This window comes from Salvia hispanica, chromosome 4 (genome assembly GCF_029641045.1).
Source record: "Salvia hispanica isolate PSC_SH4W2 chromosome 4, Shi_PSC_v1, whole genome shotgun sequence".
Taxonomy (NCBI): Eukaryota; Viridiplantae; Streptophyta; class Magnoliopsida; order Lamiales; family Lamiaceae; genus Salvia; species Salvia hispanica.
The window spans coordinates 9090582-9234303 of record NC_142695.1 but is presented as its reverse complement, the minus strand read 5'-3'; the positions used below and the strand labels follow the sequence as shown (position 1 = coordinate 9234303).

General features: G+C 34.3%; 13 protein-coding genes, 3 long non-coding RNA genes and 4 pseudogenes across 21 annotated transcripts; 8 read left to right on the top strand and 12 right to left on the bottom strand.

Annotated features, from left to right (window-relative positions):
* Positions 1-7547: 7547 nt before the first annotated feature.
* LOC125196704 (protein FANTASTIC FOUR 2-like) lies at positions 7548-8523 on the top strand. The gene has a single exon (XM_048095315.2). It carries the CDS (start codon positions 7651-7653, stop codon positions 8398-8400), a length of 750 nt encoding a protein of 249 aa, XP_047951272.1. The 5' UTR covers positions 7548-7650; the 3' UTR covers positions 8401-8523.
* Positions 8524-20663: 12140 nt separating this feature from the next.
* Positions 20664-26035, bottom strand: LOC125192347 (mitogen-activated protein kinase kinase kinase NPK1-like). 2 transcript variants are annotated; one of them, XM_048089888.2, is made up of 18 exons: positions 25471-26035; positions 25326-25364; positions 25144-25209; positions 24951-25061; positions 24654-24734; positions 24498-24575; positions 24328-24410; positions 23945-24026; positions 23754-23854; positions 23556-23595; positions 23328-23378; positions 23185-23234; positions 22867-23092; positions 22518-22748; positions 22029-22342; positions 21877-21944; positions 21149-21251; positions 20664-20811 (listed from the first exon to the last, which is right to left on the bottom strand). In XM_048089888.2, the coding sequence occupies exons 1-17, from the start codon at positions 25903-25905 to the stop codon at positions 21151-21153; spliced, it is 2157 nt and encodes a 718-aa protein (XP_047945845.1). In that variant the 5' UTR covers positions 25906-26035; the 3' UTR covers positions 20664-20811; positions 21149-21150. The 2 variants fall into 2 exon arrangements, with proteins under 2 accessions (XP_047945845.1, XP_088925900.1); XM_089069774.1 differs by having other exon boundaries at positions 20664-21251.
* Positions 26036-38981: 12946 nt separating this feature from the next.
* LOC125191950 (peroxisomal adenine nucleotide carrier 1-like) lies at positions 38982-42047 on the top strand. Its single transcript, XM_048089389.2, has 6 exons — positions 38982-39133; positions 39266-39409; positions 40476-40707; positions 41009-41155; positions 41247-41407; positions 41557-42047. The coding sequence occupies exons 2-6, from the start codon at positions 39279-39281 to the stop codon at positions 41831-41833; spliced, it is 948 nt and encodes a 315-aa protein (XP_047945346.2). The 5' UTR covers positions 38982-39133; positions 39266-39278; the 3' UTR covers positions 41834-42047.
* Positions 42048-42474: 427 nt separating this feature from the next.
* Positions 42475-45931, bottom strand: LOC125191951 (uncharacterized). Its single transcript, XR_016137594.1, has 3 exons — positions 45824-45931; positions 42965-43736; positions 42475-42882 (listed from the first exon to the last, which is right to left on the bottom strand). It is a non-coding gene; the product is annotated as an uncharacterized LOC125191951 (long non-coding RNA).
* LOC125191948 (glucose-1-phosphate adenylyltransferase large subunit 3, chloroplastic/amyloplastic) lies at positions 42630-46529 on the top strand. Its single transcript, XM_048089385.2, has 15 exons — positions 42630-42851; positions 42999-43112; positions 43249-43422; positions 43543-43635; positions 43786-43869; positions 43996-44051; positions 44462-44555; positions 44636-44748; positions 44833-44905; positions 45017-45097; positions 45216-45302; positions 45407-45511; positions 45889-45995; positions 46079-46139; positions 46218-46529. The coding sequence occupies exons 1-15, from the start codon at positions 42630-42632 to the stop codon at positions 46317-46319; spliced, it is 1566 nt and encodes a 521-aa protein (XP_047945342.2). The 3' UTR covers positions 46320-46529.
* A 333-nt stretch (positions 46530-46862) lies between these two features.
* Positions 46863-50735, bottom strand: LOC125191949 (P-loop containing nucleoside triphosphate hydrolases superfamily protein). Of its 2 annotated transcripts, none has more exons than XM_048089386.2 (10): positions 50401-50735; positions 50090-50183; positions 49625-49738; positions 49404-49526; positions 49137-49241; positions 48596-48754; positions 48438-48506; positions 48236-48325; positions 47305-47445; positions 46863-47208 (listed from the first exon to the last, which is right to left on the bottom strand). In XM_048089386.2, the coding sequence occupies exons 1-10, from the start codon at positions 50637-50639 to the stop codon at positions 46939-46941; spliced, it is 1404 nt and encodes a 467-aa protein (XP_047945343.2). In that variant the 5' UTR covers positions 50640-50735; the 3' UTR covers positions 46863-46938. The 2 variants fall into 2 exon arrangements, with proteins under 2 accessions (XP_047945343.2, XP_047945344.2); XM_048089387.2 differs by having other exon boundaries at positions 47035-47168.
* A 469-nt stretch (positions 50736-51204) lies between these two features.
* TSC10A (NAD(P)-binding Rossmann-fold superfamily protein) lies at positions 51205-53717 on the bottom strand. The gene is made up of 3 exons (XM_048096191.2): positions 52976-53717; positions 52476-52623; positions 51205-51835 (listed from the first exon to the last, which is right to left on the bottom strand). Exons 1-3 carry the CDS (start codon positions 53510-53512, stop codon positions 51546-51548), a joined length of 975 nt encoding a protein of 324 aa, XP_047952148.2. The 5' UTR covers positions 53513-53717; the 3' UTR covers positions 51205-51545.
* Positions 53718-57556: 3839 nt separating this feature from the next.
* LOC125196499 (uncharacterized) lies at positions 57557-58394 on the bottom strand. The gene is made up of 2 exons (XM_048095032.2): positions 58134-58394; positions 57557-58036 (listed from the first exon to the last, which is right to left on the bottom strand). The coding sequence occupies exons 1-2, from the start codon at positions 58260-58262 to the stop codon at positions 57773-57775; spliced, it is 393 nt and encodes a 130-aa protein (XP_047950989.1). The 5' UTR covers positions 58263-58394; the 3' UTR covers positions 57557-57772.
* A 2167-nt stretch (positions 58395-60561) lies between these two features.
* LOC125197539 (NEDD8-activating enzyme E1 catalytic subunit-like) lies at positions 60562-64609 on the bottom strand. Its single transcript, XM_048096301.2, has 9 exons — positions 64401-64609; positions 64047-64210; positions 62731-62933; positions 62054-62286; positions 61911-61973; positions 61754-61810; positions 61384-61505; positions 61135-61252; positions 60562-61051 (listed from the first exon to the last, which is right to left on the bottom strand). Exons 1-9 carry the CDS (start codon positions 64494-64496, stop codon positions 60764-60766), a joined length of 1344 nt encoding a protein of 447 aa, XP_047952258.1. The 5' UTR covers positions 64497-64609; the 3' UTR covers positions 60562-60763.
* A 2905-nt stretch (positions 64610-67514) lies between these two features.
* Positions 67515-70309, top strand: LOC148927201 (uncharacterized). The gene is made up of 3 exons (XR_016128759.1): positions 67515-67926; positions 68794-69008; positions 70017-70309. It is a non-coding gene; the product is annotated as an uncharacterized LOC148927201 (long non-coding RNA).
* Positions 70310-72504: 2195 nt separating this feature from the next.
* LOC125196285 (ATP-dependent (S)-NAD(P)H-hydrate dehydratase-like) lies at positions 72505-76783 on the top strand. 2 transcript variants are annotated; one of them, XM_048094736.2, is made up of 11 exons: positions 72505-72649; positions 72849-73040; positions 73872-73948; positions 74089-74198; positions 74301-74415; positions 74806-74868; positions 74948-75111; positions 75403-75464; positions 75965-76031; positions 76297-76470; positions 76561-76783. In XM_048094736.2, exons 1-11 carry the CDS (start codon positions 72625-72627, stop codon positions 76595-76597), a joined length of 1086 nt encoding a protein of 361 aa, XP_047950693.2. In that variant the 5' UTR covers positions 72505-72624; the 3' UTR covers positions 76598-76783. The 2 variants fall into 2 exon arrangements, with proteins under 2 accessions (XP_047950693.2, XP_047950695.2); XM_048094738.2 differs by having other exon boundaries at positions 72811-73040.
* On the bottom strand, positions 76730-77971 carry LOC125194595 (chitinase CLP-like). The gene has a single exon (XM_048092850.2). It carries the CDS (start codon positions 77954-77956, stop codon positions 76817-76819), a length of 1140 nt encoding a protein of 379 aa, XP_047948807.2. The 5' UTR covers positions 77957-77971; the 3' UTR covers positions 76730-76816.
* Positions 77972-80064: 2093 nt separating this feature from the next.
* Positions 80065-81578, bottom strand: LOC125196539 (putative aspartic proteinase GIP2 pseudogene; annotated as a pseudogene).
* A 5016-nt stretch (positions 81579-86594) lies between these two features.
* Positions 86595-88035, top strand: LOC125196549 (putative aspartic proteinase GIP2 pseudogene; annotated as a pseudogene).
* Positions 88036-89281: 1246 nt separating this feature from the next.
* Positions 89282-90608, bottom strand: LOC125191924 (putative aspartic proteinase GIP2 pseudogene; annotated as a pseudogene).
* Positions 90609-93061: 2453 nt separating this feature from the next.
* Positions 93062-96226, top strand: LOC125191925 (uncharacterized). The gene is made up of 3 exons (XR_007171275.2): positions 93062-93469; positions 93538-93586; positions 95954-96226. It is a non-coding gene; the product is annotated as an uncharacterized LOC125191925 (long non-coding RNA).
* An 8606-nt stretch (positions 96227-104832) lies between these two features.
* LOC125196286 (uncharacterized) lies at positions 104833-106670 on the bottom strand. The gene is made up of 3 exons (XM_048094739.2): positions 106526-106670; positions 106289-106364; positions 104833-106198 (listed from the first exon to the last, which is right to left on the bottom strand). Exons 1-3 carry the CDS (start codon positions 106553-106555, stop codon positions 105078-105080), a joined length of 1227 nt encoding a protein of 408 aa, XP_047950696.1. The 5' UTR covers positions 106556-106670; the 3' UTR covers positions 104833-105077.
* A 5962-nt stretch (positions 106671-112632) lies between these two features.
* On the bottom strand, positions 112633-113506 carry LOC125197215 (RING zinc finger protein). The gene has a single exon (XM_048095929.2). It carries the CDS (start codon positions 113256-113258, stop codon positions 112833-112835), a length of 426 nt encoding a protein of 141 aa, XP_047951886.1. The 5' UTR covers positions 113259-113506; the 3' UTR covers positions 112633-112832.
* LOC125197214 (uncharacterized) lies at positions 113078-118455 on the bottom strand. 2 transcript variants are annotated; one of them, XM_048095928.2, is made up of 10 exons: positions 118035-118455; positions 117556-117617; positions 116510-116564; positions 116132-116230; positions 115867-115953; positions 115592-115708; positions 115317-115409; positions 114515-114545; positions 113972-114169; positions 113078-113217 (listed from the first exon to the last, which is right to left on the bottom strand). In XM_048095928.2, the coding sequence occupies exons 1-9, from the start codon at positions 118134-118136 to the stop codon at positions 113982-113984; spliced, it is 834 nt and encodes a 277-aa protein (XP_047951885.1). In that variant the 5' UTR covers positions 118137-118455; the 3' UTR covers positions 113078-113217; positions 113972-113981. The 2 variants fall into 2 exon arrangements, with proteins under 2 accessions (XP_047951885.1, XP_047951884.1); XM_048095927.2 differs by lacking the exon at positions 113078-113217 and having other exon boundaries at positions 113772-114169.
* Positions 118456-134136: 15681 nt separating this feature from the next.
* Positions 134137-136035, top strand: LOC125192818 (adenylate isopentenyltransferase 5, chloroplastic pseudogene; annotated as a pseudogene). Its single transcript, XR_016137770.1, has 2 exons — positions 134137-134246; positions 134356-136035. The product of XR_016137770.1 is annotated as an adenylate isopentenyltransferase 5, chloroplastic pseudogene (transcript).
* The last annotated feature ends 7687 nt before the right edge of the window (positions 136036-143722 follow it).

Below are 143722 nucleotides of genomic sequence, written 5' to 3'. Positions count from 1 at the left end.
ATGAAGAAGATCTTATGGCTATAATTAGTTTTACATTTTAACAACTTTTTATACATTAATCTGAATACATCCATATATATATATATATATATATATATATATATATATCTTGGTAGATACAACTTGATACTCCATCTGTCCCGCCAAAGATTACTCATTTTCTTTTTTAGTTTGTCCCAACCGAGACGACTCATTAGTAAAAATGAAAACTCATTTTATCTATTTTATTCTCTCTCTTACTTTATTCTGTCCACTTAGCACACAAAGTAAAGCTACATAAAATCTCGTGCCAACCAAGATGACCCATTTCAGGAAAATATCAAGCAGGATTAGTTTGTTCTTAGCTATCTTTTTTTATTCATGAAAAGACTCTAGCCATCTCGGTGAAATGGATTAGTTTGTTCTTAGCTATCTTTTTTTATTCATGAAAAGACTCTAGCCATCTCGGTGAAATGGTCAGAAACACAACAAACTTCAAACTAAAGCAAGAGGATACAGAATAAAACCAAAGCAACTAAGACAACAATTGACAAGGATATCATAGTCAAACAGAAACAAGAAAGAAAGAAAAAAAACAATATAAACAATACAAGCGCTAAAAGAGAGACAGAGCAAGACCTCCAACAACGCATATTATTAAGAATCCGAAGAGGTGGCGATAATTATCAGCAAACACATCATCAATACAGTCTTTGGCTCTAGACTTTATGTTGCGACTCACTCTCGACCATCTTCTCACTTATTTGCGTTGGTAATAAGGAAATTCTGAGCATCGACATTTAGTCCATGACCTCAATTTCTATAGAATTAGCTCATTCTTCATATTCCAGCTAGGTTCCATCTTTTTTAAAATAACTTTGTTTCTGAGTCACTAGATGGACCACGAGATCATATGAAAGAGAGAGAGCCAAAACTCTTGTCAAACTTTCAAAAAGGCGTGCCCATCCACGATCAGAAACATGACACCTGATCCCTGCTTCCCTGGGCATGCAGATGCAGTAGATGAGATTCTTAATGCAAAGTACCATAGAGAACTAAAAAACTTGCATCCAAAAATAATGTGATGGATTGTTATTCTTTTTTCTCCTTGCAGAAGGCACACATATTATCTTCCAAACCCAGGAATCCAAATATGTAGAATCGACCCTTGGTATTTAACAAAATTAATCTTATCTAACAAAATAAATTACAATTATCCGAAACTAATTCAAATTTCGATAATGTCAAAAAATAGTTAATACTCACTAAACAGTCAAATATTCTAGTTTATATGTTTTCGAATATATATTAACCCTATGTAGACTTTGTGACCAAAGAATATGCATAATGGGAAAATAGGTTACCAATAATAGAAACAAAAAAACGGCAGTAACATGGTAGACAAAAAAGATGCATGAACTGGATTCTCTGACTTTGTTAATCATCTCACCTAATATATAATTAATCCCACATAGAAAATATCTAAAGTTTTCAGCCCAATCAAATTACAAAGCCGAAATGACGTATTCTAATTAAATAATCTTGCATGTGATATAGGTTTAGAGATGAGCAAATTAAAAATTACTAAGAAAATAAAATACTAAGATGGCTCCTGATGTAACATATCCATATCCATATCGAGTTTGATCCATGTCAACAATTTTTAAGTTTTGATGGATACTTGTAGGAATAGAAGGGATCGGTACATAATTATTTGAATATAATATCACTTTTAATCGTATAGTAGTATTTGAACTTATGGCTTCTTTTATTATATTATATTTGGTTCCTTTTAATGAAAAAATTAAATGCGATTTGAAACCAAATTTAAAAACCAAATACCAAATGCGACTAGATATATATTAAAGGCAGAAAATATGCGCTGGCCTCATCTTCCATTAATTAATTTTGTCCAAAAAGAGAAAATGGTACGATTTCAAGACCATACATAAAGTATATATTTCATAGTTTTAAATAATCAAGATTAAATTTGAAGACTACATAAATTAAAATTATCTACATATTTAATTTAAAAATGAATTAGAATCTTAATTCGTTTGATATAATTAAATATTTGAGTCGTCAGCAAAACTTATCTTAGTCGAGGAGGCTTCCCTCTTTATTGCTCGGAATAAATTCAAATGTGATTACTACTACTACAATTTATGCAATTTTATATAAAAAGATGAATAAAAGCATGACGCAACCTCCTTTAAGGCTTTAAGCAAATACAGATGGTATTTGATGCTCTAATATAATTGTCCTCTTGCTCTAAGTGAGGTGACCTAAATCATGTTTAAGCTTTGTTAATGAAGAAGCTTTTTTCTTTGCACTTTACTTAATAAATTAGGAACTAAAAAGGCATGCTCGTTTAGAGTCACCAAGGGTTAAATTGGGTTTGTTTCAAATGTTAATGGAATGTGGATAGGACCACATTTCTATTATTAGCTGTGAAATCAAAATTTCCAGTGATCTATATATACTTTTCACATGCTTTTATGACCATCCACTACCTTTCACTCTCCTCTACCTTATGTTGTGTGGTCTTAATTTAATTGTTTATTATTTCGAATTTTGTTTGAGCCTTAAAAGTTATAGTTGGACTTATTTGAGTACTATAAATTTATTCATATAAAATCCATCCATTTTTGTTTCCATTGAATTTCAGATTAATACTATGGAATATGTTTAATTAAAAATTTTGATATATGACTAAGAAGTTTCGCGGTTATGACTCAGGTTGATTAATTATTTGCCTAAAAGCAGTCACCTAACTTACACTCATCCGTCCCCGATTAAAAGTCACACTTTTCCATTTCGGGTCGTCCCCAATTAAGAGTCATACTTCATTTTTACCATAAATAGTACTCCCTCCGTCCCAAGGTATTAGACCAACTTTCCTTTTTGGGATGTCCCAACATATTAGACTCATTTCCTTTTTTAGCAAAAAGCATTTATCTTATTTTATTCTCCACCTACTTTTTTCTCTCTTCTCTCCCCTACTTTTTCCCTCTCTCATACTTTACTCTCTCCACTTTAACTATTTAAATATCAATTCCTTAAATCATGTGCCCAAAAGAAGTGAGTCTAATACTCCGGGACGGAGGGAGTAAGTAGGTTCCACATTCCATTAACTCAATTCAATCACATTTTATTATAAAACCAATATAAAAAAATGGGTCACACATTCCACAAACTTTTTTAACTAACTTTTTTTTACATTTCTTAAATCTCGTGCCCGGTCAAAGTGTGACTCTTAATCGGGGACGGAGGGAGTATATATTCGTGCGTCGTAATATCATGGTCATTCTTAAATATTATGATAATATAAATATACTAGTATTCTTGCAGGACATCATAACAAGTGATGCCAACTACGAGCATACTCCATGTGACTTCAATACCACAAAATAAGTACTATAAAATTTAACAAATGCGAACTTAGAACTTAAAATCAAGAAAAGTGTATGTTGATGAATATTTTTACATGTTACAAGGACAATATATAGTACTAGTAGAGTGAATATACAATGATCATCTCATATATGCTGTTTTTACCTTTTATTGTTTGTACATCATTCCATTTAAGTTTAGTAGACATACGGTAGGGTCACATTCAAATTTTGTTGTCTACTCACATGGATTCTAAAATTGATGGAAATTGGAAAGTAAGCGCATCACACAAAAAAGTTTCTTTTGTGAAATTTCTAATTGAATAGTACTTTAAATAATTTAAAAAAATGAAAAATGCAATTAGCTAGAATAGTATTATAGATATAGGTATAGAGAGCCGACAGACGGTAAAGGATGCTTTGGTTAGTGGGGGGTGATTTCATCAATTGTGGGAAACCTTTTTGTGATGCTGTTGGATTCTCTATTCTTTTATGTTTATATGTTTACTATATGCATGTTAATAATTGTTTTATAGTATTATGCTTTCAATCCATGATATCATTGACAATTAAAGTGTTTGCATCATATGGAGATTTTTGGGGAATTAATCTTTATATAAGCTGAATCGTGATGGATGCAAATTTAACGAATATTATTAAAGCTATGTTGAGATCCCTAATAAATTCTGCTGCCTCGGTCTTACAATATGAGTCCATATTTAATTCGGCACGAGTTTTATAAAAATGTGAAAGAAAATGAGTTAGAAAAAGTTAATAGGATATGTATTCCACTTTTACGTGAAGTATTAGTTTTATAATGAAATGTGAATAAAATAAGTTAGTAGAATGTGAAACTTATTTACCATTTATGTATAGTAAAACGAAAGTAAACTTTTATTATAGGATAGATTAAAAGGGCAAAAGTGGAATCTTATTGTGGGAAGAATGGCGGACGTCCCGGCATGGCGGACATCCGCCATTAGACGTGCGGGAGGCGGACGCGGACGTCGCTTGCGGACACCGCAGATCCGCGGCTTTCCGACGATGTCCGTCTGGACATCCGCCATTGCGGTGCCACGACGGACGTCCTGATTTTAACTTTTTAAATTTTCTTTTTAAAATTCTATGTATACGGCTCGTTGCAAACTCTATATATACGATTTTTTTAAAAAACTCTAACAAATGTATTGTCGTTGAAAATGAAGGACTAAAACAAAAAACATATCATACCGTCGGGCCGGGGGCAAACTATAGAGATTCAAGGCATAACATGTATTTTGTTTGAATCGTTTTTTGGTTTGGGATGATTTTTTTTAATTTAAATATTATGCTTTTTTTAAAATAAGTGAACTACATAAATGGTACCTGATCTTTCACTTTCACACGCAAATGGTACCTGGTCTTTATTTTATATCGTTTTTGGTATCCAGTGACAAAAATAACCCTAGGTACCAAACATGTGATTTTTTTGTTATGGAGGATATTTTTGGAAAGTTCAATTAAATAGAGTAGTAAATATGTGATTATTTTTTTCTTTCTTTAGTTTCTTCTTTCTTTTTTCTTCATTTTCTTCTTTCTTTTTAGTATTTTATCTAATTTTCTTCTTTCTTTTTCTCCTTAGTTTATGTTTCCTCTTTTTTCTTTTCTCTTTTTTTCTTCTTTCTTTTTAGTGTTTTACACATACATCTAATTGCATTCATAATATAAATCAAGAACAAAACACCTAATTAAATTAATTATTTAAAATAATTAAATCAATTAAATATTTTTTATTAAATTATTTTATACTCATTTTAGGGTTGAAAAACGTAACTAAAAGTACTCAACTCTTAATATCATTATGAATACAATTCACAATTTTAAATTTTTATCAAGATTATATTTAATATAAAATAATAATAATAATAATAATAATATAATATTGCTTGATTCATAATTTAAATAATTATACTATAATTATTTATTAATTAATTTTAGTATTATAACAATAATATTATAATAATAATTAATTGTAATTATAACTATAATTATAATTAAGTATATTTGAATGATATTAAAAAAATGATTAATAATAATAGTATAAAGAGTGAGAAGAATGAGAGAATATATTATAATATCACTTTTGGTATTTAGTTTTGTATATGTCCAAAATAATTTTAATGACACAAATGGAAAAATGTATTTGTATGGAGGACATTTTGGAGTGAAAATTGCATCAGGTACCAAAAATGTGAGTTATAGGTAACAAAAACGATATAAAATAAAGATCATGTACCATTTACGTGCGAAAGTGAAAGATCAGGTACCATTTACGTAGTTCACTCTTTTAAATAAAATCGTTGCATTTTCCCCGTATTTGTGTCGAAATTTTAATTCCGTAAATTGCATATTTGTGAATTTTTATTATTGTGGATGTCTGTCGAGATGTCCGTCATTGTACAGTGGGATGTTCTTATGACATGGCAGTACAGTGGGTGGTCCTTATAACGTGGCAGAAGATGTTTTCGGGAAATCCGTCGGAATGTCCGCGACATCCGTCCTACTGTAGATGCCTCAAATAGTACTAGAAAATCACTACAGTGGTGTATCATTTTAAAAGTCAATCAGTTGATTTTTACGTTGGTTAAAAGCCATGCCATTTTTGAAACCTGATTAAAAAATCATGCCATAAAATATGATTAAATCTACATATATATTTATACAATTATCATACTCCCATCATTTTAAATTCAGAGTAACCCCATGACATACTTAGTCACGAGTCCATTTTGAACTTAAGCCCAACACGCTTATGTGAAATGACATATCCGCCCTCAATAATTTTTGGTAGGTAGCATAATGCAAAAAATAAAACTTAACTTAAAATTTCCTATCTAAACTAAAAGAGATTAATTATCTCTAAATATGGACATCCAACAGAGATAAAATATCGATTTCGATACAGGCTGGGCGGATAGGGGTCAATAGTGTCAATTCAAGGTGGCAGAGGGCATGAATAATGTCCATTTACGTAAATTCCGACCTTTCAATACTTATGGGCTGCGAGTAATTGCATCCAAAATGGATTTTGACTTCCATTATTATAGAGCTGAAATTTAGTTTTATTTTGTAAAAAGCCTCATTCGCTGCATAATTATTGTATTGATGATAAAAATAAAAATAAAAATAAAAATAAAAATAAAAAAGAAATTCGGTCAAAAACGTGTCTTCTTATATGGAGTACTAGTTTATGGATCTATATATTGAGCTGTCTTTTGAACACCATACTTTTAACATTCCTCCTTTGGAGACAGACATCATATAGCTATCCCGTATTGTGTTTTCATTAAAATAAGATTGTTGTTGTTATGTCTGTAATAGAACATCTCTGTCATTTATAAATGAGAAATTAATATAATATACTCTCTCTTTCCACCGAAATTAATCCTATATTCTCTTCATCTATCAATAAATCTTATTTTGCCATTTCGTCCACCAATAAATGTCATAGTATTTGCTCTCTTTTTTTTTTCTAATACTTTTTATAATAGATCACACATTCCAGTAACTTTATATTTTAAAATAAAATTAATATATAAAAGTAGGATTCACCTTTACTAACATTAAGGATTTGTTTTATTGTCTATGTTTATCACCCTTGATTTTCATCTGATGATTCCTCTAATTTAACGTCACCTCATTATCTATCCAACAGATTATATAGGAGTATTACTAATGATCAGTAATCAACACAAACTTTGAAAAGTACTATAGTTAATTTCTGAAGTTAATAAAAATTATGAAGTTTGATTCCATCGAAACAAAATCAAAAGCATGCACTCTTTTAAATAAACCTCCCACATAAAGCGTAAAAAAATAGTGCGAAATATCTTATAAATGCATTTTATGACTATTTAAGCATTGAAATAGATAAAACACTGGTGACTCCAAAAATTAATGGATTCCATTTATTCTGATTTAATAGTAGTACTTCATTTCAAATGGAGCTAGGCCAAGTCAAAGCTAAAAAAGAATGTGGAATATGAATCAATTATAAAGCAAAGTCATAGTGTATATGTTAATTGAGTGACAGAAAATAAGTAGGAGTACTCCACAATTTAATAATTCAAGATGTGCAAAAAGCAGAGCTCCCACACAGCACACTCACAAGTTCTTGGACACTATAAATAGCCACCCATATTTGCAAATCCTCTCAACTCAACTTCTGTACAAATAAAATTTCAAGAAAACAACACCTCAAACTTCCAACTCTTTTTTCTCTCTCTGCAAAATCAACACCATGTCCACAATAGTATGCCAGCAGAATTTCGTCACCGAGACCACCACCACCCTAAAACTCAGAGTCGGCGCCGGCGATGACTCTGTCGGAAGCTGGGGATTTCTCCAAAACAACTCTCAACAATCATCATTCCTCAATAAAGAATCCTACTACACTCACCCTTTATCCTACAATTCCAAACTCAGCCCTAAATCCCTACAGCTATGCACCGAGAATTTGGGGAGCGAATCCGGCTACGACACCTTCTCCGACTGCGCCACCGTTTTCTCCGCCTCCGACGATCACCCAACCTTCTCACTCCGCCATTGCGAACACCAGAAATCTTCGCCCAAATACTGCCGGAAAATCAATGAATTTCCGCCGCCGCTCACCACAATGAGCGGCGCCAGCTCGCTGCAGGTGCGCCGCCACAGAGAAGGCGGCCGCCTCATCATCGACGCGGTCGAGGGGCCTTTCAGAAACTCCTACCTGCACGCCGAGAGGAGCGACGGCCGCCTCAAGCTCTGCTTCACCACCGCCGCCGCCGAAGAGGAAGAGATTGAGGAGCCTGGAAATGAATTTGAATCAGAATCAGAATCGGAATTGGAATCGGAATCGGAATCGGAATCAGAATCGGAGTCGGGTGTGGATATGAATTTATTGGAGAAAAAATTTCAGAGGTTTAGTAGGTGCAAAGATGGGGGCAGCCATGAAACCAAAGCATTGTGCTGTAGTTGGAAACCTTCTACACTTTGGGTCGCAACTTCTTAATAGTCCTACTATAATTTTTTTTGGATCTACAAATTTTAGTTTTGTTGGATCCATTTCTATCCTAACTAGCATGTTTTTACCACCCTGCCTCTGGCAATTAACGTATTATTCGAATGATTATAACGGGAACTACATCAATTTTTACGTACAAATTTAATTACTGAACCATCAATAGCTTTTGACCAATGACTAGATGTTCATAAGTTTTTTTATTAACATAGATTAAATTGATTTAAAAGCTCCACCTTAAAATCGATACTCCCGTTAAAATTGATTCTCCCTCCTATTTTTTTTCGGCACGAGTTTTAATAAATATTAAGAAAAGTAGGTGGATGAAAGTTAGTGGAATCGGGTCCCACTTGTATATAGTTTTAAATGATGAGTAGAATGACTTAGTAGAATGTGGGGCTTCTTTACCATTTATAGTAATTATGAACCGACACTCTTATTCGTAGATGAATCAAAATGAAAAAACGGGACTCGTATTCGCGGTCAGAGAGAGTACTATATTATTTATTTAAATCTACTTTATTCTCTTTATCTCTCCATTTAACTAATCAAACTATTTGTCTATTTTCTTAAATTTCATATCCAAAATAATATATTTATTTTAATGGTACGAATGGAATATTAAGTTATACTCCCTCCGTCCACGAATAGGAGTCCCATTTCTATCCGGCACGGGTTTTAAGAAATGTTAGGAAAAGTGAGTTGAAGAAAGTTAGTGGAATATGAGTCTCACTTGTATATATTAGTTTTAAATGATATGTGAGTGGAATGAGTTAGTGGAATGTGGGGTCTTTTTACTATTTATGGTAATTATGAACCGAGACTCCTATTTGTGGACGGACCAAAATGGAAAAACGGGACTCCTATTCGTAGACGGAGGGAGTAAAAGATGTCGCTTTCACAACAAAAGGAGATTGACCTCAATTACTTATACAAGTGTTTATTCTCATTATTAAACAAATGACAGTTTTAATTTCCTCCATTACATAGGCTTTGAAAAGCATTGCCATATTCTAGTTCTCCCTAAGTCGCTTATTCGATTACCTCAATTTTTCCCATTTAATAGATAAATTTCTTTCATTACACTATTTGGCTTGATCATGAGTTCACACTAGGGATCTACTTGATTCTATGAAAAACTAATATGGAGTAAACAAGATAATTGCATGTTAATTATGGACTATACAAACAAAAGTACAAAACGAACTACGAAATGTACTATATAGTATGTAGATGTACATTTTTTTCTCAAAGGAATTATGTACGTTAATTAGACGTATCTAAAAGAAATTATGTACTCCTAACTTCATAACAACTACTACTAATCACGAATTTACTTATTCAACCCGCTAAAAATTAATTGAATTTTCTTGTTATTTATGTTAACAGATAATATTCAAATGAGACAATTTCTTGATAAACACTCATTTAACGTGACTGAAATTTGAGTGTGACAACTTTATTGCAAATACACATGATCAAGCCAAATAGTGAAACTTTCCTCAGTCTGATCCTTAACGTTTGGAACTTTATACATATTTTATTTTATTTTATTTTTTTGTCGGGGAAATCTGTCAATTTAGGATGCAAAATGAGCTTAAAAGTCCAAATATTTTATTCCTAGACATTATCCTTATTTAAGCTAATTGAGTCTCCATCACAACTTTTTTTGGTCTTTATTTCAAATTCTATATTAGCGGAGCATGATTTATGTTCGTTTCCATTAAAATACAATCGATTATATTTTTCTTATTCAAGCCGACACAGACACATAGATTAGTCGAGACACGTAGTGCACGTTAAATCTCATAAATTATTGTCAAAATCATTAAGTCTACGTACGACATAAAAAATAAAAACTCAATTTATTCCTTTTTCGGCAACATAATTTTTTTATAGCAAAAAAATCTAGAGTGACTAGTCGACTGATTAAAGTGTTAATTAATTCCAGAATTGCGGGAGCGTAATTAGCTTGGTTAATAACTTAATGAGTTTAATGATGCATGAAACTTTGATATTTCAAGAGATGTAGGCCCGTTTTATAGTGGAAAAAATATTAGATTTGTCTAATTGCCTCAAATGTTTCTGGAGACAAAATAATCTTCCAAGATTCCTGTAAAAATAGGTGGCATCCGCCCACCTAACACAAAATGGAATACACATAATTATTTTTATATTAAGAATGTTACTCCAGTAGACTTTAATCACAAGTCACCATCACGACTCTTTTTAATATTTCAAGCGTTACTGTAAATAATTAATAATCACAGACCAGTGATGTCATTAAGTCTGGCTAACTTTCTTCGATAATTGATAATTCATTATGTCGTGAAAATTTATATGGAAAAATTTTAACAATAAAAACTAATTTCATAGACAATAATTTCTCTTTGAGTAGTAGCAAGAAGAATATTCAATTGCTACGTGTGGTGCGAAATTATTCTGTTTGACTGTATTGCCTTTACAGATACAGGTTAGGACGGACAGTATATAATACTCACTCCGTTCCGGAGTATTAAACTCATTTCTTTTGGGCACATGATTTAAGGAATTAATATTTAAATAGTTAAAGTGGAGAGAGTAAGTATGAGAGATGGAAAAAGTAGGGGAGAGAAGAGAGAAAAAAGTAGATGGAGAATAAAATAAGATAGATGTTTTTTGCTAAAAAAGAAAATGAGTCTAATATGTTGGGACATCCCAAAAAGGAAAGTTGGTCTAATACCTTGGGACGGAGGAGTAATTTCAAGAATTTAATAGGTGGCATTTAGTAAATAATTTAATATATATTAGAAAATTAGTACTCTCTGTCCCTAAAAAAGTATAAACTCTTTTTTTTAGTTCATTTTTGAAAAGCATGAACATTCTAATTTTGAAATTTTTTTTTCTCTCTAGTGAGGTGAGACTCATTATCAACTAACAATACTTTATACTCCCTCCATCCGCGAATAGGAGTCACATTCCATTCCGGCACGGGTTTTAAGAGCATCCACAGTGGGGCGGACGATGCGACGGACGATGCATCGTCCGCCACTGTGGCGTCCCGGACGATGGCTTAACCATCGTCCGCGCCCGAACGATCGTGCCGAACCAAATGTTTATATTTTTTAGGGATAGAGGGAGCAAAAGTTAGAAGGGCGAGTTAGGTGAGGGGGCATTTGCCCCACCTTGCAAAACGCTGGTTTTGTCTATGCATGTAGGCACGATCCATCTAGCTCTGATGGGGCTTTTAATGCACGCTCCATGCCTTTCTTAGTTGTCAGACATACTATCATCTTCATGAACACATGCCATATGGATGGATCACATCAGCCAAATAATTGAACAGAAGTGACTCGTTTAACGCATTGAGGTCATTGTTGGACCCTGCAGGGCAGCGACTCCAAAGTATGCATGTCAGATTCACAAATGTTGGTCGACAACTGCCTCTAGCACCCTTGTTATAATTCGACAAGATAATTCTTCCTCTCTAAGTACATACAACCAATATCGCCAAGCATTTCGGGACATGAACATGCTCGTGCATGTTAACTGACATCAGGGCGTCGTTGGTGGTTGACCTTTTCAAATAAGTATCTTGAAAAGCATCAATCACCCCGACGAAACTTAGTCAAGCACTTTCAACTTGTTTTGTTGGCAACATGGAAATACTCGTCCAACATATCTGCAGTGTTGTCGTATGCAAGTTGTCTTAGCGCCATTGTGCATTTCTGCAGTGTCGATAGGCCTTCTTGTCCAAATCCATCAGGGCATTGAAGGTAGTACCCATTACGAGAAACGAGTGTATTTGCGATGCATAGAAATAATAACTGTTGCATTTGGCAATGGTGGGGGAACACCTGCTCAACCATCTAGGTTCCTTGGAGAAACAAATCATGAAATAGGTCGGGAGCGGCGTCCTAGCAGTCTCAATGAATATACCTTTGCGGTCATGGTATACTCGTAGAATCAAGCGTTGTGTAACAAGCAATCTCGCTCTCTATTTCCATTTGGAATGTAGGCATGTCCTCCATGGTGATTTTCATTGCACAATCGAGGGTATTCTCGTCTGGCATAGGATCCATTTTTCTAGAAAGATAAATTTTGTGAGTGGTCATTGATGAATGTGAATTGTGGTTATATTTACAGAGTTCTGAATTCGTAAAAAAATTAATCACCCACCCTTCCATCAAGCGACGTCGTCTCATTCACAACGGGTGGCACGAAGTGCCCGCGTCGCTGGTCACAAGGCTTTGCCTCAGTCGCCCCTAGAGTTGGATAGATACGGTATACCTTACTGAAACCATCATACCATATACCTTACCAAAAATTTGGTATGCGAAAAAATCATATATTTACCTTACCAAAATTTTCGGTATACCAAACTTCAGTATGGCGAATTTTCATACTGATACTGTACCTCATTTTCAGTATACCATATCGAAGTATGATATATCGTATTTTTGCGGTATACCTGACTCGAAACCATCATACCATATACCTTATCATAAATTTGGTATGCGAAAAACTCATACCTTTACCTTACCAAAATTTCAGTATACCGAACTTCAATATGACGAATTTTCATACCGATATCGTACCTCAATTTCGGTATACCATACTGAAGTTCGGTATACCGTCTTTTGCGGTATACCTGACTTTCAACATCAATGAAAATAGAATATTTGAGTTTTCAAAATATTATTTATATTTTATTATTATATAATATATTAAATACTATCTTCGTCCACCAAAATCTGTCCCACATTTCCATTTCCGTCTGTCCCCCAAAATTTGTCTCATTTCACTTTTACCATTTTTGGTAGTGGACCTCATATTCCACTAACTCATTCCTACTCACATTTTATTATAAAACTAATATATAAAAGTAGGACCCACAATCCACTAACTTTTTCAACTCACTTTCCATTACATTTCTTAAAACCCATGTCAGGTCAAAGTGGGACAAATTTTGGTGGACGGAGGTAGTATATTTTATTCATAATTATATTTATATTTTACGATATATACTTTAATTTACTGTGTATACTGAATTTCGGTATGCCACGGTCAACCGCGGTATATGAAAATTCATATCGTTATCTTACCGAAATCTTTTGGTAAGGTATCATACCGTACTGAAAATTCGATATTTTCATACTTTTTCAATATGATAAGGCCGGTGTTTCGTAATTTTACCCAGCCTTAGTCACCCCTCCCTCCCTTGTGGAGCCTGTCCTAGGCGTCCACGATGAGACGTGTGCTCAGACGCCCCTCCCTCCCTTGCCGAACCCGTCCTAGGCGTCCACAATGAGACGCACGCTCCTCCACGCACGTCCAAGCCTTTTTTTTTCACTGTGGATGGTAATGGGTAGCATGGCAGAATCCGCTATGGTCGTTTTTTACCTTAAATCACTTTTTATGTATATTAAGACCAATTGATAGTTCACATATATCTACAATCTTATAAATGGTAATAGTGTTACATTTCTTATAGTAAAATCGAATATTTTAAATTAATTAACATGCAAAAAAGACGCCCAATATATTTGATGAGTAAAATCGAATATTTTAAATTAATTAAGACGGCTAATATATTTTATGGAAAAAAGCAATTACTGACTGATTTAACTTATCCATATAAAAGGGTAATCTGATTGAAAATAGTGTGTGTGTGTGTGTGTATATACTTACTAACTAAGCAAGGAAACGAAAAAAAGGTAGCGATATAAAACTAAACAAACAATTTTCGAAACCACTTACTAGAAAGCACTTGTTTGATAGACATATTTCTCCATTTGAATCGAATACTTTTTTCATGTTTTACCAAATAAATATAAGAAATGGATATTATCAATTCTTTCTAGATTAAAGGAACATCACTATGGTGCCCATGCTGCAATAAAATTGTCTTTATCCACAACTCTTCTTCAGCATTAAGGCTTTGATTATTCATAGTTATCAAGAATTAAATTTACCAACACTTACATTTTTTAAAGTGTGAAATTATTGATTGAAGTTAGATTTTAAAAAGTATAAGTCAATTATACATAGGCACGAGAGTTGTACTAAATGTCGAATTAATTTTAAATACTGAACTAAAGATCAAATTTGGGTTATTAGATCTAGTTTTTTTATGAGATGCGCTGCTGTGTAAATTATTTCGGTCTTCATTACAAGCTCGTTATACTTCATTGTATTGGTTTATTACTTCATTTCGGTACATAATACCTTGAAACTACCAGTATGTTTTTTCATACTTCCAGCAGGTTTTGAAATGATTCAACACATGCTTCATTCTAATTCATTGACTTAGGTTTTTACTTTATTCACTTTTAAAAATGTAATTTATTCCAGTAGGTATATTACTTCATTCAGAAACGTTATTACTTCATTGGAAAATATTTTTTTACTTCATTCTAGTAGGACTCCAAATGTTTCTACACATACTTCATTCAAATAGTTTATTACATCATTCCATATGCTTATTACACCATTCAATTAGGCTATCATTCCATTTTTTTCAGCACCGTGGCGGTAGTGATAGACATTGTAGAGAGAGAACAGTATGCGATGGCGAAATCGCCTTTGCATACTGGAATAAAGTAATAATCCTATCGGAATGAAGTAAAAACCTACTGGAATGAAGTAATATTTTCTGGAATGAAGTTAAATCTTCGTAATATGTTAGTATGACTTATTTGTCCTAGGATGAACTAAAATAGGCTCGTGATGAAGACGAAAATAATTTATAAATTTGCGCATCTCATCCATAAAAAACTAGATCTAAAAACCCTAATTGGTATGGTGTTGCGGTTCGACAATAAGGCGTGGATTAGCTATAGTGGGACTCTAGGGCATGATTTAGCCATATAATCTTTAATTTTTTATACTGTATAATACTCTCTCCGTTCCATAGTAATAGAGTCATTTTGCCATTTTGGTACGTTCCATAGTAATAGAGTCATTTCCCTTTCTAGTAAAAGTCAACACATTTTTCCACACCTACTTTACTCTCTCTTACTTTTTTCTCTCTTCATCTCTCTATCTTTTTCATTTTCCACTTTATTCTCTCTTTACTTAACTCACCTAACATATTTTTTCTTAATCTCCATGCCGAAAAGTTTCGCCTCCATTACTATGGAACGGAGGGAGTACTCACTCCGTCCCCAAAGAGTATGAACTATTTCCTTTCTAATTTTGAAAAATTTAAACAATATACTACCCTTACACATCATTTCATTTACAACTTATACTATTACTATTAACACTTATACTGTTATAATAATATGGATCCCAATCTCTACGAACATTATGTCCACTACCCTTTCTCCATCTCTTATTTTTCCCCTTATTTATTAAAATTCATACTCTTTGGGGACGGAGGGAGTATATATATGTCTCATATTTTTATTCGAAATTGTTTCGATTTTGTCCATTATAAATAGAAACTTTCTATTTTAGATTTTTTCTTTCTTTCAAATAAAGTGAGATTCATTCTCCACTAATAATATTTTAATTACTTTTTTATCTCTTTTACTTTATTATTTATGCATTAAACTCATATCAATTCAAAAATTTCTAGTATTTATAAAAAATGAAGATTAAGAATCTGAAATGCTAATTTATAGCAGCCTTGATGTCATTAATTAGGTAAAAGGATCATCAATTTGAGTCTTATATATTTGGATATGCCTCCTCCAACAATGAAATATTTCTTATTATAACATGCATTTGATACGTTTGCTTAACTTATTTAAGCAAAATTCGATCTTTTCATTTGTTTTTAGCTCAATGTTAGTGGTTTTCGCATAGGCACGTCATTGGTGAAAATGTGATCAAACAATTAAAAAGTGTATACAGGTTTGTAAGAAAAGTTTGATGTTGGATTTGAAGAAATGATTTATGGAATGACTTTGAAACGACCAATTCTCCACTGATATTTTAAAATAACAAGAACCTTCCTATTGTGTAGTTAGTAGTGATTCGTGAATCTGAATTCTTATCTAGTTTGCATTAAGAATATATCGAACTCTTTTTTCAGTACAAGGGTAAAATATACTCTTGTTAGTAGTTAATTACTCATTCCATCGCGTAAAAATATATTCTCAATGCCCCATTAAAAATAAAGTGGATTTTTAAATTATCTCATTAAAATTGAAACGTTTCCTAGATTAGAAATAATTTTATCTCTACTTTTTCCTCTTACTTTACTATCTTTTCTTTAACTGATAAAATTACATTGCATAAAATCTCATGCTGATTTTAAAATTGGTCTAAAATATCACAAACTTTATTTCTATTTGTTATTTCTCATGACAGTTAAATCACTATATCCGACTAATTTACATGGATTTTTTTTTTATCTTACTTGGCACTATTAGATCAACATAGTTTTTACGTGGCTTTTATCATACTTACCAAGAACTTTAAAAGTTGTCTAAAATATCGTAAATATTTCTCGGTTGCCTATGTAGAATTGGTTTTTCTCCGAAGATATTTTATTTGATTTGAGATGGGAAATAACAAACAAAATGTAAAGTTTGTAATATATTAGACTAATTTTAAAGTTCGTGCACAATATCAAAATTTGGCCAAAAATTTATGAATTTAGGGACCAATATCCCATTAAAAAATGTGGCAGTCAAGTACCAAAATATCCGGGATTAATTAAAATTCTCGAAATCCAAATTTTTAATCTTGTAACTGAAGATTCGAAAAATCAAAACGAGATTATAAATGATATGAAATGGACTTGTGTGTTTTAAATTAAAGACAAATGTTTTTCTGATTTTATGGGAGTATCAGGTCCCCTCTACTCTACGTTGACGGTTGAACATGTGTAAAATAAGCTTTGGATAAATATGAACGAAATACAGTAATTAAGTACGATTTATTTTAAAGATAATTCTTGGGTTGATGATACAAGTTGACTATTAATACGATTATCGATTATAGAGACCAACAAATGAAGTCATATTTGATGATATTAGTCAGTTTTGAGTTTAGTCGAATCAACTTTAAAAATTAATATATGAGCTTTGTAGATAAAATTTCCATGACAAAACACAATTTATATTCAGAAACAAGTTGAGTAGTTATATTCAAAAGTCATGCAATACCAATAACCACATATACAATAAGTTAGTACTTGTACTATCTTACAAGTTGCACAGACAAAAACAAGGCAAAGTGGATACAACTTGCTGATTAATTCGAAGTAAAAAAACAGGCAAGAAAACATATTTCCTTCAAGTGTTATATACTCCACTCCATAGGTAGGACTGTCCCAAGACACAGAAATTCAATTCTTGATTTCAATGTTGACTTGCAAGAAAATTGTGAAATTGCTGGATATTATGAATTGACATAAGCATTGGCAGAAAATACAAGAAAGATTATGCTTTATTGCGTATAATCCTTGCAGAAAATTCTCTGACCCAACAAAATCTCTCATGCCTGTAAAAGAAAATAAACAATTGAGTGGTCTCACAATTTTCTCTAATTCTCTCAACCTCATCTTTGCTTTGTAAAATTAGTGAACCTTATTGTATATCTCCATTTTGTAGAAGTCATATATAGTGCTTTTTAATTTGTACATAGGAATATGAACATACTGTAGTAAAGTTTTAGTATGTGCATAACTTATTTATTGATTGAAATTTTAACAAAGGTTTTCCTTTCTCTATTATATAGCCTTTATTTCTACAAGTGCTGAATTAATTAATTGTTGTATGTGCATGTGCGTATTTTGATGCATTAGGTGGTTTTCACTTATGTCCACTAGAATGTTAATGCTTATCCATTTGGATGTATAATGTAGACTTGTTCTCTAAGGAATAAAACATCCCTTTTATTTTCCTTTGAGAGTGACAAAAAGAAAGGGATTGCTCACTGTATATTGGATTTCAAGAGATTTAGGGAGATTTGCTTTTATGAGAGGAATTTAATCATCAAAATCATACCACCACAATTTGACAGAAGTAAAGATACTCCTAATAATCAAAGTAAAATAGGCCCCAAAACCACATTCATGGCTTGAGATCCGTGTGTTGGTACACAATCTTTCTTGAAAACAATTAATCATTTTGCATGTATGACACATGCACAATATATTTTTTTCTCTTTTTATCCTTTTTCGGTTCAAACCAATAGTTATCCAATTTTGGTCATTCCGTACATGCAAATTGCAATTCAAGATTCACACATGATACTTTGTTTTCTACTCTTATTCAACTTTTATGCTTGAGACGCAGTAGAGAACTTTTTCCACAACCAAGAAAAGGCTTGCCTTTGTATTGAAAATGAGGTAAAAAAAGAATATACTACTAAATACTAATCCAAATTAGTACACATTTCGTAACACAATATTGATTATTAAGACATCTTTCTCTCTCTCTGTTCATATTCAAAGGATGCATCAATTCCCAACAAACACATACACATACACTCTTTTGACTTTGCACTACAAATCACAAGAATCTTAGCCATTATTCATGTCTGAATGATACGGATATATTATGTACATTTGTTGGGAAACATGTGAGAGAGTTGGGGCGTTGATTGAGTGACGTTCTCACTCACAAAGCAGCTTCTCTTTGAATTCAAAACCCACAATTCAACCGACGAATATTATGGCCGTCGATATGGAAATCCAGGGCCTATCATAAAATAAATAAAACAAGTAGAAAAAAGGACGACTGTTTCCAAGTAATAGTGTTAATGAACCTTTACATTTTCAAGAAAAAGAAAGGATGCAAAATTAGAGGGAAAGATAAATCCTTTTTTTTTATTAAGAGTTATCTTCCAAGTTCCAACTATATTTCGATTATTAATATTATATATAACTGTAGGGTCTCGGTGGCGCACACCCGAACTCCACATTGGTATGATATTGTCCGCTTTGGGCAAAGCCCTCACGGTTTTGTTCTCGGGGTACTCTCCAAAAGGCCTCATACTAATGGAGTAGGGGTAGCCCATTTATACACTTGCAAGTCTTGTCCATTCTCCGATGTGGGATATGGTTTGCTCTCTTTCAATCCTCCCCCCAAACCAAGACCACATGTGTGCCTCATGTTACAGGTCCACCGGTCACCACAGGTCTTGGTCGAGCTCACGCAGAGACATCGGAGAACTTGCAAGCGCAACCACCGAACCCCGAGCCACACAGGCCCAGCCCTGAACCAGGGCTCTGATACCACTGTAGGGTCTCGGTGGCGCACACCCGAACTCCACATTAGTATGATATTGTCCGCTTTGGACAAAGCCCTCACGGTTTTGTTCTTGGGGTACTCCCCAAAAGGCCTCATACTAATGGAGTAGGGGTAGCCCATTTATACACTTGCAAGTCTTGTCCATTCTCCGATGTGGGATATGGTTTGCTCCCTTTCAATAACGGCAGCCATAACAATGAGTATTACACCCTTGATCATAAATACTGATTGCTGTTGAAGAATAGGCTAAGTTTGACAGTTTAAATGGTAGGGCTTCAAAGTGGTACCAATATTTGGTCCAAATAATAATCCAAACACATTGAGTTTTTTTTTTCTATAATATAAATAATAATGTATAAAACATCCAAACACATTGAGTTGAAGAAAGACCGTTGCAAGATTATATCCTATTTCGACACTGACCTTCTAACATCAATAAATCCCACTATATTCAAATCAAACTAAGGAGATCAAATTAAAATTTTGGCATTTCCGAAAATATAAGCTAGTAGAAACATGTACTGGAGTCTCAAGTATCGGGTACACCCGATATAATCTTTTCACTTATTGTGTAATTTGTGTTCAAAGACCATATAATCTTCTTTATTTATTTGGACTATTTATGCTTTTTAGGATGGAGTCATTTAAATCAAAGATACAATCAAGATAGCAATATTATTATGGATGATGATATAACATTGAGAGGATAATGAAATACTAAAGGATGAAAAAAAAAAAAACTGGAGGTAATCTAATTGGCAATCCACATTTGTGCATTGGGATGACTACGATAGAGTAACAATTTAAGTAAGTGAACCCCTATTTAAAAAAAAACAAATGGCGGGGCTAGGTACCAGCCAAACTCGGAGGCGGGGTACCCGACTCGGGTATCAGGACTACCCAATGGTGCTGCGGGACCGGTACCAGGACAACATTTCCATGTCAAACTGGTGTGGGAACCCGTTTTTCCAAGCCTTGAGCCAAACCCATATATCATACGTAGTACTTAGTAATGTAGTATATATACAGGGCAAAAGGAAAAATACCTTGAAAAAACATCAAAAAGATTCAAGCCAAACCCAAATATCATATATATATTGGACAGTGATGAAGTACAACAATGGCATTCACTCATTTGTAAAAAAAAATAAACATGAATAATCACAAACTCACACGTGCGTCGTACAAATCTTTCTTCTGTAATTCTTGTTGTCTGCAACAAGATAAAGAAAACACCTCAAGCTTGAAGGAGGGAGAAGGATAATCACATGTTATTTCTTATATATGCTGAGACAGATGAACCAAAAGTGGTCGATCTAGTTCGCACATGACAGGGAGTATGGTGATAGTTTAAATTTCACCATAAAGTAGTGTGCCTTAACTTTGATATCTTTATTACTCAGAGACATAGTTATCTCTCGTAAGACATTTTCAAACTCATGCCAAAATAATTCTCAGGAAGACAAGAAGCCATTTTCTCAACATCTCCCCAATTGCATACATGCTTGAAAGGAGAGAAGATAGAAACTCTTGACTATCGAAAAACTTACATTTATTTCCCGGGAGATGCATACTTTAACCGATCTTTTTGTCGGTTCATAATTCGATCCTTTGGAGATGATGTCTTGGCTGTGCCTGCTTGACGCATGAGTTCTGAAAGTATAGCAATGGAGAATGTGTCAGTGGCATAGTCAATGAGGTAAAATACAAGAAACGGCATATAAAACACGAGCAAAATGATTAGTACTGGAACTACTTTTGGGTTGACTTTTAATATCAAGCTATAAGAGAAATTTCTGAACTTCGAAAGTTTACTTATGTACGCATTAATAGTGTTTTAAGAGTCCACTGAAACCAACTAGTATAGCTAACAAAGAGAGCATGGTGATTGTAAGCGACTTAATCATAGAATGACAGGTAATCTGAATTCACAGTCGAATTCCACCTGAAGATTGTATATGCATTGGGCACAGAACGAAGTAACTGTGATCAGTTTGAACTGTAAACAATATTTTTTGGCATTAAAAACTTGCTTCTTTAAATGTACTTCGGTTGCCTTCTTGCAGCACCTAATATATATCTTCTTAGCACACCAATTTTTAATAAGAAAAGCATGCTGAAGAAGACACACGTATAAAATTCAAAAAAGTAAAATCTTAAGGAAAATGCATTTCTCATTCTGAAAGATTACTTCCCAACGCAACACGAAGATATTGACTGACACGTGAGAAGAGGTGCATTGCAGTTCAAATTACACCGGAAACTAAATGCAACTTGCCTCTGGTTCTTTCAAGCTCTTCAACAAGTTCTTCTTTCCATTTCTTTTGTATATCACTGAATCTAGAGCTACACATTACATTTTTTCTTAGTATCAAAATTGTTAAGAGAAAAAGAAATATGGAAATAGTAATGCAAAAGAACATTACATACCTTGGAGTAAGTGGTTCCGGTTGATAATCAATGGGCAGCTCTTTGGCGCCCTGAGAATTTCTAAAGTTTTCATCACCAATATTTGATGCACGTCTGGAGAAATTCCGTGGACTCAGGCTGTACTCAACATCAAGGGCGGTAGAAAATCTCCTACTTGCTACCTTGTTAGGCGACCTACTTTTAGAAGGTAGATTGCAGATACTTGAAACATTTTCCTTGTTGCTTATACCACCAACAGGACTTGGAGGTCCAGCAACATTCAAGGAATTGTAGAACGCAAAAAGAGGTGTTTTCAGCTTATTCAGCTCCAAAGCCTACATATACAGTAGAAATTCAAATAAGAAATGAAGTTCTCTAGATTTTGGTGTACATGAGTTATGCAGGATGATGCCAAAATTCAAACTAGGCAAATTGGACAGTCTGTGACACTCAGATCCATATTTTCTTGGAGGAGCTGAGATGTAGAGTACAATTTCATCAGTAAACTACCTTTTCATCCAGGAAGGCTCTGATCTTTGCTTCAGTTAAAATGTTGTCATCTTCAGACTCAGATTGCCTCGGAAATGTAAAGCCACAGTCCACCTCAACAGAACCTAAAGATCTGTTACCAGGCTCAACAATTTGACTAGGAAGAATCTCCACTCCACTTTTGGTCAATTCAGGACTTTCATCAAACTTGCAGGCCCAATCATCATTGGGTTCACACATTGGATTAAAACTCTGAACAAAGAAGACCAGGCAGAACGTCAATTTTGCATCATTCATGGATGACTACATCAACTAGCACATTTAGCATAATAGATGGAATTCAAGATGATCTTATTGTCAACTCCTTAACCTGATTACAATCACTAGAAAGGAGACTATGTCTGAATTTCGTGGATGTGCCAAATTCAAGATCATCGTTGTCATCAATTCGACACATATCATCATCCTCAAAATTGACAGGTTGCCACAAGGATCCCCCTGTGTACTGCTCAGAGTTGACGGTTGAGCAACAGGCACCATCCAAATCACCTACGTCCTTCAGGCCATTGCATGACCTCCTAGCCTCTAGGTTCATTCTGCAGCATGAATACATCCCCAATTTTTATAGTTAAATGATAAAGAATAAAAAAGATACACCAGGACTCTCCTGAACCGAAAGAATACTCACGACTTCTTAATTTCAACTCCAAGTGCTGCCATCCGTTTTCCGGAAGTTTCCTGTTGATCCAGAATCCCAGATGCTTAGTTTATTATATAGGATACACCAAAACAGTGAAGAACATATGTACCAAGAGACAATCATTTTCTAACCATATGTGAAGAGCAGGCAAGATGGGAGTCTTCTCCAGTTACAAATGGATGCTGCAGATTGCAAGTGAAGGACAGTGTCATATTAACAATCACAAGATCTCAATTCAACTATGCAATGGAAAATATGAAGTTGCACTAAAGCATGAAAAAATGTCATGTGTTTTCCAGGCGTATGGCTCATGCTGAAAGCATAGATAAATACATCAGGACTCAAATTTGTGATCCTACCTTCAACAATTCTGATGCAGTCGCCCTCAGGTCTGGCTCCCTGCAAATATTTATGAAACCAGATTTGAATAGTCAAGTAAAAGAAAACAACATAGAATATAAGAACCCCACAATCAGTTTGATTTTTCTTCGATGCCCAATTAACTACTGCCAGGAAAATGAAAATAGGATAGCAACACAAGTATGCACCAGACATACTTTTGTAAACATTTTAACAAGAAGTCTTTTGCCTCAGGGGAAAGATGATCTGGTATTGGTGGATGAGATTTAGTAGTCCCTACATAAAAGAGAGCAGCAACCTGAAATGGTCGCAACATAAGAACCCAGAATAAACGAAATAGTGAGGTGAAATTTAATAGCTTAATGTTTTGTATTAAACAAATAGACACCTCCTGATACTGCTGGCTCCAAGGAGCCTTTCCTGTGGCCATTTCAATAACTGTGCATCCAACACTCCATATATCTGCTGAGCTGCAAGATTTTATCCAGAGAGAAGATCTTAGCTTGACTTCAAGTGGTAAAATTACAAAATCTACATGGCCAAAGATAAAAATAAAAGAAATAAAAAAAAAGAAATGATGTTTCTTGGGTGAGAAGGTTTTCTAAGAACAAAGTAACATACTTTGCACAAGAAGTTCTTTTGATACAATATCTGCGGGGGAGAAATAGGAATTCAACAGGTAGCTTCACTCCAGTGTTCAATTCAAATTATAGTTCACTAATGAGTAAAAAATAAATTATTAAGAACAACAAAGCTATGATTTCTACTCACTAGCTGTGACCACTCTGAACAATAACTTCAGGAGCCATCCAATATGGAGTACCCTTCATTGATTTGGCATTAGTCATTGTAGCCTGCAGTCACAATAATTGCGGTTCGGATACAGCTTCTAGTAACATGAAATAAAAGAGACTCTTCGTTTTATAAAACAGAAAGAATACCAATGCTTCAACTTTCTTGGATGCTCCAAAATCGGCAAGTTTAATGCATCCCTTGTTGTCAACAAGAATATTTGCTCCCTGATAAGAGTAGAATTGCTAAAATTAGGAGTCCAGGTTTTTCAAAAAGATATGCTTATGAAATATTAGGAAAATTACCTTGATATCCCTGTGCATAATCTTATTGTTGTGCAGGTACTCTAGTCCTAACAACAATTGTTTTGTGTACATTCTGATAACCTGAATGTGCAACGAAAGTAGAGGTTAAAATGCTGTGGACAAAAAGGACAATATGAATTCAACATATTATAGCTTGATGCATAAACTTTAAGAAGTTGACAGCATAAAAAATTAATATGACTGATTCAAGAACTCTAATACAGGTATTAAAGGAGAAAATCAACAAAAATCTCAGTCCTTTCAAGGTATGATAGGAAGAGATACATTATCACTTACAGATTCCGGGAAAGACCCAAATTTTCCCAAGAGAGACGAAATGGATCCACCAGGCACAAACTCCAGTAATATATTAAGTGAATCCTCCTCTCTAGCAGTTCCCAAATATCTCTGAGAAATAAAAAAATGCACTTAGATCAAATGTTGAGCTGCACCCAGTGATCAATCAAAATGCAGAAGACTGTCGGCTCACCACAATGTTTGGATGTGAGAGATTTTTCAATAGATTGACTTCTTTTTCAAGTTCACCTATATATTCCTGATAAAAAATCAGTGGCCAATGATCCATCAAATTCCATCTTCCAATCGAATTAGAGTCAATTGAAATACAAAAAAAAGAGTGGAAGGTCAAGTAAAATCAGTTCAAAACATTACTTGTGCTTTCTTTGAAGCGCTATTTGCAGCTATTGAAACCTGCACTCGCGAAGATAAAACGAGCATAAGAAACACCAATCGAAACATTAAATCCAAGTAAAAAAACAAGCAATCACGAAAATGTGAAGGTGTGGGCGGAATCAACCTCTTTCACCGCAAGAAGCTCCCCTGAATCGAGGTTCATTCCCATGTGAACCCTCCCAAAGGCACCGCAGCCTATCAATTCCCCCTTCCTCCACCGGATCAGTGGCTGCACATCGACCTCCTTCCTCTTCTTCGATTCTTCCTCTTTCATATATTTTGGAGTCAGCATCTTACTGTCTCTTCCCCGAGCTATCGGCGGCTCATCCTCCGTTGATCCTTCCATCGGCGGCAGTTGCCCCTCCTCTGGTCTGGCGTTTCTCCGCGGCGGCGTCGCAATTGGCGGCAGCGCGTGAACCGGAGGCTTAGCGAAAATACCGATTCGAGATTTCCGGATGCTAGACCCCAATTTCTCGACAATTCCTCCAAATCCGGTCGATTCTTCGCCGGGAGGTTTGAAAACCAGAGATCGGCGAACAGAGCCGATGAATTCCTGCATCGCCGGAGTGATATGGATTGAAGACAGAGAGAAGGTATGTAGTGAGAGGAAAAGATTAGGGCTTGTTTATGAATTCTACTTCATTTCAGTGAAGAAAGTGAAGACAGGGGGAGGGAAGGACAAGGTTTGAAAAATAAAATAATGGAAGAAAATAATACGACTTGGACCCCGATAACTTTAGTTATTCTCTTGTTGACCCGTATACTTTTGAAATTACCCGACCGACGAAGGAGCCGTTATGATATGATCAACGTAATTTTGGATCTATGATTACTATATTCTTCATGGGCTTTCCCCATTGTCTACCGTATCATGTCAAGCCCAATTATCTTAGTAAGTTTATACTATTAGTTTCCGTTTTTAATTATTTTCGAGAATGTCACCGTCAGTGTATTAATGTAATTTTGGGTGCAGTTGGCACTAGTGTCACATTAGTTTTATTTTCTGCTATGCTTAATTTGTGTTATTTTTATATACTTTTCTCGTCTTTCTTTTAATAGATTCTCCTACGTTTGAAATTCCTACTCTTCCCTCATAAGTGAATAGTATTCAACTCTAAAAATAAAAATTTCATTTTTCTATTTCTCCCCTTTCTTTTACTTTATTTTATTCAATTAATTAATAAAATAAAACTACATACTAAAATTTTACGTCGGAATAAAATTTATGTCGGAATAAAAGTGCTCCACTTAAAGTGGAACGGATGGACGGAGTATTTTACTTAGAATATGACTTCTTAATGTGAATGCCCAATGATTGGAAAGTAGTTTCTAATAAAAGTTTATACCGTTATTACTAGTACGATATTTAGTCGTCAAGAAAGATTGTTATTAATAGAAGTTATGACGGTATCATTGTTGATTTCTTGATTTTGTCGATTATTTTAACATCGAAATTGTTTCTCTCTCCAACTAATGTATGTATTTCTAGTTACTCTACCTAATGCTACAATATCTTTCGATAACATCAATATCAAATACTTCCTCCGTCCCCCAAAATTTGTTCTATTTTATCATTTTCGTTCGTTCCACAAAATTTGTTCCATTTGAATTTTACCAAAAATATACATTAACTACACACATTCATTTAATACAAAATCAAATAATTATGAATTGTTGTTTGAACCTTTAATATTAAATTTCTATCTTCGCCTCGTGATTAAAATATACTCCTATACATCTTCCTATAAGAAGAACATCTTTTTTTAGTACACCAACTATCCTAAATGAGCAAATTTGGTCTATAACATTTCATAATATCTTTTGAGGTACATCAACTATAAGTTAATATCAATTTAACTACTTTTTGACTATTTCTAATATTTTCATGACCAAAGTACCCTTAAGGCCGTGAGGGCAATTCAATCTATTTATCCTCTCATTTTTATTAAAGTATATAATTTAGGATAATTGATGTACCAAAAAAGATGTCCCTTCTAATTCTAATTTCAAAATAAAATATTTTAATGATATCAATATTCTATTACTATTAATTATTTACGTTTAGTTTTACTTATTAATAATATTTTAAATCATTGTATTATATTTAATATTAATAGTGAAATAACGTGGGTATAAATATATGTAAACATTATATTTATACAATATTTGTATATAAAAGTAGTTCAATTTATTAGATGGAATATTAATTTTTCTAAAGCTATACATAGAAGAATATGTTATTTTTAAGTGCAATGCAAAATTGACAAATAAAAATAAATTAAAATTTATTAACATACACAAAATCTTAAATAATTCAAAGAGCTAAGTTTTATTTTATCTACTCTTATGCAGTAATTGTAGTCTAAAAAAATTAGTTGAAATTATCAATAATCAATTTAATAAAAAAGTCTTATGTAGTAATTGTAGTCTAAAAAAATTAGTTGAAATTATCAATAATCAATTTAATAAAAAAGACAATGGCATTCCTTAGTTGAATAAATGATTAGTTTAAATCTATGATTGTTTAATTAAATAAAAAATTAATAGTTGCTATCAATTGTTTAGTATCAAAATGTCACGTTTTAATATTATCATTAGACCATTTACAACAACATCATGAAAATTGTTCATAGTTCTCATATCTATTCCCTTAACTATTCGTGAATCATATTTTTTCTACTTTATTAATTTTTTATTTCAATGTTGTATATATTATGATTAACTTAAATTTTCAGTTTAATAAAATTATGAGACTCATTAAAATATAATATTTATCTTAATTTTATCTAAATAATTGAGAATGTAACCATATAAAAGTATTAACTAGCACTAGAAAGTAATCTCATAATATTCAAATAAGGTATGAGATATATTAATAATAATAGTATAAGAAACTATTAAACATAATCCCAAATAAATTAGAAAAAAGAAGAAAGTGGATGAATAAAGAAAGAAAAATAAATTACTCCATCCGTCCCCCAAAATTCGTCACCATTTTATCCGGCTCGGGTTTTAAGAAATGTAACAAAAAGTGGGTTGAAAAAGTTAGTGACATGTGGGTCCTACTTTTACATATTAGTTTTAAAATAAAATGTGAGTGAGACTGAGTTAGTGGAATGTGGGGTCCATTATCAAAAATTGTAAAAGTGAAAGGTGACAAATTTTTAGGGACGGACGAAAAAGAAAATAGGTGACAAATTTTCAGGGACGGAGGGAGTACATACTTTAATGAAAATGAGAAGATAAATAAGTTGAATTTCCCTTCATGGCCTTAAGGGTATTTTGGTCATGACAATATTGAAAGTAGCAAAAAAGTAGTAAAATTGATATTAACTTATAGTTGATGGACCTCAAAAGATATTACGAAACGTTACGGACTAAATTTGCTCATTTGGAATAGTTGGTGTACAAAAAAATACTCCCTCCGTCCCTCATTAAGAGTCATACTTTTCCATTTCGGTTCGTCCCCAATTAAGAGTCACACTTCATTTTTATCATAAATAGTAAGTAGGTCTCACATTCCACTAACTCAATTCACTCACATTTTATTATTAAACCAATATAAAAAAATGGGTCTCACATTCCACTAACTTTTTCAACCAACTTTTCTTTATATTTCTTAAAACCCATGTCCGGTCAAAGAGTGACTCCTAATAGGGGACGGAGGGAGGATGTTCCCTCTATACTATTTGTATAAAATTCGCATTGCTGACTATCTGGCGCTATCGGAAGATTACCTCAAATATGAATGATCGTTTCCCTGATGCAACTTCTGAAGAGATCAACTGGTAAGTTATTTACTGCTTGGTGGACTAGCTGGATTTAAACTTCTGACTCCACTTCTTATCTCTTGATTTTGAGGAGTGATGCAACCTGCATTATTTGCCGAGAGGAGATGACTACTGCAAAGAAACTTCTATGTGGGCATCTCTTTCTGTCCACTGCCTCAGGTCATGGTTAGAAAGACAAAATACATGCCCTACATGCAGTTGTACCACCTGAACATGGGAAACGAGGTCTGGTGGTCAACAACAAGGTATAATGTTTTGTGTCTGTGTGGTTAAGCTCCTATTATCTCTCGTTAGAGCAATAGAGCCTCATCTGTTTTAAGCCCTCAGCATTTGTTTAGACTTTTCTGCATTTCCTCAGTGTTTTCAATTCAGGATCAATGAAGCTTACTGGTGATGAATCTTAGAATATATGGTACCATCTTTTGGTTATTCATGTAATGAACCTTTACAAACACTTACTAACTTTTCAGTGGGTACAGGAACTAGCGCTACTGCTACATCATCTCTAGGCTCTGTCAGTGCTGGTGAGCCAAATGGTAATATCAGTCAGCATCAGGCTAGACTCCAAGCTACTGCATCTATGTATCACAAGTCTTTTGTATATCCTTCTCCAAGTACTCTAGCATGGTATGCATTGTTCTACTGTTTACCAATCATTACATTTCTTCCATACTTCTTAGTATTAGCTTTTTATTCACACTGTTGCTTCGTAGTAAAAACTGTGAGGCATGGAAATTCATGTTTTTTTTTTTTTCTGAATGTTAGACTACTAGAATTCATTGATTTCGTGTTTTGGGCTATTATAAAGTCATAGACCATACATTGCGCTATAGTTTGAGTGACACATTGCTTTTGGAATGTCACTTGTACCACTTATGAGGAGGAATCATATTGATTGCGTGGGTAGTCTTGCCTGCAAAGATGCAAGTGTTCTCTAACAGGCAAAAAAAGAAAATGGTAAATAGTTAGCATTTATTAACTCCTCTATTGCAGGTCGTCTGGACATACCTTACCTACTCAACTATTTGGACCTTTCGGCCCCAATATGACAGCTAATGATAGTGCATCAGCCTCTCAACAGGATATGCAAGTAAAATTAGTTGAGCGCCAGATTGAGGTATACATGACATTATTTTCCTCTCAAATACAATGTTTACTTCCTTTGTGGAGGGCTTGAACAATAACATAATTGAGATAAATTGCTTCAAGCCACCATTTTTTTATGATTTAAGTTATTGCTTCAATGATTTCCAAGGTCAAGGATTCTTGCAAAGATCTTGTGTCATGATTAAAACATTTTAGTTACCACTGCAAATATAGTTGTCGCTAGTGAAATCTCAAAACTTGAAAGCATCTATCGGAGTGCGAGGGTGACTAGAGATCACAGGCCTTAAAATTCATCTCTCGATCACTATATCGCTGTTTTATGCTCCTAGTCAATATATATTTACTGGTCATTTATGATGTGTGTGAAGTATAATGGACTCTAATTGTGTTTGGGCTTTGATTAAATTCGGCTGGGCTGATTTAATTCATAGGCCCAAGGGATTATTGGTGACCCATATTGGTTTTGGCCCAATAACTTAGAGGGATACTCCGATGGCTGCCACGTGGCTATCTCACAAGGATCGTGGATGCTGGCCGTTGGATTCAGGTTTGTGTTTGTTATGAGTCTTGAGACTCATCACATTCTGGATTATTCGTTCCAAATCTCTCTCTCTCTCTCTCTCTCTCTCTCTTGTGAGCTGCTCCTGCTTCTCTCTTCTCTCTCTCTAGATTCCGGCGCCGTTCGCCGGTTATCTACTCCGATCTTCTGTTTCCACCTTGGATTCTCGGTTCTAGAGAGACTCCTCGGTTAGATTCTGTGTGAAGTGAGTGCTTGAGCGTTCCTTCTCAGACTCCTCGGTTAGATTTTGTCCAACTTCTTTGTTGGATTCTTGTGAGGTTGGAGGTTCTTTGAGACTTCGTGTGTTGCGTAGCAGTGGTTGGAGGTTGCTGTGAGATCCTTGCAACAGAGATAGTCTATGTGTTGTAGCAGTTGGAGTATCCCTAGGGTTAGGGTTTGGTTACTCCACGGTGCTCCCTTGAGACTTGTTGGTGAAGATTGAGGAGGTCCTTGGCCCTGTGAAGTCATGTGTGTGCGACCTGAGCCATATCCTAAATCTTCTGAACTTTTGTTGCTATTTCAGATTAGATCCGCAAGGGTCACTTTCTTGTGTTACTGACTTGTGTATTTCAAGTGTGCAGGGTTCCCTAATCAGTAAGAGCTTGGATTTCAGATTCGGTCAAGGATCTGATGTTAGCTAGGGTTTCTAATTTGGGTTCTGACTTGTAATAGAAGCTCAGTCAGTTTTCTTGTAATCTTGTAATAGATTGTCTTGTACTTGGCTTGTAACTTCTGAGATTAGCCATCTCAGAGATCATCTAATAAAAGAGGTCCCGGTAATTAGTGAATCCCGAGTGATCTGATCCCTACAGTGGTATCAGAGCCACGGGGGGATCACTTGGGCGCGCCGGGTCGCAAAATATAAGGAGGTGGGCTCGTCAGAGTAAGGCTCAGCCTCCGGTACAGGCTCTGAGGTAAGACGCATTCTCCTTAACGAAGGGTTTCCGCTCTGGTAAATTGGCTGAATCCCTAAAACCTTTTACAGCTTTCTAGTTTTAGGGGTGGGCAGTTGTTGCTAGTATTTGCCACTGGCCGTGGCTTAGGTTTTTTGTTCTCCTATTTGTCTTGCATGTTCTAGTTGCTCTTTACAGCTTTCTCGCTTTCGTTGCTGTTTTCTCTGAGTGTTTCTTTAATCTCAAAGTGTGTATCTCAGAGCTTGACTCTGTGTTCCTGAATGAATTGCCTATCCACTCTGTGCCTTAACCGTCTTGAGTGACCCCCTGCGCCCCCATACATTGGGTGATTGTGAACTGGGAAATCCTCTTGCCGGGGGTACACGTGACAGATAGGGAGGAACTCCTTCTGGACTTGATTCTTGAGTCTGAGATCACTTTGAGGTGTCTCCTGTGCGTGTGCGTCTTTGCTATATAAGTGCTTCTGTGTTTCTTGCATGAGAAACCCCTGCATATCTGTTTTAAGTGGTTTCTTTGACTGTTGTGTGTTTAAGACCACTCTCTGTGAAAGCAGGGTTGCTTGTTGTGCTCTCTAGGTTGCTGGTACTTTTGTGTGTGTTAAAATCTTTCTCAAAATGTCCCAGCATTGTCCCCTTTAATGGGAAAAATGATTTTGTGATTTGGAAACAGAAAATGAACTGTGTTTTAATTAAGCAAAAAGTTTCAAATCTGTTGAGGGCAATGTCCCTGATTCTGAGCCTGAAGATAAGGCTGCTGAAATGAATGAATTAGCTAGGTCTACTATATTACTCAACCTTTCTGATTCTGTGATTAGAAAGGTTGGTACCATTGAGTCTGCCTCTGAGCTATGGAAAAGCTAGATACTCTGTACACTGAAACCTCAATGTCATCAAGAATGTATTTGCTGGAAAAGCTCTTTAAGTTTAAACTTGATCTTTCAAAGGACATTGAGGATAACATTGATATCTTTCAAAAACTTGTTCAAGACATTAAAAGGTCTGGTGACAAAACCATTTATGAGTATACTAGCATTGCCCTAATGAATGCTATCCCTGATTCTTACAATGATGTTAAAGCTGCCATTAAGTATGGTAGAGATTCTGCCCCCCTTGATTTAATCATTAGTTCTTTAAAATCCAAAGAAATTGAGCTTAAGGAAAATCAAGCTTTTAAAACTGCTCAGTCAAAGGCTTTAAATGTTAGGGGCAGATCTAAAAATAGAGGGGGTAATGAGGACATTAACTCTAATAGGAATGATAAAAAGAAGAGCAAGAGTAGGTCCAGGTCTAAGAGCAGGAATCCTAAGGCTAATAGAAAATGTTTTAACTGTGGCGAGGTTGGTCACTATAAGAAGGAGTGCCATAATCCTAAAAAGCAGAAAAATAATAATCAACTGGATTCCATGGCTAACCTGGCTAAGGATAGTGATTCTGAAGGTGTTTGCTTCATGACTCATGATAATCTTTCTGTTAACTCTACTCTTGGCTGTTCTTTTTCCATCAATGACTGGCTAATTGATTCTGGATGCACCTATCATATCTCCCCTTTCAAAAAAGTGTTCTCTGATTTCAAACCTGTGGAAAATACCTTTGTTTCTATGGCAAATGACAAAAAGTGTCAGATTCTTGGCATTGGGATGTGTTTGAAGTTCAGTAATGGCTATGTGCTTAATTTGAAAAATGTGAGATATGTGTCTGATTTATGTTACAACCTGCTCTCATGTACATGTTTAGAACAAGAAGGTTTTGAGGGTAAGTGGGGGCAGGGTGTTATGAAAATCTGCAAGGGTGCTATGTGTTTATTTAAAGCTGAGAAGAAGTGTAACCTCTATGTGTGTTCTGCTCAATCTGTGGCCTGTGTGGGTAATCTTGCTAATGTGGTTAGGGTTGATAAGGCCATGTTGTGGCATAATAGATTTGGTCATATGAGTGAAAAGGGTTGATAGGGTATGAATTCCTGAGATCGTCGGGTTTGAAAACCAGAGATCGGCGAACAGAGCCGATGAATTCCTGCATCGCCGGAGAGATATGGATTGAAGACAGAGAGAAGGTATGTAGTGAGAGGAAAAGATTAGGGCTTATTTATGAATTCTACTTCATTTCAGTGAAGAAAGTGAAGACAGGGGGAGGGAAGGACAAGGTTTGAAAAATAAAATAATGGAAGAAAATAATACGACTTCGACCCCGATAATTTTAGTTATTCTCTTGTTGACCCGTATACTTTTGAAATTATTCAACCGACGAAGGAGCCGTTATGATATGAAGATCAACTTAATTTTGGATCTATGATTATATTCTCTTGACTATATTCTTTATGGGCTTTCCCCATTGTCTACCGTATCATTTCAAGCCCAATTATCTAAGTAAGTATATTAGTTTCCTTTTTTAAGTATTTTCAAGAATGTCACCATCAATGTTTTCAATGTAGTTATCGGTTCAATATTTAATATTGTATAACCGGTTAGCATTGGCGGAGTGAATTCATAACGGCAGACGGCGGTACCCCAAATTTTTTTTTACTACTGTTATATTATACTCCCTCCGTCCCAATAAATATGCAACATTTGATTTCCGGCACAAGATTTTATGCAATAGTGTTTTGTGAGTTAATAAAGAGAGAATAAAGTAAGAGAGAAGAAAAAGTAGAGAGAGTGTTGTTTCCATTTTAGGAAACGTTTCATTTTTATTGGGACAACCTAAAAAGGAAAACGTTTCATTTCTAATGGGACAGAGGGAGTGTATAGTAATGGAGTGCGTTAGTGTGCTAACTAATTTACAATAATGATTAATAACTTTCAATTTTGTGTATTAAAATTATCAATACAAAGACATAATTACATCAATATAACATGTAAATTTTAAATATCAACACATCATAAATTTATGTCGTTGTGTTGATATTTTTAACATACAAAATTGATATTAGTTACTCCCTCTGTCTCCGATTAAGAGTCATATTTTTCCATATCGGTCCGTCCCCAATTAAGAGTCACACTTCATTTTTACCATAAATAGTAAGTAAGTCTCACATTCCACTAACTCAATTCACTCACATTTTATTATAAAACTAATATAAAAAAATGTGTCTCATATTCCACTAACTTTTTCAACCAACTTTTCTTTACATTTCTTAAAACTCGCGCTCGGTCAAAGTGTGACTCTTAATCGGAGACGGAGGGAGTAATAGTTAGTACTATAAATTAGTTAGTATTTGATCACACAACATATAATTTTATTAATAATATATTATACAAAAATTTCCAAGTGATAGCTACAAATATTGAAGGAAGAATCATCTAATGAAATAAAGCCTCTCTTCTTTTGACAAAGAAAGTGTACTTAAACTTGCAACTTTTTATCCTTTCGATTTTCAAGCATTGATTTGAGGTCTCTTGATTGTCAACTTAGTATATTCATGGAGGATATGAGAAGAGATAGCGGCTTTCAGAATTTGCAAGATCTTAGTTCTCTTTCAATGAAACTTGTTGAAACAAAGAGGGATTGGCTTACCCATTTGTCTTTTTGCTTATCAAGTTAATTTTGATTCTTCTGGTTGCTAAAGTGTAGAGAGAGTATTTTCTGGAATGACGTTTGTGAACAATAAGTTGCGAAATAGAATTGGTGATCAACCTTTAAATGATTGTGGTGACTTTCATTGAGAAAGAAATGTTTCTACAAGTCTTTGATGATGATATAGTCCAGGAAATGAGTCATAGAAAAATATATTATATTATGTATAATTTTTGGTTTATTTTTATTTAAAATACACGAGTTCAAAATTGAATAATATTTCAAATATTATTTTACCACCCTTTTCTATTTCTTTTAGTGTTATATAATTATTTATCATATGACTCATACCCCAAATAACAAATTCTGGATCCGGCACTGATTAGATCAGTGAACGAACCAAAATAATGTAGTACTATACTTAAAAAATAAACGCATCGTATATAGAGTAACAATTAACTAATCTAGACCGCATGTTTTTCAAATCTTATAGACTCAATTCCTCTTCGTGGCATATGCATTTTTCTTAAAAATGGTAGGAGTAGGACGATGGCATGTTGTCATTTTTACAATATCTCAAAACATTAATTTCTCATAATTCACTCATTTTAAATTATTTTTCACCAATATATCTAACTAAAAGATAATTTTACGAGGATTGATGAAATCCTAATGGCACGTGTTCTCATAGAGAAATTGTGACGTTGATTGTGTTCTATGATATATTGATTTTTATATAATTGAATTTATATTATTCCTTTGGTCTTATTTTAGGAGTCATGATTTTTTATATTAGTCCGTCACATATCAGGAGTCTCAGTAAGAATTACTATGAACAGCAATAGGTTTATTCCAATAACTTCATTTCACTCAAACTTTTTACTACATAGGAAATGAGATTTATATTTTATTATTTGTTTGTACTAACTCTCTTTGATATTTCTTAAAACTCATGCGAATTTTATCTATGATTCCTAAAGTGGAACGAAAAAAATAATATATATAGTGATTTGAATTTCTATTATATATATTGATTGAGTTTGTAATATACACTCCACTTAGTTTAATAATACTCCCTCCGTCCCCCATTAATAGTCACACTTTTCCATTTCGGTTCATCCCCAATTAAAAGTTACACTTCATTTTTACCATAAATAGTAAGTAGGTCTCACATTCCACTAACTCAATTCACTCACATTTTATTATAAAACCAATATAAAAAAATGGGTCCCACATTCCACTAACTTTTTCAACCAACTTTTCTTTACATTTCTTAAAACCCGTGTCCGGTCAAAGAGTGACCCTTAATAAGGGACGGAGGGAGTATATACGATGCATAAGCTATGCAAATAAAGCTATGACTAATTATCTCATGATTATCCATCTTTGATTAAGTTATGGGATTGAATCTATTGAACCAAGCACACTACAAATTTAATCTTGAGATACAATCTTGCAAACCGAACACTCCCTAAATATTCATCCATGTCGCATCAATTGCATATATAAAAGTTGTGTAATGATAAAACCATATAGTATCTGCATGCTCTGACTTGTACAATTATGATAATGGCATGCCGCACGTTATTCACTTCAGACCATCGCTTAGGATAATCATTCTGTATCTTATTTTTGTAATTCGCTTTAATTATTTACTATGATTTGTGTATGTCTCTAATATCAGGGCACTTATCGTTTTTTTTTTTGTGTGTAAACTTAAAAGCAATCAATTAAATCACATTTATTTCAATTTTGTGCAATTTTGCCATCCGATACATGCACCTCGTTTTTCTTCTGTGAACTTAAAAGTAATCAACTAAATCACAAACTTTCCAATTTTATTCAATTTTCCCCATTCGATCTGTCTTTTTCCGGTGAATTTAGCAAAATGCGAATTTAAGCCTAATATGAACTGACATGCGAACCCCATAAAGAAAGATGTTAGTTTATTTTACTTTTTATAATATATAGAATAATTAGAAAAATGTGCACGAGAATCTTTATTTTACATGCTTCCACATTCTAATAAAGTATTTATAATAATTACTAGAAAAGCATTTAAATTAGGAAAGAAATCATTTGATTACCTCTCTGACTACCCGGCGGCCTACGACGAAATTTACATTCCATACAAATTCTTATGCAAAATACTAACATACAAATTTAAAGTAATAAAAAAAAAAACTCTATGTCTCTATCCTTAATAATTTGTAGTCAATCTTTACCGTCTATATTTGGAGATTTAATATATTCAAACAGCCACATAAAAAGCATTCATTCTCTGTGAAAATCAATCATGGCTATTTATTTAATTAAGACACAATGCAAATTTAATTTCTAGAGAAAAGTATATGTGTGCGGATATACACTAATGGAAAAATATAGTTTCAAGTCAAAACACATAATATTAAAATCATAGTTGGCATTTCTTTCAAAAAAGACACATTAAATATGAACAAAATTTTCACTTTATCTTAGAAAAATAACATCAAATATAAACAAATTTTAGTGAAACGAATTTTAACAATTTTGGTTGGGTGCTTTTGAATACAGGAAGATCCCCTATTATATGGTGTTTTGAGTGTAGGGGCTTTTAGTGGCCAGCTCCATAATGATATTACTCCCTCCGTCCCGCTTAAGATGATACGTTTTCCTTTTTAGTTTGTCCCAACTAAGATGACACATTTCCTTTTTTGGTAACTTTCTCTCTCCAATTAATACACTCAACCATTTTTTCTCACTCCTATTAAAATATCCATCTTTCTTTATCTCTCTACTTTAATACTTACATCCACCTTCTCTCTCTCCAATTAAACACTTTAACCAATAACTCTTAAAACCCCGTGCCGGCTAAGCAATGTGTCATCTTAGCGGGACGGAGGGAGTACATACTAGTACTATTATATAAAGGCAAAACACACGTAGGTCCTTGTACTTTATCATTTATTTCAATAGGTCCTTATAAAAAAATTTATTTGAGCAAGTTTCTGTATTTTTATATTTGATATATTATAATCCTTATTTAACGGAATTATTAATTGTTCTGTTATGAAATAAGACATCATATATTAATTATTTAAATATATTTCACGTAATATCTTAATTGAAAAAAAAACATAAAGATAAAGCATGAAATTTTATAAAGAAATCCAAATAGCAATTTTTCAAATTTATATCACTGAAACCTACTCTTGAAACCAAATAATTAGTAATATTCAAACTTCAATTAACCTGCGCTTAAATCAATCTTCTTCATTGAGTTTCAGCCCTTGTAATCAAACAAAAATTTTCCTCCTCTCTGCGTATTAAAGACAAGCAGGAGCAAGAACTTTCATTAAATATTGGGAACAAGAACTATGACTGCTATTAAGAATTTATTGAAAGGAGGTTCAAGTGTAGGGTAGGTGTAATATGTTTAATTATCTAATTTTTTCTTAATACGTGCGGATTTGGTTAAATAAGATATGACGTGGAGTTTATTTAAATAATAATTGATGAAGTGAAAATATTTAACAGTAAAGTTAACTGATTGAATAAAATCTGTTAAAAATAATTTATTGATATAAAATTTAGAAGTATAAGGACCAATTAAAATGAAAATATTGTATAAGGACATGTTAAAATAAATAATCAAAGTAGAAGAATATATGGAGTGTTTTACCGTACTTAAATTAAGTGAAAGTATACGGTATCCATAGTTATCCCAACGTTTATCACAAGACGGTAGATGGTTTAATGAATTTGATCCCACTCTATTAAAATACTGGCAATAGGCAATAAATAGCCCATACTCTGCTTCCCAAATCCCAATACGATTACCAGACAGCTCAGCTCTGACCGCGATCACCACCTCTCTCCGTCTCGGCCGGCGAATTTATCCATCGCCGCCGTTCTCGGAACTCTCGAGGTTTGTTTTTCACCTCTATACATGTTTATTACTTGTTAGGCGGAACAGCTGATCTGAATTTTCCCTACTCTTATTTTCTACTCATTTAATTCCTTCATTTTTGCTGCTTGTTGCGTGTGGATAACTCTAAAGGTTGGCGCTTGATATGGAGTCGTTAGTGGAGGCGACGTCGGGTGCGGTTGGTGCGCTGGTTAGCACCACCATCTTGTATCCGCTCGACACCTGCAAAACTAGGTATCAAGCTGAGAATCGAGCTCATCAACATCAGAGATACAGGTTGCTGATATTTTCTTTTTTTGAACTTTGATCTGGTGTTTTTCGATGTTTAGTTTGTTTTTGTTTTTAACTTTTTTCTAAGTGGGCGATCATGCTGTGAATTATTTGCAGTAGCTATTTTGTTTTAGGTTTTAAAAGCAGTATCGAATTCGTTTGATCTTATGCTGGACCTTTGGTTGACTGTGAGTTCAATCGTAGTAAAAATAATGTATCCAGAGATTAGAATGGTTTGGAGGAAAAATAGATGCAAGACTTATCGGTATGCAGAGTATATATTGAAATCTTAGAAATTAAGATCGGTTCTTGTTGTGTCCGCCAGTGTCATTATCTTGATAGAAGAAAATGATGTGTGTGTGTGACAGAAAATGCATATTCAGAGTAATTTATTCTCAATCAATTGTGCTTGAGGATGAAAGGGATACCGAAACAACAAGATAAAACTGGTAAGATAAGATAATTAAAATCACAAACTCTGGTTACTTTACAAATATTTTGTTAATTGGTAGTATATGATTAGACTACTAAGTTGCTATCACATGCCTACAACCAATGCTAAAATATATACTCTAGCAATTTACCAAAGCCAGTGAAGTGGTTATAAAGGAAGTTTTAATGTTAGTATTAGTTTTACAAATGCTTTCTCTGTGCTGACCAGCAACAGATGGCAACAAGTGCATGCAATAGCTTCTGATGAAAGTGTGCTTTGTCTCCTTAGTCTTGGTGTCTTCTACCACATCATTTTCTTGAGATTGACACATGCATGGACATACATATATGTAACACTCACAAGCACAGAGCTCAGTTATCCCTTGGAGATGCATTGCTGTCTTATATTGTTACACTAATGTTAGACATGTCCTATTGGGATGTCTATCTATTGCTTGCAGATTTGCATCTTTTATTGTGTGGTCTAATTCTAAACATACCTTTTGCCCATCTTTAAAATCTTGTATCTTTGTCTTGTCCATTGTCTGGCTGAGCAGTATGATGTAGTAGTGACTAGTTACATAATACATATAGTGTCAGTTCTAAAAGGGCAATATGATTGGTTTTCCTGTGATAACAGGAATATTTCAGATGTTTTGTGGGAAGCAATATCCCAAGGTCAAGTACTGTCTTTGTACCAGGGCCTGGGCACGAAGAACCTGCAGTCCTTCATTTCACAGTTTATCTACTTCTATGGGTATAGCTTTTTTAAGAGGCTGTACTTGAGAGAAAGCAAATCTAAATCCATAGGAACTGCTGCTAACTTATTAATTGCTGCTGCTGCTGGTGCATGCACAGTCATAGCGACACAGGCACGTCTCAGCTTCATTGATATTCAGATTTTATATAGTGTTGGCACTAACGGATTTCTGTAATGATGTTTTGTTACATTAACAGTAGGGTATATATTGTAAATGTATGCTATAAAATTGATGGTGTATTAAGTTTGCACTGAAGTTTAATGTAATGCAATGCTTAGAAGCTTACTTTAATGGGTGTTGCTTCTTCAAACTCTTGTATGAACATGCTTGTTGAGGATCAATATGTTCTTATGTTAGCAGCACCTGTCTGAATCCTGCAGTCTATCCCAACATCCTAATATTAGTTTTACAGCCTCTTGATACAGCATCTTCAAGAATGCAAACAAGTGATTTTGGAAAATCAAAAGGCTTGTGGAAATCTCTCTCAGAGGGCACTTTCAGCGATGCATTTGACGGTCTGGGAATTTCCCTTCTACTTACTGCAAATCCATCCATACAGGTACCTCTTTTCTTTCTCTTCAAACTGTGGCTTTGTAAATATTTGTTAGACAGGCCAAACAGATTCTTATACTAATTGCAATGCCATGCAGTATACAGTATTTGATCAGTTAAAAAATAGGCTTCTAAAGAGTAGTGTGAATAAACAAACGGATGAGGTGTCATCTCCAGAAGCTATTTCTGCTTTCTCTGCTTTTGCTTACGGTGCAGTCTCGAAATGTATTGCTACCTGTTTAACTTATCCAGCTATAAGGTGAATCTCTGTCTTCATTCCTTCTCTTCAGAAACACTTTTTACCCTCCTCCTTGGGGCTTGCAATCATGAACGTTATTGCGTAGATTGTTTTAGTTTGTTATCCTACTGCTTCTGTAGAAACATAGAGCTCATCTGGATAATGCACAGGTGTAAAGTGGTGATCCAGTCAGCAAAATCAGATGAGAGTGAAGATGGTAAGCCCAAATCACGACCCCGTAAATCTATTACTGGAACACTTTGTTCAATCCGGGAAAGAGAAGGGATACTCGGCTTCTTCAAAGGGCTGCAGGCACAAATGCTGAAAACAGTCCTGAGCTCAGCACTGCTTTTGATGATAAAGGAGAAAGTTACGAAGACCACATGGGTCCTAATGATCGCACTAAGGAGGTTTATGTTGACGAGACCCAACCTAAAGAGTTCTTGAAGAAATCTTGTTGAATCAGTGAAATGTTTGTTCACCTTGATAAGTACAATAAATATGAAAAAAAAAAATGAGACTTTTAAGGATTATAATATAGCAAAATATTGTCTCAGTGTAACAGATTGAAAATGTCCAAATTCTCAAGTTTGATTGATTTTATTTTGTTGCATCAACATGACAGAATCGATTTGAATAAGATTTAAGGAAAGTTCTTATCTGATGGTGTGAGATTTGCGAGAATATCCTTAGCAGAAGAATATACCCGTCTTCTTTATTGAAGAAATTAAACTGGAGTATATTCTATATACCATATTGTTCAATATAAAATCAAATTATAAAGACATTAGGATATCCTTCTTATTTATTGAAGAAATTAAACTGGAGTATATTCTATATACCATTATACCCTAGTGATGTTCTTTCTTCTGATCGACCAATATCCCCCTCAACCTCAAACGTGCAAACGTGCAGTTTGTAGATTAAATTAAACCTAAATTTATTAATAACTCACAGGCTTAGAGAAATAAATAAACGAAACAATCGAGAATATTTGTACTAGTTATAAGTAAACTATACATACGATTAATACGAACACAACTAAATTAAAGAAAACTTGCAATTTGATTTGGCATGATTCACATGAATACAAAAGAAAAATTGGTGGACGCAGTTGAATATGGATAGCGTGGCTCACTGCATCAATGGCATGCAATCCATGTACCCAAATCACACACACTCACAGAAGACTCTATTCTTTCTTCATATATACATGAAAAACTGCAGAAACTAGCCTATTAAAATGGCAGTCACTGCCGACGGCCGCGTTGCCCTGTCTGCCACAGGGCAGCTGCACCGCCCCACGAGATCTTACACTCGAAGCGGGAGGCTAGTGAAGTTCAGCAGTGGAGAGTTCATGGGGCAGAAGCTCAAGTTTACTCCAGTTCAGCAGAGGAAGAATAGCAATGGTATTAGAAGCCATGTCTGCAATTCACTCACAGCTGACTTGGCAGGTGAGGCCAAGGTGAGATTCTTGGTTTCAATGCAAGATGAAACTGTGGACCAAAAATCCTTTTTCTCATCCTTTCTGTATAAATGCCAGCATTCAAGAAATACATGATTACAGAGAATAAATACCCTGATTTTGATGCCACAATTGATGCTTATACAGTTGAGGGACCTGGAGGTGGAGAAGAGGGATGCGAGGACTGTTGTCGCCATTATTCTCGGAGGAGGAGCAGGCACCCGTTTGTTCCCACTCACAAAGCGCCGTGCCAAGCCAGCTGTGAGTACACCATTCCGCAGCATCTATAGTCAAATACATACCAGTAGTTATGAAATATAATGCATATTTTCAAAACAAGCCACTCTCACAGTCATGTTATAACATAGATGGCTTCTGCTGCTCGATGACAATTTAGGTTCCAATGGGAGGAGCATATAGGCTAATCGATGTGCCAATGAGTAACTGCATCAACAGTGGGGTCAACAAAGTATATATTCTCACTCAGTTCAACTCAGCATCACTCAACAGGCATCTCGCAAGAGCTTACAACTTTGGAAGCGGTGTCTCGTTTGGAGATGGCTTTGTTGAGGTAAATGTCTCCACACTTTTTTACACAGGGAAACATGATCACATGCGAAAGAGATGTTTCAGATGAAGAACCACACATGATTTAGTCGAATATGATACTGATGAGTACTTGGTAAGTCAGGTATTAGCTGCCACTCAAACTCCCGGTCAGGCAGGTAAAAATTGGTTTCAAGGCACTGCAGATGCTGTGCGGCAATTCCACTGGCTTTTTGAGGTACGATGATTCTGCTTCGTAACAATATGTATATAGTAGTAGCATTTCTTCAGATGCAAAGACATCAACTCCATGTAAAGGATAGAAACATATTCATGAGCCTGCAAATGTATGGTATTTATATGAAGATTCGTGTTCCATGCACCACAGGATCCAAGAAGTAAAGACATTGAAGATGTTCTCATTCTATCTGGCGATCACTTGTACAGGATGGACTACATGGACTTTGTTCAGGTAGCTACCGGCTACAACATAAAGATTTAGTGCAAAATGACTGCAGTTCAACTCAAATCTTCTCAAAAACAAATGAAGTCTATTTATTCACAGCATTAACATTGCATAAGATTTTGTTTTCTGCAGTCTCACCGCCAAAGTGGGGCAGATATTACTTTATCATCTTTACCTATAGACGAAAGGTATATCACTTTTTTGCAGCTTAATAGTACTATTATTAATAGTTTTCAAGAAAAATAAGTAGTTGCTATACATTATATTGCTGCTAGTAAGCAGCTATTCTATAATTGATTTCCTTAGCCAAGCATCCCTGTGATTTTAGCATTTATATTTGTGCAAAAGAATTTGATCAAGTATAAGTATGATGCATTGCACTAGTAGGTTCCCTGCAACTCGGTGTAGGAAAATTTAGAGAATAATAAGAGAAACGATAACATAAACAGAAATAAGTCCACATTTAGATTTTGAAAGTAAAAAACAAGAAGGGAAGTAATTAGATCTGAAGAAAGCAAAATCCATAACTGCCAGCTTTGGTATTTCCTTCTACACAAACACATATATATTCTATAAGATTCATCTCTTTCCATGATAGCCGCGCCTCAGATTTTGGTTTGATGAAGATTGACGATAAAGGAAGGGTCCTTTCATTCAGTGAAAAACCAAGGGGGAATGAGTTGAAGGCAATGGTAATTGTGGATATAAATACTTATTCCTGTCAACAGTTCTCTAAATTATGGAGGGAAGCAATTACAGTGGTATATTTCAGGCAGTAGACACAACAGTTCTTGGACTCTCTCAAGAAGAGGCAGAGAAGAAGCCTTATATAGCTTCAATGGGAGTTTATGTCTTCAAGAAGGATATACTTCTCAATCTTTTAAGGTAAGTATAAAACCACTCGAATACAAATATCTGTGTTATCAAATATGTGAAGACTTAGCATTATCAGTTGTTTTGTTTCTTGAGATGGCGTTTCCCAACTGCGAACGATTTTGGATCAGAAATAATCCCTGCATCAGCTAGAGAATTCCATATTCAGGTCTTCTAAAGAATTCTTAACTTAGACAGCAATAATTTCTTCAATAATACAATTCCATACATGTTTTTGAATCTAAGTTGCACGTTGTTGAACTGTGAAAACTTTATGCAGGCTTATCTATTTAACGACTACTGGGAAGATATCGGGACAATACGTTCCTTTTTTGAAGCAAATCTAGCCCTTACAGAACATGTAAGGTTTCTGTAGTGCAAAGGTCTACTCTTTTAAGATGTCATCATCACTTAAGCTCTCTTTACTTTTGTAAATTAACAATGATGTTTTTTTCTCTTGCATTGCTTTGTCATTTCAGCCACCAAGATTCAGCTTCTATGATGCTACAAAGCCAATCTACACATCTAGAAGAAACTTACCACCATCAAAGATAGATGACAGCAAGGTCACCACACTTTTTGCATGACAGAGAATCTTAAAATTGCATATCACATCACTTTCAAAAGCCACCGTCTTAACATCTTCAGGAAGCTTATTTTTGTTTTGCAGATTATTGACTCTATAGTTTCGCATGGTAGTTTCTTGACCAGTTGCTTAGTCGAGCACAGTGTTATTGGTATTCGTTCACGCATAAACTCAAAGGCTCACCTAAAGGTTAGATTTGCCAGAAGTGCTATGCTTCTGAATTTTCAACACTTTACAGAATAGTCTCCTCATCATCAACCCAGAACAGAAATCCAGCAATACACTAAATGAATTTCTTAAAGTACAATTCATCCTAGTCCTTGGATCTGGTTCAATCCTACAACTGAAGCTCTTGATAATATCTGGTTTTCGCCAATACTTACCCATAGGCAACACCAGTAAACAGCAATGTATAGTAGTTAGTAGGCCAGCCAGCCTTCCCAAAATTAACCTCAAAGAATAAAAACATGAAGCAGGGAAAAAAGTTGATTGCATATGTACCTGTTTCAGATTTTGGTTATTTTTTCCACATATAAAGTGTTTTCTAAGCTTTAAGGTTATTGCAGGATACGGTGATGCTGGGAGCTGATTTCTATGAAACTGATTCAGAAATTGCCTCGGCCTTATCAAAGGGGAAAGTTCCTGTAGGAATTGGAGAGAATACAAGAATCAAGTACAGTATTTGTTTATGACTAATGATTAAATCCTCATAAGTTCTTTCACATTATTTTCGTTCACACATTTCTCCATTTGCAGAGAATGCATCATTGACAAGAATGCTAGAATTGGTAAAAATGTTGTCATTGAAAATTCAGATGTAAGTTTTTCTCGGATTACTTACCAGCAGCTACAGACGTTCTTTTTTAAGCACTCACTACATCTTGATGATTTGCAGGGTGTACAAGAGGCTGACAGAACTTCAGAAGGATTTTACATCCGATCAGGCGTTACTATAATATTGAAAAATGCAATAATCAAAGATGGAACAGTGATATAACAATTTTGGCTCCCTTCGGTCTGGGGTGAAAATCCAAAACATGAGAGAATCATGGACTTCTGTCACATACGAAGAGTGCTGAAGCAATTATTTATCCTCACATTCTATCAGAGCTACATTTCCATTTTGTTTATTTGTTCCTATAATGTAGAATTCAAAATTCTACAATTGTTTCATAGTCACAATTAATTCTTGCCATTATTACATAAATTATAGGGATTACTACCTAATAAGTATTCAAAACGTGGATCTCTGAAGAAATATTCAGCATAGCAATAAATCCTTCAAAAAGTTGACAGAAACCTGGTTGGCTAGTTTTACATCTGTTTAAATGAATGCAAGCAGAAATGACAAAACATGCTTCCCATAATGAACATGCAAAGTTAAGAGATTTTCATTAACGTTCAACGGTGTGAAAGAAGTTCAGTCATATTTAATCAACTATTATAATCAAACTGGAGAAAAGTTATTCACAACATGAACGCACTGTGTTTTCTTAGATAACTGAAGGAACTTGATCCTTGTTATCCTTCGAGATATAGATGAGGGAAAGAGACAAAATGTATACAACTAGAAACTATAAAAAGAATATAGTTGTATACAATGTGAGAGTAAAGAGCTATTCCGAAAATAACAATTCTTCACATTGAAATTTTAATTCATTCTCAAATCTCTGCAAGACAAAGCGTTCTTCTGCTGATATAATGCTGGTGACGTAACATTTACTCTCTGAAAAAGGCTTCCTGCCTGTTCTTCCTGCCCGATGAAGATAATTAATTGCATCTTTTGGGATATCAAAGTTGTATATATGGGTTGTTTCAGGCAGATCAACTCCTCTACCAGCTATATCTGTTGCAACAAGAAGATAATCTCCTGATTGCTTGAGGTCCTATTTTCAAAATGAAGCAACAAACAGAAAGGATAGCAGTCAGCACAGGGATTAATCTCAGATATTCTTTCCCTAGCTGAGAACAGATGAACTTACAGTTATGGATGTAGCTCGCTGGTTAAAATTGACGTCTTCCTCTAACAGAACTAACTCTAGGTGTCCTCCATATGATGTTTTTAGAAACTCAATCAAAAGAGTTGTAGGTGGAGCATTTCCAGCTTTCTTTGACTTCTCAGACTGCATATCATGAACAAGATGCAATAACCCCATCATTGACATTGATATCTTCAAAATAAGAGCAATCTATATGATCGATGAGTGTGCATTCTAATTTCACTGCAATAAATAGGAGGTTGAGTAATTTCATCTAGCCTAGATAGTGGACCATTAGTTCGTTACTAAGAACCTTCTTGCAGTACTAAAAGTTTTATCATATGATCAGCACACAGCATATTGAAGATCGGAATGCAAACACTGAGTTATTTAAAATGATCAAGTAAAATTTAAGAAAGGCTCATTCTCACAAAGATGAGGATTGTGTTCTACTCCCTCCGTCCCCTAAAAATAGGAACTTTAGAAACGACACAGGTTTTAACGCAAAATTGGTAAAGTAAGAGAGAGATAGAAAGAAAAGTGTGTTAGTGGAAAATGTGTTCCACCTTATTAGAGAGAAAGAAATTTCCTCAAATAGAAAGTTTCTATTTTTAGAAGACGGAGGGAGTATATTTTTGGGTAACCATTAACATACCGGTGGAACTACTTTTGGCAGGTACACACATAAAGTATAAATACCAGGTGCAGAGATGCAATTTTATTTTGATCACTGTTCAGAAACACCAAGATAACATAACATCTATCCCTGTTTATCTTGAGAAAAGGCTTCTATAACCATGGTCATGTAACCATGAATCACATGTCATGAAAGACAGCCTTCTTTGGTTTATGCAATGCAATAAATCCTAACCAATCCAAAAGTACTTTATGATATTGATCGAGTGTACAATTGACAGAGCTATAAGGCACTAACTTGCTCTCCAACAAAAATGATGGCCGATTGAGGAGCATCAGACTGTAACAATTGTAGGAGCTTAGAGTACTTCTCTTTGTTACCACATATCTGAATTGACAAAATGAAGACAATGAACCAATATGTGGTTTCATCAACAATAGATTGCACATTGCAAGTTAATAAGTTATCATCTCAAATTCCTATTGCTGCATTTTCTCACCACATATCTGTGATATAGGCACGAAGGCATTGGCTCAATTGGATTTACATGGACATGCACAACATTCGCCTGTCATAACAAACAACAGATTTAATAACTAGCAGATAGTGACACCGTATTTACATATGACTAGTATGGTATAAGTCTAATTTACTAACCTTGGTCCACTTCTGCTGAATACAGTCATACACAAATCGTCTATGCTGAGGAATAGATGCACTAGCAAATACAGTTTGGCGGCTATTGATTGACGAGTGGATTGTCAAAAGCTTCTTCAAAGAGCTCACCTCCTTAGAAGAATTAAACATAAAATCAACCTACAGATTGAACAATATATTAGCCACAGCACCACATATGTTTGGGCATTTAAATGTACAGATGAAAGCATACAGAAAGTAAGTTACAAAAGTAACCGAAGAGTTAAACACTCTGGTGCACTTGAATGCTAATTCTTAGGCCCAACTTTGTCCATCAAGTAACTTAAGTATTAGGACAACACAAAGACTTAGGAACTACAACTGAAACCACCCATGGAATTGCTAAGCCGCAACTGTTTCCAGAAGTTTCTTACCCAACAGAAAGCCAAAATTAGTTTTTTAAACATTTTCTCAAAAATATTGGAATGGCAGCCTAGGGATTGTAGCATATAATTTGGTTTGTGAAAAGAAATTACATTAAACATGGAAATAATTTGGGTACCTCATCAATTACCAACACTCGCAAGGAATCCAACTTCAGAATATGCTTGTCAAGCATCTGGCATAAACTCCTCAAAGTAGCAATTACTATAACAGGGGGTTCCACCTGTTACTATGAAATTTTTGTGATTAGTAGTTCTGGGAGAACACCAGAAGAATCTCAACTTTGTATGACTCATTTAACATAATTAATCACAGAAAGTCATAACAGAAGTTTGAATTCATTGTAATAAAGATATGAGTATATAGTAACAGGAATGTTAATTACCTTTAACCAACTCTTATGTCTTCTCAATGTTCCACCGTCTAAAAGAGCCATGACTGTACATGACTTCTGTTCATTCTCAAGTTGCAGAGATTTTGCAGCCAAAGTACGGGCAACTTTTGTGACCTTTTGTTAGAAAGATACAAAAAGCATTTCATTATCCAGAACTCATTTCATAACACTAAGATCTGTACACAGAAATTATAGAAGGAAGAATCAATTACCTGCATACCGAGTTCTCGTGTGGGCACAACAATCACAGCCTGTACGGATGACCTTTGTGGATTGACAACTGAGAATATCAAAAGTAGGTATGCTAGGGTCTTTCCTGAACCTGTCTAGAGAAATAAAACCAGAAAAGAACAGTTACTATCAGATTTCGTTTTGGAATTGTTGTAAAAATCAGCTTATGATACACCATTGCTATCGAGTTTGAGGTTTTAAAATGGACTCTATCTTAATCATGAGAATGGCCTCATACATAATGAATTCTCAGAAAAATATAAGGTCCATTCTAGGATCTCATGTCCTTTTCATTTCTCTAACCTTATACTTTTATATTTTTGTGGATTTTTTTCGATTTTAGGTCCCATTTTTGCCACCGCCACGGAATGTAAGCCTCATAGAATTTTCTGAGCGAATATAGAAAAACATGTAAATACATTTAAGCAACACTGGATTGTATCGACCTGAGCATGAATCACACAATCACGGCCGGAAAATAACACCGGAAGCGCCTCATTCTGTACTGGCGTGGGCACTATGTATCCAACCTCCTCCGCCCTGAAAACAATAAATCTAAGCAACTCATCACCGAGAAAGAAAAGAAAAGCAAACAAAATAACAATCGGAATTCATATAATGACTGTGAGAACATGAAGTTAAACCAACTCTAGGGATTTTCTTACTCCAGACCAATCAAATGTTATCCTACATCAACCCAATCCCTAAACATTCATTTTCCACACGAAACACAACTGAAAACCATGAAAAAGCTTGCCTCCGGAGCACGTGATCGGGCACGTGACCTTCACACAGTTCAAGCAGCGTTGAGCAGGTATTGCTGGTTTCCACAGTGGAATTGACAGAAGCGGAGAGCGAAAGACAGTTTGACATACAAATTCTGCGGTAAGACAGCAACGAGCTCTTGCGATTAGGAGGGAGAAACGAATGAGAGAGCAGCTTCATTGAGGATGTCCATGATAAAGGGTGCGTATGAGCTGCAAAGGAAGACGCCATGGAAATGACTTCTTCAGTGACAACTGAGAACGGATTGAGAGTGGGAATGGGGATTTAATCCATCCATTCTCAATTTACTGTTAAACCCTTGCTTTCAGCAGCAAAATTCACTTATTTAACTATAATTACGAAATTTGGTTAAATTTTAATTTATTAAGCATTTTTCGGAATTTGAATGAAAAATTACTAATTTCAGAAATTTTCAGTTGTTCCACATAGGAAATGTTTTCAGCCAACTCAGGTGCTAAGTTGGTTCACACGTGTAAAATTTTGGTAATGTCGATGAATTGTAACATATATTTATATTAATTTTAAGCATAATAAATGCAAAATAAAATAAAGTAAAACAAATTTTGTCAACTGAGACAATAGAGAACATTTAAAACTTCATGATTTATTCAAATTTTGAAAGGTGAGGAACAAATTTTATACTAATTTTATAAATAATTAACTCAATAATAAAAATATTCTTTGGACATTCGGATTCTAACTTTGGCCTTTCCTATTAAAATTAATCAGTATGAATAACCATTGGACATGTCATTTTGAACAAAAATAGACAAGGTAAAATTAAAATGCAAAGATTTTCTCCAATCCAAACCGAGGATATAACCCGAAAAAGGATTCGCTGAAAATATCACGGTTAGTTACATTCTGGAAATAAAACACTTACTTATTTGCCTTTTCTTTCGGCAAATACAACCAGATCATCCTACTATAACAAGTTAGAAAGATTTTCAACTGATACAAACACACAGGAGGTGCACAGCGACAGCGGTTCAAGTATAAACGGAGCCATAGTGAGACAACTGCAGCAAGCCATAACACTTTCACTATTCTCAAAACTCAGAGTCTTTCGCTGCCAAGATACTTCTTCGTGGGCACAGAGTAGATCCAAGTAACCAACTACTTCTTTGCATGCCATTTCTCGATGCTGCTGAACCAATTCCATTGAAAAACTAAGCCGGCCAGACGCATAATACCAGCGGTCATTACCTCCACGAACGCACTCAGACACGACCTCTGAGGGGATAAACCAGCTGTCGCAACAGCCAGTAAGAATCCTTCCAAGTTGCATGGGACTATGAATGTGCCCGACTGGATTCCTTTCAGAGATTTTAGAGCGACTTCATCAGCTTTCATTGCGCCAGAGGAAGCTGCTATTATACTAGTCAGCTGGGGACGTCTCTTGTTCTCTGCCATCGAGAGGTAATATCAATGAATGTTGCAATACGATCAGTCCAAATAATAAAACAGGTAAATTTACAAAAAACAACAACCAATTGAGTGTTGCAACTTGAGGATTCCAGCACATGTTTCAGACGCTACTAGACATTTTGCCCCAGAACCTCTACAACAATATGTGAATAACAGTTCTCATGTGTTTTAGCTTACATTTTTTCGATACAAGTATTTATTTCTTATTTGTTGTTTGTCAGGATACCCCGGATAGCTAGCTTCTTATTTCCATCAAGTTGTGCTGGAGGAAGCAAACTTCTAGTTTCAATTTAATTTTATTAAATAATGTATTACAATCCAGCATATAAAAACCTAAGCTCTTTGTCTGAAAAACAAAATTAAAAAAGAAGTGAAACTTGGACTCTTGGAGAGCTAGAGCACTAATCTAAAGTGATTTCTCCTATAAGAGAGTTTCCCACCAAGTTAAAACAAATATTGTTCCAAAAATTGTAACTAAACCTTCTTGACTTACAATGCCAAATGTCATCTTAGAAACTTCAAACTAGTAATAAGTAGATGTGTGTTGTGCAGACAAGGAATAATAAGTAGATTATTCATGGTGAGCAATCTCAAGTGGAATAATTAGGAAATTCATACCTTCTGCAAAACCAGGAGTTTCAGTGTCCGGAGGAAAAATTAGGCTGAGATGAATGTTGTCAGCTATAACCTCGTGTTGCAGCGCTTCAGCCAAACCCTTGAGGCCAAACTTACTCGCAGAATAAGCTGTGTATCCGTAAATTCCAACCTGAAATAATGAATGGTGAGAAAGAAAATACAAATATCAGTCATCAATCATTAATTATTTAGACTGCAAACAATACATATATGAGCTCTTTTCAGCTTCACATCCAACTTCAAAGTATCAAACAGTTTACTAATAGCCCAACTTTCATAAATCAGCTCAACGCTTGAATTACATTCACTACACAGTTAATGAGCTCTTCTAGCTTCACATCAAAGTATCAAACAGTTCATAAACAGCCCAACTTTCACAGATCAGTTCATCATACATCACACAATTAAGAGCAACAGTTAATCACAACTTGCATTTTGCTGAAGGGAAACCTAATTCGATAAGTGAATTTGGGGTACTTCACCTGGCCTGCCTGCGACGACATAATCGCAATGGAACCGGGGCCTTTCTCAGCCCGATTCTTCTTCATCCCGGGCAAAGCGGCCTTGATCAAATGAAAAGTCCCCGTGAGATTCACATCGATCATGAACTTAATCTCCTCCAGTTCCTGCTCCTCCAATTCCTGCGGCACGTAAACCCCGTGATTGCACACGAGCACGTCGATCGGGCCGGCATCCTCCACCGCGCGCTTGACGGCGTCGTAGTCCCTGACGTCGGCGCTGAAGACCCTGACGTCGCGGCCGGTGGCGAGCTTGATGGATTTCTGCGCCTCTTCGAGGCGGGCGGGGTTGCGCGCGAGGAGGGAGACGTCGGCGCCGCTCTGGGCGCAGAGGTGCGCTAGGGCTAGGCCGATGCCGCTGGAGCCGCCGGTGATGAAGACGTGGCGGTTCTTAATCGGGACGCGGACGGCCTTGGGGCGGACGATGAGGTAGAGGATGAGTAGCACAGAGAGTGGGATGAGTAGGAGGAGAGAGAAGAAGGAGAAGTAGACTTCCGCCATTGGTGATGAGGGGTTTCAACAACCAAGAACGACAAGGTTCAAAATCAGAATTCCTTCAATTTTAGAAGTCATCCAGCGATTCGAGCCCTTGATTTGTGGTGTGATTGGGCGAAATTTGTATTGGATTATTGTTCGATTGAATCTAGGCAGGATAAAAAATTCAGTGCACTCTGTAAATATCACTACCACATAACTACTCCATAGAAATTACCCCATGACCCATGTACTAAACACCTCTTAAAAGTTACACTAACGCTAGAATTTTGGATATTACTGGCCCCGAAATGTGTAAAAATGATTGACTATGAATGATGATATAGGGTTACTTTAAGAGGTGCTGTCATTTGTGTATTAATTAAACAAGAAAAAATAAAAAAAATAGTTATCAATTACCTCCATCCCCAAATATTGTCTTACTTTAACCCAACTCGGTTTTTAAGAAATGTAATAAAAAGTGAGTTAAAAAAGTTGGTGGGATGTGAGTCTTACTTTTAAAGCACTCCCTCCGTCTCGTATTACTTGAGGTGTTTCTTTTCGGCACGAGATTTAGAAAGTTATATTTAGCAAGTTAAATAGAGTAGATGAGAGAATAAAGTAAGAGAAAGATAAGAGATAAAAGTAAAAGAAAGAATAAAATAGGTGAGATTAGATGTTTTATTTTTAGCCAAAAAAAGAAATGACTCAAATAACTTGGGACAACCCAAAATGGCATACGACTTAAGTAACTTAGGACGGAGGGAGTGTTAGTTTTATAATAAAATGTGAGTAGAATAGAATTAGTAGAATATGAGGTCAACTAACAAAGATGATAAAAAATGAAGTGTGACAAACTTTCAGGACGGACCAAAATATTAAACTATGACAAACTTTCAACAAAGATAGTAAATTATTTTAAAATTAAATTAAAATAATTTTTGAGTTTGATATCGCAACAAATCATCATTTCCTCAATTTCTCGTCATATCACAACTTCTACAAACCCTGTCCCTCCTAAGAGCATCCACAATGGATGCCCTAGTGGAAGCCCTAGTGAGAGTCCTAGAGGTTGCCACGTCAGCATGCTCTATCTTTCTGCAATGGTGGAGCCCTAGTGCATGCCCTATCTCTTATCCACTTTTCATTTCAATTTTAAATCATTGTTTTTTAATTTTATTTTTAATTACTATAAAAAACCAAAATATATTATTTTAAACACCACAAATACCAAAAAAAAAAAAACTACATTACTTAATTTAAAAGTGGAACTACATCATACTTAGCTAAAAAAAACTACATTAAAACTTAAATACTAAAAAAAGAAAAAACCAAACTAGTCATCTAAATTCAACCTCTGGGCCAAATTCTTGATCATATTCTTAGTCCTCTGTTGGGCTTCCGGATCGGTTTCTTGACGAAGGTTGTTTTGGGCATCAAGTATAAACCTATACTCAACCACCTCGCGATAACCTCTGAACTCCTCGATCGCTTTGTCCATGAGCTGAGCAGATGGAGGAGACGCAGCCTGCGGGGGGGCCGCCGATCCAGACGCGCCCGCCTTCGCCTTCCCTTTGGCCTGGGCTTTGGCAGCCTTGGTACCAATGGGACGTCTAAAAGTAGACGTAGGCGTGTCGGAACTCCCTTCCGGCTCAGCGTTCAGATCCATAGGTGATGGGCCGCTGCTCGTGTAACCGCCAGTGGCGGTGGTCTTCGTCCGCTTCGTAGCCGAGGATCCAACCGGTATCCCTCCGTTGAGCTTCGACTTGTCCTTCAAGATCAGCCAAACATTGTACAGCTTGAACTGCCCGAACTGCCGTTGGTACTCAGACAACGACTTGTTGAGGACATCCTCCATGCTCTCACCACTAGCCCTTCCATCCCTGTTCCTGTTGTAGATATAGCAGAAGTTGTTGACGTGGAGCTTGATCCGATCCCAATACTTGCGCAGCTGAACCTTGGTCCGCTTGAACGCCCACTTCGGTTTCACCTCGTTGTAGCGTTCCTCAATGCGATCCCACATCCTGGCCGAAGTCTGGTTGTTGGAGGATATCGAATCCTCCGATACGTCGACCCAACACTGAGCCACCTTCAGGTACTCATCCAACTCGTAGTCAGTACGCCCTGTTGCGTACTCCTCGTTCAGCTCGTCGGATGGGAGTGGGACTGGGCTGATGGCGCCTTTTCTTTCCGCGCCATCTTCTTCTTCCCTTTCTTCGGCGGCGGCCGCGCAGGGGCAGGAGGTTGCCCACAACTAGGTTCCATCTCCTCAACCCGATACTCCTCGGTGCCAAGGAACGGATCGAACTCAGAGTCGGAGACGAAAGTGGATCCTACAGATCCGGGTGTCTCAACCCAATAATCTTCGTGGCCGGGCCACCGGGCGCCGCCGCCTCCTCCTCCAAACATGGGCATATCGTCGTCGACATTATGGGGGTTTGGGTATTGACTCGGATCCATTGTTAAAAGTGTGGATATTGGGAGAATATATAAGAGAAAGTGAAAGGTTTGGTGTGTGAAAAGTGGAGAAAATGGAGTATTTATTGTGGTTTAAATTAGGGTTAAATAATTTAAAATTTAAAAAAAAAAACTGAAAAACATCGGGCTCGGCCTCGGGCGTGCCCCTGCAATGAGCGACTGAACTCTCGATCGTCCTCGGGCATGATCGACGCCTGCAATGGATGCCTGATCATCCCCGAGCCCGATCTCGGACGATAGGACGTGAGATCGGGCATCTATTGTGGATGCTCTAATATCGCTCCGCGTACCTGTCTTGTTTAATTTAAAATTTTTATTTTTAGTTACCAATTAATTCATAAAACTGAAATACTTCATTTGTTCGCCATTAATTAATGCACTTTGACTCAGCACAATTAAATTAGTTAACTCTCTAACTATTAACCGAATTATATTTGAAAAGAGGTAGCTCGGTCACGGGGATGAATTATTTTTATTCGAAGTGTATTATTCATTTATTTGCTTTCTTGTGCGATTTTAAAATATCCAGGATGTACTATTTTTTATGTTAGGGCCCTCACTTGCATTAAAATCAAATACTGCTTCATCTTTCCTAAGTGGGCGGTTGGATTGGATCAAGATGTCACACTAGTGGCGTTCTTATTCTTTAACCAAAATAATTCGATCCCTGGTATGTTTAATTAAAGCACTTTATATATACACAAAATATTAAATACAGTGAGGAAGATTTCATCGCCATCCAATTTTTGCCATGAGTTTCGAAATTGTTGGATAATCATAGGAAAATTTGACTAAAATGAATAAAAGAACTACTTTTTTCACGAAATAATTCGAGTGTGAGATCATGAATTCACTTTTATAACTACTAAACCCTTCTTGCTGGACGAAATTTGTGTAACATAAACGAAAAGGCATACACAATTCGAATAAATCGATCAATAACATGATTTTTATAAAAACAATTTTGTAATTTATGAACCCTTAATTGTTAATTACACATATGACACCGACTAGCTATCAATTCCAACTCCAATGATCCCAATGCTGACTGGAAAAGTGGAAATTCTTCAAATCTTCTTTTGCTTTTTTTCGCTAAATAGATTCCTTCCACAATACAAAAATATCCCAGAATAAATTCAAGATTATATGCAACTCTCATATTTCTTCGTGCCACGCACCCAAAAAATAAATAAAACATTATTTTCTCTATATATTCTTCTAACTTCTTTGGTGACAGATCACTTTTTAGTTTAAATTCTAAAAAGGGTATTATTGAATTCTTGTAGGCCAATTTCATTTATTACATATCTAAGCCATGAAAAATACAGTTCATAGACTTCTTGGACAAAGTTGTCTAGCCAGTTGGTACTTCTATCATACTACTACTAGAATGCAAAATTAGTACACTACTTTTTCTTTTTATAATATCATAGTATAGTATATTTTAGTTGAAACTCATTAGTCATTACATTATTATTCTTGAGCTATTTTAGTTGAAACTCATTTACATCAATCAGAAAAAAAGAAGTTACTACAATATTAGGAAAATATAACTAAAAGATCCTAATAAAATAAATTCTTCTGCACTTATGGTAACCAAGAAATACTATACTAATGTATTATTCATAAAACCCTAAAAAACAATGATTAAATACACTTCTTAGTAGAGACTAGAGAGGCATAAACACTTGCTGAAACCTCTCTCAAACAATTATGCATCTTGCATCTATCAACAAATTCCCCAACCTCCTCTTTATTTCAATTATACATCACATATCATGAAAGACCAACACAATATAGTAGTCAAGATCAAAATCTTCTAAATGAATGATCATATGATGGATTGATGAGGGTGTCATGAGACAGCCCTCTTGAGCCATGATCAAAGGGCCTCTGAAACTTGTTCGCAGATGCCATGAATCTTGCTTGCCTCGCACTCCTTCGTCTGGAATTCGACGAGGAACGAGGGATGAAAACTCCGGTGCCTTTGCTCTCCCTCTTGCTAGCTTGGTGTTGGTCATAGCTGAAAAATGATGAACTTTGTGTTGCTGGATTGTTTGCTTGAATGGAAGCCTTTCAACAAGAAATCAAGAATTTGAATTTTGTATTCAAGTTTAAGTGATAGGAGTACTATATGTGATCTTGATTGTGTTAGTTGAAGATTGAATACCTGACTATTAAATGGTGGAGAGTGTGAGTGAGAGTGTTGTTGATCATCATCATCCATGATGAGGAGAGATATTTGCTTGCTCAAGTCTTTGAAGAAGACATCATCCTCCAACTCCAGAGCAGCTTCCATGCCTTGTGTATTTTTCTTCACTTTATTTTCTCTATATCTGTTTTTCTTTTTCCTAGTTGAATCAGATGCTGAATTGATTTTAAATAGGGAGAGAAATTTGGAAAGGCAAAGGGATGATGGGATTCAAGTAGAGGGATTATGGGCTGGGGCATGTGAATTAGTGGGGTCTTTGAGAGTCACTTGCCCATCCTGTCTATAGCACAGCCCCACAACACTATATCCATATCTTTTATATGTAGGATAAATATCATTTTGTATCTTAACATTTGAAATTTTGCACAATTATACCCAAATATATGCAAAATCATGCATTGTCACTCTAACAATTCTGCTCTATTCGATCATCGGTCGTTGAAATTGAGACACGCGATCAGAATACTCTCGAATTGAAAGACAAAATTTTCAAGTCAACAAGATTCCAATCTAATCTATACTTCAGCAAAGCAAAGGGTGATAGGATCAATCGAAATTGACACCACAAGAATAAAAAAAAAAAACTTCTTTTACTAATATAATTAGCAAAGATTATAGAACTACAAATATTAGGGTGTAGACTGATATTTTCACATGAAGTGTTTGTGGGTGAATCTTTATGAAATTATTATTATGATTATTATCTCTATGTGTGTGTTTTGATATTATCCAGTTGTGGGATAGAAATAGACCCACAAACCAGATTATCTGATCCGGAGATAGACTTGAATGTGATGAGGGCATATATACTTGGTTGTGATTGTACATGCACTTTTTCCTCTCATCCACTACTTATTTTCACACCTTAGTACTTTCTTTTTTGGGGATATAATAGTTTAAGTTACATCCAACTAGTCATAAACAACTGTTTTTTCTTGTTTTTGTCTTCAAAGTAAATATAGATATGCAGCCAAGTTCAACATGGACAGTTGAAAGATCAATCACTAGCAACCCCACTCTTAAAAAGAAAGAAATGGAATCATTAGTTTATGTCCTAATCTTGCGGAAGGTGTGGGTCATTTAGTGAAATTATTTATCCAACTTTTTACTCCACATTCTTGATTTCTAAAATTGAAGAAGATAGTGTTTCCATCGTACTCTCCAAACGCAAGATTAAGAAATGATCAATTAACATCAAGATGGCTAATAATGCATTTTAGGCCATATGCTAATTTTGTTTAGCCAAAATACCATGCAAATAAAGTATGTTAGGGATATCAATCAACGTCAAAATTGGCGACTTGACCCAATACACAGAAAAGGATGGTTAGGGGCCTAACCCAAAAATAAAATAAAATAAAATAAAATAAGCCAATCCACCCAATTTAACAACCATGTGTAGCCATCCCCAATTTGCTTAAATGGGTTTGAATGGAAATAAAATTAATTAATCGATCGGCCAATTTTTATTTTTATTTTTGTAATCCATCGGCCAATTTGAAGTTTTGAACTACTGAGTTTGTTATTTGAGTTAGATGAATAAAATAGCGAATAAATATATAAGTGCAATATTTGCAACGACGTACATATAATTGTAAAGTAGGATAACAAAAATGTAAGATAGATAGGAAGATATACTATTATGTGAAAAAGGGATATAGTGAGGCAAAAGAACCAATTGATTGGAGTATGGATAGAATAATTGGATTCCCTTGCTAGTAGTAGTTGCTATCAATGTTAGATTCAGCCTCAGATTTCTCAAGATTTTATGGACCATACTACTCTTTTTCAAAAAGCCAATTACTGTAATACTGAATTCCTAACATTTAACCCACTTTAATATGGGTCCTATTCCTGCTGACTTGGGACTTTTGGGGTCTTCAAACATACACACACATGACACATGTGTGTGCGTTTGTATACCTAATAATGTATGGATTGATGAATAAATATTTCGTATCATTTGTAGCATATCATTTCCCTCCTTATAGATAAATGACTAACTTATCATTTCCATAGTGGTCCAGAGCCCACAAGAAGTACTGCCAGACCCCTCTAAACTTCACCTCTATCACAGCTTCTGTCCAAAATATACTACTGCTATTTTAAAGACATTTTTTCATGCAGAATAACCTTGTATATATATCAAATATTACCAAAAAAAATTCAAGTTGCAATAAATTCTAGCCACAAAGACCACAGCTAATTATCAGACCAACTTAGTGACTTTCATCTCTAGAGTTGGCCTGGTATGTGGAAATTTTGTAGCCATAACTTATCTTGGCCTCAAACTCATAGTTGTCTTGAAGGACCATCACAAACACAACTAGGTACTACAAGGACAAAAGAATGGAGCCAAAACACGTGCTTATATCGCTCGAACTAATTGAAGCAAAATCCCAATTTCCATTGATGTAAATTCACAGTATAAGAAATTTGAGAGGATGCCAAGCGATCAGCATCCTGCTTTTCATGAATTCTCCATATTTGCTGGCCAGAAATTATGAGATTGAAAAAGGGAAATCTACGCTACTATGCAGCTGGTTGAACAATTTAAATACCTCCTGAGATGTGGAATGCCTCAGAGGTTATGCCCCACCAGCCATATCAATATCCGCAATCCCATCAACCCCCTTAAAGGCAATGCGTAACTTCCTCATACAAGACTGCTTCTTGTCACCCTTGCCTGCCATTCCATTAACATTAACGATACCCCTGGATACTCCATTCATTAGATCAAATAAAGGAATATCCAGGTTAGATCGAGTCTCCTTTTCTAATGCAGGAGGTGCCTGCATGTATAACTTTTCTCCCCTGTATGAGACACTCACTCTAGTCAGGAGAAGATGAGGGTGATCTTCCAGTTGATCGATGAACTGTTGCAGTGATAAATTAAAAAAAATTAGTATGGGACGGCAGTAAAAATTACTGATAAAAAAGCCAATAGTATGTGAAGCACCTTTTTTAAAGTAATGGACTTCTCCATCTCGATTAGAACACCAGGACCACAAACAAGGCAATCTGGATCCTTCACAAACTCCGTAACTTTAATATGAAGACCTTCGACTCCATTATACCTGTGAACATAAATGCAATTACTTCTTTAATAGTGAATAAAAAAGTTATAGTATTGGTGTAACATCGAATGAATTAGAAATATTCGTGAGACCATCTTCACTAAAACAAAATCTAGAAGTCAGAGATATACGTTAAGTAATTAGATAGTGACTTGCTGCATCCAGAAACAATTTTCAAGGTCTCCAAAGCACAAGCAGCTGAGATAATAGCATTCGTAGAAGCTATAGCAGGAATTATGTTTTTCACCACACCCTGTAAATGAAGCCAGTGTTATCTCATAAACAATTTGGTCAGAAACAACTAACTGGAAACTATTTACATGAACATGGATATTCATATTTACACTTCCTGGACTGATGATGCAAGCTTTCACTTAAGAAAAAAACAAGAGAATAATTTGAAAGCTATCGCCAGCCAAAAAGATGTACCGAGCTACAAAAGGCACTTAGCTATGTGAAAGCAGCTGAAAGGTAATAAACTGAAAGATACTCCTTGCTTACCTGAGTCAAAGAATATGTGACTCCAGGAATTCCAAAAAGTTCAGCCCTCTGGACAGCCTTCGAGAAAAATATGAAATTATGAATAAAAAATTGGAGAAATAAGAAAATAAACACAATTCCAATTGTTCAGCTGAAAGATACCCTCATAATTTATTACCTCTGAATAAACCCATTGCATGTCTTCAGGATTATCTGGATCGAAGCTTTTGAGACCATGGACCTGAAAAATAATATCCTATTGAAAAACGCAATGCAAAGACACCCAGCAGGAGAATGCAGTCAAATAAGTTATATGCTGACCTCATTCCATTTAATTAAATGGGCATATTCAATACAATGAGCAGCATTCCTTGGAGTTTCTGCTAAAGTACATAGAGGGAATTTTACTTGCGGTGGGAATAACCAAATGGTACACTCGAAACATGGGGTTGTTCCTGGAATTATAATCCTGGCATGGCCCTTGAATCCTTCAGTTCCACCATCCACCATAGGTTTGACGGTTTCTTCTCGAGGATTATCATCAGAATCATACTCTTGTTAAACAGAAAGAACACAAACTTAAGTACATCAGAATTGCAAATAGACAATAAAAGACTATGGATCATGTTCACACCATAAGACTTCATAAAGTTAAAATTTCCAAATGTGCATCTGCATTTCAGGTTAAAAGGTAGGTTTATATTGAATTTGAATGGGAACTAAAATGTAGGAAAGGAAACTATGTTCATCATATCTGTTCATATGCGTGATTACTAGTACTTCTGAATAAGATTCAACAAAATAACAGAACTTAACAACCAACTATGAAACACAATTTGCAAAGGATGGTCCAGCAGTGAAACTACATAAGGTAGATATACAAAAGTAGGCATACATATAACGTGAAATGATAAAATAGCCTCATCCAATTAAAGCAGTGAAGAAAAAACTTTCATGTCAGCTTTCTCCAGGTCCTCTATATTGTCTAGCAAACTTACCTAGAAATCCACAGGCTACTTCATTTATGTAGCTCCTTGCCTCAATAGAATCAAGCCCAAGGACAATAATGCTGAAATCACTATAAAAGTCCAATGGTTTGTCTTCGATGCGGCAGAAATGAGGTGTAATATTTACACCATTAACTCTTTCCATAACTCGTCTTGCAGCTACTTCAGCCTTTGGCTTTCCTACATCTTCAAGTCTACACACAGAATACATACATGGCCACTTTTCAGCATGGAGTAAATGATAGAAAGACATTGTGAATGGAGTAAATGATAGAAAGACATTGTGAATGGAGACTGATGAAAATTGGCACGAAATATAAAATAGCTCCTTAGATCAGGTCAACTGGCAGTTGATACCCGATCTGGAGCTCAAAGTCCAGATGAACATTGCTATGCCTGAGATCTTTATGACTAGTATATTGAGCAACTAAATCAGCTAGAGTCTAGAGACTAGGAAGAGCAAAAGATCAACCACCTCTTTAGCTTTCCACAAGGAATTCAGCTAGTGCATACATTATTACGTAAGCATAACAATGTACTAAAAGTTGGCTCCAATTTTATCTGCAAGAGCTTATTCATTCTCAGCTGCAAAACGAACTAAACAGGAATATACTTTTTCAGACACTCATTGTCAAATAACCAACTCTAACAACCTAAAGCTAGCTAAGATTAGCTCACTTGCAAAACAAACAAAATTCTCCAAATCAGAGAAAAAAAAACCCTCATTTTGACTTCCAAATCATAGTATACAAAATCTGTATGGCTTTTAAAAATCCCAAACAAAAACTAGCATCTATGGATCAAAGATAAGGTTATATATATTAAGTATTGTTATAGAAAAGAAAGCATTCGGTGGAGGCAGTTTTAAAATCCTAGTGTCACCTCCAAAATTCAAGATGAGGGGCTCAGCTTCATCACCTCACTTGTATCGATAAAGAAACATCAGTCAGAAAAATAGACATGTCCCTCACAAGGCACTACTCAGCATTTAATCCGTAAATGAAACCCTAAGTAACCGCTAATTCATAGGTAGAAAACATGTTGTCGAAAATTTTCACTATATTCATCTACTGATCAAATCGCCTATACATACATAAGAGTCCTAATTCTAATTGACCGAGGATAGCACATAAATAAGCTATACAGTTCTATGGAGTACTATATAATTCTAACAATTGAAAGAAACTGAAGAATTACATCATCACGGGAGATAATAATTCAGAAGATTTCACTGATCAATTATGGCAACTGGTGTAACATCAATAGAAGCAGAAAAGAATTTTCAGAAACAAGAAGCACGAACACACCTAAAGAGGAACTGACGATTAAGGTTGGTGACCTCAATCCGATCCATATCGATTACATCAAGGTTCTGAAAGCCGGTTAAAGCCAAGTCCTTGAGCAATTCGCAGCCCAGCCCACCTGCCCCGACCACCAACACCTTCACATACTCTTTTATGTCCTCCCTCAGCTGCAACAGTTGGATAATTGATCATCACCAATACTTGAAGGGTTCAAAAATAACCGGATTGAATAAACTAGTCAAACAAAACAAAACAGAAATCTGGTAGTGGCTAGGCTAAATTTTCTTAACAATCAAACAAACATAGCAATGCGGCAAATACATATGATAGAGAGAGAGAGAGGGGGAGGGGTTTTACTTCTTGGCCAGGCTCAAAGTTGGGGCCAACGAGGTGGCCTGGGCGGAGGAGTAGCTTATCGAGGTCTCTTGATCTGGTGGGCTGAGACACCGCCATTATTGCAGACGGTAAAGCTTAATTATTTCTGCTATTCGCGAAAATGAAACTGTAAACAATGAATGCAGTTTTTCATGTTTTGAATTTTTATGTGATTTCTATTCGGCAAGAGGCGCCAACGCGACTTTACCATTCCTCCATATTTATAAAATCTGAATACCATAACTGGTAGCTTAAATATTACGCTTGGGTAGTGCTATAGCCTATAGTATAACAAATATTAAATTTTTCTATTTTTTTTTTTGAGTTGATCAAATGATAAAGAGTTTAATTTCAGGTTCAACTCCTTTATGGTGCAACTTTTAAAATCATTAATTCATTAAAAGAATAAAATTTAAAGAGTTTTTTCTAATTTGAAGTAAAAATACTAGAATAAAGATCCTCGATACTTTTTATTTGTATAAAGAGTAAATGTCAATTTTGACCCTAAACATATGACTGATATATGAATTTGGTCGAAAACATTGACTTTTTGAAATACGAGTCTATAATAAATGAAATTCGTGTCGATCCGGTCCTTTTTTTACGGTTCTGTCAATTTTCGACCGTCGTTAATTAATGTTTTGTTGTAAAATAGAAAACTCTTAAATAAAAACATGAAAAAGGTGCAAAACATGAATCAAAATCAAAAATTTTTATTCTCCCTCTCTTTCATTTCTTCTTCCCCACACCACCAATAACTTAATTTCTTTATTTCCAACTTGGTCCAAAACCCGTCGGACTCTTCGGATATGGAGAAGTCGCGGTGTTGCAGAAGTTCCAGAGACAGCTATGACCCATCGACGAGATGAAGCAGTCACCGTCAACCTCAATTGCCACTTCCGACGAAGCAATTGAATTTCGACTTTGAATTTATATTTATGAATTTTGAATCTTGATATAAGTCCTTGAATCTATGTCCCTGAATTTCGACAATGTTGACATGCATATTAAGGTTCTGAAACTGTTTCAAATCCACATAGCATTATGGACTACTATTTCGTCGAAGATGAAGAAGAAAAATAGAACAAAATACCGTCAACCTAGTCCTGAACATTTGCAATTTTAAGCATTGCCAGTGCCGATTGATGTCAAAAAACCCTATGGCAAACAAGTACCCACCGTTCAAAAACCAGTACACACCATCAACAAACAAGTAGCCACGAACAAAAGATAATCAGCGACTTCCAACTCATAGCCAACAAGAGATAATCGCCGGTGTCGGCGGTGTTCTCAGTTGGAATCGGACTTAGGGTTTTTGTGGATTGTGTGTAGACGACGAGGAGAGAGAGAGAGTTGGGGAGGGAGTCGATTAAGTTTCCAAGTGTGGTGTGGGGGAATGATTTTGAATTAGAAATGAAAATGGAAAAAGAATTAAAAAAAGACTAAAAAAACCATTTAATTAGCAAAATAATTAGATGACTAATAATTCGATATTAAGCGTAATCGGATCAAAATTTTGCTAATCGACGGTTGACCGTCAAAAATTGACAGATCCGTAAAAATTTGACCAAATCGACATGAATTTCATTTGTTATGGACCCGTTTTTCAAAAAGTGAATGTTTTGGACTAATTTCGTATATCTTTCATATGTTTAGGACCAAAATTGACATTTACTCTTATATAAACGGTAAAAGGGAACGCGACTTTAATCTCAAGTTACACAATTGCCGCTTTAAATAGCTCATTTATGTTCTAGGAGTACTATTTTTGATAAAATCAATACAGGATATAAATATAGGACTCAAATTCCACTAATTTTTACTATCCACTTTCATTTACAAATTCAAACAGAAAAAAAATGAGATACTTATCAACTTGTTCACCTTCTCCTCACATTGACTAGTCAACCCACCCAAATCAGTACTAAGGGATGGACGCAGAAATAAATATTGATAGGGGTTGAAATTTCTAAATTTTATTTTGATATATATTTTTGAGTAATTTAAATAATTTATAGGGGTTTTTATATTAGATTTTACACTAAACTTGACTAAATTTTTAAAAAAATAATAGAAAAAGGTAGAAAAAAATATTTCATTGAGGGTTTAAGCCCCACCTTTTTCTCTTTGGGTCCGCCCATGTCACTACTCACGAAGAAAACTCCAATCTTGTATACATAACTAACATGTTGTTCCAAGAATCGCTCCCAGTCCCACCAAACTGTAGCGGCAGGTGGCAAGGTGGTGGAGGATGAAGAGGGCTTCGACCGGGGTTATCAGAGTTAACATTTTCTATTGATACGATTTGATGCACACCACTATTATTGTGTTTTTAATTGTTTTTGAATCCCTGTTATTTCGTAGTCTTACATGAGAATTAAAAAATTCCAGTATGATAAAGATGCATAAAGGTGTATCAAATTAGTTACTAGAGTTTAATTTTTTTTTTTTAAATGAATATATACTCTATAGTAGTTTACGGAGTATTATTTTCTGCTTAATTTATTGAATAGGAGTATAAAAATTAAAATGTCTCAAAAACTTGTTAATTGGAGTCGTAATTAGGATTATCCACTTTTGAAGATGTTTGTGTGGATGTACTAGAGTAGATGCGCAGGGTGCATTGCCATCTCCAATCTGCCACTGTGTGCAAGTGTGTGGGTATTGGATGTTGGCAAAGTGTGACAACCATTTTATAGTATTTTATTAATTACTGGAGTATGCATTTAGAAACAGAGCTAATTATACTACTACTATTACATTAGTACTTAGAAACAAGTGCGAGCATTATTAGAGAGACTTGATATGGAATAATGAATACTGTGTAAATAAAAATTACACTATCATCAATCATTTTTGTTGAGGTATTTAATTATTATATGAAATAAAATAATTAAGCAAATTGAAGAATTACAAACAAATCAAATTTTAATACATCTATCAAGTGTAGTAATTATTTAAAAAATCTAACTCAAATTTCAATGGTAATTACAACAGGAAGTCACCAAACCATATTGAACCTCTTAACCATTTTTTAGGATTAAAATCTTTTTAGAGAGCTTGTGGAGGGACTGTAGCAGTACAAAATTATTTTGTTGCCTGTGAAATTCAATAGCAGTGCAAGCGGCAGCAAGTGAAAGATAATAACAGCATTATTTATGATAAACAAAACAAAACAATACCCAACCCAAAATCCTCTAAAAATTGAAACTCGAAAAACTTTTATAGCTTACGATCGGAGTCCGGGAGGCCGCTGGAGAGATCTGCGCCGTCGGTTGGAAAACTATCAGCGAAAGTATCAACCGGCTGAGAGGAGGCGGCGGCGGCGGCGGATTGACGTTGCTGCTCCAGTTGTGCTTTCTCGAGGTAGGGTTTGAAACCGAGATGGAGAGTCAAATATCCAAATGCTAGTGCTCCGATCACTACCACCGCCGATCTCATGGCGTTCGCCTTCGCCGTGCCTCTCATTTCCGCCCTTGGATTAACTTCACCACGATCTCAGTTAGAGGTTTCTAATTTTATCTCCCAGTTTCCAATTTATTTGCTGATCTTTTTATATATTTTTTTTATTTATAATTATAATAAGAAATGGAAGCCCAATCCATCTGAGGGCCCAATTAATTGATAAATATCTTCATAAAACCAAGAGCCAAACTTTTATGGAAATGACTCCACCTGACTTACGAAAATGACAAAATGATAAATAACAAGTTAGCAATACATCTTCTACAATACTAGAGCTTAGGTAATTTCTCAATCCAAGTTTATAAGAGCATCCCTAGCAGTGCTCTTCCGCAAGAGCAGGCGTCGTGCTCGTCGCTGCGCTCTTGTCGTTGGCACGGACGTGCTCTTACCGAAGAATACCGCCGTACCGAAGAGCAGGGCGACGTGGTAGTGTTCCACGTGTTTTTATTATGTTAAATTTATTTTTTGTTTTAAAAATTCATAAAAATTAAAAATAATTCAAAAAATAAAAATATATATATATTTTCGGATTCCAAAAAATATAGCCATTTTTGGACCTTTTTTAAAAAAAATTATTATTTTTTATATCAAAGTCAATCTTTCTCATCAATTTTTACTTAATATAAATAGGTTTATGTTTATGGTTGCAATTCAAATTTTGTACCCTATATATAAGCATGTTCTTGTAGGGGATTACTATGGTGACACCATAGTTAGAGTGACAACATAACACTAATGATATCTGCCAAATCCTTTATATAGACGCACAAGATTAATTTTCAGAAACAGAGTATGGATTGCTCGTTAGTTTATCATATAATGCTTGTTTGATTCTTTTAGGAATTACAAAATATTTTAAACTGCCACATATTTGGTATATCCCACTAATATAGGGCGTTTTTTTTTTCAGAATCAATTTTATGATTTTCAACGTCATTCTCTCTCCCCACTACTCGATTAATCTCCCACCAGCAATTCCTAAAACCTAATCTCCTTCTAAGTCGTCCCTCTTTGTACTCCATTACTCCAACTTCGACATTGTTGATTGCGTCTGGTGAAGGGGGCACTGTCTACAAGTCGTAGCTGGTTATCCGACGCTATTGATTCCTACTCCAACGCGAGAGGGTTAGATGTAGATTTGATTTTCATATCAAATATATGATAATCTGTGTATGCAATATTTTGATTGGTTATTGCAGTTTGGCCATTTATGAATTGTTAGTTGCTTATTCGTTTATTGCTTAATATTAGCTTGATATACATATTGTTATTGTCATGCTTGTTATGCCTTGGTACTCGCTTGTTTATGCCTTAGTACTTGCTTGCTCTATGGTTGCTACATTTTGGATATGTAATTGCTTGTTGAGAAGTTACGTTATTATCTGATTGCTTTGTTGTTGCTAAATTTAGGGAATAAAAAGAATGACATTTATGTGCTTAATAATATATGACATATTGTTTGGTTATAATTTATAGGATGCTTGCTGTATAATTGACAAATGTGGGTTCTTATCTCAGATTGCTTGACTCATGTTTGATTAAGTGACTTTTGCTTGGTATGTCTGTTAATTGTTCAATACAATTAATAAGATTGGTAATAGCTTGTTCAATACTTTAGAATTGCTTGTCCATTGTGTTAGAATTGCTTGATACAATTATTTGCATTGATAATTGCTTGTTCAGTATTTTAGCATTGCTTGTCCAGTTGTTAGAATTGCTTGATAAACGTATTGCTTGTTCGGTGTGTTATAATTGTTTGATAAGCATTGAAAATGTGGGTCAAAAGACAATTCTTGTTCAGTGTGTTATAATGGCTGAGAACCCGTTGGAATTGCTTGATAAATGTATTGTTTGTTCAGCGTGGTAGAATTTCTTAATAAATCGGTTGCTTGTTCAGAGTGTTCAAATTTCTTGTTCAGCGTGGTAGAATTTCTTAATAAATCGGTTGCTTGTTTAGAGTGTTCGAATTGCTTGTTTAGTATATTAGAATTGATTGTTCAAGCTTATTAATTACTCCTTTATTGTTCGATTTAATAAAGCATTGAAAATGTGTAAAAAGACATGTATATAAATTGCTTACTAATGGAAGTGAATGTGCATGATAAGTGTAATGGTTTACATCGTGCAACACAGGACACAATTAAACAATGGCTAAGAGAGGAAGGCAACTGCAGACTCTGCAGAAGAGGAGGACACTCGAAGGAAATCTATAGAAGCTCAAAATAAGTTCGTGGATGACGTAATGAGTACGACAATACGCCACTATGAAGAGGCGCAAAAGAAAGGACGTGTTGATGTTGAAAAGATGGTTGCAGAGTATCCCGAACCTTAAATAGTGAATAATATTGTTTTAGGACAATGAACGTCATTGTGTTTTGTATTAGATTTTTTTGAATAAACTAATTCTTGATGGTCGATGATTGTTGGTTTCTTTTGGAGTATACATTGATGGTTTTTGGATTTCTATTTTGTTTGGTGTAGACATTGAATGTTAAACACGCATAAGACATGATTTATAATGGTAAACAAATTTTGACACATTGGTAAGCAAAACAAACTCTTGTAGCAAATTCTAATACATTGGCAAGCAAATTGCAATATGAATTCTGAGTTGATTATAAAAAACTTCAAGCACTAATTTGTTTAAATCATTGGTACTACCAAGCACTAAATTATAAATTGACATGCAATACATTTTAAATTGACATGACATGCAATATGTGATGCAATTAAATTATAAAGAGGAATATGGAATTAATGACAAGATATATTATTTCGGATTACGAAGCAAGCAATCCAACACATGCAACCAAGCAATTACATATTCCGAGACAAACACTGATTGAAATTTTATGATAGTATGTGAAAAAACTTGTTACAGACATACAATGCCGAGGAGTTTCTCTCAGCTCTTTCGGTGTAGGTCTTCCAATGAAATAAAAATCTTCTTCTACTATTTTCCTCTTTTCAGTATCAGGCAAGGTCAGGGAGTTGCTCTCAACTCTTTCCCAAAATCTAGCATTACATCTGAAAACTGACATACAATTTAATACCCATAAGTAAGCAATGTCACTCTATATGGAGAAATAAAAACAATCAATCAATAAATTACAATCATTCTTTAAATCTGAATTCCATGAAATTTAATTACAAATACATAAATTTCATTTGCAAGCTTATGAAATCAGAGAATTTCTTCAATCGTCTAGGAATCCCCAAACACTGACATGCAATTTAGTAAACAAAAGCAAGCAATCTGATAGACGAAATCTGTAAGGCGTAATACAAACATTTAATCACTAAATTGAAGTAAGTTATGAAATATAAAACCCACGATTCAATTCCCAATACATAAATTTCATTTACAAGAGAAGATACAAATTCGTGAGTCCAATAACATATCAAATTCGCAAAATTCAGTCATCTATCAAAATCCTTGATTTGTAATAAGCAATTTAACAATCACATGATTATAAGTAAATATTTGCCGTTTGCGAAATTAGTGAATTGGACGTCAACAGAAACATTATTCTCCATGGATTCAATGAAGATGGAAGATTTAATGAAGAATTACAGAGATTGAATATCTGCAGAATTGAAGGAAGAATTACACAGATTGAAATAAGTAGAATGGAAGTAGCGTAAGCGATTGAGAGAACTACAGAGATTGAAGGCGATTTTTTGCTTAAGATTTGATGGATTAACTACTGAAATTGAAGAAAAAAATTGAAGAAAGAGAGGAGGAAATACCGTGATCTACGATTTGGAGAAAATATGCTAGAATGTTGATTTCCAATTATAGCCTTTTGCATTATTTCTAATTTTTTTATTTAAAACCCAAGACTGTCACATGACAGACTAAGGATGAATCTTGTTGAGAATCTAACGGTTCTAATTAGTGGTACAATGTTATTTTAATTAGCGTTGTCATTTTAGCAATTCTATGTTCTTGTATCTTCGATTAGGAAGCAACAAGATTCATCAATTATGTAATTTTTAATTTGTTTTAGTAATTTGTAATACTCCCTCAGTCCTATAATAGATGACATACTTGGGGAATGATACGAGATTTTAGGAGATGTTATTTTGTGTGTTAAGTGGAAAGAGAAAATAGTATATTTATATTAATGTGAGAGGGAATTTATTTCAGAAAATGAAATGTGACATCTTTTGTGAGACAAACTAAAGGGGAAAGTGTGACATATATTATGGGACGGAAAGAGTATTATTTTGAGTATTTAAAATGTATTTTAATATTGTGAATATGTTTTTAGTAATTAAAGTATTTAAATTAAATAATAAAATGGTGGGACCTTAAATAGTGTAAGAGCATACTCTTACGGAAAAGTATAGATATTGGTGTTGTACTCTTGCAGAAGAAAGTGAATTAAAAATGAATAAATATAGATCCGGACCTACATTCATACTTTTTGGCAATAGCTTATATAATTTCTCAATCCAAGTCTATAAACTGATCATTGACATTCTAACCTACCAATAATAACAAATGAGTGATATTTTCTAAATTTGAATTTAATATAATAATTAGTGAAATTGCTACTACTTATATATATAATATTTATACGAGTTTGAGTTTAAACTACATGAGATAAAAAAAAAATAGCCGAGCATTAAACAGACTTAACCAAACGAAAATACATCTCAAAACACGATTTAGCCCTCACAATAAATCTTTTCACTGCAACAAATTGGCAGCTTCACCGTTAGAATTTGCAATTGAATGATAGCTGATCATTTCACTCGGCGTAAGGATGCAATTTCTTACCTTTATAATCTTTACTTTGTAGAGAAAACTCAGTTCTTTGGTTTCTGTTTTTATTCCACATGTATCGCAAATTTAAGCTCGATATACCCTTTTGTCAAGTATGCTGTAGAAAGATTGAATCTTTTAACTATTCTTGTACAGTTTCTGAGAGAATTTTATGGTGGGATTATCGGGTGCAGTAATTAGGAGGCAGCAGTTTTTGATTAGGTGCTTAGGAGATTACAGTGGTAGCAACAATATCTGCAACTCTGCTTCCATAAAAATGCAATCTTTACTGAGTGTTGGCAGCCCTTCCATGGAGGTTGATGCTGTCAGCATCTTGAAATCAATCACTCCATCTCTGGAAGCTTCCAAGCATAAAGGCCAAGCTGGTAATAATTTTCTTCCTTAGTTACTTGAATTTGGTAGATAGTTCATAGGAAATTTCTAGTTAGATATACTCATTCCCTTTTTCTATTTGCGATTAATTATTTGATTTGGTTGGTAATTTTCTAAAATTTTAGGGAGCCCTGATCTTTTAGTTGAGTTTACTAAACCGTAACTAGGAATTAATAAACCCTAATAAGGGATTGGTGAATCCTAATTAGGCTGGATGTACACTAGTTTTTGCCTTTTTGTCTATATCTGTTGGTAGATAGATTCATATCGTTTTGCTGTTTAAAAGAAAGGGTTTGACATTTACAGACTTCGGTACATAGGATTTCAGCAGAAAAAATTTAGATTATGATGGAGAAATAGTTTATTATTGCCACTGGATGTAACTTTGGGTATAAGGACTATCCTAGTTTATAAGACCTTTTTTTTTTTGTAATTTCTTGATTGAGATTTAGATTTTCTATACTCTTCTTAATATAATTGACATTGTTTTGGCAATGTGAAAGCTATTGTACTTTGCTCGATCCTGTTAATGGTTAAAGGAATGTTAGAATGCTTAGTTTATTATCTGGCTCTGTAGCAGGCATACCTTGTTGGTTGTTTTGATCGATTGGAACCTGAAACAGATGAAAATGTCTATTCAGATACACATATGAAAATGAAGAGACCTGCATGTTTATTTTGCATATCATGAAAAAGGCACTTTGTACAATTATTAAGGAGGATTGCAGTGAATATAACTACTAATCTCCTCTGTATTCCAGAAAACTCGCCTATACTGCTATCTAATGTCTAAATATGTTTTCTGAATGCTGATTCTGTACCAGGGAAGATCGCAGTTGTAGGAGGTTGCCGCGAATACACTGGTGCACCGTACTTTTCTGCTATTTCAGCTTTAAAAATCGTTAGTTTTCCTTGCTTTAGTTGACCTTTTCTTCTTCAATTTCTTTGCTGCCTCTTTCATAAATTCCTTTTGGAATAAAATTTCTCTTAATCAAAGGTCTATTTCTTTATTCTGAATCATGAAAATGTGTATTTTTGCAGGGTGCTGATTTGTCGCACGTGTTCTGCACCAAAGATGCTGCCCCTGTTATTAAAGGCTACAGTCCGGAGTTAATTGTGCACCCTATACTGGAAGAGTCATACAGTGTTAGGTGAAGATTACTTGTAACATTCTTGCTTCGTCGTAATTAACAAACCTATATCTTTAATTCATATCTCTCTGATTGCTTGTAGGATTGTAAACTGATTTTCAGGGATGAAGATAAGAAATCGATATTAGCCAAAGTTATTGAAGAGGTTGATAAGTGGATGGAGAGATTCGATTGTCTAGTTATCGGTCCAGGCCTTGGAAGGGACCCATTTCTCCTGGTATAGAAGAATTCAATTCGCAAGTTTGTCTGATGGTTGATTTTTGGCTTAAACATAGTTTTAAATGTTTTGAAATTAATGACCAAAGCGTTGATATAGGATAGTTAAAACCATCACATACCATATATAATCCAAGCTAAAACTAACGCAACAATCTTGGTGAAAATGCTATAAGCCTAGATAATCAGGGATAAGTTTCGTTAGTTATGGCACACATGTAAGGTTACAAGCTCACTTGCATTTGTATAAGTTTCTTTATGGGTAATGAGGTATTTGTGTGTCATATATATTCCTCTTCTCCTCTCTTTTGGCGTTGTTTGCTAACAAATATTTTCTCCCTGGCTTACCAAAAGAAAATGAAATCATTTGTAAATACTGTTTTGTCTCCAGGACTGTGTAAGCAATATAATGAAGCACGCGAGGCAATCCAATGTTCCAATGGTTATAGATGGGGTGAGGTGTACAACAAAATATTCTCTTTTGGGCACACTCACCATATAAAATTTTTATTTTCTTCTCTTTTTTTGTGCAGGATGGGCTTTTTCTTGTTACAAATTCTCTTGATCTTATCAGTGGTTATCCCCTGGCTGTCCTAACACCCAATGTTAACGAGTATAAGCGCCTCGTGCAAAAGGTTTTGCAATGTGAAGTAAACGATCGAGATGGAACACATCAACTACTTTCACTTGCAAAAGGGTATGTACTTTGTTTTTTTTTTTTTTCATTAGTTATGTAAAGTGTGTTCTGTCATTGCGCTTACGATTCATTATAGTTCACACCTATTCAGTTTCCTTCATATTTGGGAATTAAGGTTTGTTTGCCCTTATCTAATATTGGGAATATATTCTCTGTGTTAGCCATTTAAGAGAATCGTAAGAGTGTGCTCGCATCATTTGTGGTCTAGCTTTCCTAAATAATGATTTATGCTTCACCGAGATTAATGGTGTTGTAAAACCCCAATCACTGAAATAATCTTTCGTCGACCAGGATAGGAGGTGCGACCATTTTGAGGAAGGGAGTATCAGATTTCATTAGCAATGGGGAAACAGGTAATTTCTGCATATTTAGATGCTCTAAGACATGTGATGATAATTTTAAAAAATATAAAATAAGTGAGACAGTTGAACATTTATCATGTATACATGCATTTTATTCTCTCAAAAATAGTGCTTACTAATTACAGAGCAAGGTAATACCCTTGCTAGTCAAATAATAGAAATCATAGAAACCATCTACTGAAATCAGGCATAAGTTATGTTATAGATGCATGAAGCCCAGGTCATGCTTTACAAAAAATAGACAAATCATAACAAAACTGCTTAAGTCATGTATTGACATATGAGGCCTTCAACAACAAAACACCCTTTACATAACTCGAATATCATAATTTCACTCAAAGGAGATACAATTATGATGATCTTGGTGCAAGAAATATTTTTTTGTATTTTGTTAATAAATCCTATAGACAAGCCTGTTGCAAATTACTTGGTGTGTGCGTTTTCGAGAGTATTAGTTCAGATCATATGCTAATTTAAATTGAACTTTACAGTTCATGCAGTGAGCAGTTTCGGCTCTCCAAGGCGTTGTGGTGGCCAGGGTGATATACTTTCAGGAAGGTAACACTTGTCTGCTATATGATAACGACTCATACTTTACTTTCTTTTAAACCGTGTTCGTTGTTTATGTTGGTAGAATGCAACTTCTTATCATGCGCGGCCAACATTAACCAGGAAATACCTAAAATTTTCTTTTTCTAAACGAGCTGCACGTTTTAGCACAAGTGAATTTGTTTGTGTAAAAAACTTGTGTGGGATGGAAGATCCAACTAATACATGCAAACCCAGCATGCTTTTTGACAGTGGCGTTCTATTGTCCTTACAGTGTTGCTGTGTTCGTGTCATGGGCCCGTCAACTTGCAGGCGAGCCAAGCATGAGTGCTACAGTGATGGGGTGCATTGCAGGGTCTGTTTTGCTCAGAAAGGCTGCCTCACAGGCATTTGAGAGAAACAGAAGATCGATGCTTACCACCGACATAATCCAACACTTGGGAACAAGGTGCTGTTTTATACTACAATTAACTGGATTTTTTCAGAACTCTTGTACACACATGCTCATTTCTTGTATCCTCAACTACATATTGTGCAGTTTAGAGGAGTTGTGCCCGGTGCTCGTGAGTCAATAAAACTACTTTCCGACGGCCCTTCCTTATATACATTACTGGACTACATAGGGATGTCTGTTTTCATGTTACATTGAACATCTTTCAGAGGGTATGAATAAGTGCTTGCATTTTGAAATTTTCAAATTGATATAATTGTATAATAAATCATGAACTTAGTTTTTATTTATCTATTGCGACTTCCCTCAATCTTTTCATTGATTTGAAATCAAACAAATCAACCTAAGTAGTAAAGTTAAAGTTGCTACATGACATCCCCTCGGACAACAAAGAGGAACTAAACCCAAACCTCGATCGTTCACTATCAAACACCAACAAATAATCCTCCATCTGAAACGCCCCGATCACGATCTTGAGCGCCGCCTTCTCTCCGCCATTCAAGAACGCAAGACATGCCGTATCTCCACCGACTCGCTTCATCGAATTCGCCCCAAAAATCGTCCAATTCTTGCCACCATCAAATTCCAAATCAATCCGCGGCACACGGCCAAAACCGACCGCACTAGCTTTGTAACACGTCGTAAATGGCGGCACACTCTTCATCTTAGGCATACCCTTCATCCCCTCTTCAAAACGCTCCACAAATCTCGCATAAACATCGGCCGCTAGAGTAGTGTAAGGCACAACCGTGCTTAGCCTAATCCCTTCAAATGGAGACATCGCAATAATTGAGTGTTTACCTACCGATAAACCCTTGATCCCAACTGCGTAATCCGCAGTTTTAGGGTTGGTGAGAAGCGGGGTGTACGATAAGAGACTGTGAGTAGTTGCATTGCCGAAATAAATAGCCCCATTTCTTGAACTCGTGCTCGGCAAACACATTGCGAATGTTCGGGTAAGCTGAGGAAGCCGGTCGGAGAATTGGTTTTGGAGAGAAAGCGGGGCGAGAGAGAGGCTTGCTAGGCCTACTACTCCTTTGGGGAGAGACTCAAAGAGGGGCTTTGGAGCACATGATAGGAATATATCTTTCAAGAAAATATGGGCCCCACGATCAGTTATGTTGGTGTAAGTGAGCTGAGCAAATGCACAAGATTGGGTTATGGGGTTTCTAGGGGTTACCATACACTTGCATGGGGTTGTTGATGAGGCTGGAGGCAAGGGGCATGGTGAGGGTAGGTATTGAGCTTGGATGCATTCCGCGGTGAAGCAAGCCACCGTGGGGTGGGGGCCGGAGGGGCAGCGCCGCCATGAGAAGGGAGCTGCGATGTCGATGATGTAAGGGTCGATGGAGTTGAGGAGTATGGTGTAGAGAGAGGTGATGGGGTCCTTGCTGAGGGGTGTGAGTAATGTAGGAAGGGGTTGAGCTGAGGTGATTGAGAGTAAGGAGAAAAGGAAAAGATTTATCATGTTCATGGTTAACATGAGTTGATTGTTTATGATGTTGTTCAATGGATAAGTGGAAGCCGAATGAAAATGTGTTTATATGTACTCGGTTTATACGTCTCAATGTATGGGAAAACTTTATATTTGTGGTGATAATATTGATATTTAATGACTTTAGACTATGAGAATTTGAGTGTAGTTGAGCTCAATTAGTTAGCTAAAGTCATAGCCGAAATCGTTGAAGAGTCAACATTTGACTTTATTGAGATCCATGGATTGCCGACTAACTCCAGCCACATGGATTTTATAAGGAGGGGAAGACCATTTTCGGATAATCTGCAACCACTATGACGTTACTCCATTTGATTAAACGAATTGAAGTTTAATAAAATGTGACACAAGTTGTGATTTGCTTGTTTATTCTTAATCATACTTGAAACTTTGTGAAATTTGAACTTTAATTTGCGTCTGTGTGCATAATTTTCCATAGCTAGTACTCCCTCCGTCCCACAAAAGATGTCACATTTGTGGGACGGCACGATATTTTATGAAATTTTATTTTGTGTGTTAAATGAAGAGAGAAAATATAATTTTTATATTCACGTGAGGGAGAATTTTTCCAAAAAGAGAAATGTGACATCTTTTGTGGGACAAACTAAAAAGGAAAGTGTGACATCTTTTGTGGACGGAGGGAGTATTAAATTTGACCTTACTTTCATAATTTTCCTAAATAGCCATTTTGAGCCTTTATACTCCCTCCGTCCCACAAAGATTGTCCCATTTTTCTATTTTCGTCCGTCCCACAAAGTTTGTCCCATTTCACTTTTATCATTTTTGGTTGTGGACCTCATATTCCACCAACTCATCCCTACTCACATTTTATTATAAAACTAATACTTTAAAAGTAGGCCCCACATCCCACCAACTTTTTCAACTCACTTTTCATTACATTTATTAAAACTCGTGTCAGGTCAAAGTGAGACTATCTTCGTGGGACAGAGGGGGTATTTTTTATTTGGATGCCAAAAATTGGGAATGATATGTATCTAAAAACTCTTGCAAGTATAGAATATTTTGTGGAAGAGTTCGAGAGATCAGGAGATAGAAAAGAAAATTAGAAATGGTTTTGTAATTGTGCTTAAATAAAAAGAGGGAACATCTATTTTGGTCCATGAACTTTGCCAAAGTATCATTTTAGGTCCGTGAGCTTTGAAAATTATCATTTGAGGTCCATCAACTATGGATTAATATCATTTGAAGTACTTTTTTTTACTATTTCCAAGTTTTTCAAGACGAAAATACCCTAAATACCTTAAAGGCTATATATATTCTTAATAAACTTATCATATACTCATATTTTTTATAAATATCTTTACAATATATTTTTGACGAATTTTCTAAATATAATTTGACATTCAATATTACTCCATCACTTAATTTTGTGACATGCAAGTAAAATTGCTTCTTTAAATTTTTTTATATTAAAGAATTTTAAAATTGAATAAAGAACTTTTCTTTAATAACAAAATATTGAATAAGGATATTTTACTTGCATGTCACAAAATTAAGTGATAATATTGAAGGTCAAATTATATTTAGAAAATTCGTCAAAAATATATTATAAAAATATTTTAAAAAAATATGAGTATATGATAAGTTTATTAAGAATATATACCTTTTAAGGTATTGAGGGTATTTTTGTCCAAAAAACTTAGAAATAATAAAAAGTACTTCAAATGATATTAACACATAGTTGATGGTCAAATGATATTTTCAAAGTTCACGGACCTAAAATGATACTTTAGCAAAGTTCGTGGACAAAAAAGAGGTTCCCTCAAATAAAAAATGCCGAGACATATATGAGCTGAAAGAAAAATTGAATACATACAGTTAGTCTATTGCTATATGTTTCAGCTCGTATATTAGATATATGAGCTGGAATTTTTTTTGGAATTTCATTGATTCCAAATGTCATGAACAATATTATGATGAGTTGGATTGTTTTCAATATTTTCTATATAAAATACTCCATTGTCCGGGCCTAAATGAGACGTTTTTATTTTCACATGAATTCATATAGTGGCGATGTTTAGTTAATACAGCCCTACCTTATGATCCCAATTCATGTAAAATACTATGTGCAATACTGAAACAAATTCCTCTTCTCCATAGCCTTAATATTCATACTACATCCAGAAAACTTGTTACATCACTGAAGTTAGACATAAGAAAAACCTATATACTATAAAGCTTATGAGAGTAGAACTAGAGTCCCACAACTATACAAATCAAATCGAGAATTTCAACCAAAAATGAGTAGTTCCCTCTCCTCAAGAAAAGCATCACAAGCTCTCCCTATCTGCTGCTTCAAAATCAGAACACTTCTTCTCTCCCTTCAACAATGAAGCAAATCCAAGCATGGAGTTTCCCATGTTGAACTCAAGCAGATGATCCTCAATCTGATACCCACCAACCACAATTGAATCCCTAGGATTCACACCACCATCCAAGAATCCCAAACACATCACTTCATCACTCACCACCACCATTGAATTCTCACCATCAATCCTCCACTTCACCAACTCACTCTGCAGAACAAGATCAATACTTGGAACATTCTCCACATGTTTTGAACTAAAACACACTTGAAAAGGAGCCACAGAATGCACTCTACTCAAATTCATTGACACTGCAGCACTAACATAGGACTCAACAAATCCAGCATAAATCTTGCTCTCAAATGTAGTGTAAGGAACAGTGGTACTAATTTTGGCACCAAGACTCCCCTTTTGATGCAAAGGGAGCTTCTTGCCAGAAACCTTAATTGAACCAACATCAATGTAATAGCCTTCACTTTTCTTGGAGATTAGAGGAGTGAACATCATTGAGCTTGAGATTTGGGTTTCAAAAGGGTTCCCACCTAGGAAAACTGCACCCTTTTCGGGGGATAAACACACTGAGAATTTCCTCTCAAAGAATCCAAATGTGGTGGAGAATTGTGATGGGAGTGAGATTCTTGAATCTCCTAACCCTAGCATGCCTCTAGCATCATGAGCTAAGCCCTTAAGCAACAAATTGGGAGAAGATAAGAACAAGAATTTCTCACTCTTGGCAAAGGAAGAAGACCGAATCCCATCCCAGAACTCCATAGCCATCGTGTCCTCACTCAGATATCCAGATTTAGACATTCTTGAAATAGTATTCTCTGCCAGCAAGGTACAAGTCATGGAGTTGGGGTTGTACTCTGCTCCGCCGCCCCTAATCGAGTTCGCCATGGAGCACTTGAGCGAGCAGCTTTTGATGGGCTGCGGAGACTCAGAGGCCATCCAAACAAGAGGGCCGTTTAGATCCACCACGAGATTGACTGAATCAAGAGTTTCGCCCATGAAAACGCGAGCAACATACTGAAGAGTTGAGGAGTCTTTGGAAACAGGAAAGATCGCAGCTTTTGGCAACATAGGAGTGTGGGAAAGCGAGGCGGCTTCTGAAATTAGTAGAATCAGAGGAAGCAATAGCAAAGATTGAATAGAGCAAGCCATGTTTGTGAATTGTGAGTTTGTGTGTGTGTGAGAGAGAGAGCTCTGAGATCTGTGATTGTGGCGAAGGGACGCAGTTTAGTCGTGGGATTTAAGATGGAAGGAATATAATTATTAAATTTATATTTTGATTGTTGTATGGATAAGAACTAGAGCCTTTTTGGTATTATCATAGAATTTGGTGACTAGACTCCTACGTTTTCCATTATCACGGATTTCAAGTAGCTATTCAAAATGTGACACAGATTTATGGATATGATGTCGCCATCTTGTTGGTGATACTAATTTCAATTAGGCCACCAATTCCTCGTGCCAATTCATTTAATTGTCTATTTTACCCTCCCTCATCTCATTCCCTTTTCTAATGTTCTTTTGTGATAACTTTTTTTAATTCTGGTTTACTTTACTCCTTCCGTCTCTAAAGAATATGCACTTTGAGTTAGACATGAGTTTTAGTGCAAAATTAAATAAAATAGAAGAAAAATAGAGAAAAGAAGTAATTGAAGCATTGTCAATGCGGAATGAGTCACATTTCACTAGAAAGAAAATAGTTTCTAAAATTGAAAAATGCATATTTTTATGGGACTGACTAAAAAGAAAAGAATACATATTATTATGAGACGCATAGAGTATTATTTATGGCAATCCACTGTACTAATTCAACTACATATTCTTTTTTTTTCTTACTTAATCAATTACACATTAAAACTCTTATTATTCCCAGATAACCTAATATTTCCATGAAACAAAGAGAGTAGTATATCTTAAGCTAACACATGAATTTTTAATTTTTGACGAGAATGTATAGAATAGAAGTAAGAAAGATAAATATGCCCGTCCCTAAAAATTTATCAAATATTTTCATTTTGGTTCATCTCCAAAAATTTGTTATATTTCCATTTTGGTTTGTCCCTTAAAACTTGTTACATTTCATTTTACATTTTTGGTAATAGATCTCATATTTCACTAATATATTCGTATTCACATTTTATTATAAAATTATTAATACAAAAAAAGTAGGTACCACATCCTATAAATTTTACAATCCATCTTTTACTATTTTCTCATTTTATTCAATATGTCTATTTTTTTCAGTGACATAGTACTATCTAGGAGGAGTTGTGGCTAAAAGTTTAAACTATTGTTTATTCTTTATTGTGAATTATTAGTCCGTGCAGGCGCAGCCCATTCTAAACGGGCACAGATAAGCCATGTGATTGAATGAGTTGATAATTTGTGTACTAATATAAAATGCGTGAGTGGGAAATTAGGAAGATGCTATGATATGCACAAGAATATGAGCATATCCAATTATCCACTTTCTTTATTTGGGCCATCAGTTTTGACCAACATACATCACTCACATATCAGCACACTGTATCAACGAAACAACTGCTCATACATTTTTATATTGCATCCATTTAGTTTCATTTCCTTGAAATCAAAAAAGAAAATTATAGTACTACAAGATAATGTCTTATATAAGAAGATAATGCAATATTCTCTTTAATTTGACGATAATCACAAATTTTGGTTGAATTATGTTATCTCACATTAACAAATAAAATAGGTGAAAACTTATTTCGGTCATTTCTCAAAGTTTAAGAATTTCGGTCGAATTAAAACTTACGTTGCCCAATTAAAATTGAATAAATAAAGAGTATAATTAAAATATATTGAGTGCATTTGGGAACAATTTCAAACATCAAGAAATTCATAAGAGAATCAAAAAGTGCAACAAATTCATGCCGATGAGAAAAGATTGAAGAACACAAGATTCAACCGACAAGTTTTATCTAATTGTTTATTTATGTATGTATAATGTTTTTGTCTATATCTATGGGTAATTAAAGCCATGTTATTAAGTGTGAGTAAGACCATCTCCAACGAAGACGTAAAACCCATTTTGCACCAGAAAAATATTTGTAATCATCTTCCAAACACATTCCAAATTCGTTATGATTTTAGATTTCCAACATGCGTTTGCACATTTCATGTACACAAAAGTTGGATGAAATTGCAATAGAGGGTATGTTGTACATTTGTATTTGCTTGAAGATTTGTACTCTCTAAATGAAATGGAGACATCAATACAGAAGAATTGGACGATGAAGAAAATGGTTTCCTGCTAGAGAATTAGGTGGAGAAAAAATTGAACAATGAAGAAGATGGAGACTGCTTCGGACTGAGGCGTAACCGTAGAGATGAAAAAATAAATTTAATTGGTCAAGATGTCCCACTAATAATTCTTTGACATATAAATTTATAGAGACCCCACTAATGTATATTGAATTTATATGATTGTAGTATGTTAAATGTGTTTTAATTTTTAAAGTTTTGTAAAAATTATAGTACTATATTTTAAGGGGTGTGATCAATTGCTAACTTTCTTAAGTTGCTAACTTGCTAACTCATCAACGCAGTGTATTAAAAATGTCAACACGATGACATTAAAATGTCTAACACATAATTTTGTTGAACTTCAATATAATGTGTTGATATTATGTGTTGACATTTTAATGTCACCGTATTGACATTTTTAAAACACAACATTGATGAGTTAGCAGAGTTAGCAATTTAAATAGTTAGCAATGTAATGCACCCCATATTTTAATAAGCAAATTTTACTATTATTTAATTTATAAAAAAATATTGATAAAGTATTGTCAGTTTAATGTGTAGTTTACATGAAATACCTAGATATAATTGATATAATTGAAAAGGTATAAAAAACTGATAATTAAATGAATATGAAATATTTTTTAGTTTGAGTTTGGGTTTAGGGGTTTGAGTTTGATATAATTGATTAGAAATGACCTGTCACTTATTTACCCGAAAACTAACGTCATGTGTATTTTTATTAATTAGGAGTATGTATTAGTGATAATATTTTGCCAAAATGTGAACGGATTCAATGAGTAAATTGTGAACGATAAATTATTCGGAGTACTTAAAATTCTAGTACTATCAATTTTTATTTTTTTGTTAGTATGAAATCTCAAAAATATAAGAGACACCAACTTTGTCGTGCAAGAGCCAAATATTAATGCCCGGCAGAGAGATATCTGGAACCTGGATGCCCCAAAAGCACAATCCATCTCTCGTTCCAAAGAAGTATTTGTATTCAGATTTAAATGTGGTGGTAAGTGCGGTCTCTACAAGATTAAGAGTTATCTTTCCTTAGTTTCTACCGCAGCTTCCAGCCTAACATCATCTATATTCATGCGTTGCGTTCCCCTGCAACGGAGTGTAACTCCTCGTCCAACGGAGGTTCCAACACCACGGGATGATCCGCCGATTGAGCATGAATAGTCGGGGCCAGAGCAGAGCAGCGACGGCGAGACGAACGAGCCGGGACGGCCGCAGAAACAGAGAAAGAGGCCAGCTTGGTTCGCGGACTATGTTTCGCGTTAAGTTTATTATTAGTAGTTTTATAGCTTTAATTATTGTTTTATATTATTTTTGGACTACTTTATTTTGAACTTTTGAGTCGAGCAATTTATAAGCTCCGTTTCGGGTTTTCTTGTTGATTCTTTTCCTAAATGATCGAGTCAAACCAAACCTAGGGTCCTTAGTAAAAATAGGAACTCTGTACATTGAAATCTTATGAAATCAATACAACATAAATTCCTAAACTTTATTTCCTTTTCGCACAAGCAACCGCCAACCCTAACGTGGCGAAACCCTTCCGGCGATCCCGTTTCGCCGCGGATACGAGTCTCATCGTATCATCTGGTGCTTTCACTGAGAAATGAATTTTAAAGTAGTATTTAGATTTATCTGATTACATGTAAGGCATAAGCACGTGGATATGCTCAGCGGAACATAAAATATAGAAATACTCTCTCCGCCCTTTAAATTTTATCACATAAATCTATTTATGCCTGTCCCACAAAAAAATTTATATTTCATTTTTAAGTATTTCTGGTAGTGGACCTTATATTCTTCTAACTCATTCTCACTCACATTTTATAATTAATATACTGTATAAAAAGTAGGATTCACCCTCCATTAATTTTTTCAACTCACTTTCCATTACTTTTCTTAAAATCTGTGTTCGGTCAAAGTGTGACAAAATTTGTAAAAGGGTACACATGACCTTAACGTAATCGGAATATATTATGGGCTGTTTCAAAATAATGGGGTATTTTGACATTGACAATTGACATAACCAAGTAATAAACTTACAATAATTACTCCTAAAATTCTAGAAATATCGGTCAAAGTCGATACATTGCCGGATGCCGCGTATGAATACCAAACACCGTCGCGTCATTATCACACCTCTATATGATAATTTCATGTTTTTCATTTTAATTTTTTAACTACACGTACCTTACCGGAAATGAATGTAATATTTGTCTGAACTAACTTCACTTAACTATAATCAAAACATTAATTAATATTTAGAAACAAGATAACGTATCTCACAAAGTAATAAATCTCTTAAGAGCATGCACAAGGCTTGTTACATTCCCGGGGGCGAGATAGAAACGGGATGTGTTGGAAGCATCCAACCCCGGTTGGTTACTCGGTCAAGTGATGGATTGGGATCCCCTGCGGTACAAAATGCCACAGCAGGGGATGCTGTGCACATCCACACCTTTGAATAATTTTACATACTTGTATTATTTTTTATCATTCTAATAATGGATGGTGTGGATATGCACAGCATCCTCTGCTTTGACATTTTGCACAGCAGGGGATCTCAATCCGTCAAGTGATGGAGAGGGGATTGTCCCTCCACGAGCGGGCCCTTCCTCGGCCAATCGTTTTCATAATGAGTTAAGTTTGTTTGAAAAAATTGAACTGCAATTAGGTGGTCAACTTTTTAAAAAATTTCTTTACACAAATCGAACTAAGTTAAGTTAAGCTTAAAACCACATAATCATTATTGACTTTATTCCAGAAACGTGTAAGTGGGTCATGTATATCTTAAAATATGATATGACACCAAGTTTGACCATCCAAACTTGCCATAATACCACTATACGAATCTGCTTGGATCACACTAATCCAGCAAAGCAAAACCATATCCTAATTTAATCAATGCAGCCATCAATCAAGACACCGACTTTGAACACAGACTATTGCTATATTGCCATTCTTAAAAACCTATAAATACTCACCATACAATCCTATTTTACCATCACCACAAAAAACAACTATCTCTATGGATTCTTTTTCTTTCAGCTACTCTATTTTGCTCGTTCTCGTTCTGATCGGGACTAGCCATGCCCAGACCGGCCTAGTCCTCCCCCTCCGGAGGGACGCCAAGACGTCCCAATTCTACACGACGCTCCAAATGGGCAGCAACCCCACCACCATCAACGCGGTCATCCACCTCAGCGGCCAACACCTCTGGATCACCTGCGACAACTACACCTCCACCACGTACGCCCCCATCCCCTGCGACTCGGCCAAATGCGAGGCCGCAAAGGGAATCGGCTGCAGCGGCTGCAACGGCCCCGCCCGGCCCGGCTGCAGCAACAACACGTGCGGCACGGCCTCCTCCAACCCTTTCCTCTTCTACATCACCTCCTACGGCCTGTACGAGGACACCCTCTCCTCCAAGGACCACGTCGTGCTCCCCGACTTCATCTTCTCCTGTGTCCCCAACGACTTCGTAGAAGGCCTCGCCGCCCCCGCCTCCGGCATGGTCGGCCTCGGCCGCTTCGACATCGCCTTCCATAAAGTGGTCGCCGAGAAGATGAAACTCCCCGACCGCTTCTCGATCTGCCCGCCGTCGTCCGGGATCGGGAAACTGACCGTCGGAGGCGGAGCGCCGACGAAATCCGACATCTCCGGTTTAATCAAAACGACGCCGTTGATCGTGAATAAACCGGTGAGCAATCAGCCGTTTTTCTCTGACAACGACCTCTCGCAGGAGTATTTCATCGACGTGAGGTCGATCAGGGTCGCGGGGGAGGCGGTGGAGGTGAAGGAGTCGTATTTCGATATCAATGGGGATCGCGTGGGCGGGACGAAGATCAGCAGCTTGCAAAACTACACCGCAATGCACACGTCGATCTACAAGCCGGTGGCGCGGGCGTTTGATAAGGCGGCGTCGGATATGAAGATGAGGAGCGTGGCGGCGGTGGGGCCGTTCAGGGCGTGCTACAGCGCGGAGACGGTGAAGAGGACGGGTGCGGGGCCGGAGGTGCCGGCGATCGATCTGGTTCTGCCGGGGAAGGATGTTTATTGGAGGATTTCGGGGGCGAATGCGATGGTGGAGGTTGATCGGAAGACGATGTGCCTAGCGTTCGTGGATGCGGGGTCGAGGCCGACGACGTCGGTGGTGATCGGAGCGCATCAGTTGGAGGAGAATTACTTGGAATTTGATGTGGCGGCTTCGCAGCTTAGGTTTACTTCTTCTCTTTTGGTTCATAACAAGAGCTGCTCCCGCATTTAAGTAGACTACCTGCTTCTTTTTAATTTTTATTTATGTTTCTAAGTTTGTTGTGATCCGCGTGTGTATTACACAGTGTCTATGGTGTCAAATTTAATACTCCTACTTTCTATATATAGATAGATGTGGGATATGGGAATAAAAGTTTAGCCAATGAGTTTGGTTTCATTTCACTTTCACATTTATGTAAAGCTTAAATTTTACTACGTACTTTTCATTAAAATTGAGCTGTGATACATGAACTGCCTCTTTGTTTCTTTGAAGACGAATGGACAACACGTGCATATTCGACAAAGAAAAATACAATGAACTTCAATTCCAAAATAATTGAATTCATGGCTGTTTCAACCGTATGACTGAAGTGAGAATAGAGGATGAAAATTGTCGGTATCAAACTTTGATTTATTTGTTTTTATCTTTGTTTTATCAGGTATTCTCGATCCAAAGATATTCTAATTAAATTCAAATGGTAATAAAAAATTTAATACAGGGAGTATAACATTTGAAAAGAACAGAAAACAGAATGAAAATGCAACAAGAAGAAAAAGCAAAAGAAAAATTTAAAGGAAAAACACAAAAAATAAATGAAAAAACAGATTATTGAAAAAATATCATTAAATTTGATCATATTTTAGTCAATCTCGTCACTTTAAAAAGTGATTGATTATACTATGTATGACATTTTTCTCGAATGTCCCATGCATGATGGAAATTTCTGGGATGCTATATATGAAAATTAAAAACTCGGGTTATTGTGTAAAATTAAAAGTGAACATTTTGTTCATGTTTTCCGTCGTCACATACCAAATAGAAGTGCAGCAACCAAAAAAAGCTTAAATCAAAAAAATAGAAAAGAAATTAAACGCACAAACAAGAATCAAACATTGATACATTATTCACCAAAAAGATTATCATTTTACCACTACACCATCAAATTTTCTACTACTATATATTTTAAATATATCGCAGTTGCATTATTAAACTTTTTTGGGAATACAGCCATGTGAATATGATGAAATAACTCATTAATTCTATAGATTTATAATTGTTAGAAATAAACTTTCAAATTGTCAAATAATATCATACACTTTATCCGAGTTTGTTATTTCTCACCACTTAATAAACTTTGGCTATATTAATGGATTTAATAATTTTGGATGGTGTGCTTAAAAAAAAACTATCATCAAAGATTGATAAACTTGAAAGCTCTCAAAGTTGTTGTCGAAAAATTACTAAAAAAATCCGCATCATGATATTATTTGGGAAAGACCAACTTTCTAAAAATTCCATAATATTAAAGGTCCATCCCTAAAATTAATAGTAATTCAAGTTGTTTATAATAACTATTCCCTCCGTCCCACCCCCAGCCATCTATTTTTTTTCAGTAGTACTTTAGGAAATTATATTGATTCAGTTAAATGGAGCAAATAAATTTTTCTTAATCCATAACACATTTATTTGAAATTCACCACAACAATACAGCAGTAATAAAACACAACGAAATTGATGAATCAAATCTTAGAACAGGAGGTGTTCATCAGCAAAAGATTTTCACTGAAACGAAGGCGCGACGAAACCAGATCAAACTCCACCAAATTCTCCTCCAACTGATGCGCTCCGATCACCACCGACGTCCTCGGACTCGATCCCCCGTCCACGAATCCAAGGCACGTCGTCTTCTCATCAATCTCCACCACCACATTCGCCCCCCTAATCGTCCACGTCGTCGCATCCTTCCCCCCCAAAACCAATTCAATCTCCGGCACCGCCGGCCCCGCCGCCGTCCTCGCGATCGAATCCGATCTGAAGCACGCCCTGAACGGCGCCACCGCCGCCGCGCTCTTGATCCTCATATCCGACGCCGCCTTCGCAAACGCCCTCGCCAGCGGCTTGTAAATCGAGTTATGCACCGCCGTGAAATTCTGCAACGTGCTGATTTTGGTGCCGCCGACTCCGTTTTTGTCAATGGAGAAGTAGGAATCCTTCAAATTGAGACGAGCTCCGGCGACGGCGATCGCTTTCACCTCTATGAAATACTCATCCGATGCGTCCCCGGTCGTGTAGATCGGATAAGTACTAACCGGATTGACAATCAACGGCGTCGATTTAACCGATTTAGGTTTAATTCCAATTGCCAATTTCCCGGCGCCGGAGGAAGGGAGGCAGAGAGAGAAAGTGTCCGCCAGTTTAAGCTTCGCCGAAGCTTGTTTATGGAGAGAGATTTGAGTTTTAGCTAGGCCTAGCATGCCGGTGGCGCCGGCGGCGAGGCCGGCGAGGTATTCCTTATCCATACAGGAGAAGGAAAAATCCGGCAGCGCGGCGCCGCTTTTTGGGTAGAAAGTGTCAAGAGCGTAGCCTTCGGTGACGAGAACGTCTTGGAAAGGGTTGTAAGGGGAAGCGCCGCAGGTGTCGTTGGTGCAGCCGGGGCGCGGGGGGAGGTTGCAGCTGACGCAGCCGATGCCCTTGGCGGCTTCGCATTTGGCGGAGCCGCAGGGGATGGGAGCGTAGGTGGCGGAAGAGTAGTCATTGCAGGAGAACCAGAGGAAGGGGCCGCCGAGGTCGACGACGGCGTTGATGGCGGCGCGGTTGCTCCCCATTCGGAATGTGGTGATGTGTTGGGAGGTTTTGGGGTCTTTGCGGATGGGGAGAATGAGGCTGTTTTGGGCGGCCACGGTGGAGATGATGAGTGAGAGGAAGAGAGTGGAACAAAGGAGAGAGGCCATGGTTTGAAAGTGATGAAATGAGTAATGAATTTTGAAGTATATATAGAGGTTGAAGAAAGGGACATTAGATCATGAAGAAGACACATTGAATAAAATATGGCGATCAAAGATGGCTCCTCGAGATTTTAATATGTTAAAGTATAGAGTTTTAATATGGCTCCAATGGGTTGTTAGAGTTTTATTTTGTAGATTTCTTTATGAAAAAGTTTTAAGGGAATGGAAGGAATTATTAACTTTTGATCTATATATCAAATAAACTAATGTTAATAAAGATTGGTGTATGATATTTTATTTTCGTTCATCGCGTGAACTAATGCTATGCTCATAATTTTGGGCGGCAATTCATTTTAGTAAGTTGAATATATTAAATCTCTGGAATTCAGCGTTTCTAACAACTCAAGGCACTGATGGACCCAGGTGGGGTCGGCTGGGGTCGACCGACCCCACCGTCATCCGCCTAGAGCTGTCGGAAACTCCATTAAAGGACTTTCGAGATCCGGCGCAACTCCACCTTCGACCCAACGAAGCTCCACCTTGAAGCCAAGAGACAGATCTCCACCGAAATTCTTCATCCTTTGAAATAAAAGAGAGAGATAGATGAGAATAACAAAGAGATGGAGAGGAAGAGGGAGGTGTTGCCGCTGTGGAAAGGAGCGATGGAGAAGAAGAAGTGTTCTAAATTCTAATTCTATGAAATGGGCTAAATAATTGGGCCTACTCTTAAAAGTGATAGTTATAGATTAATTAAGAGTAATTATAATTATATGTTCATTTTATTAATGCTAATTTCATCATATTTTTTATTTATTTATTTTTTTGTAAAATTATTGATAAATATCAATAAGATTAGTTTTAAAATTAAAGATAACTTAAAAAAAATAAATTACTAGAAAATAAACTATTTAAAGTATATACTTTTTAAAAAATAATTATTGAAATAATATATTTATTATTATTTTCTAGTGTATTCGATGTTGGACATTATTTATCATCATATATTCAAGAATACATAATTGAATATAAATAAAGCAAGATCTTCGAACATCATGTATTTCACGTATGAACCATAAACTTAATAGGATCGAAAACTTACCTTCACGATCCATAGCGGAAGCGATTGGGGAAGACTGAGAGAATTTCCTCGGACTTTCTTTGGCGTAGTAGCGCAGCTCCAACTCCAAGGATTTGTTTCTCTCTCTTTCCCTCGTTTATGTGTGTTCTCTATAATGTGTGTGATTTGATGGGATCACCACACTTATATATAGGCAGAGAGAGGACAAACCCTAATTATAAAACCCTAAAAGCGCTTTCCATCAAAGTGGCTATTTTAAAATGATTAATGGGAGCAATATCTTTTTACCAATATAGCCGACTAATTGAATCACATCTAATGGAATTAATTCTTTGAAATCCCAACCATATGATTCTGTACTTGAATCGCTAATTAATCGGTAAATATGCATTATATATATATGTATAAATATTCCTATTTCCTTAATAATAATAGTCAATACTTAATGACTAATTATGACGTTAATTTAGGGAATATGTATTCATATATATATTATTGCTAGTCCCTTTCTATTTCCTTTCCAATTAATACAATAATTAATTGATAGCTAATTAATTAGGGAAAATGTGTCTTATACCAAATATATGTATTATACTAAATTCCAATTCTATTTAGGATTCTATCACATGTCACATATATGAGATACAAAACTTACATTCGATCCCACGAGTTTTAATTCCTCCGTCCGTCATTGACTCAAGGCTGCCCTAGATCTTTATAATTTTAATTATACTCATAAATGGTGGTAATACGAATATAAGTACCCACAATCCACATCCCTAGATTATACATTCACTACATATTGATCCTTTGTTACTGAGTGCTTATTTGATAGACATATTAAAGAGTAAGATGGGTTTAAGATAAAGATAGATTTTAAGTGCATAATATGAGTTTTATCATATCTACCAAACCGTTAAATGAGCCCATATAACTAAGCCCTATCTAGGCTACCACGTTGACTTGTAAATTTGGAATGTTATTATTGATCAAAGGCATTTGTGTTAGAGATATTTCCTCTATAGGATGAACTCTAGATGTAGCTATGCAAATATTTTCCATCGGTTTCTTTGGGACAATGTCGTAACGTCCCACTTTTTTAACCCTAATTTTTAAATCCTAATTTTTTTGCATTTAATGCTTTTAATGCCGTGACTCCATGAATTAAATGACGAGTGAAATTGCTATTTGATATTGTTGTGATCTAGTTTTAAGTTGGAGTTTTGACTGTGTTTTAATTGAGTTAATTTCATTGATTACTTGACGTGGTTGTTTGATTAGTTGATGCATGATGAATTTATATGTTACTCGAATGTTTGATAATTTGTTTTATGAGCTGCAAATTGCGATGACGAAATTACAATTTAAAATTCATTTTCTTGAGAAATATTTATTGAACTCAATTCCGTATTAAATCCAATAAATTAAATAATTGATACAAGTCCAACTTTTAAAAATATAAATTATGGGCTATACAACTTGAATAAAATACAGAGGATCTTGAAGCCCAAATGAATTTAATTAAATCGTACCCTACCCTAATTCTGAGCCCAAAGACCCCTCCCAACTTATTTTACGCTAGAATCAATCTTCCTCCTCTGTTTCATGAGTTACTCCATAATCTTCAAAATCTTTCCAAATTTTAGACCACAATTGAATCAATTGAAATCAATCACCAAAAGTTGCTTATTCAATAACCGGCTATATAATTCCTCTACCCTAACCCTCTGCAAAATCACAACTCCCTCACGGCGGCGGAGGAAGCAGCGAAACAAGTTCATCTTCCAACCCACCAATCATAATTTCACCACGGTATTTATCCTTCCATGTTCCTTTTCTCACAAGATAAATTCACACATTGAAACACAAGACACTTTCAGGCAGAGACCGAGGGAGGATAAAAACAGGAGCCACTATTTGTTGTTGAAGGTATACAATTCTTCTATCCAATCCGATTTCATACTGCATACACCACCGTATACCACAATCTGTAATCAATCTATTAATCGAATGAATCGAAGCAAACTGAATTAAAGAATCAAACTTTAATTCACGAAATCAAACTAAGAACTTATCTGCGGGGTTAATCGGGGCTGCTTCGGGGGATGAAAAACGGATCTGCCGATCTGGACGGTGCGGTCGATTTGGTGCAGGGCGACGGAGCTTTAACTTCTCTAACTTTTGGTGTTTTAGCCGACGGGATTTGTGTATGTGCTTGAGCTCAAATTGGGGGAGAGAGGTAGTCGGCGTTTATTTTGGAGGGGTAGGTTCTGTTTTGTTTACTTTTTCAAATAGGAAATATATACTATATTTGTGTAGATCGAAAACAGTTCGTGTTAAAATGATAACACCTCTTAAAGTGACATCATATCACCACGTATCTAGCAATATTAGGGATGTCAATCGGGCTGGCTGATCGGATTTCGGGGCAACCCTACTCGGATTGCGGTTTAATTGGGTGCGGGTTTGCCGAATTGTAAAAGTTCGGTCCTAACCCTAAAAGCTCGGGTTTCGGGCTAGCCCAACGGGTTAATCGGGTTGCTACCGATAAGGTTAAGGCTCGAACAATCCAATAAATTATAATGAAAATTAGTTATATTTATAAAATATAAAATATTTAATTATGATAAATTTGATATATATGCTAAAACTCAATCATAAAATACTAATATTTGTGATATTTCTTGAAATTTTAATGCATGTTAAAAAATATTCTTTCTATGAGATTAATTTATTTAACAATTATTATATTAATAAAAATTCAATATGTAATTTATAAATGCTACACAACAATAATATAAAAGATTGTTGTATAGCGTGTTGGATATTGCTGGCCGGGAATTTTATATATTAATTTTATAATAAAATGTGAGTAGAAATGAGTTAGTGGAATATGTGGTTCACTACCAAAAATGATAAAAGTGAAATAAGACAAATTTTGGGGGACGGACGGAAATGGAAAAATGAGACAAATTTTGGTGGACAGAGGTAGTAAATTTCTTAGTGTTAGATGATATATATTCATACAGTAATAACTTTACAAACATACTCCCTCCGTCCCAGAGAAGTTGGCATACTTTGAAAATGGCACGGGATTTTATGAGGTTTTGTTTTGTATGTTAAATGGAGAGAGAAAATATAATTTTTTTATTCATGTGAGAGAGAACTTTTTTCAAAAAGGAAAATGTGACATCTTTTGTGGGACAAACTAAAAAGGAAAGTGTGCCAACTTCTCTGGGACGGAGGGAGTACTATTTAGACAATGTAAATGATTTTATACTCATTCTATTTTCACCTCACTGTCTAACTATCAAATCCAAGCCAATTAATCAATTATGATTTATGAAGATTGAAAATTGAAGCATACTGTACAAATTAAATTAAAAAGCATTGAAGCAAATAAAGAGAAATTGAAATTCAAATCCAAGCCAATTAAACAATTATGATTTATGAAGATTGAAAATTGAAGCATACTGTACAGATTAAATTAAAAAGCATTGAAGCAAATAAAGAGAAATTGAAATTGAGCCCTTGAGATACTCAATATGATATATCACCTATTTATATGAATTCTTACCTAAATCGCGCTGAAGAACTCCGGCAGCGGCAGACGAAATCAAGCAATTCGAAAATCTCTAGCCTACAACACCAGGCGTGAAGTTTGCGTCTGCTTCTGTGAAGATTTGGGCAATTGGGCTAATTGTGTGAGGGCTTAGGATTGACATTGTTTGATATTTTAATTAAAAGGCCCAAAATAAAATAGTAATCCAATAATGAATTAAATAGTCCAAAATAAAAAAAGCCTACTTTTTTTCTTCTTCTTCTTCCCCACTTTTCTGTTATAGAAATTAAAATTGAGGGTGAGGACGGGAGGAGTACAGCCTGCACAAGGGAGACGGAGTCGGGGCTCGACGGCTCGCTCCGGGGCGGAGACGGTCGGAGCGCGGCGGTATAAGGGTGGTTCGAGGTCCGGCGCCGGGTAAGCCCCCGCTGAGTAGATCCGTCGCTGACTGTGTGCCAGCGTACGAGTTGGCCGGTCTTGTGACTTGGATTGTGGTCACAGTCCATGTCATGTATGTGCAGATATGGTTGAAGTCTATGGGAATTTGGTCGGCCAACCACGAATTTTTGAACGATGAAATATTTTTGTGCCTCGGGCATTTCTAAAGCAAAAACTCCGATGGTTATATGACAATGGCATGATAAATATGATAATTTTTTATAACTGTGTTTTCGGCATAAGTCCACTGAGTATTTTATAGAATTAAACCCAGCATGTGTTTTCCTCATATGCAGGTTGAGCGGCGACGAGTTTGGGGTGGTATTGAGTCGAACCTGAATTGTTGTTGGATTTTATTTTTGAACTCCGAGGGTCTCGTGTCTACATACATGGCGTCACTCTTACTCTTGAATGCTTCTGCTGAAATGGGAGTACTATTTTTTTTGAAATTATATTTTGAACCCCTAGGCCTGTCAAATAATACCCGCGGATACTCGATCCGAAAATGATTTCAGGTACCCAAATACCCGACTCGGGTAACCGGTCCCGATTGTGGATTTTTTTTTATATTTTTTTAATTACTTTAACAAAATTAGCTACAAAATTTTAGAAATACAAACTTGAAGTATTTCTAGTTTAAGATAAAAAAAAAAAAAACTACAAATTATTAGAAATAAAAAATTCATATCATTCATCCATAATAAATTTCGCAATTATCCCTTAACCCTAAATGTGACTTAAGAGTGAAGGATTTTTGGAGTACATTTAATTTTTTTAAACAATGAAATAGATACATAATTTATTAAATTTAATAGAAATTTAAAAAATTGGGCAATTAGGGTAATTTGGGTATACCCGATCGGATATCGGGTTACCCGATACCCAATAATCCAAAAATCCTATACTCGAACCTAATCCTGAAACTCGAAAAATTGGGTATTGGGTATCCAATTACTCGTTATTTCGGGTTTGGATGTCGAGTATCCAATTCATGATATCCATTTTGACAGCCCTACTTTTTACTCTTGGATTATTAATTATGAAATAGTAACTGTTTGACATTACATTTATCTGATATTTTCCTCCATTATTTAAATATTAAATATATTAGTCAAACTCTTTATTGAAACCTTAAAAAAATCTCCGTTCTTAAAGTCCTATTAGTCCCGACCTCTGCGATTGTGACAAATGTCCTATAATGAGAAAGAGCTTTCCTGCTTGACGTTTGAAACGGGACTACGGAAGGACAAAAGGAGAGCACAATCGAGGGTATGCAGAGAGAGTTTTTGTAGCCTAGTTTTAAAATATAACTTCGGGCACACTAAGACCTAAGCTATCATTCTAAAATAGCAGGACTTTTAACAATAACCCGATTTAATTATTGTATTCTAATTGTTTAATTTGGGCCTCAACCCAATACTATGTCTTCAATGGCCTTTTTTCACGGCCCGTTAAGTCTAGATTCTTTTTTAAGAGAAAAAGAATTTGTGGTCTTGATCTAGAGAAGTAAAGACACTTTTTTAGGACGTCTGACATTTCTTATAAATTCAGATTTATAAACAATCGGTGGGATTAAATTTAAACAATCGGACTGCAGTATTGAAAATTGACAACTTGTCTTTTTTCTCTTTCTCTTAATTTGATAAATCTTTTATTTAAAAAAAGAAGAATTAATAAAATAGATCTGAATAGAAAAAAGAAAGAAGCTGTTTGATTTTCCAATTCAAGAAAACATGGAAGTTAACTCTACAAAAGACAACAATTACCTTAAGTCTAAAAAAGACAGCAAATATACTCCCTCTGTCCCATTAAAAATGCAACGTTTTTCTTTTTTGATTGTCCCATTAAAAATGAAACGTTTCTTAAAATGGAAAAAACTATATCTCTACTTTTCATCTCTCTTACTTTACTCTCTCTTCATTCACTCACAAAACAACACTATATAAAATCCCGTGCCGATTTCCAAATGTTGCATTTTAAGTGGGACGGAGGGAGTATATAAATACGATATTTCACAGTAACTGGCAAAGTGATGAAACAATTAAAAGCCCCCTTAATAAGTTTCAAACATATTAAAATTTATTTTTCAAATACTTCATCAAACAAAAAAATAGTAATTATTTAATAGATATATCGAGTACTAATATAATAAAAAAAATGTGTGATCATAGTTTAATAATACAGTGCATGTGATACGCTCATACGCCCTTGTTTAAAAAACATATGCGCGAAACATTTTCTTCGAAAATAATTCGAAATAAGAGGCAATGAGCTTAAGTGATGTACGTTTATAATTTGAGAAAATTGCGTATCTAAACAACTCGGACAAAACAATTTTTATGGAGCAGTATACAATAATTTTCACTTATTTCCACAATCAATCAAAATCTGAATTAAAGTTTCTCCTATTTAAGTGTTACAGTATAACCATAGACCACGACTCATATAAATTTCTCAAACTAAATAACTAATAATACTAGGACCATGTTTGGTTGATGGAAAAGTAAAGTTGACAAAGAAAATGATTCCTAGTAACTTTACTTTCCTGTGTTTGGGAAAATATCAAAATTTTAAATTTATATTTAATTTAAACATCAAACTAAAAATATACTTATTATTTTTTATTTATAAAAAAGAATAATAATATAAAATTCTTAATAAACTATTAATTACAAATAATAATAATTATATTATTATATTTATTATTACAATGGATAGTTTAAATATGGATTATCTATCATAATATAAAATAATACATATAATTATAGTTTGAAATATTATACTCATTTATTATAATAATAATAATAATAATAATAATAATAATAATAATAATTAGTATTATAATTATAATATTTAAGGATGTTATAAGTGAATAAATTTAATAAATGAAAATTACACTATAACTTTATTGATTAATTATTAATTTATAAAAATAATAATTATTATTTATCATACGATTTATATTATATAATTATATTTTAATTATTTTATAAATTATTAATTATTATTATGAATTATTATAAAATAAGTTATAATTATGATAATTTTAATCATAGTTATTTATTTTCTAAAATTAAGTAGTATGATTTATATTTTATATTATTTTTAAAAAATTCTAAATAATAATAATAATAATAATAATAATAATAATAATAATAATAATAATAATAATAACTATACTATATTGCATTATATATGTAAGAATCCTAAAACTGGGAAAAAGAATAACTAAGAAAAGCTATGATTCAGAATTCTGAAAAATTGTACTAACTTTCCTTATTCTCAGGTTTTGATTACTTTCCCAGTTTGATTAAAAACTAAAACAAACACAGAAATTTAAAATTTAAGGAATCAGATTATTTTCCCGAACAGATTCCTAGCAACCAAACATGGCCTAGATGCTATATTATATCAATTTGTGCTTGAATACAAGCTGGACAACTGATTATTGTGTTTACAGCAGAATGCTATTGGCAGAAAATGACGAGCATATAATGTCGTTATAATTAATTGACACAATAAATGGATTTAGACATGGCATATGGCTTTATTATTTTGTCAAGCACTCATCCATCTAAATTATGGTACGTATGTGAATGATTAATTTGGTGAATGTCTTTGTCAAAGCCTAATCTTATTTACCCATTTTCGTTATAAAGAAAAAAAAAAAAACTAGCAACTGGCATAGGAAAATCTCTGTTACTATCTATTCTTCACTCTCCTTAATACACATAATTTGATAAGCAGTGAAGTGCGATGAAAAATTTGTATAATAATTATTTATCATACTATTTATATTATATAATTATATTTTAATTATTTTATAAATTATTAATTATTATTATGTAAACTTTATCTTTCATTTCCAGTGCTCATTTATTTCATTATTAGAGTTTTTTTAAAATGTAATCATAATTAAGAAAATAAGTTCCTATCGAATTTAGTACTCTCTCCGTAAAAAATAGTCTCATTTTGCTATTTTGGGATGTCCAAAAAAATAGTATTATTTCTAAAAAATAAAAGTTTTTCTCTTATTTTTCCTATTTTTTATCATCTCTCATATTTTACCCACTTTTTCTTTGCATCTTTCTTACTTTAATTTTTCCTCATTTTCTTTTTTATTTTATCCATTTTTATCTGTGACCATTTTTTATGAACGGAGGGAATATTATGTTATTACAGGATATTTACAGTGTCAGTAGATGCATTTATTTGAACGAGAGTCGATAGTTGTGCGCATTAAATTTCACACTTGAACTATCACAAAGCAAATTTGATAAAGAATGTGTGATTGTGCTCCACCAAAATTACACAACATAGAGAAAGGAGAACTCATTTACTGATCTAAAAGATCTTTGGGCCCAAACTTACGAGTAACAATTCGGACCAATTGAAAAGTTAGTGTATGTATATTTGTTTGTTTAGAGAGTGAGAGAGACCTAACTTGGAAAAATTAATTAATGAGTTTCCGGATTTTCTTTTCTTTATATGATATATTAAGTAATTAAGCCACGATTTTAATAGTCTCACAATTAGCCATTGCCGTTTTGAACACTATCAAATATATCATTTTGTATACGAATGAGACAATTGAAATTTTATAATTTAATATTTTGGTTCCAAATATTACGATACTTGGCAAAATTTGTTCAAACTTTATGATTTAAATGTTATTCTTATTTTATAAATTATAAATTTTAACTAAAAGTCACCCGTTAATCCAAATTAAATGTTTTAAGAACAACAATTCTTGCCGTTATGTCCCCCATCTTCCCAATTTCCTATTTTGCCTCCTCACTTACTTAACTATATTATTCACCTAGACTCGGCTTCGACCTTCTTTCTGGCTCTTTGGCTGATAAAATCATGTATTTTTATCTATATATTCTCTGAAGGGTAATAAAAAAAACTTAAAACCGACAAAAAGAAGACCAAAACAATCTTAACTTTTGTGTGAGGGTTTGAGTAAAACATAAACTAGAACTTAGAATCTCTATATTTTATTTTGTTTGGTTCAACTATAGCCCAAGATATCAAATGTATATAAATTTTTGACTTTGTATAACAAAAAGAAGGCCGGGAAAAGAAAATTTAATGCGTCCTAGGTGCTACCACATTCCCATCTTTTATTTTGTATTGTCAATAACAATATAGATGTATTTATCGCATGCATTTGCTGCACTTACAGAGTTAAAAGTGTGAAAAGTACTCAACAAAATATAAAAGTGGAAATTGTTGTAGTACAGGAAATTGTGACAATTCTGATGATGTCAAGATTTTGGTCCTCAAAGTGAAGCTCTGCCAATAAAAGAAAGATAAGAAAATGAGAAATACAACGCCTCGTGCACTACAATATAAAAATGAGGTATAGAATTCAATTTATGTCACGTGTCTAAGAGAGAAAGATAGAGAGAGATGTAAAGAAAGGGGTACAAGATGATACCGTATAGGTGGTAACTAACAAATGGAATGGAATTTGGCCGACAATTTAATTTTATGCGGAAGGGCTAAGAGCACTCCCAATGCTCTCCCTAAAAACTCTTTTATTTCTCCCTAACTCCTGTCATATCAATACCAAAATTTATCTTCAATTTTTAGTTAACTTTTAGCCAATTGCTCCAATGGTTTCTCCCTTATTTCTCCCTAACTCAAAAAAAAAAAAAAAAAAAACACCGAAAAATCGCCGAATCGCGCCTACAGTGGGCGTCGATGATTCGGCGATAAATCGGCGATGAATCGGGAGTTGGCGTTAATTCGGTAGAATTAACGCCGAATTATCGCCGAAACACACCCAACGGCCGGCGATAACTCGGCGATTTTCGGCGAAAAATCGCCGAGTGTTATCGCCGGACCATTGGAAGTGCTCTTATCATTAATAGACAATAGTTGTGGACTATAAATTCGTTCCTATAAATTTGTTTATCCCCATTTCTCTCATGTTAGCATTTTATTTTCTAGTCCTAGTACTTGTAATAGCATCCTAAATTTTCCGCTATAAATCTACTTATCCCCATCTTCCATGTCAACACTATTTTTAATTTTTATTTTTAAATTTGTGTTATCAAATAAAATAAATACAAAATTAAAATGAATTTAAGAACACAATATGAAAATCTTCGTGATATTAAAATACCGAAAAAAATACAACGAGAAACAAACTAAAAAAAGTACAAATATGCTTCAACAGTTACGTACCCAAATTTCTTCAATCATATCCTACTGGAGTTGAGCATGAGCTTCTTCCTCGCAATTTGTAACAAGTGCACGAAGAACCCTATTGAAGTCGCTGGTAAACCCTGATTTTGGGGCTCATGGGCTACACCGAAGCTTGGTCCAACGTCCTCCTCGCCCCAATTTCTAGCTCATCCACCTTCATTCTCGAATATCATGTAATGCATGATAATGCATGTATACATGACATCAGCGATATAAGATTTGTAGAAGAATCGTGTTGGGCCTTTCTCTATTGCCCAGCGCGATTGGAGCACACAAAATGGCCGCCCCACATCCTCCTCGCCCCAATAAAGCTCTCTCATCTGTTTGGCAAGTGCGTGTTCATAAATACAGGCCATTTTAATTTAGGCATATGTCGTCAGCTAAGTAGTACCCCATACGACACAGAAGACTATTGACATTGAATTTTTTACACAAACATGGAATTTGCGGAGCCTAAATTTGGTTTGGATATCAAATTGGGCAACTTGGGCTCTTAAGAGCCAGATTTAAATTAAATATAGCTTGGACTTGCAACAAGTTGACCCAAGATAGTATTGGGAGATTTCCATCTCCATCAAGGCGATATCGGAAGTAAACGGAGGGATGGCCATAAACAATTTATGTTCGGATCCATGGTAATTGGGAAGGGAGGAATACACCCTCATGTCCCTCTCTGAATCTGTCACACTAAGGTCATCAAGTATGTCCTTCATCTTAGTCTTATTCAATAGTATGTTTTTAATAAATAAAAATAATGTCATACTTATTAATTTATTTTATTTATATTTATTAAATATAAAATTAATATATAAAATGAGATTCATATCTATAGCTGCTTTTTAGTCACATAGAATGAGATTCAGATGTCAAGATGAATATATATACGGTATTACAAGTGTGAGTCTAGACTTGAGAATCGAGTTGTTCATCTCCAAACGATTGAAATTATGCACCATCATATTCTAAGGTTAGACAACGTCATAATCCAATAAAAATGTCCTAATGTAGTTGCTCATTTTCAAAACTATTTCAATAGGTTTAACTACGCTTTAGTCTTATAAATATAGACTAGCTATTTTTGTTAGTCTAGTTCATTCTATAAAAATAGACACTTCTATTTAAAAGGAATACTCCCTCCGGTCCATAAAAGTTGAATCGTATTCATTTTTAGTCCGTCCCAATAAAGTTGAATAATTTCCTTTTTTAATAAAAGGCAAAACATCTCATCACTCTTACTTTATTCCATCATTTACTTTACTCTCTTTTATCTTTCCTACTTTTTTCATCTCTCCTATTTATTTAATATAAATTTTTAATCTCCGTGCCTAAAAGTTTTGTCTCAACTTTTATAGGACAGAGGGAGTATTTTTTTTAGGAAGGTGGGTTCACTCTCCACCCATAAAACTTCTAGTATTAGACATTAAAATTCTGCTATTTCAAAATGTGTTATTTACTTATTTTAATGGAACGGAGAGACTAGAGAGTACTCCCGTCACCCACAAAATAAATAATCCCTTTGTACACCGAAAATACTCATTTTTCTTTTTAGTTTATTTCATCCAAGATGACTCATTACTAAGTATAGAAATATGTTTATCTCTACTTTATTTTGTCTCTCTTACTTTATTCTCTTCGTCTAACACACAAAATAAATTCTTTGAGACGGAGGATACTATTTAATTTGCTATTTTGGGAAGTTCACAATTTAATGTCTCACTCTTTTTTTTTCATTTTAGATAATAGAGACTCCACACTATATTTAATCCTTATACTCACATTCTACTATAAAATTAATACTCTATATAAAAATGAGATCTATATTTAACCTAAGGGGTGTGGTGGAGTGGCATGAGACTCGTCCATCCTTAACCAAATGGTCATGGGATCGAACCATGCCTTCCGGTGTGGAGCAGCTTTAAATCCTTGGGCCAGGTTTCTACAAATCAGCGCGGAGAATAGTCATTTTGGATATGGAGCAGCTTTAAATCCTTGGGCCAGGGGGTTGGGCGAGCTTTAAATCCTTGGGCCAGGGGTTGGGCTAGGTTTCTACAAATCAACGCGGAGAATAGTCGTTTTAGGTATGGAGCAACTTTAAATCCTTGGGTTAGGGGTATGGAGCGCTTTAAATCTTTGGGCCAGGGGTATGAAGCAGCTTTAAATCCTTGGGCCAGGTACCTACAAATCAGCGCGGGAAATAGTCACTAGGCCCGCTAGTGGATACTCTAGGTAATTAAAAAAAATGAGACCTATATTTCATTAACTTTTTTCATTATTTTTTTTCATATTTTTTAAATATCATATCAAGATAAAATGAGATTATATATAAAAAAGCTTGGAATAATATTGTGACCGAATTTTTGAAAAATAAGATGAAAATGTCTCGAGTCAAAAAATTCTCGAACTCTTTAAGCACGTGTCATGCCACAGAGTATATGAGTCCTTAATAATACAGATCATCCTTACGCATAAACTCTAAATGCACATTTGACCATAATTTTAAATACGAAAAAATTCGACTTTGAAAACTTTTGTTGAATTGTAACGTTGGATGGTTTTAATGTATTTTCCAAAATATTAAGGTGCAATTCAACATTAAATTTGGCTACGGAGAGTGGACTATTTAGTTTTGTAAACGCGTACATTTTCATATGCACAGATTTGGCTTTTAACCAAAAACCAAAAGCAATAACAATTAGCCTCATCTCTAAAAATGAATATCACCCAACACTTTTAGGTGACTGGGGGAGGTTGGCCTACTCTTCATCAATTAATGGATCCCCAAAATGTCCTCTCCATAATTTCCAATCACTCTCCACATACTCTTTTTGTAGAAGCCAATTCAATAATTTCAAAAGCTCACCACTATACTCTCATCTTCTTTAAACACAACTACTACTAGTAACTAGTCATGTACACATCTTATTAACTTGCTCAGAAAAATAAAAAAAAATAATAGGAGTAATAATAAAGGAGAAAATCCTCCCAAACTTCAATTCCAACATCCCATGGTTAATTCATATGTAGAATTCAAAAAACAAGGTCAGAGAGATGGGGTTCTAAAACCTCATTCTCTATGATTTTATTTCAGTTTTGGGGTATCATCAACTCAAAATTAAAATCAATGTAAAAAATGTAAAACCATGTCTAGGTATAGAATGATGGCATCAAGCCATCATCACTATCAGCAAGTCACTAGAATCCGGCTCACATCACGGTGCAGCTGGAGGTGTTCTCGTCGTTGAACATCGAGAACTGATTGGCCAGCTGGCCCGGGGGTGCTGGGTAAGGGTAAGGAGGATAGGGTGGCATGTAGTTCACATCTGGTGGCAGTGGTGCATACATCATCGGCTGGAAGCCCTCATTGCCTGCGGCGCGCTGCTGGTTCATCATCATCGGTTGGAAGCCCTCGTTGCCCGCGGCGTGCTGCTGGTTCATCATCATCGGCTGGAAGCCCTGGTTTCCTGCGGCGCGCTGCTGGTTCATCATCATTGGCGCCACCTGCTGTTGATAGAGAGGGTTCCCTCCCATTTGATCCGGCCCTGGGGGTCCACCTTGGAAGTAGCCTGAGCCAGCACCGCCGCCATTAACAGCAGCCAGATTTGCCATGGGTGGTAAATTGGGCATTGGCATATTTCCCATAGGGCCCACATCATTTCCACCCCCTTTCTTAGCTATGAAATTGTTCATATTTGCAGCCCCACCGCCACCTTTTTTGCCAGCCTTCCCTTGATTTTGATTTCCACCTTTTTTCCCAACACCAGCCCCAGCCCCAGCCCCAGCCACACCTTGATTCACCCTTTGAATAGGTATAGTCCCACCAGCTGCACCGCCGCCGCCTTCTTTGTTCTTCCCATTTCCACCAGCATTGGCGGCCTTCTTCTTCATCTGTGGCATCATCATATTAGGCATTTGCGGCGGCTGTTTCATCTTTGTCGCTGCATCATCCTCGTCTTCGTCTTCATCATCATCGTCGTAGTCCTCCTCATCATCACTCAGTCCCTCTTCCTCCGGCAAGCTCGGCTTCATCGCCTTTTGGTTGCCGGGGTTGGGGTTGGGGTTGGCGTTGAGCGGCGGCAGCTTCAGATCTTGAAGCGCTTTTATCTGCTGCGGCGGCCCTCCTTTGTTGCCGCCACCGCTGTTCTTAGGCGGAGGCGGAGGCGGCTGGACCTTGTTATTGGCATTCTTGGATGGATTGTCATTGGGGGCGCCCCAGATTTCGGCATGCTTTCCTTTTTTCGAAAGCTTCTTGATGAGCGTGCCGGCGTCCACATTTCCGGAAACCGTAACCTTACCCTGCTCGGATTCTACTTTCGTGGTGTAGACGCCTACAATCAACATTCCGGTGTTAAATTAAGAAATTATATACATTCCAACAAGTTTACAAACAATAAATGAATTGAGGAATTGATAAATACCATCGATTTTCTTCAAGATTTTCTGCACTTTTTGTTTACACCCATCACAGTGTATATGGACTTTGAGAACACAAGTCTGTGTCAACAGAGTGAAATAAAAATCAAAACTTTTTTACTACTACTCAACATAGCCAAACACAATAAAATAAAGCAAGAAACTGAGGAAAGAATGAACTAAATAAATCAAGTAACAAATAAAAAATGCATCTTGAAATGAGAGGGATAATAAAAAGGTACCTGGACCTTCAAGAACTCTTCTTGACTCATGTTTCACCACTCAAAACGCAAGAAACGGGACTATTACAAATCCAATGTGGTGAGATATATAGTCTATTTTAGAGGCGGTTGTAGCACAACATTAAAACGCGTCTGAGTGAGAGAGAGAGAATAGTAACAAGACAAAGTGCAGACTGGCTCAGAGTGGAGTGTGTTACATTCTCTTCTGGGATTTATTTATGCTTATATTTAATTATTATAAATTGTGTTTTCTAATAGATTCACTCCAATACACATATATATACTGCTATAAATTTTGTTAGGCGGCTTAGCTTGGATTTAAAGGGTTTTTGCCTCTGTTGGCTTGGCTTACTCGGTTTACAATTAAGCATGGTTAGATACAGTAAAATAAAAGCGAGATTAAAAAAGGTTGCCGTTTTTGAAAATTCAATATTGTAACTCCCACACAAAAAATAAGTGTGTAGCTTGATTGGAATGGTAATTCATGAAATTTAGGTTGAACATGCTTTGTATTTATCAATCTCAATTTCATAATTTTCATTTTAAATTTTATATAGAGTGGATAGGAACGTATAACCATGGTACTCATTCGCTAATAGTATCTCAGTTCGACCTATACTGCACTTAAGATGCCTGATGATGAACTGGTGAGTGATAATTGTGATTGATTAGACCGAACAACGAAATAAATACGATTAAAGGAACGAATTCCTAACCAAGAAAGAACAATGTTGTCTTAATCTCACTTACGACACTCGCCATAATGAATCTCTTCCTCTCGAACCTCAATGAGACGTTATGCATGTAGATGATCGGAGAAGACCCCTGCATGGCATGGCAAGCGGATTACAATTTAAATTGATTATGTTTCCTTCGTTAGGAGCGCGTTTATTTATTTCCTTTCACCTTTTTGTGGAAAATTAAATTTAAGGTCGCGTCACCGAGGACTCGAACTTGAGACCTTTGACTTCAGCCAACTTCTCTATCGCTTGGTCAACTTCTTTATCGTGTAGTCAACTCACACAAACTTCCTTTCACCTTTGGATAATACTCCCAAATCATTGTAATCTAAATCAGTTAGGATCTTCGGATAATTATAAATAGAGCCGTATCTTTAATAATGAGATATCGAAGGAAAATTATTCAAAACCTAATCCTTGTCTCACGTTGTTTGGCGTTTCTTTCTTCGTTCTTCACCTTATGTATGTTATCTCGTACGTTTTTCTATCTTCTTCGTCCCTTGTATGGAACTTGAAGACGCTTGAAATTTTCCTAACTACTTTTTTTTATTTATGTTCATGTTAATTGTTGCTTTCATTAATGTCGGCCGATTCCTGGACTCTTAACTCACCCGTTGAGGTCGGGTGAGGTCGACGAACTTGTGAATGCTTTGAACCAATCAATGGTTCAGATAATCCTAAGATTTTGCTACCCAAATGGAATCCTGATTCGACAAGCCGATGATGATGTGGGCTCTCATTGTAGCGGTTATACAACTCAACTACCATCGAACAGGAAGAGTATTAGACAATGTAATAAATAAATTGGAATGATAAAGAAGAAAGGACCAATGCCTAGCCATGAAATGGCAACGTCGAACAAACCTCACACATCTCGCATGAATACAACTCAATAAACTCAATGATAATACAAAAAAAACTTATCTTTAAGGACATAAAAATTGAGACGCAACTATTAAAGCTTTTTAAATTTTTTAAAGAATAACCATAATTAGGACGCAAAAGAAAGCGTCTCTATATTGAGGGCAAATTATCTTAATTTTTTTTTTTAATACTCTTGTGTTTGTGTATTCTAATTTTAGTTGAGACTCTAACAATAAAAAAATTCTTTATGAAACATTGATATTATAAATAGACACATAAATTAGTGTCCAAAATATCATTAAAAATTATCATTGGCCATTCTTTTTGTTGTCATGTGAATTACTCCCTATGTCGCATTAGAAATAAAACGTTTTCCTTTTTGGTCTGTTTCATTAAAAATGAAACGTTTCTAAAAATGGTAACAATAGTCTCTCTACTTTTTCTTCTCTCTTACTTTACTCTCTCTTCACTAACTCACAAAACAACACTACATAAAATTTCGTGCCGAAAATCAAATGTTGTATATTTAATGGGACGGAGGATGTATCTTTTTTGACAAACCTTAAGGAGACTTTAATTTCTCAACAATGGCATAATGAAATATACTACAGCTAATGACTATAATAGTAAAACGAAATACTAATGAATAAATCCTTCAACCAATTGGGATAACATTGCAATTAAGACTCGATATTATCCCTAAAGGTCTTCGGCTGCAATCTTCCAAATCTCTTCCTTATCTGCATTAATTTGTTGTGATACCTGGACGTTGGTCCACGTGCTATAGGTACTCAGTTATTTTATTTTTTAAGATGTTGCCTGAAAATATTCCTTCTGGTTAAAGATAAAATCTATTGGAGATTATATTTTTGGAATTGAAAGTTTTTATTATGATAGTCAAAGACAAGAATTTTACTGTAAATTACACTTTTCTGAACGTCAAAAGTTCATGATAAAAATATTTCCTGCATTTCGGCATAAACTGAAATTGGGTAAAAAAATGTTTTAATGGCAGTTTTCTTAATCATTTATCAGAACATAAATTAACAATTGGTGTTGCAAAATTAGATATAGAAAAAGAGTAAATGTGGAGTACAATATTCTAATGTAGGATGAGTATACCTGCCATATATAATTAGTATTTATTTCTTCATTCATTATTAATTAGTTACTTAGTTAGCTCTTCTTATACTTGTACAAATATGATAAGGATGCCGGTGATAAATAGTCAATTAAATTTAAAAAAATTATTTTTTTAAAAATTGAATATGTTGGATATGAATTTTATTTCAATAGAAATGAAATTTGACACAAGATTCTCAAATCGAAATACAATAGTTCAAGGTGACTTGATTTGTCGTTCCTTCATTTTTTTATTCTCGAGTATAGTTCAATATTTTAAATTTAAAGAAAAAATATTTAATATCTAAAGTACAGCAAAAATAACATTTAGAGGCCAAGCAAAACGATCCCACTCTGCGATTTGCAGTCTCATTTTTACTATAACTTGATGCAGTTTTTAGTAAATGTAAATATTATAAATGGAAACAATTAGTGAAATAATAATCTTATTTTTATAAATTTATTTATAATGTATGTATGATGTTAATTATTTAGTGTAGGAAAAAACCCACGTATGCCTAATGAAAAAAATTGAATGAAACTTTTAATTACATACCTAAATAATCAAAATGAGATATTTTAGGAAGGGAGTGTGTTCGAAGGTTTCGAACTTCGAACTATTACAATTTGACCGTTTAAAATTTAACTTAGTAAAAAGAAATACTAACACACTATACGCCGCGTACACCTGGCTAGTAAAACGTGTGGAAAAATACGTCAATTACAATTTACAATAATGTAGTAGGAGTAGAATTTAAAATATGTTCTGTTACACTATAAAAATCTTGAATTCTAAATAAACTAGTACTATTACATGATGCACGGATGAAGATATTTTGAAAATATTAATTTCTGATTTATAAATTAACTAAACGAAATAGCAACAATATTACTATAAGGAAATTGTACACAAAAAAATATATATTACACAATTATGATTGTGATGAAAGAAATTATTAACTATTTTTATAGAGCAAATAAAAGTTGCCATAAAAAAAGTTATGATTGTGATGAATGAAATTTTAAAAATGATTTGATACAATTTATAGGAAAATTTTGGGTGAGGAAAATAAAATGAAAAATCAAATCCCTTGCTGTTAATTATTTGTATTTAATGTGATGGATTGATCCAATTGCATGAGAAATGAAATGGACAATCGGTTAATGGAATTAAAAGAGTTTAGATTTTACACTGATTCTGGATTTATTAATTTCCAATAATAGTTCTGACACTGATTATTTAATCTATCTATATATATATCCGTACAATATATAAAAAGGGAGTTTTGGAGTATTTAAGGAAATAAGGGGAGTTTTGGGGTTATTTAAGGAAATGTCCTTTTGAAATAAATATTATTATTTAAATGTAAACATGAATTATTTAGTTTCATAAATAATGAGTGGATAAGAGTTGATTATTTAGTTTTAGTTAGTGGATTAGTGGCATAAAATAACACTTCGTTGTTACAAGTATAAAATGGAATCATCTTGGTATTAATTGTCTTATTCAATTAATAAAGATAGAATGACTATATCAAAATTCTAAGATTCACATCATAATATGTTTATACTTCTAATTGAGGAATGAGATAGAAGAGAAATAGATGAATTCTTAATATCATTTGTGAGTGATTTTAAGAATGTTGTATTTGTATCGTGTAGTGTACTTAACGATACTCCCGTTTCCCAGGAAGCTGAGGCGAGCAAAGAAGAAAATGGCTGGGTTGCGCCGTTCGTTAAAGGCCTTAAGAGATCATCATCGCCCTCGGAAGAGAAGGGGCGGGAGGAATCGGTGTCGGCCTTGGACGAACAGCGCCGTCTTCATCCGGCTTGCGATTTGCGAGAGCTTGCTGGAGATTGGAGACGAGACCGGAAGGGAGGAAGTTGTTTTTTCAGCGCAGGAGTTGTCATTTTCAGAGTGAAAAGAGAAAAAAAGGAAGTGGAATCTGACTGGAATTATTACGATGGTGATGATGATAAGTAACTATCCATTGTATTTAATTCTTTATTGTGATAGATTTTTATCTTCCTACTCCATGATTTATTGTTTAAACATTATATTATGTGATTTATTTCAACTTTATTTTGCATCAATGTTGATTTGTATAGATTTTTTTTTCTCATATAACTAAAATTGTTACTCATATTGTTCATTATTAATATTAATTCTAATTTGTTTAATTAATTTAAAATTGAAAATTAATATTTTAAAAATATATTAATTTGTGCATAGCACAGGATAAGTTGTGGTATGATTTATGTAATTGTGATATCTTTATCATTTTCCATAATTTAGTTATTTTGTTGGAGTTAGAATCCACTTGAAGGTTTCTTTGTTATTCATGATTTACTTTGTACATGTAATGTTCATTGTGTTATGGAGTACACATTAATTATTTACAATTTTTATATAATGATATTATTCCTAATTTTGTGTAATTGATTTCGATTAAAAATATTTTAATCTGTATATATAAAAGGCGAGTTTTGGCCTTTTTTAAAAATATTTATAAGTTATGAGATAAATTTAAATATTTATTGAATAAATAATTCCTTCCAATGACCAAAATAATGCATATGTGCATTTAAAGATTTCCTAGCTTTCTTCAGTTGAATATGCTAGGAACTGTTCATGCATGATGCATTCAATTGGCATATACATAGATTCTTAAAGTCGTGGATTCACCTATAAGATTCGATTAAACGTCGTAAACGATTAACATGACAAGTATACTTCTACTACGTTAAATTGCTCAATGTCCGGTTCATATTTCTATATGTAGTCTTGCTGCCAGATTATCAACATAAATTCCTAAAATATTAATCTACATGTGTTTATGGTACACTGCGTTGAATCTCCACTCGCCTAAGGTTCGGATTATGGAACGAGTTCAAGGTTAAGTAAACTTTAATTAGACCAGTTTCTTACATAGTAAAATTGTGCAATAATATAATACAGAGTGAACTTTGAGGTTGCCACATAAATGGACCCTGAACTTGGAATTTGCGGAGCCTGAACTTTTCGTTGGAAAAAATAGGCCAAATAGTAAAAAAGTACCCAAACTAAGTTAAAAATGGCATTCGGATATCCAATGGTACTAGAGAGAGAGAGAAATATTATATACCATGTACCCTAAGTTTATGAAAGTACAAAAATACTCTCCATGTCTTGGAGGCATTTTCGGTGAAAAAATAGGCCAAATAATGAAAATGTACCATGAATGAAATTACTGCTATTTTCAGAGAATATCCATGATATTTTTAAAGTTCAGGACACAAACATTCACAAACTTGGACACAAACTATAAAATTCAAGTACCATTTATACAGTTCACTCAAAAATAAAATATAAATCTGGACACGAACAAAGACAAAAACAGAGGATACAAACTTGTACTCATGCACATTACAAAAGTCAAAAAAAGAAAGTTGTCACTAACATGAACATTTAGAAGTTCCATCTGAAAACAAAAAATTGCATCTTACAGAAACATTCACAAGAGAGTTTCGGGAAACAACAGTGACAAATTACAAAAGAAAAGAAACAAGAAACAAAGAAGCAAGAATCCTGGATCATAACATCAACAAAAATCAGGCCTCGATTTCTTACGAACCGTTATGCATCCCCTCTGATGATCCCTAAAGACTTTGATCTCCGAACAATCTCTCAAATCCTCAAGACTAATATACTGCTGCTTAAGCATCCTAGAAAAATCACACCCAGCATCATGTATCCATATGTATGGATGGCATGTTTCATCATAGTAGTAAAGCAAATCCTTTATCCCCTTAGCCTTTCCCGGCATGTACGCCTTGTAGATGTTCTTGCTCTTCAACCTCTTTGATGACCCCGCCTTCAATGTGTGAACCTTCTTCAGTATACACCCGACTCTCACTTGAAGCTCAATGGTCTTCTCCGTGCAGTTCCAGATCCTCGTCCCGGGCCCTGAGACCTGCGTCTGATCCCTGCATACGTTGAAGCAAGAAACCAAGCTCAGATTAGTCATCTTTGGATAAGCTTCTGCATCAAGAGACCCTTGTTAAATAGGTCAAGAAACAAAGAAATGCGTTGATGGTGGGGACAGCCTAACTTCCATTTTCTACAGTTGATCAAGCAAGAAATTTGGTGTGTGAGATTATCAAAAGTTATGCTTTCTCTTCTTGTTTATAGGAAAGAAAATGAGTGGAGTGGCCACCATGCACTCAAAGCTTGTACATGGCGTTTGGATATCATCATTGCTATCTTGCCTTTATGTTTACTTTTTAAAATCACTAAGTTGGTATCCTCCAATTACATGAGAAATACATTCAGATGAAAAGAAATACAGATTATCCATCTTCAACAGTGTACGCGCTTGTTAATAATGGTGGTCCAGCCCCACCATCCATTAGGTGGGAGTGTAACAGTAAAAATTGTGGATTTAGTTATCTTCAACTGTCCTACATTGATATCAAAAGCAAATTTGGAAGCAATCTCATCAATCTAGACCAAAATCAAGCACTCAAATGCAAGGTCGATCGGTCTCAAACAAGTCGACGTTGCATTGATCAGAAAACTTCTTGTGCTAGCTTTGACATGAAGAACAATTACAGGAAGTGAAATTTAAAGTACACATTGAATAACCATGAAGTTCGATGTAGCTAAAGACTATAGATGCCGACTGTACAGATGAATATGAAAGATATTACAACTGAAAAATTGGGAGTAGAGAGAATTTACACGTGATGAACTAGTGTTCGTGGTTGTCTTGATCGGTATCAATCTTGATTATAAGTGGCTCATCGAGGTTGACCAAAGGAGAGGACATGAGAGGCAACGATTGTGGCAAGGCATCTCCATCTAGACAGGCCCCGGTTTCAGCTAAAGCCTTTTCTAAAGCAGATTTTGCAACTCTTGTGATGCATATTATCAACACCACTGCAAGCACAGCAAATCACACATATATGAATTTGGTATTACTGAAAATATGAAATAGTACTTCTTCAAGGAGTGCCATAAATAATATTGGTTCCTCCATTGTGATAAATGGTTCACTTAAATGATCGAGAACTATGTTTCTAAAGCAGAAGCTCATGACACCCAGCTTTCTGCCTTCGTAAGAGCCTAAGTATCTTTCCAAAATTCTACCAAACGAACAACACGATTCAAAAGAACCTCAATAACTCGAAGGCCTCAGAGGCTCATACACACACCATCATGCCTCAAATAATTTGTGCAATAGACAACATAACCAATGTCAAACTGAAATGACTTGAAACATACCAGACATCAGAAGACCCAGGAAGATAAATGCCTGCATCAAAGTAGAAGATAGAATCAAAACAACAGAATTCAAGCAGGGACAATTGCATTTCAACTCTTCAGCCATCAGCTCACAATCTTAGTGCCCAGTCTAAAAGAAAACAGACAGGCAAACATAGTCGCTCAAATATCATATTCAAGATCAACAAATAATTCTCACATTCTGGGAATAACAACTTAACAAAGACAAGGATAAGGATAAGCATAGTTTATGAAAATTTTAGTTAAATTTGTAATGGAACAGTTTCTAGAGATTATACTTTTATAATACGGACACGTATACTGATATACAGTCATGCCACATATTACAAGCTAGTATGCCCAGGATTTTCTTAATTAATCTACTTTTAAAGACTTGTCTCTAGTAAGAATAGAATTCCAATGTAGTTTTCCATCACAAACAACAGGATCAGACATTACAATCACTATTCTTATACCATAGTTCCCCCAAACACTTCAGTTTATATAGCACTAATTTTCAAGAGGCTTGCAATAGTATGCTGGGATACATAAAAGGCTACCCTAATCAGAAACTCACTAGCTTAAAGTTACTTGATCTGGCACTTGTGAAGTTTATTTGATTTTGAAAAGTTCATGATCATCATAGGAGCTTTGATGCTAATTCTATGATAATTTCAAACCAATTCAGGGATAGTCACATCTAAATCTGCATCTTGAATAACAATACCAGAAATAAGTCCAAACTCCAAACAAAAAAAAAAGATGGCCTCAGAACTATTTTCAGACAGAACTGAAGCATTACCAATCGGGTTCTGGAGAATTCATGCCATCCATGTGTTACATCAGAAAGATCCTTTAATGTAGTTCCCACATAGACCAAAGTAAAAGTGATCGGCTGCAAAGGACGTGAACGGACACAACTGAATATAGACTATCGAGAAAAATGCATGTAAAAGTACAGGAGGTTCATGGGATGACATCATCAATCTCAAAAAATTATATTAAGAGTCAAGGGATTTTGAGGACTTTAATGCTTTGAAAATTTGAATATGGAATCACCAATGCAGATTTACATACCATCATGCCCAACCATGTTGCTAGCATGTAATGAACAATAGGTACTGGAGTCACGGATAAGAGGTAGTTCATCATGTTGAAGGGAAGTAGAGGAACAAGCCGGAGCAACAACACGATCTACAAGTGCAAGTCCGTATCAGCACAATATGAATCTATATTTATTAAATTACTCAAGCAAAAGAATCAAATCTGATTATTAAAATTAGAAGAAGGTTCAGCCGTCCAGCATGTTCAGGAAATCAAAAATAATATGCCAAACTGATATAAACACAAACCTTAAATCCTGATCTCTCAATAGCAATTGTAACTGCTCGGAACTTGGGATAATCTTTTAATTTGGAAATCACAAAGGATCTTCCTATCTGTTTGTAGTAGAAAGCGCAAACAAAAAAAACAGCAATGAGCATCCAACAAAATAAATCTCCCTCCACATTGTAAAGGTAAAACATCAGAACTATTATGGTATAGATGCTCCTTACGCTTGAATGTCAAACTCATAAAACTAGCAAACTATAGTTCTATCAGAATAGAGAAACTTACTGTTCGCCCAAGAAGAAATGCAGCCCCAGCACCTAATGTTGCACCAATAGAATCAGCAAAAAAACCAATAGGCAAGCCAAAGAGATATCCACCACCCAGCTGAAAAACATAATAAATCGTTAAATAGTTTTCAGCTCAATCAGCAAAGCTAAGAGTCAGCCCATTCCAGCATATTATCACTATGGAAGAATCAAAAGATAAAAAGAATCTCTTTAGTAAGTTAGATGGCAGGTGAGGGATACATGACAACTTCATATCCCTCTTTATCTACAAATGAGCTTAGGTTGGATGTGATAATTACTAATTTGCTAACATTACATAGTAGAAGAAATATAAATATGTACTACATGAGAAATAAATATCAGATATAATCCTCACAGTCAGTATGGAAGCTGGAACAGCCAACACCGTTAAAGGAATGTATGCAACAGCCCTGCAAATTCACAACCAATAGGAGACCCAAATTAACATGAAGATAGATAGTTCTCACGCATTTTTAGAGAAATTAATCAGTCAATGTCTTGAAAAAATACCAAATAAGAAATAGGTACAATTTTCTCCCACTATTAAAACAATATTTTACATATCAAAAGCTATGAGGAAAAGGATACTAGATTAGTAAGCCAGCTTCTTAGTGGTTGCCATTTAAACTCGGCCTCGTATTCAGTGGGTGGTCAAAGTTCGAAGTTTGAGTCTATAAATCTGTTACACTCCCTTCGTCCAGGATTAAAAGCCCCACTTAAACTCGGAACGGGTTTTAAGAAATGTAAAGGAAAATGGGTGGAAAAATTTAGTGGAATATAGGTCCTATTTTTATGAGATGGAGGGAGTATTAGTTTTATATTAAAATGCAAGTACAATGAGTTAGTGGAATGTAGGGTCCATTACTAAAGTACTAGTAAAAGTGAAATGGAACATTTAACAACGGACATCCAAAAATGGCAATATGGGACATTTAATGGCTGACGGAGGGTGTATGAAACATATCCTTGAGCTACCGATCATTGTCTCTGATGATTCTGGTAACCATTACATCAACATTTTCTTTAATTATCAATGAGTAATAAAAGTCAATTCAGCCATATGAAGCATTTTATATCTTCAAGTAGAAACAACTGGACAAAAAAAGTAACCTACTAGTTATGTGCTGTATATGCATGTATAGATAATACATAAGAATATGATCGGATTACATTTGTGAGTCAATTGCATCTTAAGATAACCCAAAGTTGAACTAACGTAACCTGAACACAGTTTTTAATATGCTCCCACTCTAGTTGTATAAGTGACATCGTGTGTAAGTTTACTTGGTAATTGTAGTAGTATATAATACTATTATCAGAAGACATCTCAAACAAAATAAGGGCCAGCAATGCCAGACATGAAATAAAATAACTAACATGCGCAATGAAACCAACACTTACAGCACTAGGGGACCCCAAGGGCCAAGATCTTGCTCTATCCATACTAAAAAATCCTTCAGTATCTGATTAAAAACATTGAGCAAAACCAATGTCAGATAAATGACAAAATCTCATACTTCCAGCGCAATTTGAATGTAAGGCTACTGCTACATATGGAAAAAACAATTTGCCACATTCCAATTAGACAGCTCTCAAGTCTTTCTACTTTGAAGTGAAACACATGGAAAGGCTTTAAACTAGCTGGTATTGACATAATTGGCTCAGTTCATGAAAATGACTGATACTGATCTACAGCATTTCTTATCAACAAAATCAAGACCACATCATCTACAACAGCATCAATCAAAGACAAATACTACATTGCACAACATAAAAGAAAAAAACAGTTGAAAAAATACCCCTAAATAAGCAGAGTGAAGCGAACTAAAAGATACTCAAATCATTAGCGATAAATAGAAAAAACAAAAGAAGAATCCAACCTTCTCGACAGGGAGAGTGAAGCAAGCAACTAAAATAGCCCCAATCAGCAGCAGAAATAGCGAAACCTTCATCAGCGAAACCCAACTAAATTTGAATGCCATAGTTATCGATTGCGGTGAGAAAAATAAGATCTTTCTGCGCCAGGGTCTGCACTCTTCGTCGTCTGGGTCCCCCGGTAGAGTTTGCTTCAATGCCAAGCGAGGCCGCAAATTTATCCCCCCTAAATTTGCCAGATTGACTGAATTTGGGTGAATAATTGAAATTGAGAAGAAATCAGACGAATCTCGACCACTTAGCGAGTAGCAGCTTTCTGGAAACGACGAGGATTCATCCCAAATTTATGGAAGATCGTAGATGTGATTCACTTTGATCTTTATGTGTTCGTGATGGGAAAAAAAATGGTTATTTGCAGTCTCGGTTCAGTCTTACTCTCATAAAACTTGTTCGGTAATAATCATATTTCATTTTTAAAAAATGGAGGGAGTATAATGAAAAGTAGATGTAAAAAATTAATAGGAAATAAGTCATATTTTTATAAATTAATTTTATAATAAACTTGTAAGTACGATTAGTTAGTGAAATATAAAATCTAATACGGAGTATCAAAAAGTAATAGTAAAAAGTAAGAGTGTCAATTATTGAGAACGAAGTGAGTATTTGGTCAGGGCCTCAAATATAATATAACCTTTGTCTCCTGAGAATGGGTTGATTTTATTCATTATAAGAAAAAATAAAATTCATTTTTGTTTGAATTGTATCTGTGTTTACATTTTGTTGAGTGGAGGTATAAACTAAATCCCATGTTGAAAAATAAGTAATGTTGCAAATACTAATATATAAGTGTTATTCCTAGAGATGTCTAAAGATTACGGTTATGGCGGTTAATCGTGAAATCGTAACCGGCAATTACAGTTCTGAATCGGAACCGTAAAATTTAAATAGAACCGAAACCGCCACTTTTGGAATCGTGTGCCGATTCAGATTCCAAAAGTCCGGAATCGAAACCGTATCGGAATCGCCGTCCCGGGCTGTTGCAAATCAGAACCGCCAAAAACTACGAAAATCGACGGTTTTCGAAGCGGAACCGTAACCGCGAAATATGCTCAAGATTCGATTCCGGTTCGAAATTTTCCGGAACCGGAACCAGCTGTTCCGGAACCTTGGGCATGTGTAGTTATTCCAACTCTGTTAATATGGGGTATTTTGTAGTGTACACTGATAATAAAACTATGAAGGCTTAACTCAAAGTGAATAATATCATACTAATGTGAGTCCGAATGTACATCACCAAAACTCTCACAATGGTATCAGTGCACTGGTTAAGGGTAGGGAATGTGTGGCTTGAGCTCCTGTCAATTGTCTTGCGCTTTAGTTCAAGATAAACCACATTGAAAAATTGCAAGTTACTTCAATTATTGAAAAAATCTAAATGGTAAGTTTCCGTATTCATAGAATTCATGTCTTAGAATATTTAGTTGTTCTTTTATAATGAATTATTCGTGTTCTTCCGATGCATTCAATGTACAAATTGATTAATTTAAACAGATATATATTCATCAATTTATTTGTTTTGCAAATTCCTCTATTTTAAAAATTCTATGAATCTCCTTTTGAATCTTTTGATCAAATTTTGCTTCTCCATAAAAATTTGATTAATGGAATGTGTTGGAGTAAGTTTCGAAGTGAATGAGTAAAGTGCTTTACTTGCTATTCATGATTGCTCTAGCTGCTTACCAAGATAGAATAAGTTCATAGAAGAGGCTATTATACACTTTTTTTTTTATTATTATGATTCTTGATCTTAGAACGTGGATTGAGAATGATTTACCAAGTTTTTAATTACCAATTTTTACCAAGTTCGAGGCTATTTTCACGAATTTGGTTATATGTAATAAAATAATATTCAATTATAGTTTGATTTTAGAATGATTTTTTATTACCATTTTTTATTTTCAATATGGAATCTATATATATAAAAAGCAAGTTTTGAAATTTATAATATAAATGTCATTGAGAATTTGAAAAGATTTTTCTAATATATAATATAAATTATAAGCATATGAGAAATATTAATATGTATCTTCATTTCTTGATTAATTGTCTGCTAAAAAAAATAACACAAGGTAATATTAATGACATTCATGACCACTTTTATACTTAATTAGCCACCCACTAAGTTGAGAAGGTAAAAGGTTTTAGAAGAGTCTCGTAATTGTTTTTGGACTATAAATATATGGCATTTGATCTTTCTGTTGTTGATGATGCTTTTGATTTTTTTTTATATTTTAATATATATTTAAAGATTTTTTTGACATATTTTTGCGGTTGATCTTTCTGTAGTAGAGATTGAAAAATGTTATAATTGACGTGTGTTTCGAGTGCAATTTTTATATTTGAAACTTATTTGATTATATGAGTTTATATTGGTATACTAAATTGTTATAGAGTACATTTGGGATTTAGAATCTGTTGTAATGTGAAACTCATTTCATAAATGTAAATTTATAATTTCGATTAAGTGCTAATAACAAAAAACAGTTCGGTCATGCATCACTCGGGCGTGACACTAGTTCTACAATAAAATCTAACTCAACATGTTCATAACAAAATTACCATCACAAATAAAACAGAACATTAAGAAAACTAGACTAGATACATCCCGAAATGATGAAATCTTGATCGGAAGTGTCTTTCCTCTTACGTTCTCTCTCTCCAAGCTAGTGTATAAATAATGAAAATGGCGGATGACCCCCTTCAAACGGAGCCCGGTTGGTGGTATACTATGGTTCAAATATGCGTTGAAATAAGCTTCTAAATCAAATCAACCGAAATGACCCGACTAAGTGGAATAGTGGCCCAACTCTACCCAGTCGAGTTGAAGGGGTTCCGATGGACATGCCTCAGGTCACCCGACTGTGGCTAGACGACCGAGAATGACAAAGCTGGGTGGGGGTCTTTGGATGGATAACCTTATGTCACTAAACATGCTATGAATGACCTAGTAGGGTGAACGTCTCTAGGTAAAGTCTCACAAACTATCCGATCGGGCCAAGCGAACATCTCTGGATAGTGATTCTCTATGGGACCAAATGGAATTCAGTGCATAATTCTACCTAGGGGTGGACCTACATAGGCGGTTGGGGGTCCCATGGAACCCCCAACATTTCAACCCTTTACTATATGTTCTGTATCCAAAAAATTTAAATAGTCACTCAGCACAAGGGATAAGTTTCTTAGCCAAGCAACTGCCTAAACCATGTTCAATTCCCAGCAAGATCAATTTAGTCTTTTATCATTTTATTTGTGTTTTTACTATTTCTTATGATGTTTTTTTATACTCATACATCAATTATACACAAAAATACAATGTATTATAGTACTTCATTAATAACTTATTTCAAAATTTATACATGATTGATAATTTCAATTTTTTAGCTATTTTTGTGATGTTTTTTTTTTCTACAACTACTATTATATACAAAAATGTTTTTTTTATACTCATACATCAATTATACACAAAAATTTAATGTTTTATAGTACTTCATTAATAACTTATTTCAAAATTTATACATGATTGATAATTTCAATTTGTTAGCTATTTTTGTGATGTTTTTTTTTTTCTACAACTACTATTATATACAAAAATGTTCTTGTAATATACTTCATTAATTAACTTATTTCAAAATTTATTCATATTTAAATTAAATATATACATATATCTAGTTTTAATATCATTTAATTAAATATATCACATTACTTATCTCCCTCGCAACATAATAATGTCGCAACTTTTGGCTACGCCGGCATCAAAAAATACCTTACACTTGTTACCAGAAAACTGGACCCCCGATCTTCAAAATCCTGCATCCGCCACTGATTCTACCCTACCAGGTAGGATCCTCTGTAGCCTATTTTCATCCAATGTTTGTTTATTTGTCACTGTAGCCCATATTCACCTGTTATCTCTATAATTTTGGAGTATTTTATTTCAATATTTGGTAAGTTTTTATCTTTTACTCCCTCCAGATTTTAAAAATAGCAATTATTTTTATTTTAATCCGCCTCTTATAAATATTGCTATAATAATACACCCTTTGTCACATTAAAGATGACTCAATTTCTTTTTTTCGTTCGTCTTGACTAATATGACCCCTTACTTATTTAGGAAATAATTAAAATAAAATTACATTTTATCTCATACTTTTAAACAATCAAGTGATCAAAAACATATTTTTTATTTCTATTTTCTACTTTTAAAACCCAACAAGCTTTCTCTATCTCCCTTACTTTGTGCATTTATTCTATTTTTAAACATTCAACAATCTTTTCTCTCTATCCTTTAAACCTTTAAATAAATGTGTATAAAATTATGTGTCGTCCCAGAAAGAAGCCTTCCTTGTGTGATGGAGGGAGTATTAAATTAGGAAATAATATTATGTTCCCTTTGTTTTATAGTAGTAGAGTCATTTTGTCATTTTAATACGTTCTATAGTAGTGGAGTCATTTTCCCTTTTGGTAAAAGTCAACACATATCTTCTCATTTACTTTACTATTTCTTACTTTATTCTCTCTTTGTCTTTCTACCTTTTTCATTTATTCTTCATTTACTTAACTCACTTAACAAAAATTTTCTTAAATTGCGTTCTGAAAAGAAACGACTCCACTACTATGAAACGGCGAGAGTATCTAGCGAAAACTAGTCAGATTTGGCACTTACCTTATGATAATGGAGTACAAGTTATGGCGAAAAAATGGGATATAGAGATAAACAAAAATATCGTGCATGCTTGAAGCTTTTGCAAATGATGGGAAAAACTTAATGCAAAACAAACTTATGTGTAATGTTGGTTAAATTTGTTGTCAGCGAAATAATGCATTGCTAGAATAATTAAGGAAGTAATACCATATATACTAGTAACAATTAAGAAAAATTGGTACTTTAATTTGCGGTGATATAATTAATGACGAGAATAACAAAAAAATGTCATGCACATATGAAGCTTTCCCAGATGATGGGTAAAACATTAATGCAAAACGAGCTTACATGCGATGCATATTATAAATAGTTGTGATATGAATTTTGTTGTCAATGAAATAAGATACTCACTCGGTCCTAAAAAATTGAAAACTTAAAAATATCCTGATTTTAATATATAATTGGTAAAGTTAGAGATAAATTTGAAAAATTAGGGAAAAGATAGGAAAAAGGTAGGCAAAAGAGGATTAGTGAATTATGAGATCTACATTATAAATGATGTGTAGAATTGTTGTTTGTTAAAAAACTTTCAACATTTAGACTTTTTTTAATTTTGGGGATGATCCAAAATGTTAAAATCATACTCCATATGTTCCATAGTAATGGATGCAAAACTTTTCGGCACGAAGATTAAGAAAAATTGTGTTTAGGTGAGTTAAGTAAATAGAGAATAAAGTGAAAAATGAAAAAGGTAGAGAGATGAAGATAGAAAAAAGTAAGAGAGAGTAAAGTAGATGTGGAAAAATGTGTTGACTTTTACTAAAAAGGGAAATGACTCTATTACTATGGAACGGACGGAAATGGAAAAACGCCCCTTGTAGCAATATCTGCTCCCCCGGAACCAACTGCGCTAAGCCCCTGCGGGCAAAAAACGCCCCTATTACTATGGAACGGAGGGAGTACTATTTTTTTAAAATTGGTGGAGTATGTCATAATAATATTAATTAAAGAAATAATATTAAATTTACTAAAAAGTGAAATCGATAATTAATGGTATAATTAAATTTAGTATCGGCAGAAATTTAGGAACTGAAGAAAATAATTGGAAGAAGTGAACAATTTTTAAATGGAGCAACGAGTACTACCAATATTTCTACTGATGCTATTGCTATTAAATGCATACTAGCATTTGTGACAAGACCCAACTCAGCCGTTTCAGGCCCATTGCTACAACCCCAGTTTTCAACAATGAAATAAACGGATATTAATACAAAAGCCCTTTCAGGCCCAGTCCAATCAGCAGCCCGTGTCTACTGGGTAACATTCATTTTAATCAAACTTAGTATTTTGCGAGCCTATTTTAATTCTTCACTTGTGCCCCCAGTCAGCTATGGCTGAATGTAGTATAATTTTCAATTAGCTGGATAAGATAGTACTATAATTGGCCAAAATAAAAATCAGCAGTGGCGAATAGAGGGTGATGAAGAGAAATAGAGAATAACCTAATTAAATCAATCTCACCAAAATATAAAAATCAACAGTGGTGAATAGAGGGCGATGAAGAGAAATAGAGAATAACCTGATTAAATCAATCTCACCAAGATAGTGAAGCCGTTAATCGTGATATAAGAATGAAAAAGCTTATGTTTAGACGGACTTTAGATGCAATACACGGTCGGAGAACTACGTACATTGTTACCCGTCCCATTAAATGTCTAATATTTGATCAGTGCATTTAAAAAATTGTTTAACTTTGTGAAAGAAAGTCAGAGTAAAAAGTTAGTAGAATATTGACTTACTTTTATATATTAGTTTTATAATTATTTTGAATAGAATAAATTAGTGGAGTGTGGAGTTTACTTACTAAAAGTAGTTTCAATGAAATAAATCATCTATCAGGTGCCATCCAAACTAAAAAATATAGGACATTTAATGGGAACCGGAGAAAGTATTCAAAATAAATGATTTATTTACACAATATAAAATTAGAATCATAGTATACCTTTTTGTTAATATAATGATCGCCTTAAGGAAATATTCCAGAAAATAAGACGCTACTTTTCTAAAATAACTCTTTGTTTTCATATAAGTGAATGATTTTCTTTAGCCTTATTGAATTGAGTTAAGATAAAATAAAGCAAGAGAGATGATTTAGTAGAAAGATAAAATAAAAATCAAATAGAGGAGACTATAATTGTTCACTTTATTATTAAAAATAAAAATTAATAAAAGAAACGAGTATACATATTATGACATCACTTATGCTAATAAAAAAACGAGTACACATATTATGACATCACTAATCATCAACTCTAGACCGACACAGAAGCTGCAAGCACTTGCATAATTACATTAATAACATAAATTCTTTGACTATTTATATCTTAAACTAGATATCGAGTCAAAATGGAAAAAAATAGCATAAAGTTGATTAAAATATTAACAGGAGCAGCCAAGATTCATAATTATAATAATGATGATCTAGTGAAAAGACAGCATGCTCGAATTTGTAATTAAAAAATATGCAGTGCACTGAGCTGAAGTGGGCTCATTTTGGAATCACATTAAGTGGAGCCAAACTACCAAACGACCCTTCGATAAATTAACTTGTTAAGTAACATGACTCTTAACCAATAAAAATATGTGATCTGTAACCAAGGAATAATATATATATGTTTTTTTATATAAGTTTACATTATCTTAGAAACGGTTCTGCACGGGGGCTTGTTTGTTTAAAGGTGGTTTATTTAAGAAAAAAAATTATTTTTCTTCCACAACATTGACTTGCTCATGATTGCTTATTAATATCAAATGTATTGAGGAAATGATTCTTTCAATTAAAGTTATACAACATAGGACAAAAAAAGTCCAATTGACATGACTAATTTCCCCATGAAAAAAATTACTTTAGGCATATATCTTTCACTCAAATTCTTCGTTATCTTCAATTTATATGCGTTATAGTTATAGGGTAGCGGGGGCCGGGGAGGGAGAGGAATGTCACTCAAATAACATTAAAACCTATAAATTCTTTAGTATAATTACTCCATCTGTCCATGAAATATTATCCATTTTGCTCTTTTTTATTTTTGATAAAAGGTCCTCACTTTTCACTAACTCTTTACACTCGCATTCTATTATAAAACTAATATATAAATATAAGACCCTCATTCTACTAATATTTTTAACTCACTTTCCTTTACATTTCTTAAAACTCGTACCAAGTCAAATTTGGATAATATTTCATGAACGGAGGGAGTAATTTTAAGCTCTTTTCTTCATGAAATTAATCTAAAACTTCTTTAGTAGTATAATTATTTTTGAGCTCTTTAGTATATCTTGCTCATATTACACATATATAGATGGAATATTTAAATTTAAACTGTTTAAACAAAGGTCATTACAATTATATATATAGATAGTCGTACTAGTCTAATAACACTTATTTACTATGATCACTAATTACTTGATACTCTAGAAAATTAAATAAATTATATTTGTCTTTAAAATACTACTCAATATTATTTTCAATTCGGTATAGTACTACTATAGTATCATTATTAATGAAAATCATCATTTAGCTATCTAGTAATTAAGTATTTTTTTTTTAAGTTTTCTCTTAGTTAGATAAATATATATATCTAGTATTTAAATCATTTTTATGATTCTCATAGCTAATTAATTTATATCTTTATAATTAATTTATTTATGCTTTTCCTTTTCATCACTAGAAAATTTGTGTATTTTTTGTTTATATTCCTATTTGTATAAATGTTGTGATTGTAAGATCAAAAGTAACGTTCTTTATAATCTAAGAATAAAAAAAATCCTTAACCACATAAAAATACATATATCATATAATATTAATAAATTTATTTTTAAAATAGTAGTAATATTTATTGAATTGTATATATATTTTAATTATTTCGACACTGACACTATTATATGTATCTTTAATTTATATTGTCCATTTATCACTCAGTATTCATCTCTATTTCGACTGTGTACTATTCAAGTCGGAATTGTTTCTTCCGTAGTTGACACTATATATATGCAAAAATTGTTAACAATAATTTGGAACCCCCAGTATTAAAATCACGCGTCCGCAACTGTATATGTGGTATATAGGATATATGAACATTTATACATAGCATCATTACTGGTCTTGCATATTTTGCCATTATTTTCCTTTGTTAGTTCTTTTTGTTGCTATTTGTGATCACAAGATTACGGTTTAAGGATTTTGATAATTTTCCTTGTGGATGTCGCTAGCTTGGATCTATTGTATTTTTTTTATAAGTATGGAGCAGATAGATAGATACATTTGCATGTCTAACCAGATAGATAGATACATTTGCATGTCTAACCAGATAGATAGATACATTTGCATGTCTAACCTCTTTGTGTGATATTTTTATGTAACTTGTTAACTTCTGTGTTATTCTCTTAGTAATATTTTAATATTATATTGAATTTGTTATTATATTTATTTTCACCGCTCATGGTATACCTTGATTTCTAATTCTGGACTTTTAAGAGTTTTTTCTCTCATAATAATTGGTGTTAGCATATTCAACTATATATTGACAATCATTAATAACTTATCATATAAAATATGAGACCATGATTCAATGACATAGAGTGGAGATTATTTTATAAAATTGCCATCTAAGACTACTATACAAGACAAGTGAGAAAGTTTTCTCATAATTTTCTGATATAGAAATGAATAACAATAAATGAAAAAATGACTAGCTAGCTAGTACATGTGATTTGGCAAGATAATATAGTGGTCGACACCTTTTTATAACAATAATGTATTATGTTTGAAGTGGTTCTTCCATTTGGATTTGTTTTGAAAGTGATTTCTCTCTGAATTCCATTTTGCAAAAATAAATATATTTGATCATCTTGTCCTTAATTCAATTAATACTGTTTGACTGCCAAAAAACAATAAAATTGATTATTTATTCTTTTACAAATAAAAATGTATAACATGTTGGTACTTGAAGATATTGTTAATATATGAGCTCCTAATGATTGTAATAATAAATTAGAAGTTAAATTTGAACTTTTGGGTAGTTTTTCATGAAATTGTGAGTGCGAATTTAGATTGTACATTCCAAAATATAAAGTTTGATGCGATGGCCATTACAATGGTTTTGTCCCCGACCTTTTATTTTATTTGATTAATTCGTTATTGTTTAATTTATTAAGGTGGTTAGGTATAATGATTTTACAGTCTTCTCAAGGAAATTGTACAAAATTGAATTGCTTCTACGATTCATACATTTCAATTATAAGTGGGATCGATATATGTAACCACATTTGATGGCGAAGATAACTTCCACTTTTTACATTGATTAACAAAACTAATTAATTATACAAGTTTTTATAATGTCAACGGGATAAACAAAACTAATTAATTATACAAGTTTTTATAATGTCAACGGGAGTTTTCATAGTGACAGCGATATGCCATACAAATAAATGTAAGTATATGCATTTTTTTTATATGGAGATACATAAGTTGATAGCATTGATCAACTAAAATGAAAAATTGGTGATTGGACTTATTTAATTAATTAAGGCTGAATCGTTAAAATCTACTTACTTTTTTTTATTTTGATTTTTCAATAAATTTTTTAATAGTTGCAAATGCTAACACTATTTTCATTGTAAGAAAATAGAAATGTCCGATCTTATCAGGTGATTGAGAAAATTAACATTGCTAGTTTTGATATAAAATTAAGGTTATATATGCACTTGTCATGGGTCACTCATGAAAGTTAGGGGTTGGGAAAAGGTCGGTTCGGGTTGGTTCGGTTAAACCCGAACCGATTAGTCGGTTAATGACTCTTTTTTTTTTTCAAATACAAGAACCGCAACCGAACCTTTAATCGGTCCAGTTCCTTGAGGAACCGATCGGTCCTAACCAACAGATTCTTCGGTTCCACTGAAGGAACCGAAGGAGAGAGTAGCGGCGTGGAGTTAGATATCAGCCTCTCACTGCCTCATCGGAGAGAACAGCGCAGTGAGGAGAAAGCATCAGCCTTGCTGTCGCCAGCGTGGGAGAGAGCAGTTGTGCCGGCGTGCTACGAGATTTTAGATGAGAGAGCTCATGAGTTATTTGAATTGACTTCATTGTAAAACACTTGGTAATTTTTCCATGGAAGATAAATCAATGTACCTATATTATTGATTATTGAATCAGAGAGATGATTTGTGTTTTCTCTTGTTTGAAATGCAGAAAAATTATAGACATAGAGTTTGGTTTCTATCACAACATTGTTCTTTGAAATTTATGAAATTAAAATGAATCTATAAAAAATCAAAATTAAACCTACTAATCGGTTCTTCGGTTCTAACCTTTCGGTTCTCAGTTAGAATCGAGAACCACTCAAATCCTAAACCCACTAACTGAGACCGAACCTTAACCTTATTTTTTCGGTTCTCGATTAACCGATAACCGAAAATATATGGTTCGGTTCTCGGTTAACCAAGAACCGATAACCATTTCCCCACCCATAATGAAAGTCATATAAATATTGAAGTCGAAATGTATTATTGAAAATCTAAGTGAAAGTTAGTGAATCTATTAGTTATTAATCCTCTAATTAGTTGTAAGAAATGCAAATTGATAATTAAGTTTTACGTTTGCTAGTTTTTATTATTATATGAATCTCATATCCCAAAATTTCAATCAATGCAAAAGAAGAAGAATTATAATTACAATTTTTTTAGTTCGTGGAGTGTTCCTCCTGAACTCGCTTTTCTTCAAGTAGTAGCTAGGTTGTGCTTGGTGTATTAGAATTTTTTTGGCATTTCTTTGGTTTTGTGGAGTTTTTTTTTGTTTGTTCTGGCTTTTATACTCTTTTCACTAAAACAAAAAATTGTTAAAGACATTTTTAACCCAATTAAGGATGTTAATTTGTATTTTTAAATATACCACCAACGCTTTAAAATTTGTTTTTATTGTTGGTATCCCAACTAAAATTAGAGTAAAAAAACTATAAGCGTCCTAAAAATAAAAGATTATGTTAATTTTTTCTTAATTTAAAAATATTTTCTTTTGCATCCTAAATTATTGTTATTTTAAAAAAAAATTCAAACACAAGTAATTACGTCTCAATTTTTATATTCCTAAGAATTAAGTTTTGTTATAGTGTTTGCTCACTATTTTTTGAATGATTTGAGCATTTTTTATTAAAAAAATATGTGCAGATTCCCTTAACCCCCAAAAAAGTGGATTTCACTTTCCTAAATTGAATCGACTATAATTCTCATTATGAAAAATCTCATTTATACTAATTTATAATTAAACCATGATTGGACGCATGCATCCATGCCATCACAGTTTTCTTGTATTAAATTATAATTAAACCCTAGTAAATGGGGTTAATCACCTAGAATCCTATGATAATATATTACCAAGCTACCTAAAGATTAGTTTACTAACTACTAAAAGATAGATATTTAAACAGAAGAATAACTTCAGTATACTTATTTAAGGCTAATGCAATTCCCTTTTGATCTTCAAACTTCAATTCAACTTTTGACTCTATTCTCCTAATACTTATAAAGAGGAGATGTGCCGTCAAGTTAATATATTATGGCAGAAGAATCTATGCTAACTTTAATCACTTATTTATTGATCCAACTCATACCCATGAAATGATTATTTAAATAATTAAAAAAAGAATTAAGTGTGAAAGCATATTATAAACCTTTAACCTTTTTCCCCAACATATATATAGAATTTAATGAAATCTTTTCCGTACAATAAATGCACGTGATCATCATATGTAATTATGAAGCCCATATATTTTTCAAAACCTTACTGATGATAAAAATCTTGAAAACAAAATCTTAAAACAAGAATTTTTTACAAATATGATCATATCCTCAATAAAACACACACATATACATGTACGAATGATAGAACAATAAAACATTATAAAGACGTACAATTTGCAGTAAAGGATTTTCCTGCTTCAATAACTTTTATACTACTACTATTTTATACTTCTTCCGTCCCAAAACAATATGTCCACTTTCTATTTTCCTCCGTCCCACAAAAATATATACATTCTATTTTTAAAAAGTTATATCAATTTAATAATAAAGGTCCCACTATTCGCTAACACTACTTTAACTACTACCATTTTCCTCATTTCTCTTATTTTATCAATTTTATTTTAATTCTCGTATCATAGTTCATATATTTATGGGACATACGACAGAGGGAGTATAAAAATAAATCTAGTAACTTCGCATCCTCTTATCTTTTAGGGTTAATATATAGGTATAGTGGTATATATTAATTTAGTTACCCAAGACGGACGCCTTTATTTTGCGATTCAATTTTAGCTTTCTAGTGAATATGACAGCAAAATCTTTGAGATAAACCGATCGACCTAAGTTAGTTAATTTTATTAATTAGGAAATTAAAAATTAAGTAATCGTCGAGCAGAAAGTTGAGGCTTAGGATTTATTAGTATAATTAAGGTGGGGTGCCTAGATAAGATATAATTAATTAGTGATTAATTGTGGTAGCTAAGCACTGTATATATGTACTAGAATGATTCTCGCCGCTACTTTTTGGAAAACAACTTGCCCACCAAATGGTGATAATTAATTTGATCAGTGCTTATAGTTAAATGGCAAGATAATGACAAAACCTGAACAAACTGCAATAAAGGTATTAACTAATTAATTATACGCAGTTTAATTATCTACCTATTTTTTTATTTGTTGTGCTAGCTAGTGTTCTTTGTTTATTTTATTTCTCCTTTGATATTTAGGTGTGTTCTCAGTTTGGTAAAACTTACATTTGATTGAATACACATGCAATGAATATCTGTTATTTATATTATTTCCTAATACATTTCAAATTCATTTTATGTTATATTTGAAACCACTATGCATAAAATGGGAAATTGACAATAGCTAGGGCTAGAAAATTGACATGAAATTGAATGCCCATTGGACGTGCTAAGTCCTATCTTTAGATTAACATGGTAGTTATATTCATGCTTTGTTGTTTGTCCTTGATTTTAATGTGGTTTATACCTTAATCAGTGCTTTTGTTTTTATAGGGAGTTGATTTTTTGTTGTAATTTAGTTTTTGGCTTTATTTTGCATTTGTTTTTTGTCCTATTAAAAGTTCTTACTGACTGATTTGATGAACTACTTTTCACTACACCACAGTGAAACAATAACTGAAGGCAAAAATGCAACAAAACAAGAATGGTTATGTATGAACTTGAAAATCAATTACTAACTTCTAATAAGGGTAAATTTAAGGTACGTTTATTTTAGACCACGAAGATTTATTGGAATCTTAGATCATTGCGTGACACGACACCTGCCATGCCTACTTTTAGAATAATAAACAGAGACTAGGCCTTGATGTCTTTTATTTTAATTTATGGAAGTAGCCAATATCTATAGGTAGGACAAATAAACATTAGGGTAGGATAAGAAAACCTAATTATTCCTATATATATAAATCAGTCAATCACATAAGCTACTATGCATATCAATGGCCTTTCAGGGTTTTTCTATTTTTGGGCTGTTCTAAATTTGGTGTTTATTTTATTATACTTTTATAATTTATTTTTATACATAAACAAATGCATGCTATAGTAGTTATTTAAAGCGGAGATAATAACATATGCAGTAGTCTACTGTAGACCAGCATTCTTCAACAAAAATAGAAATGTATTGATCACTCAAAATTATACGAACGAATCTCATAGAACACAGAAAAAAAGAACTTATACTTAATCGAATCCTAGTTCAAAATCAATCAAAATCATACAAAGAAAAGAAAATAGTATTAACTAAAAATTAATTAATGTGAATGAAAAGATTAGAAACGATATAATTATATATAGATCAGAATCTCATGGACTCGCATATCATTGAGAGAATGATATATATACAGAAACTCAACCGATACTAAATCTCATTTATTGAATTTTCTGAAAATTACTATAAAACCTAACAATATGGCCTACATATAAGTCTATTACTAATTGGAATTGAAAATATAACTCAATTTCTTAAGGGGGTAGAATTAGAACTAGACTTAACTTCTAATCCCAATTGGAAGCAACTTCAAAGAAATTCAATCCCTTAATGGGTAGAGAATTTGACTAAAAAAAAGTAACCGAAATTATATCTAAAATTAGAAAATAACCAACAGATAAACTCTCTATCACAAGTCTTCATTTTTATCTCAAGAGGCCTTAAACATGCATTAATTAAGGGTTTTGTTTATAAAAGCATGCCATAGGGTTTAGTCTTCATCTTCGTCCCAAACAACTAGTACTATGAATTATGTTGGTGCAAGAATAATTTATTACTATGAATTATAGCAATATTGTGGGTGAATATATACGCAATTCCTTTCCAAGGGTAATTGCAATCCGAGATTTCTAGAGGGGATTGTCATTAAGTGAAAGGATTATTTGATTCCTTTGATTATTAAGGAAAGAAAATGGAAGCATATATATATTTATGGTTTGATAAATTATGGACTATAAAAATCAAATCAAGTTGTAATAATCAATTATTTATTTTGATTTTGGTATTACTTTGTCAAAAAGAAAATGTCCTAATTAAATAGTCACTTTTATGGAAAGGACTTTAATGTTTTATAATTAGGGTTTTCCTCTCTCTGCCTATTTATACAAATGTGGTGATCCCATTAAATCACACACATTACAGAGAACACATAAACGAGGGAAAAAGAACAAATTGTTGGAGTTGGAGTTGGTTCGAGGAAGTCCTCTTTGTCTTCCCGAATTGCTTCTGCTCTGGATCGTGAAATACATGTTATTCAAAGATCTCGCTCAATTTATTTCAATTATGTAATCTTTTCTCACAAGACGTTTCTTTTGTACATGAGATTTAAGAAAATAATATTGAAAGAGTTAAGTGGATATATATATATATATATAGTAAAAAAAGAAGAGATAATAAAGTAGTTGAATGAATAAAGTAAAAGCGAGAAAAAATGTTATTTTTTTTGCTACAAAATGAAACAATTCGTTTAGATGGGACAAGGAATGTGATTCGCTTATGGTGGAACTTGCTCTGAGACGGAGGAGTATATTGTAAAATTATTAACATATATCATGGTCGTCAAAGCATACATGGTGTATTTATTAGTACACTTATATCAACTCAAAGCTTAATCTTAAAACTATAAAACACAAACATTTTTGTGTTTTAAGATCCTAGTCAGTGTACCCCGTGGCACGCCCAAGTAGCTTACAACATATTTAAATGAAGATACGGTTGACACGTGTAAAGCATTGACCAGTTTACTGCATGGGTTCCACTTCTTCCCTCTAACTAGTATAAATACATCACACCACTCAAACCAATTCAAACAACAACTGAACAAAGTATTAAGTTATCAACAACACTTTCTCCATACTTATCTTCACTCCATCACTTCACATAATTACAGTTCGCCGCATCTGTCTCACACACACTTCGAAAGGTGCATATAGTGATCCATGATTGTTTCATTTCATTTCAATTAAAATTATACAGTATGTGTTGTTTTTTTGAAAGAAAAAGAGAACTGATTAATTTTGGCAATGAAACAGGAGTAAAACAGAGTGTAAAGATATAAGCATGAATATTTCACTCTCGGCCGCGTGCAAGCAAACGCAGCCGCCGATGGTGAACTTCCCCGGCAACCTGCTAAACCTTATTCCCCGCCCCCGGCGCAAGGACAAGGTGGTGGTTGTAATGGGCGCCACCGGGACCGGAAAATCCCGGCTCTCGATCGAGCTGGCGATCCGATTCGACGCTGAAGTCATCAACTCCGACAAAATTCAAGTATTCAAGGGGCTCGACATAGTTACGAACAAAGTGACAGAGGAGGAATGCGACCTCGTGCCGCATCACCTCCTCGGATTCGTGGAGCCCACTGCGGACTACTGGGCCCACGACTTCGTCCACCACGCCACCGCCGCCGCCGCCGACATCACCGAGAGGGGCCGGACGCCCATCATCGCCGGCGGCTCCAACTCCTTCATCAAAGCGCTCATCTGCGATGACCATCACTTCCGGTCCAGGTACGACTGCTGCCTTCTGTGGGTCGACGTGGCGAAGCCTCTTCTCAACTCGTTCCTGTCGGCCCGAGTCGACCAGATGGTCGACTCGGGCCTGGTGGAGGAGGCGCGCGAGTTCTTCGACCCCGCTGGAGACTACAGCCGCGGGATCCGCCGCGCCATCGGCTTGCCGGAGCTGGACGAGTACTTCAGGAGCGAGGGGCGCGCCTCCCCCGCTGAGAGGGCGAAGCTTCTCAGCAGAGGAGTTGATCAGATCAAATTCAATAACCAAATCCTGGCCTCCCGCCAGCGGCAGAACATTCGGCGGCTGCTGAACATTCTGCGGCAGGCGGAGCATCTTGATTGCCGGATGCACAAGCTCGACGCGACCGAGGTCTTCCGCAAGCGCGGGGAGGAGGCGGAGGAGGCGTGGCAGAGGCTGGTGGCGGAGCCCAGCACCAGCCTCGTGGGCCAGTTTTTGTACGAGGACCAGATGGGCTTCGCTGGGCCGCTGATGCTGGGCCCCACAACCACTGCCCCCGTTGTAGTATGAACTTACTACAACGGCGGCGGCGGAGGTACTAGTAAAAAATACAATAACGGTTGTGAGATTCGACTGATCACAGCAGCAGCGTAGGTGAATCTTTTTGAGATCCACGTGGCAGTGTTGTGGGCCCGCCACGTGGACGAAGGGTGGAATCTAGGCTTACCTTTTTCTTCTGTTCCTTAAATTTCGTGACCTTCCATTTTGCAAAGGTTATTGTCTCTATCTGTCAGTTTGAGAACCTGTTCCGGAACCTTGGTCGGCCGTACGGTTGGAAATCTTGGTGGAGAATTTACTGCTGAAAAGGGAAAAAAAAGATGAAGAGCTATTCACTTTTTTTGTTTGTGAAAATATGAAATAAAAAATAAATGCAGTGAGTGCAGAATGGAGCAAAACAGTATACGGAGAAAAGAGGGAATGACTTGGTATTTATTTTTTGGTTTATTTCCTCCTATTTTTTTTTCTAAGTTTTTTTTTAATAATTTGGGTTTTTGGGTATCTTTAATTATGATTGGTGTCTATTTGTGTAATCTAGCTGCTTTGTATAATGAGCTGTATTATTCGCGGATATGACAACTTATGTGGTGTATATTTGCTATAAATATATATGTATAAGTTGAATATATTCACTCAGTGGTTCTGTGAATATTTCATTTTCGTGAAGGTTAGAATTTTATTGATCTTGATGGCTTTGCTGGGAATCACATTCACGCGCAAAATCTTTTCACTTTTTGTTTTCCAGTCTTTGTATTTTCATTCAATCACATCATTAATTATATAAGGATTATTTGAATGTAGTAGAACTTTCTGTATTTTTTGGTCTTTTTTCTTGAAGTTATTTTTTTAAAATTCAAATACATGAACTTTTAATTTGTCAGATTCTGTTAAAAGAAATTGGGGAAGAAAATCGGAAGTGAACTGAAAAACTAAAACTTACTCCCTATGTTCCATAGTAGTGAACATAGTAGTAGTAAAGTTACTTTTTTCGGTACGGAGATTAAGAAAGAGATTTTAAATATATTAGGTGAAGAGATAATAAAGTAGTACTAGTAAAGATTGAAAAGTAGAAAGAATAAAGTAGAGAATGAACAAAGTAAGTGGGGGAAAAGTTGTTACCTTTTGCTAAATAGAAAAATGACTCTATACTATAATGAAAGTCTAAAATGGAAAAATGGCTCCACTACTATAGAATGGGGGGAGAGTACATAATAAGTATATATCAATTGAAAGGAAGTAATGCTGATGCTATCACTGAACAAACAACAAAAAATGAAGTAATTTTGATGCTATTTAATTTTTTTTAACTTGGATTAAATTAATTCAGTTGGATATTTGGATTCAAATTAAATAGAACTACTTAAGCCTTGTGAATGCATCTGCCCTTATTTTTCATATTTTATAGCTACTTTTAAGTTTCAATTCTTCTCATATGCTATTCCTTTCTCCTTTGAAAATTCGAATTTTCGAAATTCCACTCACCGAAAGCAAAATATTACAAAAAATAATACTACTAGTTTGGACTTTGGATTGGATTCTATTTCCCAAAACGCGAAGGGCACACGGAATACAAATTAAGTAGGGAAAAGTATTGTGGTTTAGACATATTTTTTCGTTTATTTTATTAATTCAAATTTGTTTCATAAACCAATTAGGATACCTATATTTAGGTTGATCAACTCAAAGTTTCAAACAATACATATAAATAGTTGATCAACTCAAAGTTTCAAACAATACATATAAATAGAGCACCGAGGCTATCTTCGTCCATAAACTTTACAATAATTAATTAAGTCTGTTATTTTCATAACAGATTTCTGAAAACTTTTACTATTCTCTCGAAAGTGCATTGTCTTTACACAAAGCCAAACGAATTCGAGCAACAAAATCATTTTTGATTCAACGCAAAAATTATGCATCAATTGAATTAGAAAAGGTTGATAATTAGTAAAACAATTGCACCAATTGTGTCCATAAACGATTAACCAAACCTAAATCCATGGACTAATAAGCATGGATTTGTTGTTGAAACATCCCAATTCTTCAATCGAAAAATAAATAATTAATATTTCATCCGTCCACCAAAAATAGTATCATTAGCGGACGACAAGAGTCTTTAATGTGAAATTGGTAAAGTATGTATGAGAAATAGATGCAGTGGGTAATACAAGAGACAAAGAAAATATAGATAAAATAGGGTGTGTGCATTTTTTGTGGGACATCTCAAAACAACAAAAATTTTTGGCAAGAGGAAGTATGAAATAATAAAATTATTAGTAGTAGAAAATATCTTCACAAATTACAAACACTCATCCATCTTTTACATTGTGAATATTGGAGCTACTTATCCAGACTAGTCCTAAAAATTTATGCAAATAATATTCGACTTCTCAGTCCTAATCTTAACGAAATTAAAGGACTCCAAGGTACTTGTACGGCATAGGTGGGCATAGTTATATATACCTTTGATATAAATGATGAAAAAATGGAATATTTTGTGAGGTACCTAGCTAACAATTATTGTGTGCCATTCAAGTGATATTAACATGAGAATCAAAGGAAAGGCACAGAACAATCGTAATGGTAAGTGTTGCATCCACAAAAGAAATCCTAAACTGAATAAAAACTTCTTCTGACTATAAAGATATATGGGCTATTGAATTTATACAATCAAAACAATAATAATGGATGTAAACGATTTCTATACATATATATAAATGAATTTTAGAAAAATAAAAAAATGCCATTATAGATATTTTAATTATATTATGGAAGTAAAAAGATTTTTTATTTTTATGATTATTGAGGAAAGTGGAAGTGAAAAGAATTTTGAGAGATAAATTGAATACTCATCTAAAATATTTGTTTAATATATAAAAACATTAATATTTGACGAAGATAGTGTGCTTGAAATTTGCTAATTAAAGCTCTATAAATACCATTTTTGTGAATCAAGAAAAGAAGAATAAGAATTCGTCTAAAAACTTTTAGATGAAACAATAAAAAATTAAAAATACTGTTGATTAATGATGAAGGTTGGGCAGTGAAGAGGAGGGAGAGCACGATGGGTGTTGAATTCTAACAAATAAATATAGTCTTAATGTTTAATTTCGAGTTAAATTATCTGCACAGCCAGTGTCAACTTCCAAGTGTGATTAACTGATTTCCATATTTTGATGGTTATTTTAACCCACTGTATATATTGATTAGTTAATGTATATCCGTATTAAAATCCCAGCTGCATTAAAATTAATTTGCGTGCACACCATACTCTTTTATAACTGTACTCTTTGTCTTGCATGCCAATAAAATAATTAATTTGCATGCCACCAAATTACTTAATTAATTATGTCAACTGTATAAAATTCTTCCAAAAACAAATCTTGTCTAAACTTTATAATTAAATTACGCGCGGTCGACAAAAATGAAAAATAAATAAAAATTGACTGACCCTATATTTTTCTACAGATTGATGGGTTTCAAATGATAGGAAAACCAAATTAAAAAGGCTTAGCTTGAGAAGATTATCACTCTCTATATATGATAAACAAGACAAATAAAATGACTTTTAGCGAAAATTAGAGGGGTAAAACAAAAGGGATTTATCAAGAAAGGGATATTTTTGGTGTTTTGGAAAATACCTGTATCATCTTTTGTTTGCTTTCATATGACTAAATATTAGTTTTGCAATGTATTCCAGTTTTTTCAAGTAAATTTGTGGTTTTTAGTTAGAGTAATTTTATCCAATCACAAAACTAAGTAATTTAACATTATTTTTATCTAACCAAACTAATCTCAACTTATATATCAAACGAACACTTGTAGAATAGTGTATTGTGGATGTCTTGATAGTTGTCACTTGTCGAAGTGAAAATTCAATAATAAATAGTATGATTTGATTTTGATTAATGTATGTATTTGTTTAATATACCCACTCACTCAAAAAGGGTGCATGTGATAAAAAGACATAATTTGTTCTTATGCTTTTACTTAGCTTTTTTCACATATGGAGTAGAAGTTCACAAAGTTAGTGGTCAAGCTCAACTTTATTTAAAAGTGGCTTAATCTCATTGTACTCCATTTGCAATAATCCTTCATTGAAAAGGAGACAATGATTTCTAAGCCTTTCGTGGGAATCATGGATTCTCATTCCATTGTCATCTGTAAAGTTTTTCATAGGGTGAAATGTGTGCTAATTGTGCTTTTGTTATTGGTTCTATCATCAAGCATATATGTATTCCAAGATTTTATTTAAAGAAATTTAATTTCTTTGGATAGTCGTTACAAGATCAATGGAGATGTAAAATCAAGATTTCAACATTTTCCCTTGATTTTATCAAGCTTAAATTTTGGCTCGATTTTGAATTTAAGAACAAAGCTGCACGCACGTTTATACTATTGGGATATGTCGACTGTACATTAGTTTGATATTGTCCAATTTAAGCTGATCCCACCTGCATAGATTATTTTTGGATCACTCCAAAAAAAACTTTAAACTGCTTAGAGTTTGACAGTAAATTACATATAGCTTCCAACTTCCACTCTTCCAATGTCCAATACTAATAAGAAAAAATAATACTCCATGGACCATAGATAGGTGTATCTATAGTTCTCCATCAAATAAATCTCATTGTAACATAATAAAGAAACATTAAGTCGCTTGTAACAAAAAATAGTTATGATTTATGAATCATGATCAACTGTACATTGATGTTTAGCTATTACGGGAAAAAAAAATTCTATGTAAATGTCATCCATATATAACATCGCATACACTACTCAATTCCACTTTTTCAGAATAATCAGTACTCCATATATTATTAGCATAGGAATTATAATCAAAATTTCATTTGAAAATTTAATAATAGCATCTAGACAATGTTGACAGAAAAATTATTGTTTATAGATATAAATTACATATCATATTACGAGAATATATATGATAAATGATTCCAAATTATTCGTATAGGGAAGCTAGCTAGCTAGTAAAATTTAGACTTTATCCAAATAAATTGAAAAAATAGCCTAACTCAATCTAACCAAAAACCCCTCACTAGAGATGCTTATGAGCTAATATTTTATCAACTTAACCAATTAAATATATTTTCGAGTTTGTACAACGTAAATTAAAAACATAAAATATTAAAGTGAATAATGTGATCTCAAATTTTAAAAAAATTCTAGTGCGCATATGGGAACCACAAGAGAATTTGTGGATATATCTATTGCAATGATTTCATTTACATTTGTCTTCAACACAGTCTTCAAAAGCTAAGGTTGACTGATGTTAACATTTCATAAATGAAATATTGAACGAAACAAAATTGCTCGCGCCAGAAGACAAATTACAGATCAAAACTTATTTTCAAAAGAAGGAAGAAAGAAATAAGTCGAAAGGCTTATATTAATGATCGATAAATACTATAATTATGTCCATCCTATTATATCATGATAATAAAATATTGAGTCAGTTCAAGCGAGAATATTGTCTTCTTTTGTAAAGGGAAAAAATTAAACGAAAAAGGCGACAATATTAATCCCTTTATTTTGCAAAAAAAAAAAAAAACACTGCCTATAAGATAATAATAAGTTGAGTAGGACAAGAAAGATAAGAATAGAATATTCGAATTATATTTTATTTATTTTATTTTCGAATAGGACAGAGGTTAGTAAAATACATTGTGTACGATTTTTCCAAAATAAATTCAAATTGCTAAAATGGGCTGTACACATCTGGAAGATTATACGGCCCAAATTTAGTAATACAATTTTAATTTTCTAAATAATACTCATATATATCAAAAACCAAAATGGGATAATCATATAATATTTCTTAATTATACCATTATAACTCGAGCAATTGAATATAAAATTTGAGGAAACGTGGAAATGAGATATAGGAGTTCATATTTCTTCGATTGGATTGAGACAGTCGATTGTATGCTAGCGATGTGCACGTTGCTGTGTCGTATATGATCAGTGTGTGATTGTGATGATTGTGATTGATCACATAACTAATTAGTACATATTGTCAATTTACATTAGCCGTCAATTCTACGATTTAATATGACACACATGATACAAATGAACACGGAGTATATTTTTCTGAAATTCTCTTTTAATCATTTAAATAATAAAATAATCCTTGTGTACACTTACACTGCCACAAATCACAACTCAAATTAATAATAGGTCGATATAGATATAGATCATATATATAGTATTGAACAAATATTAGTGATAGGCTGATAGCTAGCATTGTCACACAAAAATTTTGATGGCATCCTAATAAAATAGAGAGGGCTTGAACTCATTCAATATAACAATTAATTGTAAATGACAACGAAGATTTTAGCGTAACTAAAAAACTATTGCTTAGTGGAAGACATATATACCCTCCATAATATATATTTAAATTGGGTGAGTACATATTAAGGCATATTACTTCGACATTTTTACCTTCCACAATAGACATATTATAGTGGGCATTGGGCACTAACTGTGGTCTAGTCACGCAATGCACTATGGTATCGTAATTTACAATGCCAAAATATTATATAGAATTATAGCACCTACTATAAATTCCATTGCTATCTTCCAAAAGTAGACATGCAATTTAGATCGACAAATAGGGGAATTAGAATCTAGCGGATTATATATACATTTTTTAATGGTGCAATCTTTTTTCTAAGTAAAATAAAAATCTTATAAAGATTTGTGTAACATTGTTGATAGTTGTTATGGCTCTTAGAGCTCACTAACGACATTATTTTTTGGTATAATCTACTATTCAATCTAAAGTTCAGTCATTATTGATTGTTCAAATCCGTGTTTCAATAGCTAACAAAATTGAGCGCTTCCCCTTTTCTACTAGATTATTGATAAGCTTTAATTTATTTACCTGGTTGTCTTTCTGTTATTAGTCTTTTTACATAATTAAATTCTTATTTCCAAATTCACCAATATTGATGAAATTTCTAAACCTGACAAAATTGTGAGAAATATAATTGAATAAAACTAAAAGGATTAGTTTCATAAATCGATGAAAAAAATCCTACAATAATTAGCCCTACGTGGTAGCGTTATTTATCATGAGAAAAATTGTATCGAATTTAATTTCAGTGGCAAAAACTCAAAATGTCCTCATCATTATAAGAATTGAAAGAATTTTCCACTAAAAAAATGAAAGTTTTTTTTTTAATATCCTGAAGATATATTTTTCCTTTTTCGAAAATTCATTAAATCAACTTATTTTCATCCACGTAGCATGTTTGTGGACGGCTGTTGAACAAAAATATAGTGTCAAATATGTTTGTATATGTAGAAGTGAACCCTATTAATTGATGTAACGATATAGTATATGTTGTCAGCTTATATGAAGCTTTTTTTGTCTTTTTCAAATTTGTGTAACACAAATGCATATGCATTTCAAAGTTTCAAAACTATGACCATGCATATTGATGGATGGAAATAGTCCAAAATCAGTACACTCAAGTATGATCAATTATTATAGTTTTTGACTAGCTAAGATTTTTGACATCCACTGATATGTGGAATATTTGTATTTATTTCATTCATTTTTACAATAATTTCATACATGCATCATTACGCTGTCATATTCAATTATTAAAATTGACATGCACTAAATTACAATTTTTTTCGAGTTGACCGACAAACGATGAAACGAAATGTACATGAATTTGCTTTTCCTTATCATCTCCACGAAAAAACAAACTGGATTGTAAATGTAGAAAGAGATGAATTAAGTCGGTAATGCCAATATGATTCAAATGAGATTGTGTTACTTTAAAAATATCATTTATATTTTTGTGTATGGTTCATATGCATCGAACTGCTAAATGTTGCTCATTATATTGTACTAGTATTCTAAAGATGTTAGCATGCATGCATATGTTCTAGAAATGTTTTGTTAATTCAGCGAAAGCCATGAAAGATACACATTTACTTGTGGACAAGTATTATTCATCGTCTATGATTGATCCACTGAGGTGGTGTTCGATTTGATAGATAAATAATACTATAGTCTAGAATTAAGTTGTGGGATTATTTTAATTATAGAAGCTTGGACATGACTGATTATCATATAATTATTCATCTTGGATTTTGTTGTGGGATTCAATATGATGAACCAAACACACTATATATTTAATCTCGATATATAATCTTGCAAACTGAACTAATCCCTAAATACATTTGCATGTGTTTATATCTTTGAACTCTATGATAAAAAATACGACCAAATTAATAACTTTTTATGAGATTGAAGCAAATTACTTTTAGTTTTTCTTTCTATTAAATTATACTCTAATATACTTATTTTAATGTGTTCGAATTAAGTATAATTTTACAATGCAC

Coding starts and splice junctions, on each gene's coding strand:
- LOC125196704 (XM_048095315.2), top strand. CDS start 7,651: ATGTCCACAATAGTATGCCAGCAGAATTTCGTCACCGAGACCACCACC.
- LOC125192347 (XM_089069774.1), bottom strand. CDS start 25,905: ATGCAGGAATTCATCGGCTCTGTTCGCCGATCTCTGGTTTTCAAACCT. Junction 24,576..24,653: donor TTATGCACAGGGATATCAAG/GTAATTTTCCTA, acceptor TACTCTTATCAG/GGAGCAAATATTCTTGTTGA. Junction 21,252..21,876: donor AGAGCTTGAAAGAACCAGAG/GCAAGTTGCATT, acceptor CTATACTTTCAG/AACTCATGCGTCAAGCAGGC.
- LOC125191950 (XM_048089389.2), top strand. CDS start 39,279: ATGGAGTCGTTAGTGGAGGCGACGTCGGGTGCGGTTGGTGCGCTGGTT. Junction 40,708..41,008: donor GCACAGTCATAGCGACACAG/GCACGTCTCAGC, acceptor TTAGTTTTACAG/CCTCTTGATACAGCATCTTC. Junction 41,156..41,246: donor CTGCAAATCCATCCATACAG/GTACCTCTTTTC, acceptor AATGCCATGCAG/TATACAGTATTTGATCAGTT.
- LOC125191948 (XM_048089385.2), top strand. CDS start 42,630: ATGGCAGTCACTGCCGACGGCCGCGTTGCCCTGTCTGCCACAGGGCAG. Junction 43,870..43,995: donor ACTACATGGACTTTGTTCAG/GTAGCTACCGGC, acceptor TGTTTTCTGCAG/TCTCACCGCCAAAGTGGGGC. Junction 44,052..44,461: donor TCTTTACCTATAGACGAAAG/GTATATCACTTT, acceptor TTTCCATGATAG/CCGCGCCTCAGATTTTGGTT.
- LOC125191949 (XM_048089386.2), bottom strand. CDS start 50,639: ATGGCGTCTTCCTTTGCAGCTCATACGCACCCTTTATCATGGACATCC. Junction 49,739..50,089: donor ATTGTGTGATTCATGCTCAG/GTCGATACAATC, acceptor TTATTTCTCTAG/ACAGGTTCAGGAAAGACCCT. Junction 49,527..49,624: donor CACGAGAACTCGGTATGCAG/GTAATTGATTCT, acceptor TTCTAACAAAAG/GTCACAAAAGTTGCCCGTAC.
- TSC10A (XM_048096191.2), bottom strand. CDS start 53,512: ATGGCGGAAGTCTACTTCTCCTTCTTCTCTCTCCTCCTACTCATCCCA. Junction 52,624..52,975: donor TGTCGTCGCAGGCAGGCCAG/GTGAAGTACCCC, acceptor TCATTATTTCAG/GTTGGAATTTACGGATACAC. Junction 51,836..52,475: donor AACTCCTGGTTTTGCAGAAG/GTATGAATTTCC, acceptor TCTCGATGGCAG/AGAACAAGAGACGTCCCCAG.
- LOC125196499 (XM_048095032.2), bottom strand. CDS start 58,262: ATGGAAGCTGCTCTGGAGTTGGAGGATGATGTCTTCTTCAAAGACTTG. Junction 58,037..58,133: donor CTCCACCATTTAATAGTCAG/GTATTCAATCTT, acceptor TCTTGTTGAAAG/GCTTCCATTCAAGCAAACAA.
- LOC125197539 (XM_048096301.2), bottom strand. CDS start 64,496: ATGGCGGTGTCTCAGCCCACCAGATCAAGAGACCTCGATAAGCTACTC. Junction 64,211..64,400: donor ACTTTGAGCCTGGCCAAGAA/GTAAAACCCCTC, acceptor CAACTGTTGCAG/CTGAGGGAGGACATAAAAGA. Junction 61,506..61,753: donor TCACATATTCTTTGACTCAG/GTAAGCAAGGAG, acceptor CTTCATTTACAG/GGTGTGGTGAAAAACATAAT.
- LOC125196285 (XM_048094736.2), top strand. CDS start 72,625: ATGATAGCTGATCATTTCACTCGGC. Junction 74,199..74,300: donor GAAGAGTCATACAGTGTTAG/GTGAAGATTACT, acceptor ACTGATTTTCAG/GGATGAAGATAAGAAATCGA. Junction 76,032..76,296: donor GGTGATATACTTTCAGGAAG/GTAACACTTGTC, acceptor TTGTCCTTACAG/TGTTGCTGTGTTCGTGTCAT.
- LOC125194595 (XM_048092850.2), bottom strand. CDS start 77,956: ATGTTAACCATGAACATGATAAATCTTTTCCTTTTCTCCTTACTCTCA.
- LOC125196286 (XM_048094739.2), bottom strand. CDS start 106,555: ATGAGTCAAGAAGAGTTCTTGAAGGTCCAG. Junction 106,365..106,525: donor AAGAGTTCTTGAAGGTCCAG/GTACCTTTTTAT, acceptor CTGTTGACACAG/ACTTGTGTTCTCAAAGTCCA. Junction 106,199..106,288: donor AATCTTGAAGAAAATCGATG/GTATTTATCAAT, acceptor TGTTGATTGTAG/GCGTCTACACCACGAAAGTA.
- LOC125197215 (XM_048095929.2), bottom strand. CDS start 113,258: ATGACTAATCTGAGCTTGGTTTCTTGCTTCAACGTATGCAGGGATCAG.
- LOC125197214 (XM_048095928.2), bottom strand. CDS start 118,136: ATGGCATTCAAATTTAGTTGGGTTTCGCTGATGAAGGTTTCGCTATTT. Junction 115,410..115,591: donor CAACATGGTTGGGCATGATG/GTATGTAAATCT, acceptor CGTCCTTTGCAG/CCGATCACTTTTACTTTGGT. Junction 114,546..115,316: donor AATTCTCCAGAACCCGATTG/GTAATGCTTCAG, acceptor ACTTTGATGCAG/GCATTTATCTTCCTGGGTCT.